Source organism: Stegodyphus dumicola, chromosome 1, assembly GCF_044657685.1.
Source record: "Stegodyphus dumicola isolate Sdum_Otavi_A_Nest chromosome 1, ASM4465768v1".
Taxonomy (NCBI): domain Eukaryota; kingdom Metazoa; phylum Arthropoda; class Arachnida; order Araneae; family Eresidae; genus Stegodyphus; species Stegodyphus dumicola.
Genome location: NC_140768.1, coordinates 291,933,199 through 292,052,026, shown reverse-complemented (window position 1 = coordinate 292,052,026; position 118,828 = coordinate 291,933,199). Strand labels below are relative to the sequence as shown.

Genomic DNA, 118,828 nt, shown 5'->3' with positions numbered 1-118,828 from the left:
TTCATTGAAAGATTCCAGAACATTTTGAAATTGATATACCAGACTGGGTGTTAGATCCTTTTTCAAAAGTTAACATAGCAATATCACCCCAGCTAGAAGAAGAACTTATAGAACTGACAATGAACGAGGAAATAAAAAGCAAATTTAAAAATGGCTACCAACAATTTTGGCTACAAAAGTCAATTCCGTAGTTGTACCCTGGATTGTGGTCGATTGTTCAACAATTTTTGATATCATTCCCATCGTCATATTTGTGTGAACGTGGATTTAGCGCTGTGACAACGCTGCTTACTAAAAAGAGAAATCAATTGCAAGTTACCAAATGCGGCGACTTACGACAGTCTTTGAGTAAAATCGATCCTGATATCAACAAACTTGTTAAAATCATCAAATTCATCCATCCCATTAGATTAGTTTAAAAACTAAAATTGATTACTTATCTATATTGTTTCTTTTAATTTGATTAAAATATATTATTAATATTATAAAGTTGCGTTTAATTGCTCTCACTGGTAAAAATTTCTAGTTTAGAATGTAAGTTTAAACACCAAAACCGACTAATATAGCACACTATAACTATTAAATTAATTAAAGTAATGAAATTGTGGTTTTTAAGTTTCAGGAGTGTATAAAAAATGAGGGGCGATGAAAAATAATTGATATTCAAAGGGGGCGGTAGAAGAAATAAGTTTGAGAAATACTGCATTAGAGATATGTTTTTCATTCAATTAATTCTGTTCTTACTTCGTTGCAAGGCAAAAATACATAAAAACTCAAAACATCTCTAAAAATAGTAAAATACAGAAAAACATAAAACACCAAATACAGTTAAAAGAGTTAAAAAAACAATTTTTACAATTAAAAGTAGATACGCAGAAACAAGCAATTCGGCCAGAGGGTAAGAAGGCAGATTTTTCGGCGCACAAAACTGAGTTTACTTTTGGTCCCACTCGGCAAAAATGCACTGAAGGTGGAGAAATTGACTTAATTTATGATTCCACACATAATTTTATTTTTTCGATAGTGAACATTATCACTGTGGGTGCGCTATGCACCTCCTTATTTTGTTCAGCTTACACCTTAAGCAATGGACAAATTTAAGAAAGTAAACTTTGCCTAGCTATCAACAGAGACAGAAGAAGCAAGCGAAGAGAAGAAAGGAAGTTGCAATGTAATTACCCTTTTTATACCAAATTCCATTTGAGATCACATGACACTTTAATGTACATGATTTTGTGTTCAGATTTCATCGGTAAGCGCGCATCAGAGCTGCTCGGAGAAAAATTTATTACTGTTATTTTTAGAGTAATCTCTAAAACGGAAGTTAAAAGGCTATTAATTTATTATTTGAAAGCTAGATTATATATATATTTGTATACTTTTGGTGCGACCGATTGCAACCAAAAAGGGAGGTGCACAACTACATGTTATAAGCAGTCCCACGTGCAAAATTTCAACATTTTAAGGCTACTCGTTTTTTAGTTACGCGAGATACATGTACATGTACGTCACGAAAAAGTCTTTTCTGAATCCATTTAACAATCCGTTTTAGAAAAAAAAAAAAAAAAAAAGAGTCCTTTATTCTGTCCGTACTTAAACAAAGGAAATATCATTCAGATATGGATTCGAGAGTGATCAAAATGGATATTTTTGTTGAAATATAATACCCGAAATTTTTCGCGATTACAATATGTCCTTTACTTCGTACAAGGAAGTAAAAAGGATTTTCTTCATTTTCAAATAGACATGAAAAAGTCTACATTTTCACTTATCCAGGAACAGAGATAAATTGCAAAAATGAGATAACTTATGAAATACTTAAAAGAATCTCTGCTGCAAATAGATGTTTTCATGTTTTGAAGAGCTATTTAAAATCCAGCATTCTAAGGTTAAGAACTAAATTACTTCTTCACAAAAGTCTTAAAAAGATCTGTTTTGACTTATGCATCGGAAGCTTGGGCACTGACTTTATATGATAAGGAAGCTTTGTGGATTTTTGAGAGAAGGATATTCCATTGCATACTTGGGTCCATATGAATGGATCGTGGAGAAGAAGATCAAATTTTGAGCTATACAATATCTATAGACAACCTAATGTAGTAAAATTTTTCAAAATACAGAGACTTGAATGGGCTGATCATATGGCCAGAATGCATGAAGATCGGTATTATAAGAAAATCTTTCTGGCAAAGTCCATGGGAGCCAGATCTCAGGGTAGACCCCTGAGGAGAAAGATGGATTATGTTAAAAATGACCTAAACATTCTAAAAGTCAAAAACTGGAAAACGATCGCCAAAAGCAAAAATGCCTGGAGAAGGCTACAGCCCACCCTGGACTGTCCAATAAAGAAGAATACAGACATAAACAAATTTCTTTATTGTAAAATCTGTTGACTTTGAATCAAATCTTATGATTTAGAAATAAATAAATTTTCATATCATAAAGTGTATTTTAATTAATGCATGGGCATTTCTAGGCAGTTTAATTCAAATACACGCAAAAAATATTGAATTCTAATTATTTTATGATACAGACATGTACATAAATATAAGCAGAACACTTTCCTTTATTCCACTGAAGTATTCATTTATATTACCAACACACATATTGTAATTATTTACATTAATTTTCATTAGATTTCCATTAAGCATAGAATCCAGATGTAAGTGATGGTTCCGCTTTTTTGTTAACAGGCATAAATTTATTTACATATAATACAAGGATTACAAGCATAATTATTAGGCAAGTGCATAATTGTTAGGCTTACAGGCAGAATTCAGTTACTGAATAACTCCAGAGACAGGAAGCTCGTAGCGCCACATGAAACACTTTACAAAAATATTTTGGATTTTCTTGTATACCTTTAATCACTACACATATACTACAACTTGATTTTATCTTGTGAAAATTCAGTTGGATTCTTAATATAGCTCCACCATCTAACCGCACAGCCTCATAACAATTACTATATTCGAATGAAGCCTTAATTTTCTTAACAAGGTTCATGGAGATAGAATCACTTTTAACTATAAAGAAAAATATCCACACTATAACGTATTATTTAAATTCGAATTGTAGCCAGATCTATGATGAAAAACTTAAAACTAAGTCTAAAATACATGTAGAATTAATATTCGGTTACGAAGATGAAAACGTGTCTTTTTTACCCAACTTGGAATATAAAAATTTCTCATCTTAAAATACATTTTCCCCTCAGTGTCATCATTATTTTTATTACGGTGACAACCACTTTTTTCCAGCGCAAATTGATCAGCGCACAGAAAAACCATAAATGACATTGGAATGATATAAGTGTGATGACAATTGCTGGCATAAAACATTTGCAACATTGCAAATGTTTTATGCCAGCAAACATTGCAAAAAAAAAAAAAAAAAAAAAAAAAAGGTTTGTAAAGGACCAATGACATCACAAAAGAGGACGTACACATCAAATCCACGTGATTTGTTAGAATTGAAAGATGGAATAAAACGTTAAGTTATACAAATTCCTATTGCGGTGTTACGGTCGACATTTTCAGCAATCTCCCACATGGAATGTATTATTGGCTGTGAAGGTGCGCGCGTGGAAAACTTGCAATTCCAATAAAAGTTTCACCCTATCTCCTCTTCTGTATTATCATTGGCCCTTTGGAATGCTCTTCTTTGCGAGTTGTTTTAAGCCAACAGTTTTCGTCGAACGTGTACCGTTTCCAAACCATTTATGTTTTTTTAATGCACTGATCAATTTGTGCAGGAAAAAAAGTGGGTGCTGCCATCCGAAAATTTGGAATTTTTTTTTCACTGTAATCATAAGAGCTCTCTATTATTTTAAATTAACCCAATCTAGAGCAAATTCCTTCAAAATAACAATATCTGGAATTTCATTTCAATTAGTTGCGTGAACAGGCCACTAGGGATTTATATATCGGAGAAGTATTTTTATGCCCACTTTGTACAAATTTTTACAAACAGCATATGCTACAAATAGTAACTATGTTATAAATTTTAAGTTTTTCCCTAACTGCATTTAAACACATATACATTAATTAAGGCAGATTTTGAACACCACTCTTCTAAAGCACTTTTAATTCAATGACTGAATACTTGCTTAAAAGCATAGTTATGCTTCGTTCAGACGACAGTTTTGTCATCGTTAAGGCATAAAAGTCATTACGGCCATTCAACCTGTTAATCAGAGTTTAAGCCACAGTCAATTAGAAAGGGAAAGTTGCACAAGCATAAACTGTAGCAGACTCAGTGAAACCACCGACTGATGTTTGCTTCATTGGGATTGGTTGGTTCTTATACCAAGTGGCATAAAGTTGAAAAGTTAGAACCAGGACTTAATTTCTAAAAGTAGAAGTACCAGAGCCCTATGGAAGACTGTCAGGAAAAAAGAACAAGTGTAAATAAAAAAATAAAATGACTATTAAAATCATTAATAATTTTAAAATTAAATAGTGAGTATCAAATTATTTGATAATTATTAAATTGATATTAATGATTAATATCTATTCATTATTATTTAATTAATTCATAATTATTTATTAAAACAATTAAAGTAATTAAATAATTTAAATGTAAAGAGATAAATTAAAATTTGATAAGCGATTTTTCATATAATAAAATTTTCTAGATCAAAGTTCTGCTGAAATAATTGCTCAGTTACATAAAAAAGTGCCGGAGCCTTCTTTTTAGGGCTCCGGTGCACTCTGGTTAGAATTAGAATATATCCCCAAAACTAAGAAGTACCAGTGCAATTTAAGCTATGGGTTAGAAAATTAAGATAAAATCCTTAAACCAGTTTTTCTGAAACAGCAATGTCTGGCTGCCCAAAACTCATATTAGACCACTTATGATTTTAAAACCACCATGTGAACAAAGCTTTAGGAAATGGCTGAAACCATTAATCATGTCTCATCACTGAAAGCATCACTTGGTGCAGACCGCAAGGAGGAAGCAACCCTCTAATACCACCACCTTAAAAAGAGGAGGCAAAGACATACATACAGAAAACATTACAAAAATCTAAGCCATCCGGTCTAACAGTCAGCTTAATTAATCATTATAAGAATTAAAAAGGCTTTCTTATTTGTGAATAATGATGCATCAGGTGAATGTTCATAAATTCAAATATAATTATTTTTGTTAACATTTTCATATTTTTTGTTATATTATTAACTAATTACAGAAAAAATATAACTATACACAATTTAGCTGAAAGTGAATAATTCAATATATTTTTTGGCCTATTGTCATTTTAGAACACCTGCATTTGTCTCTCATCTACTTTACTGCAATGCATTCATTTGTACTTTAGATTAATATGACAAACATCAAAGTCATTAAGGTCTAAGGACAAGCTTATAAACTTAGCAAGCTCATTAACAGTGCAAAAAAAAAATTCACAACTTTATCGATATCAATATGTCTGAATTTTTAACTTCTGAAGTTTTCATGTCTAGAAATTTCAAAGGAATCAGAAATGCTTAAAACACATCTACTTCCAAGAAGTAATAAAAATATATTACCTTTTTAATGGAAAAAAATTATTTTAAAAATCAGGTTCACTGAAAATATAATTTATATAAATAAATTGTTATATATATATATATATATTTTTCTGGATATGTTTCAGATAAAGAATACTGGCAAATAAAATGTTAATACAACTCTTTCAAATATTACTCTATACAGACTTCAGTGCTCATATCACATACATTATAAATGATTCCTGGATATATTTCATTGGCATATAACTTTAATACAATATGTTTCTTCATTTTTATCCTCAGAATCATTGAGATACAGAAAGAGAGTTTCAGTGAAAACAAAGTCCTGAGGTGGGAAATATAGTCCAATGTAGTAATTTTTCCCAGCAGGGATTGTAAATAAGTACTCTTTTAACCTCAGAAGATGTGGATGACTAGAATGCAGAACAAAACTTCGGCTCTGATGATAAGAATTTGTATATGTGATTCGCTGAAAGTTAAAAATAATAAATAAATAAGATTAATCAGATAAAATATGGCATATTAAATTTTCATTACATAAATATAAAATGCATACGAAAAACACACTAAGCAACAAAGTCTAGAAATGGCAAAACTTTTATAATTTAGAACAGGCATTGGAAGCAGAATTTAGAAAGGCACCAGACAGCAGAATTTAAGATCCACAGAGACTGCATCAGGTGAGAAAATGTTTAGTGCCAGCCCTGTGTATGATGCATTAAGACATATTAGATGAATCTTTTAAATGGTCAGTTTTCAATTTCTTTATTAATAAAAGAATTCCTTTCTACAATGCCTTTCCATATGATAAGATTAGAAGCATTTTTGATATTTTCCATGTTTGTGTCTAGTGAAAAGTAGAGAAAATAAAGGGAAGATAAAAATGTTAAGAAAACGATTCTAGTATCAGAAGTAAAACATTCAACTATAATGTATTCATTGTTCTTCCAGACGTTCTTCAAAAATTAAGAAATTACGTGTTAATACTAGGAGACATTTTTCAGTTTGTCACATTTTTCTGGAATCTCCTAGAATCGTGGGTCTATAAATCTTGCCATCATATCTTTCTAAACTTTTCAAGCTGCAATGTCTAAAATCCTAAAAAAAAGTACCCCTACCAATTCTGTAATAGCATAAAGCCAGAAATATTTTGGAAAAAAAAACGTAGGGAAAAAAGTGTAAAACTAGTTTTAAAGAGAAAAACAGGGTTTAATTTCTAAAATTAGATGTGCTGGAGCCCCTTGGAGCACCGTTAGGAAAGAGGTGTAAAAATAAATAAATAAAAATGACTAATATTAATATTAATTATTAAAATAATTCAGTAATTAATGCTTAAAGAAATTAAATAGCTTAGATAAAAAATTTAAAATAGGAAGAGATAAATTAAAATTTAATACGCGATTTTTAATATAATTTTATTATTAAAAATAAAATTTTCGAGATCAAATTTCTACTGAAATTTTGTTCAGGTACATAAAAGAAGTGTCATAGCTTTCTTATTTAGGGCTCTAGAGGACCGGAGCAGCGCTCCGGCGCAATTTAAGCTCTGGAGAAAACTGATGCCTATTTTGAGAAATCTGAATATTCTGAGACGATTACATGGAAAAAAAACTCTTACCATGAAAATATTAAAAAAATATTTTTAATTAATTGCATAGCTAGTTTGCTTTTGCTAAGAACTGTTTCGTAAATGGTGCTTTATAGCATTATATACCTTGCTTATTTTCCACATATAATAAATGGCCCGTAACGGAACTTTATAATATCACAGCAAAAAAATAAAAATGCTTTATTTTTATATTCATAAATATAATTCTAAATTATTACCACTATTCAAATGAAAGTTATCAATGTTACAATGTTCTACAAAAAATCAGATCTTAAAATCGCCAAAATCTTGATAAGTCGCCAAACTTAGAACGGTTTAATTAAAGAATTCACATAACAAAAAGCAAAAAGTTGTTTAAGAGTTCTTCATTAGAAAAAATTAAATAATTTCGAAATGCTTATATTTCACTTCTTGCTCAGAAACTCGAGTATCCCACCATTTATAATAGAAATAGGAACAAATTATAACCAATAAACCCATTCAAAAGATACCATGTTTGTCAGCAAATCGCCCCAAAAAAGTTCTTCCAAAATGTTAATTCATACTCAAAATGGCAGTGGTAAAAGCAGACAGAAATTTCAGATGATTAAAATTAAGGACCTTCTGTCGATTTTAACCGAAATTAAGGACTTTTAAGGACCAAAAATCGATTCCAAAAAACTTAAGGACCGTACGAACCCTGTTAATTATCGAATTTGCTAAGTGCATTTGGACTACAATAATATAAAAATTAATCAGAGCAAACAATTTCACTTCTCATGGATTTGAAAATATTTCATTGACTATGGATAGCAAAGCTACTGAATTGCAGCAAAGCTACTAAAGAATAGCAAAACTACTGAATCTTTGTTACTTTTTCTAACTTTTATTGATGATATTTATTTATTTTAATTTCTGTAATGAATATCATAGCAACAAAAAGGACTAAGACTGTTACATTAATCGAACACATTTTTATGAAATAAGTATTAGGGCTGGCAAAAACATTCTTTAATTTTTCCAAAATACTAGTACCATGGATACAAAAAAGAGCCGGAAAATGTGTAGAAAGCATAAAACTACCACAATCATATCGCCTGGATCAAAAAGTCAAAAGAAAGCTTTAACGGTATTTTATGAACTCACAGATACATACGTGAAGAAATTAAAAACATTTCAACAATTGACTCTTAAAAAAATATGGCATTTAACATGAATACATATATAAGAAAAAGCACTGATATTTAAAAAAAAAAAAAAAAAAAAACTCTTCATATTTTAAGTATTCTATCCTAAAATTTTGTACACATGCTGTGAATACACTTTTTCTTTTAATGGCCAGGCACTTTATTTAACCCCTTAACTGCCGCGGGCGTATATATATGCCTTGCTCAGCTGATGCATTAACTGCCCCGAGCGTATATATAAGCCCTTCCAAAATACTATCATTTCTTTGCGCTGCTATCCGTAAAATTATTCGCAAAGCTTTGGAATACAACATCACAATAACCTTGACAAAGGAGGATACTATTTCAGAGAAGTGTGGGGAGAAAATGGAGAGAGGAATGTGTTTAAAGCGGTGAAAGCTAGGCAACACTGTGAATACAAAGTTTAGGCCTATAAAGCAGAAAGTTCCTGGAGTCATTGCCTTCAACATGAAATAGTGAAAAGCAACATGAATAAGCAAAACATTACAATATTAAAATTTAGACCTGTTCAAGTGACATTCCTCTTCCAGCAACAGTAATGTTTTCTGTTATATGCATATTGTGTCACCAGAATTTGAAATGAAACTCATGCGGTATTGTATTCAATTCATACTCCTCCATAAAAATTGGTTCCACTAAAATATAATGCGAAAACAACTAAACTTGACTTACGTTCACCTGACTTATCTCCATCTGAGTTTTATAACTTAACCCTCAAACAGTTATAGACATAAAATTCCACACAAAAGGAGAGCTTTCCAATTTGTTACACATGAAAATTTCCACCAGCTCTTAGATGCATCCAATTTAACCCTTTCGCCGTCCTCTCCTGTCCGCGAAAATCCCCCACCCCAGCGGCTGTCTGTTTTTCATAGCGTGTAATATTGTTTTCCCTGTACATCATAACTTTCCATACATGACGTTCATAGTGGATGAATGTCAATGAATATTAAGTAACATTATAAGGAAATAAAGCATAATGGGAAAATAATAATATCTCTGTTTATTTTCTAACAGCAGGATAATTTGATAACATCTGATCCAGGCAGTCCGCTCCTCCCATTTTGTTGTTGTAATCTTTTACAATTATTGGTTTTTTTACAGTTCTTTTCCGTGTTCCAACATTAATCATTAAGTTATTATGGACTGTACTCATCAAACATATATCCTTCTTGTCTTTCCAATTCACAACCTCATTTTTTCTCTTTTTCTGCTGAGTAGACGTTGAAGCTATCTCTCACTATCTTGTATCTTATGTAAAATGGCGCGAATATTCATAAAACACGGGGCAAATTCAATTAGAAATAGAATGTCTGATTAGTGCTATCCTCTAGGAGGTATTAGAACAAACAAAAATAAAAACTCAAACAAGTAAACATTTAGGACACGTTTTAAACGTTCAAAAGTTTTAAAATGTAGAAGAACGCTTGAGGCACGTTACGGCCGCCCTGCGGAAGTTTCACTTGAATGCGCTAGACGCGTTACGGACGACAAAGAGGCAAGGCTGGATGTATAGTGGAAAAAAGGAATCAATGTACAAAGTGATAAGGCCGTTTTGGAATTATGACCAAGGAAATACCATTCATTCATGACATTCTAGGCGATTTTAAAATTCCTACGCCAAACTTGTAATACTTTGAGGGTTAAAATCCAAGTTGAATGGGCTATGATTAAAAGATCCAATGCCCTAATTTGTAATAAATAAATTTAAAAAAATTATGAAACAGCAAATTTTGTCCAGCGACTTTATGAATACTTGCACAATTACATAATTATCAAAAGTAAATATTTTGAAGGGAACATAAAGGAAACATTTATCTCTTGACTACTCTTTCTCAATAAAATAAATATTGGGATATTTTAAGCTGATTTATTTATATTAACAATAAAACAAATATACTAGCTTGTCATAAGGAGAAAAAAAATGGCTACATTATTCAACACCTAGTTTTCTGCCTAACTTTATCCATGAGAATTCAACATAGAATTTGTACTAATATCCATTTTTAATTGCTAAGATTTATGAAAGTGCAATAGTAATTTAAGACCAATCAGTCACAAGAAACACAATTTTTGAATTATTAGCAATAACCAAAGAGGTTTTCGACATCCCATTTTATCAAACACTTTCAGAAAGAAAATGAAGTGACTCACATGCCAGAAAAGCAGTGAAGAGTTAGCGTAACCACTTACCTCCACCAATACAAGCATGTTGCACACATGCAGCAATCACAGGTCATCTATGTCAGACAGAAATGGTCATTCAAAGCAACTTATTCATGGTTGTTTGCTATATGACTTAAGATTGATCTGTTAAAGCATCAAATACTTCACACATTTTGGGATGATGCCATGAATAAAAACACTTTCAGATCAGGAGATCTGAGCTTTTATGATGGAACCTACAATGGGTAACCATAGCTGTTGGATGATGACGTCCCGCAGGCAATTACAGAGAAGGACGGCAGTCAAATGGTAAACTTGCCAAGTTTACATGGAAACAGTCAGATTTCACCTGGTGAAGGTGTACAAGTGTAATAAGTGGTATCCCTTGCATTGATAGCAACCAACAAGGCACCAACAAGTAGCAGCCTCTTTGTCCTTGTTGTCTTGACATTGCAACATACTCATAATTGGTTTAGTGATCATGAATAACTAAAAGTGGGTCCAGTATGATATTACATACCAGACATTGGTTGTCACCACATAATCCTGTGCCTCACACCTCAAGATTACTTCTGCACCGATGCAAGATCAACTCTGTGCCTGGCGGGCTAATCGCCAAGTGGAGCATTATGAGCTACTACCATCACTGCAGACTTGTACTCACAACAGTTGCAATGGTAACAACAAGCATTGCAGCAGGAGGAGCCAGCCTTGATTAATGGCAAGGAGGTACTGTACCTCCATGACAATCTGAGACATGTGGCAATGACAACTAAGGATACCATTCAGTCACTTGGCTAGAAGACCCTGTGCCATCTACTGTACTCACCTGACTTAGCCCCCATAGATTACCACCTGTTCCATGCTTTGAACACTCAATAAGAAATTTTTTAAATAAGTGTTTTTCTCAGTTAGTTTTAAATAATTGATTTAATAAATTTATCAATTTGATATTACATTTTTATGCATTATTTTTTAATTTTACATAATTATGAACTTTTATGTATTATGCATTTGAGCAATGCTACTCAGAATACATTTTTACCCAATCTTACTGTCAAACTAAAGGAAACACAATACTGTTGCAGCTGTCACTGGTGCTTGGATAAAAAAATTGCTCTTCCCCCCACAGTTTAAGTAATTCTCAAGAACATTTATTAAATATGAATTTTTTCCAGACAACCAATGTATGTTTCGAACTGTTTTATATAAATGTTTTCTAATAAATTTTAATATCGCACTCAGTAAAAGTCACATGTATGTCTACAAAATAATTACACAGAAAGAGAAATATCAAGAGAGAAAGTTGTCCTTGGATATGGGGATTGCACTTGCCTGCGTTGTGCAGTCGTTAAAGATGATGCAATGTTATATATATCTGAAAATATTTAAATCCTTTTCATTGTATTTTTTGTAATATTGTGTATTAATTTAATTATTTATTTATGTGTTTTATATTTGTGGCTATATATTTTTTATATCACTGTTTGTTTCTTATATGGAATTTTTGATTTTGTTGTTCTAAGCATGGCAATGTTCAAACTGATATACTCTTCACATGGCACAGATCCATCCATGCCTTTGACACACTATAAATATAGCTCAGGTAACTCAGACTTGTTTTTGACAGTTAGATTTTCAGGCAAGTTGTTTTTACATTAACCACTCTGTGAGTTTACTCTGTAAGTAATTTTGACAACAGCCGATTTTTCATGTACACAAAGGAATTGTTTAACATCTGCATTTTGCTTAAATTGAAGTTACTTATTGCGTAGTTTGTTATCAACTTTTATAATAAATTGTTAATTTCTTCCTGTTATGGAGTATTCATACAAAGAGATATCAATGAACCAGTAACCCACAACAATATATACATTTAATTTTACTGATATAATAATCTAATAGGAGAATCAAATAATATTAAAAATAATATAAATAATGATAAATGTTTTATATACTGCACATGTGAATTCTGAAGATTCTGATAATGATACTCACATATTTTTAATTAAAAACAACATATTAATTAAAAAGAACAAAACATTTTATTGTACCAACCTTAGTAGCTTCTTTTCCAACAGAAATATGAACTTGAAAAGCTTTAGATACGAATGGCTTTTGACATGAGAGTACAAGAAGCCACGACTGAAGTACTTGTTCTAGAGCTTGATTTACCATAGTGATTTGGAAATGCCTAAAAATGAAATAAACAGAAAAATACTAAAAACTGCCTAATTAACTTACTTCTCTTATACATTATTTTAAATTTATATTTCTATAGTACAAAATATTTCCCAAATCTATCACCTTTTTACAGTAGCACATTATGCAAGTGCTTAGAGTTATTTTCTGACTAATAGGAACAGTTAAAAATATTCTTAAATATACGATTAGTACAAATTACAAATAAATTCTGAATTAATGCTAAATAAATAGCTATCACATAAATAATTCATAGGAATAAATATAAGAAATTATAATTTCCTTAAATAAAATTAATTTGAATAAGTTTGCTATATGGATCAAAACATTTATAAACTTATCGCAGGCATTTTTGAAGAAAGAGCTACAATGATTAATAACAAGACCAAATTAAATGACTGAGAGCATGTAAATGGGATATTTACAAACTCTCAAGCATTTTGAACAAAGTGTTACTAAACATCACGATTAAATACCAATAATGGATAAGCATAATAAGTATACTCAAGTGAATTCTAATTAATCTTCGCTAAGCCAATTTGAGTTTTTGTAAAAAAAAGGATGTGCAACTGCTATTTCTTTGTTTTCTTTCGCATTTGGGGGGGAAAAAATGAAATCTGGGATCTGTCTTCTATGGAAGAGCAACCACTAGAGTATTTACTATAAGTTATAGGACCCTGCCATAAAAAGCAAGGCATTAATGAGGTGCGATATTACTTGAAAGTTGATAAACAATGGAGATATCACATGAAAAATTACTGACAAAGCATACATCATTCAATAAAAAGATTTATGCCAAACAACATAATTTGTATCTTTTAAGTATCTAAATAAATAAAAACTGATATGCTGTTTTAAACTTTTATTAATATGACTGTCACAAGTTTGTTGGGATCTTCAGTTATTTTCATCATTAGAGGTAGAGTATGTAAGTATATTAAACAGAAGGCAGACAAACTTTCTAAAAACTAGTTATTACAAAAGCTAAATTTCTGATTAAAAAAGCTCAAAACTTGTTAGACATAGATATAACTTAAAATAAATTATTATATTTTAATTACTTTATTCCAGGCAAAAGTGACCTAACATTCATTGACAGCTCTTGTACTGCAAATGGTGATAACACAAAATGGTCAGATGGATGTAGCTGCAATTCATCTGAACTTGAAAAGCACTTAACCAAGTTGGTAGCATGAGTTCCTCTGCAAATTATAGAGAAGAAAACTGAACAAATATTTATGTAAGTTTTGTTATTCTAGTTTCAAATTTAGTTGCTAAAAATAAATTTCATCTACATAACAAGAAAATTGAAATATTTCCAGACTTTTAGCTGTAGGAAAAAAGTTAGCAATATATATCATGTAAAATAATATTAAGATGATTATGCAAAAAAAGTACTTCAATGAAAAGGATATTTATTTTCACAGTAATTAAGAAAGCTAAACAAAATAGTATTTAAAAATATGCTCCATCAATTTAGTAATGATTCTTTCAAATATCCTATTTTACTATTTATGTGTAAAGCAGTACTAGTAGATTTAGACAAAAATCATCTACAGTTACTTCTCACAGAGCAGGCTTATTTTTGTTTGCATGTTTCCTTTATGTATACCTCTTGTCTTTTATGTGTTAGCTTCTCATGCTCAATTCTTTCTTATAGTGATTTCTACCTACTTTTTAAAATTTCACTTCATCTGTAAATATTACAGCAACCCTAAATTTTCCACATGTTTTCTATGCATATGTGTTTGGGCTTTTATGTGTTAATATCACATATTCAATTTTTCATTATAGTGATACTTCATCTGCTTTTTAAAATTTATATGAACATGTTGCTTATTTTTAATATACCACCAACTGAAAAAGATACTATTCTTTTTTTCTCAAGGAAAGGAAATTCTACCATACACTAGGCTTTGTAAGAATGATCTTGAAAAGAAACTCTGCAACAAACCTACATGGTATTGTACAGTTAAATACTGTCTAAAAATTAAGAAAATCCATAATAGCAACTACTTTTATAGATTAAAAAGTCCTGTGTTATTGCATTACATTTTACCTGTTATTAATCAGAAGAAATGTCACCAATGAAGATGTGTGAGAAACAAAAATTTGTAATAACAAAATCTTTGATTAGAATACATTTATGGAAGAGATTTGTTCCAAACATCCAATCAAATATCCAAATTGGAGGACTAATAAGATTATTGATATCAATCAGAGACTCTTTAAACTTATGAAAAAATGCATAAATGAGCTTCCTAATAGAAATTTGGTGACATGCAGAATGAAACAAGGGAATATTTTTGGTTGCTATTCTAGAGACACCGAAACAATTTTTCAAAACATGCTGTTTGGAGTCCTAGCTTGCTTAATTTATGAAATGGAATTGTAAGGGACCCAAATATTGTTTTGAAACTATTCTTGCAGCAATAGAAGAATCATGGCTGCCAAAAATTTCTCATATTTAGATTGGCATTCTTTTGATAAATTGGTCATCATTCATTTCTCCTTCAAACAACAAGATGCTATAAAACTACATTTAACTCAGCACTCTGTGTACTGGTAGGAACACCCCCTTGCACATCACAGCACAGACTAAACTTGCAAACGAAGGTATCTTAAAACTCATAAAAAATTATAATATAAAAGAAGAAATATGATTCCTCATATAACCCTTATCAAACACATACAAAAATCTACTATTCAATCTGAAACACAAAGAATCACATACGTGTATTTATAAAGATGCTTGCAAAATGGAAACAGGTGTAACAGGTACTTGTGTTATTCTAAAAGCTCATCAAAATAAAGTAATTCTTGAAAAATCGCTTACAAAATGAAAATATTATATTTCAAGCAAAAATCTCCGAAAGCAAAATGGCCCGCATATACTGCATTGAAAATAATCACAAAAATGTTAAAATATACACAGACTGCTAAATCCTGAATACCAGCATTGAAAAATATAAAAAATAAGTTACTAATAATATAATAAACTTCTGCTATTACAGCATCTCATCCCATTATTTGCTTCACAATATCTTGAGTAAAAGCACAGGAAATGCCTGGAAGAATATTAGGAAATGGCAATGTGAATAAAGCAGCAAAATTTGCAATAACTTGTGAGCAAGAAAAATTTTTGATCTGCCTTGGTCGAAACCATATCTTAATCGGAAACCTAAATACCTATAAAAATAACTATGAGAAGAGGAATGTCAAAATGGAGAAAATAAACAATGTGTTTTTTATTTTGTCCCAATAGTTAATATAGAAAGAATTTATGTTTACTGTCATATAAATTGTATCTAAAAGTACATGGCCCCTTTTGGTCATCTTGACTGCAAATGAAATTAAATTGCTCATATTTTTTAAATTTTCCTTTTAAATATTTTGACTGTGTATATGCCAAGATGACAAAGTAATTTATTTGGTCTGTTTTAAATAATTATTTTTTATGCATAACTGTACATACCTAGAATTATGGCTAGTATTTATTTTGGCTATTCTTCTTCCCTGTACATGTAAAGGCTAACACAGTTTGCAAAGCAATACCTTGATGCCATTTGTTTGGATTTTATTTTTATTTTCATTCCAGATGTTATTTAACATCTGGTTGGAATAGAAGGCTTTCCCTTCCCAACATGGATCAAGAACACAAGGGAACATAGGCAAAATGTAATTCTATTCTTAATGACATGTAGTGAATTATGCAACTTATACATGTAAATGACTGAGACTTTATTGTTTACTGTTAATCCTACAATGTTTATGTCATTCTGATTGTTATTTTTCCTTCTATTCACATCAATGTAATGTTCAATTATTTAGTCACTATAGTGTTTACTTACATTTGTAACAAATTGTGCATCTGTTTATATATTTATCTGGATTTTACACTGCTTTAATTAATTTTTCATTTATGTATATATTTTGTTGTATACAATTTTGTCTATATATTTCGTATGTATCTAATTATTCATTTATGTATATATTTTCATTTATATATGTATGCTGATTTATGGAAAAAAAAGGCTGTCCCTTCATTTTCTGTTTTAGCCGTCACGATTCTCCCCCTTTTTTGCTTTTAAGTTTGCAAAGCTTTCTCTTTAAAAAATGTTTAATTAATTTTGCTGTTTGGTCTTCCTTCTCATATCCCTTTTGTTGACAGTCTTTGCATCATTTTACCTATAGATTTGGGGGGGGGAGGCTGTTTTTAGCTGTGCAGGCTCTCCCTTTCTATTGCTCCTTCCCCCTTTTTTTGTTCCCCCCCTTTTTTTTAACTGTAAAGGTTCTCCGCTTCTTAGACCAGTTTTTAGCTCTTTGCTTCTTCTCTTTTTCAGCTCAAAGGCAACTCCTCCTCTTTCAGCCATTTGGTTTTCTTTGAGGCCCCCTTTCTCAGCTGAGGTGCTCTGCCTTATTTTTTTAGCCTATTGGCTTTTGTCTATCTTAGTAGTTAGCACCTGTCTCCTCTAGCCTAATACGGAGGGAGATAATAGAGTGTCTAGAAGCTTGGATTCAAACTCACTTACTGGCAGTAATCATTACAAAACACCGCAGTTGCTTTTAGTAGCAGAAGTGGTTATAAGAGTTTGATATTGTTTCCCTTCTCAAAGTAGTAATGTCCCAAATGGATTTCATGTTTGTTATCTGAATGTTTAATTAAGTTCTTCACATTTGGTTTGCCATTGTTTAAGGCTTCTGACAATATTTTTTATCATTAAATTGTTTCCTATTAATGATGTCATGTAGAAATGTTGAGTGAAGATATTAGAAGAAGAAATAATAAAAGTTTTACAAGAATTATCTCATGATAATTCTACTTTGGAAATTAGTTCTTATGAAGAATCAAATACAGGAATATATTCAATTTCATCTGATGAATATTGGATTATTCCAATTACAACAAGTAAATCCAATTCATTAAATGACAAATCTATTATTCCTTCTAAAGAAAAGTTCCAAAACATTTCATGATCTGGTTCTAAGGTATTACGAGACATTCGTCATCATTTTTATATTGAATAGATTCCAAAAATAAAATTCTATCAAAAGAAAATTAAACACGTCAAAGATTTAACCTTGAATGAAAATTTAGTCAAAGAAGACAAAGACTTCAGAGGGGTGGAACAAGCCATTGCCCATTAAGAAAACAAAGACAAATTAGGTGCTTTTAAAATGAAGAAAATAAATCAAAAGATGAAAAAATAACAAATGATGACACAGTGTGGAAAAAACAAATTATTTCAGTAAATTCTCTTGGAAGTCTACCTCTTCAAAATATTTTGCAAAAAACAGCTGGGCCAAATACTTTTGCTAAAAGAAAAATAACTGATGAGAACACAAGTAAGACTTTTATAAATGAAATGACTTTATCAATGGAGACTTTTATTCAATGAAAAAATTCTGAATCATATACAGCAATACAAAAGTAAGACTTTTATCAACAGAGACTTTTATTCAATGAAAAAATTCTGAATCATATACAGCAATCCATTGAAACCAAGGCATGTCAAAAGTCGGAAAATCAAAAGTCGAACTTGTCACTTGATGAGCTAGAGTCTTTATTTTTCTATTCCATGCTTGTGGGACTTCGAATGCCAAACAATTTCCTGTTTTGATTTTAATCCAATTTTGGGGACCAAAATTCTCTAATGAAATAATGCCTAGAGACAGATTCTTCAAAATAACAAAATATTTGTGCTTTGACTTGAAGTCAATTTGACTGCAAATATTTCAAACTGATCCATTTGCTCCTACTTCAGAGGTACTGAATACCTTTATTGAGAACTGTTTATTGTATTGCAAAACAGATGAAAATGTTACAACTGATGAACAAATGTTCCTACAATGGCAAGATGATGCTTCATTCAGTATATGCTAAAACACCTTGTAGAGACATTAGGTAATTTTTGGAAGTAGGCAAGATGAAAAATTAGCAATCACCTTCGCCAGGAATCGAACCACGGACCTCTGGAATACCAGCTCAGCGTGCAGAACCATTACACCACAAAGGCACACCAGGAAAGTGGAAGAAATATCATATATACTTTGATTTTTAATGGGTGACTGGGTTTTTAGGGGGTCCAATCCATCATCCAACACCCTTTTAGTTCAGGTGCCACTGTAGAGATATTAGGTTGATTTGGAAGCAGGCAAGATGAAAAATGAGCAAATGCCTTCATCGGGAATCAAACCAAAGACCTTTGGAATACCAGCCCAGAGTACAGAACCACTACAGCATGAAGGCAGGCTAAGAAAGCACGAGAAATACCTTACAACCTGATAAATTCAGCATAAAATTTCAGCTTTTAGATTTCAGTTTTCAGTAGATGTTAAAAAAAAATACTTTGCAAATGAATAGCCTTATTTGAGCATTCGCAAGTATTTAAAAAAAAAAATACTTGCAAATGAATAGCCTTATAAAAATGAAAGCAGACCAGTTGAAGAAATCGTTGGGGAGCATGTCCTTTATCAATTTATTGAGCCCTTTTATATTACCAAACAAAATATAACTAGGAATTTTTTTTTTCTTCTTTGAAATACTTAGAGGTAATTTGAATGTGCAACAATATTAGTAGTAAACAAAAGAATTCTTACACAAAATAAACTTAAGACACAGGAATTGCAAAAAAGAACTGTACATAGCATAAAAAAACTCTCATTAAGAAATTTTACATAAAAGAATTTTTGCCTTATATCCTTGCATAAATAATTAGTAAATAACATATATTCTTCAGAAATATTTTATTCGAATTACATATAAAATATTGGATATTTATAAATGTAAATTTTTATAAGTGCAAAAAATACCAACTGTTCTAAATTATCTTAAATGTGAAAAGCACCACCTATTATAAATTTTTGTAAAAGGCATCAGCTATTCTAAATTTCAGTAAGTGCAAAAGGCACCAACTATTCTAAATTTCTGTATATGTAAAAAGGACCAATTCTAAATTTTTCTATAAATTTTTATGTGAAAGTCACCACCTGTTCTAAATTTTGTAATTGTGTAAGGAGGGCTCTGCAGTGTACTGCAGTCTATAATTAGGGCAGTTGCACTGTAGCTACATTACCTTATGGTTAAACACGGGGTGTCCACTGCACTTTAGCCTGACCTAATACATTGGTCACCTCGAAAGACAATTATACTATTATAATTGCCAAGATATTAAATCCATTACAGCTTTATATGATATTTAATTTATTAGTTCTAATAAATTAAAGGAAAAGGGAGAAAGATCTATGCAATGTTTAATGATGAAAATCAGAACCATACATAGGTGTAGCTAGAGATTTTGGGTCCTTAGGGAAAACTTAAAATAAATTCATTTAGTGCGAAAACAAGTTACTACTACTTGCGCAATTGCTGCAAAGTAAGTTAATAATAATTTATTTACTAAATATGGCCACAGTATGTTTACTGAAAATTAAATGAAGATTTAATGTACCTTGGCTGTCAGTCTCCTATCACTACATATAATAAAAGAAAGAGTCTGTCTGTGTGTGTATGCCTTTCGTTCGCGCCGAGCGTAAGCTAATAGACCCACAGCTACGAAATTTGGTACATAGGTGCATCTAGACAAGAGCCAGTGCATCTCGAAGCGATTTTTTCGAAATTAGAATTAGCATTTTTTAAATTTTATGTTTTGTGACGAAATCGCGTCATTTTGAGACATAATAAGCTATAGGAAATCGAGATTTTACTCTACACACCCCATTTTCACATTGTCATGAAACGTAGGCATTTAGCTATTTTACGAACTTAAAATAATTTTGTGTTTCAATAAATCGAATAAAAACGAATTTATTTAACAAAGGGAGCTTAACACTTTTTCAACGGGATTTTTTCTAAAAACGTTTATTTTTAAAAATGTACAGTTTATTTTTCTTTGATTTTTGAACACGTTAAACTTTCATCCTTGCGACTTACAAAAAGAATTTTGGAAAAATTATAATATTTAGTATTTTTAAAAATTTTTTTAAATGAAGCTTCCGAATACACTTCTCACATCTTTAAAAATGTGATTTTGGCAACAATTTTCCTGTCTTACTGTTGTTGATAGATTTTTGATGAAATCGTATCATTTTGAATAGTTTCATTCTTTTAGAAATATGGGTTTGGCAACAATTTTTCATCGTATTTCTTATGTCGCTGTTTTTAAGAGATTGGCATATTTCATTGTCATTTTTACATATATAATACATTTTTTAATATATATATATATATAAAGTTGTTCTGCAGAGTAAAATTCTGAGCGGAATTTTATGTTTTTTGAGTTGCTTTCATGTTATTTTTTTTGCTTATATCACTGTTTGTAAGATACTGAAAAGTTTTGCATGATTTTTTTTTCTTCAATGGAAAGTTGGTAATTTTTTTATTAGGATAATTAATATTTCTATTAAGGGATATAGCTTACTTCATTGTATTTTTTTTCCTCTTGAAAATATAAGATAAAATATCATTAATTATACTTTGCTTTTCAGAATTTTTTGTTTTTTATATTCTTTTATGTTATTTATTGCTCATTTCACTGTTTTTAAGATATTGAAAAGTTTTGAGTTTTTTTTTTTTTTTTTTTTTTTTAGGAAACAAAGTTCTTAACCTCCTTTATACCATTTGAGTTCTTAAGATTTTGCAAAGGGAAGTTGGTTAACTTATTTATTAGGATAATTAATATTTGTATTAATGGATATTGCTTATTTCATTGTAATTTTGTTATACGTAATAACTTTTTTTTATGAAGTTGTTCTGCAGAGTAAAATTCTATGCAGTTTTTAAATTTAATGTTTGGTGTTCCCTTCAGCCATTTTTCCGGTACATTTAAAAGCCAGACGAAGGCTGGCAGCAAAGATGCTAGTTCATTATAGATCAACATTTCTAAGCTATCAAAATTCCTGCTGTTTATTACTTCTAAGTGTGTTTGTATTACATGTCTGTCTTTGAGTGTCATCTTTCTAACTATGCAGTAAAGCCTCTTAAAGTTATAATGCAAAGAACCATCACCAATCTGTTGCAATTTTCTTTCACCAAGTCATCTTATTACATATATATATAGTAACTAGCTTCATTAACGGAGTTGATATGAGACTGTGTGATAGCTGGAATAAAAGGATAAACTTTAAAATATAAAAGGTAAATTTTTTTTTTATTGGAAACATATTCTAACTATATACAATACAACATTTTGCATTTTGTTATCCAGGCTATATATGTGCAAATTTTTCAAATTTTCTCTTCAAGAGCAAGCTATGTATTGCTGTCCATGAGAAAAGCAGGAGTCTTTGAGGTTGATACCGCAATGCTTTCCAGTTTGTCTTGCACTTTGTTAATTGTAAAACTATAGCATAATTTGATTGGAAATTGCATTATTTTAAACTGGAATGGCAGTATAGTAGATATCAGTGGTATTCTGGGAATAAATACTGTATGTCCTTTGTCCTTTCTAGTCATAAGTTCAGCTTCGATGATGTTATTCGATAACTGTTTGACGACCACCCTTGTTCCATTACATAATTTTGGTGAGTTGAGATTTCTGAGTAGTATCATCAGGGATCCAATTTTCAGTTAAAGGCAGTGTAATGACATTCCTGGTACTTGCATTGAGTTAAAAAATTCTGTAGGGAAGTTAACATTTTCTTCAACATTTACCATCGCGACAACTGATTTGTATATTCTCTCTTACACACTTTATTTTTGATTTATATTCAGTTACTGTATCCCTTCTATTACTCACACTTCACTGTTTGTTTTTATTTACTCACTGTACATCACTGATAAGAAACAGACATTCGAACCTACAACAGATTTTGCTTTATATACCCCTACCAATGGGTAGCCCTACCCATATAAAAAAGGCTTCGAATGGTCCACAATGTTCCAAAACATTCCACAATATTAGAGAGTGTTCTGGAATGTTCCACAATGATCTGGGATGTTTTTCAAACCATTCATGAACATTCCAGAATGTTCCAAGATGTTCTGGAAATTTCTAGAGAGCAAAACTTCCAGCCCTTAATGTCTCCAAAAGCACGTCCTTCAGGCCAAAATGAGAACCTTCTTCATGGATGGGGCACAGAGGGCACACCCTATAACCACCTTGATCGTTTTGGGACTTGTTTCCGAATTTTAGCAGCATGCACATTGTACACTTACTTTTATAATATATAGTGATTATGAGTAAATTAAAAAGCCTAAAACTTGTGCTAAAGCTGCTAAGGAATAAATTAATAATTTATTATTAGAAAAAGTATTTTATATATTATCGCCAAGGAAGAGAAATTCAATTAAAGCCATGAATTATTAAAAGAAAAACAATTTACTTAGTATTCTAATTAGTATTTTAAAGCAATAAAATCTAACCCTCTATTGCACTAAAAGCCATTTAAAATCTGTAAAGAAAAATCCTGAATAGCAAAAATACCAAATTCAAAAGAAAAAAGTTTAAATACAAAAAAAGTAATTAATGTAACTGATCAACTAAGTGAGAGTGTTTTGTTTTTTTCCAAGTAAGGTTTAAATTATATTTGTTAGAGCTAGATTATTAGTTAACAAACTCAATAGAAAAAAAATTAGTCCATTTAAGCCCCCCCCCAAAACCTGTCATAAACTAAACAAAAGTGAGTTAAATATTGGTTTCAATTTAAGTTATTCATTAAGAACAGCATTAAACTAGATCCTTACTTAAGAAAAAATATCCCCCTCCCACTCTCATATTTAAACTTCAAATCAAAAGTAATACATTTGCAGCACTTTTTTTTACCTGTTCTTCTTTTTTTACTGCTTTTAAGATGGATTTCAGTTAAAGCTTTCAGAGCATCACCATACTGTAATTTTTCTGCATTTAATGAAGTAACCCTGCCTGACCAATAAGTCAGTTTTTTTTAATAGATATTTCTCAGCTGGATGCAAAATTTTAACAAATACGAACCATTTATACTTATTTACACAGAATAAATATATATCTTGTAATATATTAAAAAAAATGATGTAATTTCTTTACAGCCACGTACAGTATCATTATTGATGCAGTTAAATTGTGAGATGAGCAATGAAAAAAAGTAAAAGGCTGAATTAAAGGAAGATGCATTTACCTAGTTTACCAAAATTTGTTCTAAATTATAACCAGTACATTGAATTAATTCATTTTATACAGTAGATCTCAAATATTGCACATTTCATACTGGTATTTCAAAAAAATTTGTTTTGAAACATTCTCATATTTACTTAATAATATAGCATGTGATAAAAAATTGCCATTATAACTGTTACTTATATCTTCTCTATGCCCACAAAAGGTTACTTCAGTGGATAAAATAGTTTTTTGTTCAGACTTTTCAATTTTACTGGCAGGGGAAATATGTACTGAAGAAGCTTTTTATGAGTATGACATTTTAGTAACAAAGTTATTCTAATTTTGACAACTTTTTCCTTTCTGATGCCCATTCTTCCTTTTTGGCAGGGGCGTAGCTATAGGGGGGCAAGGGGGGCATCTTTCCCCGGGCACAGAATCCAAGGGGCACCAAACTGATATTGTGACATTTTAGAATTAAATGTTTTTCATCCTTGGCAAGCAGTAGGGGGCGTGAAATCTTCAGTTGTCCCTGGGCACTGAAAACCCTAGCTACGACTCTGATTTTTGGGTCTGATTCTTTTGTTTTATGTTATCCATTTCAATTAATAATATATATAGTATTTTGTCAATTATTATAATTACTTTAATATTTCTTCAGATTTTTATTTTCCAATCAATAACTAATAAAGCAGTTCTTAAGAGTTTGCATAACTAAATAACTGACAGAACATGGACACTTAGCTATCCCGGTTGCCCCTTTCATCAAATGAGTATACACAATCTAACCCAAAGTAGCATATTGCTATACATAGGCTAGTTTGGGTTAGTGACAGAAATTTTTTGCGGTGCTTCAACACCTTCTTAAACTAAAATATAAAAACAAAGAAATACGAAATAGTTATCATAAACAAAACTGGCTAGTTTTAGTTAGACTGTGTATTTATATTTGTTTACTATGCTACTATACTATACTGCAGATAGGCTAATATGTGCAGACAAAAGAATTCGTTGCACAGCACTGGAATTAATGACAAACAAGAAAGGTTACTGTGGAATTCAATTTTATTTCTAATTTTAATACTACTTGAAAAGAGATTATAAAACACTTATAACATAATTCACTCATAAAAATTTTTAATTAAATCTGTGCATATAAAATATCAAATATGGATTTGGCAACAAATTGCTTTTCAAATATTCAAAAATAAAAAAAAAATAATGGGCCCTTACTTATTGCCTAATCTTACCTACCTATAGCTAAACAACTGATATCATATTATTAGTAGTAAAAAAATATACCTGATTAACAAAGACGATCGCATCAGCTGCCCAGCTATGCATGTCAAATCAATCCTTTGAAGAGGACAAATTGAAACAATCCATGTTTGCACTGAAACAATCTGATATTTATCTTTATAAATGAAGATATAAAACTCTCGACATTTACCAGAAGCTTTAGTAGGTGCCTGAAATAATAAGATAACAATAAATAAATAAAAATAAATTAACAATTACTGCTGAAGTGATTTCCTTTTTAGATTTGGATTTTGCATCAAGAGTTAAAGAACCTGTAAAGAAACTTTAAAATCATAACCTCTACAAATAGTTAATGATAATTTTGCTTTTGGAAAGTCTGAAATGACAAGTAGTCTGACTGAAGTAAGTATTAACTATTTTCACATTTAATTATTCTTCATCACTGAACAAAAAAATATAACACACTTTATATTACAGAAATTTGAAATACTGATATACACTGCTGGCCATTAAAATTCCAGCACTAGAAAAGAATGGTCTGATGAACGTCAAAATTTAGATGCATTTAGATGATGCAGGAGGGAGAAACAACATCTGAAGCACTGTATAAAAGAAAAATTGTTAGTGGATTTCTCACTAAAAAAGTGCTTTGTAAGGTTGGAGTTTCCTCAGAATATCATCTTATGTGTCAAATAAGAAGAGGAAATGATTACCAGCAAGTTTCGAAATTCGATACAGGCAGGATCTTTGCCTATCAAAATGTAGATTATTGTTACATGATATCGCTAGTCGCACTAGTCGACATTCAACTACTATCATGCGGATATGGAATTAATGGATTGCTGAGAATCATACTGAACAGCATGCAGGATCTCAATGCTCTCCCATGACTAACGCCAGAGAGGATAGACATATTATGAGGTCAGCTCTGCAAAATGTATGACCACATCACGGACCATTAGTCAGGAAATGGGCATGTTTGCAGCATGCCCAGTATCAGCTTATAAGGCGCATCGACATTTGCAGCAGCGTGGAATATCAGCAGGGTGACCCTTACTTTGGCTTCCCTTCACAATGCAGCATAGAGCAAGATGGTGAATCTGGTGCACCAAATGACAAAGCTGGGTACAGGCGTGACAGGGTCACCTTTTCAAACAAGTCCTGATTCTACGTGCAGTATTCCGATGGCCGTATACGTGTCTGGAGTATCCGAGGAGACCGCATGTCACCTGCTTGAATTCGATATTGGCACAGGGGCCCTGCACCTGGTGTGATGGTTTAGACAGCCATTGGGTACACGATATGCACATCTCTAGTTTAAATCGATGATATTTTGAACGTAGATGGGTACATTTCTGACATCTTACGTCCAGTGGTTGTGCCCTATCTTGAAGGCTCCTAAACACCATGTTCCAACAAGAAAATGCAAGACCACATTTTGCACATTGTGTTCTGATCTCCCTCGATGTATTCGATTGCTGCTCTGGCCTGCACGTTCTCCAGATCTGCCACCCATTGAAAACATCTGGTCATAGGTTGCTGAGAGACTGGCCCGCCACCCCTCTCTAGTTAATACAGTTGATGAAAAGTGGCATAGATTTGAAGCAGCATGGAATGACTTGCCTATTTCTGTCATCCAAGTCCAGTTTGACTCCATGCCTAGTGGAGTAAGGGTCGTTTTAGCTGCCAGGGGTGGCAGTTATTTCTACTAATTTTGCACCCCTGTAAACCTTGTAAATGCTTACAAATTTAATCATTTTGGCTTCATGCTATACAGTTTACATGAAATAAATATATTTTTTATATTTGCTTTCCTTCATGGTGTAGCAATTTTAATGGCTAGCAGTGCAGATACTACATTTCTGCATCAATCACCAAATATTCCTATCAAGGATTATTTTCAAATAACATAAGCTGCCTGAATTCGATTGGGCATGCCATTTAATGAATGACAGCAACATACTAAAAGAAATAGTATCAGCTAGCCCAAGTAACACAAGAAGAGGAAGACCTAGACTTCAATGGATAGATGCTGTAGAAGAGGATTGTTTAGTCCTTAAAACTAAGAATTGGAGGAGTATGGCTGCTAGTAGAGGTGGCTGGAAATGTCCAGTTCAGGAAAACATGGCCCACCCTGGGCTGTCATGCCATGGTTGATGGATGATGATGATATTCTTCCTTATATTCATGTATAAAAATGGCATTTAACTTCTATGGTTTTACTAATTCATATAATTAAGCTTCTGAGAGTTATAAAATTAACAGTCATACTAATACTCATTTATATGCACACAGCTAATACTAATAATTAAAGTAACTAAACCTTCCCAATTTATAAAAAGTAATATCTGTGTAAGTAACTTTAGGTATACAGATTTATAAAACAAACCTTAAGGTGTACATTAACATCTCCTTCCCAATCTTGAGACTCCTGTATGGTACAAGAAACTTCTGAATCTGATGACAGCACAATAGTTTTAGTACCAACAATACCATCTGCACAGAGAAAATATATATTTAACTACTCTAAATGTGCATTAAATTTAAAGAAACTGATATAATGAAACATTAATTAATTTATTTAATATCATTGAACAAAACAAATGCACATGTTTTTCAGTAATCTATATTAGTGGTGGGCAACTTCTGCATTTTAAATGAGACGATAATCATTTAAAATGCATACTGCATCCATAGACTAAAAAATATGCTTCATTCAAAAATATGCTAGATTGTGTCAACTTATATTAACTAACTTGTTGATATTCACTCTTGGCATTGAAACTTCAAACAAAAACTTTTCTAATGGTAAACAAATTCGGAATAACTTAATATTTTACTTTATGGTAGAGATGCATAAATTCCGATAATTTATCAATTTAACAAAATTTTTCATTGTCTGATGTTTTACATATTTGTCAAAGCAATGCCATTTTGTTTTTGATACACGAAGACATCTAGTAGAACAGAGATAAATTATCTTATCAGAATTTAAATAAATTAATTCACAAAAATAAATAAATAAATAAAAATAAAGAAGCACCCAAATAGCATTTTTTCTTCTAATAATGAAATATGAAATTAGCATGAAATTATAAAAGAAAAAATAATATCTCTATTTCCATTTTAATCATTGTACAACTCAGCTGCCTTAAAATGACTGGTACAATTTTAATTTTTTATGCAATATTAAGCATAGTTATGCAATTATAATTAAAACAGTCTTAAATTTAAAGTTTTATATATTTTAAGTCTATAATTCATTTAATCCTGCTCAGATGATTCACATCTGATAAAGCACAAGTCATTTAATTTTTGACTGAAAACAAACCATAAGGCTGAGGATTTTACAGAATTTACAGAATAATTTATAAAAGAGAAAAAAAATAGTAATAGTACCTGTATTTATTCTAATGCTTTTCTTAAACACAGAGTGTTCCATGGAAAGGAATTTAAAAACATGGGTAAATGATGGAGGAAGAGGCTGGATTTTTAAATTTAACAATGCAAGAAGTGTTTGATCTTCAGTAACAAAGCGTATCTATAAAACAAACATTCATGAAATAAGTTACATTCATAGTCAATACTTTTTTTAAAGACCAAGAGCTCAGTTATTTATTTCTTTCTAAGTTTATATCATTCCACTGCAGAGTAAATCAAAATATAAAAAACATAATAATGCATTTGAAGATAACAGAAATAATTTTTAACAGTAAAAATTCTCATATACAATAAATTATATATATACATATATATGGGTGTGTGTAAAAATTCTCATATAAAATAAATTATATATATATGTGTGTGTTTATTAAAAATGATATAATGATACTAGATGATACCCGCCTGCTTTGCTGGGCACACTATCTATTTGAATGTGAACCTAGACTTCTTATATGGATCAAATGTCTAATTTTGAATTGATAATCAATGTAATTTTTTTTTTAATTTAAAGTAGGAAAATCTGTCATACGCAGATTTTTCCATCATCCATGTGGCCCTGTGTATTGGGATGCGTTCCCATTATTTAGGGTGGCGGGACCCACAGTAGGCCTACACCACAAAAAATTGCCAACATAAAACTAAGGTTTATATATATTGTCGCGTAGATGAGGGGATTCTACAAATAAACAGGCAAGTACTCAAGTCTAAACTCAAGACTTTTATTAACTCGAACTGAATGAAGAGCTACTCATATAAAACTGGTTTTTCGCTACAATATTTAACTGTTATCAAAAGTTTCATGAAAATAAATGTTATTATCTTTGTTATCAAATTTTTTAATCAATTATAATTATTTGTCCTTGATTTTTTATGTATGGCAATCTTTATAAATAACAACAACATTTTTATTTTTCATCACAATAATTTATTTCTCTTAATTATAACATTTATTTTCATGAAACTTATGATAACAGTTAAATATAAATGTTATTATTAAGCTTATCATTTAAATGTTGTTTCATAGGATAGATGGAAGTTATTTACCAATTTAATAATTTTAAAGGAAAATGCATTCATTGGCAACATTGTATTTCATATCTAGTTTTGGCAACAATAAAAGAAAATTCTGAACTTGTATTTGAAAACCAAATGTATGAGAAACTTCTACTGTATAACAAAAATCCATTTTGGGCATGATTTACATAAAATCTGTTCTTAGTGCTTGTCTACATCATGGAATAAGTAACTATGCAAAATTTCAAGTCAATCGGGTGTACAGTTTTGGAGATCTCATGATGAGTCATTAGTATTTCGCTTATATATATATATTTGCATCTTTTGCTGCATCATCATTTGGGGGCGAGCCTAACGAAAGACGTAAATAAATAAAGTAGCCTGTTAAAGCCTAAAAATTATCTTAGAAAAGCAATAACCTATAAACACAATCAAAGTAATCTCTGTCTTTATCAGTCCAATCCTTACAGATTGAAGTAAGCAGTGCAAAAATTGAAGCATTAAAAAAAAGAGAGAGAGAAGAAAGAGAGACATATTAAAATAATTGCAAAACAATAAACAAATTTTAAAAAATTGAGTGGATTGAATCCAAAAACAAAACTTGCAAAAATAATAATCTAACACTTGAAAAAACAAAACCATATGCAAAATTTTAATCAGAAATTGGAAAAACCAAATTAAATACAAATTTTGAAAATATACAGGTCAGTTTAAAAAATAAAAATAAAAGCATAATTCATAAAAGTGCACAAAAGCTTAAAAATCTAATACAATTTCTTTTATTTAAGCTGACCAAGTCCAAAAACACGTAAAACAGAAGTAATCCAACATAAACAAAAGTTTTAAAAAAAATGCTAATTTGATCTAAAAATATTAAATATAATATAAAAATAAGAATTAGATGAGTAACTTCTTAAAATCTGTAACACAAGACCAACACAATTTTTTAATGACAAAATATATTTATTTACTCCTGTATAGTAGCAAAGCTTAAAAACGTGTGTTGAGATAAACTACAAATGTAAAATGGTAAAACTCAGTAAAAATAATTAAAAAACCTTATATTGCAGAAGCAAAAGAAAAATTTTGGGGGGGGGAGGGGGGAATCAACAAGTTAGATAGTTTACAAATCCCAAAACTGCCAGTTTGTGTTTAAGTGAAGTATAATTTGCTGGAAAATGAATCTCAAAATCATCTCAGTTTCATTTAAAGAGAAGTATTCACTTACTTCGATTCACTGAAAGAAAAACGTTGTAGAGGTTATTACATTTAATGCAATAAGCTGTAGTGTTTAAATAATATTTTTTTTTACTTATAATACATGACAATAAAAATTTTTTTTGAAAAAGTAAAAATTTTTTTAAAATTGTGAATAATATATATACCATAAAATTAAAATGCAGTAAGGGCTGTGTCAAGTAAACTGAGAGCAAAGTTGTGAGCAACCTTAAGGACCTTAAGGAATGTAAATGTAAACCTTAAGGAATGTAAAACAGGACTTTAGAATAAATGTTATAAATTAAAGCTAACCTAAAAAGAAAACAAAGGCAGAAAACAAAAGAAGTTGTCAAATGTTACAGAATATGAAACTCACCCAAGAGGGCTTCCTTGATACTTGAAAGCTGAAGTAGGTATATTTTGTTAATACAAGAGATAAAAAACTATTAGACAGTCTAATCTCAAATTATAATTAAAGTTAGAATTTGACAAGAATGCATAATTCAACTGTGTTAAGTGCATCCAAACTATACTGCCGTAATGGTTTAGGTATAGCTTATCATGAAAACAGCAGTTCAGTAGTGAAAATAATTCTTAGATTAACAGTTGTATTTTAGCTAGCTGTGTTGTTTTTTCCCTGATGAAATTATGTGGAATTTTACTATCTTTTAGAATTTTTAATTAATAAACTAAGCTCTTTTGCAAAATCATTGTTGCTATTGCAAATATTTTTTATTATTTTTGTTTGATTAATAATAGTATTAGCAATAATTTTTCTGGAGATATTGGAATTCCAATTAATTATTTAACTGTTTCAAAATTGTAGGTCTTCTTTTATCAAATTGTGTAATATGATATTAAAGAACTTTTTGTGCGCCCAGGTAAATTAAAAGGCATACCAAATCAGACACAGTAATGCATAGACTGTCAGAAGTTGAAAATTCATTGACAAATTCATACCTCTTTACAATCGCTTCCTGATGTTTCTCAAAGATTTGAGCACATTTGCCTTGACATTGTGAGACCTTTCAGAGGGATTAACTCATTCTGTCACCTTTATAAGTCATTTTTCTCAATAGCATGAAGTGATACATGTGCAGGATATTACAGCCGACATAGGCACTCAGACAATTGTTACAGATTGAATCCAAAAAATTATAGCTATGGACCAGGGATGACATTGAATCTCATTCAATTCCTTCTCTCAAAAAGATTTTAGGAATTCACAACATTCAAACTTCCAACATTCAAAACAAAACAAAAAAACTAAAATCCTTACATCACCCATCTAGCAATGGACTAGTTGAACAATTTCACTGAGCTTTAAAGTGTCATCCTAACACATGCTAAACAAAAACTTACTGACAGTCCTTTTTATCCTCCACTCAGCTTTCAAAGAGGAATTGCTGGTACTTCTGAGATGCTCTACGAAATAACTTTGTTAATATCAGGAGAATTGTTACAGGCCTCTAACTACTTGTTGCAAATGGATCCTGCAGTTTTCCTCCAGCAGGTGTGCAACATTATGCAGAAATTATCTCCTACTCCTACTTCTGCACAAATTAAACCTTTCTGTTTTATGCACCCCAGAGACTTGCGCTCACATTTTTGTGCACAATAATATAGTAAGAGCACCACTGACACAGCCATTTAATGTTTGCTATCACATTATCAAATGGACTGATCAGCACTTCACCATTCTGATAAATGAAAAAGAATATGCTATTGAAATTGACTATTTGAAGCCAACTTTCACTACTCAATATAAATTATCCCCGACTCCTCCAGTTATTCCTAGTGACAGCTTACCACTCTGGTTACTCCGAGTGACAGTTCGCCAACAGCACCAGTTATTCACAGCGATAGTTCAACAACCTAGACCATTAATTTAGAGGGGTCATCACGCAAACTACTATTTTTACCACTGAAGAAAAATACTCATTCTGGTAAACTAGTGAGATTTAATCCTCATTACGCAAGATGTGGCAGTACCTATAGTACTTGAGGGGGAATACTGTGATGGTTTAAAAATAACTAACTTCTGAACTCTTACTTGATTATTTAACTGCATTATTTCATATACCTAAAACTGTAACTTTAATTAAAAAGAAACTGTATGTAACTAACTACAACCATATCTGTATATCAGTACGACAGTTACACTTATGTTAGCATGTCTCCTTTTTGTAACTTGTTTTTGTTAACTATAAAAGTTGTCATGTTGTGAAGACAGCTACTGATTTATTTTATGAAGTTAATTACATCTCTTCCACTATAATTAACATGTGTTATAACCTAATACACTAGAATGGTGAACCTGATATGAAGATTATAAAAAAAAATTAAGAGATTCTCTTAGAGAAATGGGTCATGTTCCCATGACAAACAAATTAAAATACTTCATAAAAAAGATTCGCAAACACACACAAAGAAACTGGATTTAAAAATCTTAATGTTACAATCTATATTTTTATTAAAATTAAATAAATATAGAGAAAAATTAATACTTTTTACTACAGGCACAATCTTTTTAATAAGACACAACCTTTTTTTTTCCCCCCTTCTTTTTTTTTTTCCCACGTTTATATGCATGATAATCCTTCTGTGGTGACCACTGTATTATTTAGTCCTGTCTAAGTTTTATTTGAAAAAATCTTTGCAATAAACACATTAATCAAACGTCCAGTAAATTATTTAGAAATAATTAAAATATGGATCAGAAAATTTGAAGCTATATGATCTTACACTGAATTACTGCACAAGGAATATTTAAAATGCATGCTAAATTAAGGCTTACCTTAACATACCGGATTTCTAAACTATTAGATACAGGAACCGAAGCTAACATATCTGAAGAGAAATGGTGACCAGAAGTGGCCTGAAAGAAACAGTTGAAATCTAATTAACACATTAAAAATCTTTACACACACACACACAAAAAAAAAAAAAAAAAAAAAAGAGAGAGAGAGAGAGAGAGAGAGAAATGAATAAGAGAATGAAAATTTATTGTTGAAACTTAAGAATAAATGCAAAATAAAATGACAAAAATGCACAAATAATAAAGTCAATATTGCTTGGAATTACAAATAATGTGATTAATTTTACATGCGAATTTTTAACATGCAATTTATGTGAATTTTTAATATGCGATTTTATGTGCATATTTTAATATGCAATTAAACTCGTTAAATCTATGTCAAGAAAAGTTTTAATTTCATTTAAGTAAACAGAAAATTCATCAATGTTCTTGACTAATAATTGTTAATTTTAATTTTTTATCCAATTAAAAACATACATTGCGCTTATTTACCAAAAATGTAAAATAGATTATATTAAGAAGATAATGAGTTATATATACATATACTATATATAGAGAGAGAGAGAGAGAAAGCAGACGTGCAACACACAGCCCACAATTGCTCTTCAAAATATCATTAAATTAGGTCAATTAATTGCTTACATCTGCACAACAAATGCTCGTAATAGTAATGAATAATTTTGTAAAAATTCTTATTTTCACAATTTTTTAAACTTTGCATTTTAACTGTCATTGTTTGCTAGCAGTCAGTGGTCAGTGGCTTTATTGTTCTTCTGACTCTTCTGCTGCTGTTAGTTTGTTCATGTTCACTGTTCTGTAATTGTTGTTGTTCTAAAACTGTTGTTGTAGGTAGTTACTACTTTCTATGCTATATCAACCTGTGGTTTCACTTTCATACATTTGTGAATCTGTGACCAAGCACTAACTAATTAAGATGGCTTCATCATAGAAGAGAAAAATAGTTGCTGAGAGTCATATATTTCTAGAGAAGAGGACTTAGGATTATTTGTTTGTAATGCAAAAGGAAAACCCTCTTTGTTTCATATGTTGGGACACTATTTCAGTCTTGATGGAATACAACTTAAAATATATATATATATATATATATATAACTATCTGAAACATGTTAATTACAACAGTTATAAAAAAGGTCAACTGAGAATATATAAGATACAAAATTTGAGATACAGTATATCTGTACAATTGATGCTGTACTGCAAATATAATGATGCAGCTAACATCATTGTTTGTGCAAGCTTAATAATTAATAAAAAAATGTAAATCACTCAAAACCATATTCCAAAGGTAAGTTTGTCAAAGAATGCCTTATGGCTATCATGAAAGTGTGCCGTGTCACAACAAAGGCAATAAAAGTGAAAAGATAGTCTTTCTCATATAGTAATCAGACAAACTGATGAAATGGCCAGTGACATAAAATTAAAGATAAAACATATCTCATCAAAATTTGAAGCATTTTCCCTTACTCCTGATGAGAGCACAGACTATTGCTCAGATGGCTATATTTATTCACAGAATTGATGCCAACTTCAACTGCACAGAAGAACTGCTTGCTCTCCAATCAATGAAGGATCTTGTATCCTTCATTGGTTGGAGAAAGAGAAAAGATATCATTCAGGAAGTAAAAAATGCTTTTATAGATTAGATCTAAAGTGGGAAAAGCTAAGCATAATATCTACTGATGGAGCTCCATGAATAGTCGGACAAAACATAGAAGCTGTTGCCTAAATAAAATCAGAGTTACTTGATAACAAAACCAATACAAAAGTTTCCTCTGTGTTTCACTAATACAGAAAGAAAACTTGTGTGCAAAATCAATCAAACTTGTGGCATAAATTTCATTAAATTGAGGATACTAAACCACCATCAATTTCAAGAATTTCTTGCTGACATTCATTTTGAGCCTGAAGATCTCATGTTTTACTGCTAAATGTGTTGCCTACATAAAAGAAAGATGTTGAAAATTTTTTTATGATTTGAAAGATAAGGTATCTTTTCTGCTGTATGTGAAAAGAAAACCTATTCATGAGACAGAAAGCAAACACTGGCTGTGTGATCTTACTTTCTTAACGACATTACTAAAATATCTCAATGAACTCAATACTAAGTTACAAACTCAGGAACAGTGATTCATTATCATTTTACGAGGACATAACAAATCATTTCAGAATGAGCTTTAAGAAAGTCAATTAAGAGAAGGTAATATTTACCATTTTCCCATACCTGAGAACCACAAAATGATTCTGACTGTGAATTGTTTGCAGATGACTTGAAGTCTTTGAATCAAGAATTCAACATCAGGTTCAGTGATTTTAAAAATCAAGGAGTAAACATGCGAATTTTCTCTTCTCCGTTTGAAACTAGGACCACTTTCTTTAAAATCAGAATTAATTGAACTAGAAACAGCCTTGTTCTGAAGACAAAATCAAGAATACTACATTAACTGACTTTAATAAAAATTATTTCCCATGTGGCAAACGGGAAATCATTGCACAAACCCCTGATGACGATGCAGCAAAAGGTATAAATTTCATATTTCATTTTTGGTTTTGGCATGTTTTTCCCACTATTTCTTGCAGTTTGCTTATGTGCTTCTGTTTTTTTTTTGGGGGGAGGGGCACATGATTTATTCTGAATTGAATATGTGATGAATTTTAAATGTATGTCTTTTTGTTTTATTTTGCATTATTATCACCACATGTTGTTGCGAACATGCAACTGGATTAGGATTGAACTCCTTATTACTTTGTATATATATATATATATATATATACACATCTAAAGTTAAAATTAAATTGAAATTAAAGCAACACAATTCCTCAACAATATTAATAATTGCAACCATGGATAAGACACTGTATGTAAACATAACAAAATTAAAATAAAAATTCATCAGTGGAACAAACTTGAAAAATAAAAATGCAAAAAAGGAGAAAATATACAAAATTATAAAATTATAAAAATATAAAAATTAATCTCTTTTTACCAAAACTCTGATTCAGAACTCATCAGGGGGAAATAAATTAAAGTTTCAGGACTAGTTTAAAATTTTTTGGACTACTACTATTACTATGTTTCTTTATATATATATATATAATAGGAAGAAATATTGTAGCGAGCTTGCTAAAAAGTTACCAGGAGCTGTAGCTCCATGAAATAGTTCAATGCAGTATTTCTAAAATATTAACATAGAAGTAATTATATATGTACGGAGTAACTCATAAATATCATTGATGCATGCTTATATGCATACATAGTGATTACTGATTCATGTTTTATAGATACATATAATAATCTTGCATCAATGATTAAAACACTTTTTATAATAAACAGAAACTTTAGTAATAATGAGACAATGGTAGGCAGAATAAAGTAAAAAAAACTTCATAGCATAAATACTTTGAATAAATCCAATTGACTAGGCTGTGCTGTCAAACACTGGTAAGTGAAAGGCACATATACTTTTTCTCTTGGCTGAAGTAAAATCGATGATACTTGTTGATTATTATCACCATATGACAGAAAATCAACTTTTTGAGAAATGTTATGCATGTTTCTCAACATCTGCCACAGAGCAGAGTCAACCACCAAACTACAGTCAAAAGTTTAAAAAAAAAAAAAAATCAATAATATTTCCAGTGAATTGCAAATAAGCATTGAAGGCAGAGACTACATTTTTATGTACATCAATAAAAATAAAATGAAATTTATATTTTAAAAATAAAGGGAGAAGGATAAAAATAATACATAAATTTAAAATAAACTTAAAATACTTAAAATTTATATACTTAAAATTTTTAAGGTACACTGATGAACAAACATACATTAAAATTTTAAGTCTGTCAAAACATTCAATAATTTTTCAAAGAATTAAAACACATATTTTATGCATAAACTGAATTCATATATTCTGTAAGTTTCTTTCCTAAAGGCTACTGAAATGAAAATCTAGCTAAACAAAGATTAAATTTTAAAATTACTAAAATGAAAGTTAACTGGTATATGAATGCCTGTTACATTAATAATTTCTAATAAACAAATATGCACATTTTCTCCCTTTTTTCATGCATTAATTATTAAAATTCAAATTCACTGGTATATTACATTTACTGTATTAAAAGTTATGAATTACAAATGTGCAATTATTTTTCTCTTTCTGCTTATGTTAACCATTTTACATAATACTAAAGAGAACTCTTAAGTTCAGTTACCTCTGTATTAATTAATAATATTTGTATTTGTATTGTGTTTATCTCATTTGTCTTACAATAACATCAGATCAAATCTATGAGTTCATGAGATTCGGGAAATCCAGATCTAATTTCTAAATAGAATAAATTTAATCTCTAAGGTAGCCTATGCACAGAAGCATGACCTGTGGTGAGTTGCACCTGTGGCAAAGAAAATAAACCTAATGACCAAACATGTATTTCTCTTGACATAGGTAGCTGCTACAGAATCTAAACAGTGCAGTTTGGATAAATCTCTGCTTCTTGCTTCAAGTACCTTGGCACCAGGTTATTTGCAAGAATACCAATCATGATCAGAAGCAGTTCTTTAAGATAAACTGATGACGAGTATTTTTAATTACATAACACCTGACTTCAGAGTTTACAAAGACTCTGCCTAAAAAGGAGAAACTAGGATCGAGACAGCTGAACAGAGAGACATGCTTCACTTTACTTCACAGCAAATCCTCACTCTCACTCTTCCACTTGAGGCAGTTACTATTCATAGCGTTATGCATCAATTTAGAAGTTCTGAACTAATCTCTGAAGATTTCCATTTTTGCAAAATATTTAGCCAAGAGGTACTTAAGCCTAAAAACCTAAGCCTCGAAAGGTACCTAAGCCTGAAATGTTGAAGATCACCCTTGTATAATATGATGTCTCTTGGAGAGCTCTTATGGAGGCCAGTAATAATTCTAGCACTAATGAGCTAAACCCTTTTCAGTTTATCAACTAAGGAAGACAGCCCGCTGCCAGAAACATGTTCTAGAATCTCAAGTCTCTGCTTATGTCTAGAAACCAAGTTTTCAGTATGAGCATGGTTGAGAATTTTCTAGTCCAAGGTAAATCCTCATAACAATAGTATAACTTTGTAAAGAAATAAAAGCTATGTAAAAAGTACATTTACAGTATTACATACAAAATTATATTTTAAATATTCATCATAATTTGAAGCTTACAAATAACAAATTCTGAAGAAAAGAAAAAACAGAAAAAACAGGATATGGATGTGATTGCCTAAATCCAAAGTAATCATTTTTGACAAAATATTTAAAAATGTAAAAGTGCATTATATTTCTCATGATTCTTAAGTGTTAGAATGTGTTAAAACAAAAATTCAGCTTTTCCATTGCAAAATCAAAAAATCTAATGTGAACACCACAACTTTTTTGCAGGGCCTATTAAATATTCTTTTCAGAACAACAATAAACTGATATTAAATACTGTTAAACTAACTACATATACAAACTATTATTATATATGTAGTTAGATTTTGTTATTTGTCGAAAATTAACTTTTTTAAAATTTGACATTGCTAAAACATGATTTTCATCATTTTTAAAACACATCTGTAACTGGAAGCATATGATTACAATTAAAGATCGCAAAAATGGAGATCAGGTAAGGAATTTCAAGCCAGGTAAGGGGATGGGTATATGTATATATATATATACATAATATACTATATGGTTTTGCTGCCTGCAATTTTTTTTTTTTTTTTTTTTAAGAGATGCACAACTAAATGTTTAAGCAGTCCCATATACAAAATTTCAATGTTCTACAATTAATCGTTTTTGAGTTATGTGAAATGCAGGGTGTCTATAATAAAAGAACCCTATTTCCAAGCTGCCTACAAGTGAAACCAGTGATCAGAAAATTGTGAAATTTTGTGGCAGACTTGGTGAAGGAATGAGGTTTTAGAGGGAAAAAAAAATAGTTATAAATAGCGTCACCAGAAAGCATTATATTAATAAATTATACATTTAGACACTTACAATAGTTTTGCAATAGTTTTGCAATTTTACAAATTTTGTTACAAAAAAAAATATTCCACATGATGGCTATCATTTTCAGCTAGCATCTGAAATCCAAGATGGCAGTTGACAAAAGTGTGCACTGGGAAATATTCAGCACATGATGTGAAATACTAACTTTAAGATCAGATACAATTCTTGGATTGTCATGACTTACCAGATGTTTCAAATATCCCCAAATCCAAAAATTACATCGATTGATGTCTGGGGATCAAGGTGGGGGCATCACATATTATGAATGTTCTGGATAATGAAATGTTCTTCTGTAAAATGACGTTTAAGAACCTCCTTAACACACCATGCAATATGTGGAGGAGCTCTAACTTGCATAAAGATTGTGCATGCAAAGCACTTTGTTTGTAAGGATAATATCACAGGATATTCTACAAGATCTTATAGATAGTTGAAAGTGATCTATTCAGTGCCTCTGATATATGCCAGACACTGGTGTTAGACTGAAAGTTTGAAGCTGTGTCTTCTATGACCTGAAGCACAACCTCCTATACTGCTTCTGCAGAAATAGGTTTTTCTTCCTCTTCCAGGATGAATGGAAAATTTCATTATAATTTTTTTGAAAGTTTTCTACTGGACCTGTTAGAATCTCTTTCAGAGTCTGAAATTATAGAGCATCTACTCCGGAATTACTGTTTTGGTAGAACAGTTTTACTAACATAGGATGATCTTGTATACTTATCATCATTATGAACAACATGCACGTTGAAAACAAAATCTCCATGAATGTTTCTCGGTTTTATAACAGCTTCTGTATGACAACAAAGATTTGCTTTTTTACTACAGTTTAAAATGCCCTTTAGCGATGCTATTTGTAACTATTTTTTTTTTTTTTTTCGCTGAAAGAAATTTTCATCCCTGCTTTGGACTAGAGTTCTTTAATTATAGACACCCTGTATATATACACTATATACACTCATACATATGTACGGATACTACAGAAGAGTCCCTTTTGAATCAATTTTAAATCTATTTTACAATCTGTTTTCTAAAAAAGAGTTCTTTATTCTATCCATCTGACGTCATGCAAAAAAATCAACAAATGTGTTCAGAAATAGTCAAAATGGATATTTCCTTTGAAATATGATAGTGAAACTTTTCCCAATTACAAAACTTCCTTTACTTCATACAAGGAAGTAAATTTTAACACAATTTAGTGAAAATAAACATTTTAGTATCACTAAATTGTGTGGGAATTTCTGTTTGTATGATTAACAAGAAATTTCATTTTGAATATATCACATCTTTTTCCTCTAGACATACATCATAAATCAAATTAATATTATAGAACAAACCTTAACTCTGAGCATCTCCAAGAAATGGTAACTTTTCTGGTCTCCTTAAAAGGATTTTCAAGCTCGAATTCAAAAAAGGACTTATTTCCAATCACAGGGTAAATGACCTTTTCATAAGTTACAGAAGTATGAAGTAAGGACTGTATTAATTCAGATTTGTTTTTCTGAATGTAAGATTCAATGCTGAGTAAGTCTCGTTGCCTTTCTCTGAAGAAATGTTGCATGCCCTGAAAAATAATTCATATATAACTAATTTAAGAATACTTTAAACATTTGCATTTCATCTTAAAGATTTCTGCAACAATAATATTACAATAGCACTTAAAGTCAGTGGATTATTGTTGATATATTGCAAATCTAAATTAAAAATTGCATGAAGTTATATCATTTAGTGAATGATTTTGATAATAATTATTCATTGAATTGAATATGTAAATATTAAAAAGAAATTGTATTGAAATTATAAAAAAATCACATATTAGTATCTACATTTAAATATATATTTGCTGTATCTACCACTATACACTACAAAGTCTGTAATCCGGACTCGTCGGGACTTCGGCGATTCCGGATTAGGGTGTTTTCCGGATTATAGATCATCAATTTAAATCTGGTAAGATAGCATGCAGAAATTATGAAATTAAAAATATGAAACCGTAATTTATGAAATAGAGCAATTATGATCTAAAGGGTATAAAATTTTACAAAAAAAAAAAAAAAAACTTCATATTTATTTGTTTACTTTATTAAACATTTCTTTCAACGCACACATGCGTACAGCATACATTACGCACATGCGTAGCGTGTGTAATGTATGTGCACACATTCTTTATGCGCATGCATAAAGCACACACAAAAAAAAAGGTTTGTGGCTTTTAGGCCCGGATTATAGATCATTCCGGATAATGGACATCCGGATTACGGACTTTGTACTGTATATCTACCACTAGATAGTTATTTCTTAGAAAGGAAATTAAAACACAGATTTTAAATATGAGAATAAATACAGTTAATTGAAAGTACATAAATGAAAATGATTTCATTACTTTATTTAATAGCCTATTAAATTCCAATTTCGCAAAACAAAATCAGAAGTGGCCCTCAAAAAAGACTATTTTATGAGTTCTTCAGTCAAACGCATAACAAATATCACACTGCATGGTTGAAAAATAGTCATCACTTTCTTGTGATGTGGCACACTGCATGTTGTTAGCTTCAGAATTCCCCAGCACAATTCAGTTGCTTGAATATTACTACTGCTTTTCTGCTAATGATAAAAATACCGAGAAAAATCTCCTGAACTTTAAAGATGTGCTCTGAATAATATCATGCCAATCAATATGTATCAGAAGCAAACAAGACCATTCATAAAGAAAACAGTAAATTCTACATATTAAATTCACACTGCATTATACCATAACTCAGATATGTAGATATTCATTACCTAAGTTATGCAATTAAGGCAATGAATTTAATTAAGAAGTATTAATAATACCCAATGGATCATTAATTAGTAATATGTTGCAATGGATGCTGCATTTGCTCTGGACATAAATAGAGCTATTTATAATAAATTACTGTCAGGACTCAAGCCCTAAACTGCAAAATAAAAAGTAGCCCTATGATAGCAACATGAAAACAACATAAAAGAAATCTGATCCAGCATCTCTAAACTTCTAAAAAGGTAAATATAATCCCCTAAAATGAATGAAACCCTTTACATACAAGGTACGCTAAAAGTGTATTGGATCCGGATTTAAGAGTTTATAAATTTTCCAGGCATTCATTATACTCATTTCATTCTAATAAATATAATTTGAACTTACTTCATTCATACTATCTGATGATTTGCTTTCATTTTCCAGATTTTTTACGGCTTGCATTCTAGCAAGTTTACGTCTTTTCTCCTCTGAAAGATGGGAATCGTCAGATGCATTTGAATTATTCAATACACATCTTGATGCAAGAAAATTTGAAAGCTCCTTTGATGTTTCAATAATTGGTCGAGCTTTAGATACTATAAATAAACCAACATCCTATTAACATAAATACACAAATGTAGCATTTTACATCAAGATTTTTTACAATTATTTTACTATAAATTGCTCTTTTCAGTTTACAACTTATTTTGAAGGCCCAACTCATGGGAGGGAGAGAATACTTTCAATTAAAAAACTTAACATTATGATCTAACACTTTATACTGTTAGTTCGTGAAACTAAACTTTTATTACTGAACAAAATTAAATAATACCTAGGATGTTTTAGAAATAATTTATTCAACAAATTCCAAAAATCATGCCAAATGATAATTGACAGCATTCATTACAATTACATCTGAACTTGTTTTTTCTAAAATATTGTTTCTTTACAGACAGACTTTAATCATTTGCTTTGATCCATTGAACATCTGCTGTTGTGAATTTAAAACCCCAGTAAAAACTAGAAGTTAAGCTTTGTTGTAAAGCAGGAAAAACAGCACTGCAGGCATTTGAAATATTGTGTAAAGCATATGGGGATAAAGCATTATCATGATTTAATATTTTTCATTAGTATCAGCAGTTTTTTTATTGACATGAAAGCATTGATGATGAACCTATGAGCAAACCTAGAACCCTTTTCAATCTTGAATGGCGAAGACATGAAAAATGCTTGATTACATCTGTTTCTTCAACTGATAGTGGATAAACTTAGCATTGATAAAGATACTGCTTATAAGATTGTTATGGAAGATCTAGTTTCAAGTTGCTGGCAGGAGACTGTGATCACATTCCAGAAAAAGAAACAATTTGAAAGAGGAAGCTAATATTTTAATATTTTGAGAAAATGTATGTTATGTAATAATTGTTACTAAATTTAAGTATGAAACACACCCACAAAAAATTTTTACATGTTTTTTTAATTTATTTTACTAAAGTTTCCTTTTGTAAAGCACAAGTGTCCCATCACTTTTGTGAGACACTGTATATATAAAAGATTCACTGATGATTATCATATGAAAGGTATCATTGACAACTTGTGGTCCTATAGTGAAGTATCATATTCTGAGCAGTTATTCAACATAATCCCCCCATGCCTGTGAGAACCCATGAATACAAATCCACAAGTTGACTTAGAATTGCATTTCACAGATTTTGTCATGAAGGAAGACAGCTTTCAATTAATGACTTTAATTAGAGGACTAAATTTATATCCAAATCCATTTGAAATAATTTTAAAGTTTTGGCAGAATACAATTCCTTTACAGCCGAAATAAAACAAGCATATTAATAATAGCAAATTTTGATAATAATATTAGCAAATTTTGACCGAAGCAAAAACATAAGCAAATTTTGATCTTCCATATTAATAGAAATTTTACCAGATTCTTCTGGGCTGATCATATTGGTTCTAATTCATATCAAGAAATGACCTTTAGGGACCTTGATTCATCATCTAAGGTGTTGGGTCAGAATAGAATCCAGGTGCAGACAGTATTTCTTTCAACAAAAATGAACCATCAAACTTTCTTAAGAAGGGAATTGCTTCTAAATGATTTATTGAGTAGTGGATCATATTTATGGTCCTATCAGATTTCTCGGACCTTTCACTATAAAACTGAAATGCATTCTCCAAAAACTATGGAATCATGATCTGTACAGGGATGACAAGCTTCCATCTTCATTGGACCACAAGTTATGATGCACAGAAGTTTAGCACTTACAAGATCTCCCAATTCCTAATGTTATTTTTTAAATCTAGATTGTAAATTTATTTCATCTGAAATTCGTTCTTTTCCAAATTCATCTCTTCTAGCTCATGAAACAGTGCTATATTTGAGAGCTATATTAGCAGATTGGGAGGATGAATATTACTTTCCTTTATTCTTAAAAGTAGTGTAGCTCCTCTAAAGGTTTTTATCTTACAAAGACTTGTATTAATGGGTGCTTTATTATCTGCAAGATTAGCCCATCATTTAAGTAGATGTCAGGCAAAAATGCACTAGTTAAATGATTTGTTAATAATAAAAATAACATAAATCAAGAATAACACACTTTTGCAGGTCTTCTCATATTAGAAGAACTTCAAAGTGCAAAAACAGACTGAATAAAACATGAGCAAATCACTGGATTTAATTTAGAATCAAAAATAAATCATCAAAAATAGTAAGTTGATTCCTAAGGAACTTCCACATTTGAATTTAGCCCAATTTCTCGGCAGCAGAGGGGTGTTTTACATAAAAGGAATCTTAAGAAGAAGAGGCATTTACAAAGGATGAGGTTCACCCTGTGCTTTGTCCTGTGTAGTCTAAACTTTCAGAGTTAATTATTATTTGGGAGCACAATAAAATTTTTCATGGTGTAATGACATTTATGCTTGCCAAAATTAAACCTATATTTTGGATTCCATGAGGTAGACAAATTGTAAAAAAGGTATTAAGAAAATGCTTAATTTGTTAAAAGTATAGTTTAAATCCAGCTAAACACATAACTAGCCAATTGTCCCAAAACAGAATTACTGAAAATCTTCCTTTCACTGTAACTGGTACTGATCTTACAAGCCCAGTTTTAATAAAATCAGGAAAGGATATGCCTTAAAAGCCTTATATAGCATTGTTCACGTGCAGTGTGATTAAAGCTCTGTACATTGAAATAATCACAGATATGTCCACAAAAAGTTTTATTTTGTCGTTGAGGAGATTTTTGGCTGGGAGAGAAAATTTTAAAGTTACCATTTCCAACAACATTCAGATCTTCAGAGCCACTACTGAAATTCTGAAAGAATTTCAAAAAATTATAATAGATTCAAAATTAAAAGATTTCATATCAATAAATGGCATAACTTAGCAATATAATGCATCTCATGTGTCTTGGTGTGGTGGGTTTTATGAAAACCTCATGAAAAGCATTAGAGAACCTTTAAAAAAAATTCTTGGAAGGGCTCTTCTTGATCTTGGGGTAAATTATGACTATTCTATCAGAAACTGAGTTTGTTTTGAATCACAGACCTCTGACATGTATCCACAATTAAGCAAAAGAGCCACAAGCTCTCCCAGCCACCTATTTCTTGTTTCCAGTGCAGGACAATGTTTCTTATCCTGTACCTTTAGCCGACCCTTTTAGGAATTAACTCTCTAACAGGAAGACTTTAACTAGGAGAAAACTGTCCCAGACTAACATTTTAAAACAAATTTGAAGACAATGGAAAGAAAACTGTCTCCTAGAATTGCAGTGTGCACAGTTTTCTGAATCCATCTCTTAAAAGGCATCTTAAAAAGGGTGAGGTTGTATTGCTGAAGGAGTCGACAAAATCAAATTATTATAACTGCTTGAAATTATAGAACTTATAAAGATATTAAATTATAGAAGATATTATAGATTATAAATTATAGAAGTTTATAAAGGCAGAGATGGGCCTTCAATCAAACAATGCAAATCAAACTGCATTCATGTTTGATTTGTATTGCTCAAGGACTTTACTTTACCAACTGATCTATCCTTTTGAAATTTGAGGGTTGTGTATAATATTTCTTTATGCCATACAGTACTAATTTGCACTGTAATTTTCAGTAATGATTTGTATTTGAATTGGGTGACCAAACAAAAGCCCACTGGACGAAAGCGCACGCGACAAAAGACCACAGAAAACACCTCACTGGGATAATTGCCCACGCGACAAATACCCACACCGCTGAAAGCGCACATAGATAAAAGCCCACGTTGCTAAAAGCCCACACTAACAAAAACCCACACCAATATATATATATATGCTATGTTAAAATTAATATTTTTTCCCTTTTTTCTTCAGCTGCACAAAGTAGATTCATGAATAAAAATAAAATAAAAAATAAATTAAATTAATAACAAATAATTGAACAATAAATTTAAGTAGAGGAACACATTTCATTTTGGGCTCCGGCTGAATTAAGAGAGTCAATCAAAATAATTGTAATTATAAACATATGTGTAACTTTGTTATTATATTTACGCGACAAATGGAAGTGCCCTAATATATGTCTGACAAAGGGAGGTTAAAGGGAATATTGGCCACACTGCTGCTTTGACAGAAAATCAAAATGCAGCATGTGTATAACTAAGATGTACATGTTTTATTAAAAATATAGTGAGTCCTCTTTAAACGCAACCTTTCACGGTTTTAAGGGATTTTAATTGTAGATATGATGGTCTTAGAAATGTGATATTCACTGCAATATTTGTTGATGTTCACAAAAAATATAGGTTTCTTTCAAAAGGCGACTTCTTAGAAACGTCGTCAATAGATATAATTCAGTATAATTATTTTCTAATGGATAATGGAATTAATTTAATCTAATGTCAATTAGAAAACTGTTATTTACAATAGGAAGATTTAAAAGCACTATAACTGTAATTAAGAGCACTGTAATTTTTCGCTCACAATCAGCTGTTATATAAGATTAGCTGCTTTCTGTGTATTTTTCATGTTTTATAACTGATATCCAACCATCTTGAACAAATATACAGTAAATGCAAGACAAGTTATTAAAAAAATTGCAATTCAAAACATTAATACTAATTTTCTACTACTATACATAATACTATTAATGAATGAGAAATTTATATAATATCTATACTTAGCATCTAAAAATGATGAACTTTGAATCATATGACTGTATATATTCATATAATTAAAAATTTTATTACATGTTATTATATGCATAGTTCTTTGTAATCTTTGCAAACTCTAATAAAATGCTACATATTTATTACTATAGATTGAGATAACTGTACTACTTAAATTTGTAGATATGGTTGACTTCTAGGAGTTTTTCCATCTCCCCCAAATAAATAAATAAATAAAATTAAAATTAAAAACACTATTCTAATTGTTGTAGTTGAAAGATTAAGAGGTTACACTTGGAATTCATTTCCTGACAGGGTGTCAGCTGACAATTTTAATTTATTCAGAAATTTGAAAGAAAATATTTCTAGAAAATCGCCAAATTATAATTGTTACATTCAAAAAAGCTTTCAATGAGAAATACGTTTAAACTTTGATAATAAGCTGAGTCTAAAGTAAAGAATAAAATATCTCTTAGCGAAGTTTTCACTGTGCTTAACTGCTTTAATATTACCAAATTAAAACGAACTAAAAGCAACTAAAGGAAAAACTAAAAAGGAAGAAAATAAAATTCAAGTGTTTTTTAATTAAAAAGTTAATAGTTTTAATAATGAAACATAATTATATTTAATGTCAGCCATATTACCTTAAAAATAGCATGTGAGAAACTTCACAATGATATTTTTCATTTTCACATACACATAGTAAAGTTAAATAAGTAAATAAATAATAAAATGCAATTTCAGATTTATCATCGAAATGTTATAGCTAATCAATCAGAGAGCAGAAAGTTTGCTTTCAACCTAATAAATGAAACAAATAATATTTGAGACATTAAAATTCAGATCTGAATACTCCATTTATTATAATTAAAATTATAAATACATTTTATAGTAATAAAAACCATAAGTCCCTTTTGATTATGTGCGCATTTATCAGTGTGTGCTTTTATCAGTGTGGGCTTATATCTATGTGGGCTTTTATTGGTGTGGGCTTTTATCAATGTGTGCTTTCATCGCCGTGGGCTCTTTTTTGTGGGCTTTTGTCGCGTGCGCTATCGTCCAGTGGGCTTTTGTCTGGGAACCTTTGAATTGATATGCATTACATTGATTTATATTTATTTGAACATTTATAATTGATATGAAAATTTAGTGCACTCTTAACAAAATACACATGGGGCATGTAGCAACTTTTCATCGTAAGACTGTACTGTTGAACCAAATGAGAATATTCTATGTGTTTACTCTTAACATTTGTTGTGTCATTGTGCAGTTGCTATATTGCTGTAATGTACCTTGTTGATGTTTTTCATTAAAATATAAACGATAATATGGTCAATAATATTGTTCTCACCAAAGCAAGATCAAAATTAATAACCAACAATTTTATGTCACCTTACGTATTCAAACTATCAAGTGTTACAGTCACCCTTCAAATTCAAAACACTATTCATTTAATTAAACATTAATTAATTATCATTACATAAAACAGGACTTTTAAACAAAAATAACAAATAACATTACAAATGCAACTATTACTTTAAAACTATTCACACAAGTTTAGAATGAATGATTTGTAACCAGAGAAGACATTTCATATTTCTAAAAGAAGAAAATTTAAACTAGGGCTCTTATATATTAAAAACTGTATAAAGTAACTAAATATAAAAAAGTAAGAATTTTTTTAAAGTTTTATACTTTAAGTGCTAATCAAACAATTAAATCACACTTACCTGTAAAATTCATAGGAGATGTATCCGTGTTAGAATTTACAATAACACACTCCTTATTTATATTTTCTACAAACAAAAACAAAGTAGTTTTTAATTATTACTCCTTTGCAAATAAATATTATTAACAATACTGATAAATATTTGAAACACAGAAAATTCTGATACATACAAATTGAAATAAAATACCATTTCTTTCAAAACCATAAAAATTAAAAAATTAAAATTTATAATGCTCATAATAGCACAATTTGTCACTATTCAGTGGAGTTTAGTATTCATAAGAAAACATATGACAGCTTTGGAAATCCAGTTCATATTTAAAATCCAAATGAGAAAAAGCGAAAAAGTACAATGCAAGCAGTTGTTTCTAACAAAAATATAACCTGACATAAAACTGCTCATTTTTACCAACTTCAATCATTTAGTCCTGCAAGACATTATTTTTTTCATTTGTTCAAAACAATATAATTAATTTTCCCAAAGAACATGTACAGCTTAGTGAATATTTCTGAAATACTTCATGAAAGCCTGTATTTTTTGCACCTAGCCACATACAAAAAGATAATTTAAATGCTAACACTAATAAATAATATATCAATTTAAAGATAATTTTATGGAAAACTCAGATTTTAAACATTTAAATTGAAATATTATGTTAAGTGTTGTTATTTTATTATGGTGTAATGCAACGGTTATATTGTATGTTATGTAATTAATGTGTTGTTATGTTGCATGTAAATACTGTAGTGTTAATTAATATGTTGTAAATATTATATACACTGTTGTAAATACCATGTATGAAAAAAAAAAGTGGAAAGGAATGGAAGATAATATAAACATTTTTATAATTCTTTTAAGCTACTTTTAACAGGATAATTTATAAGAATAATTTTAGAAGAAAAGGCAAAATTACAAAATATTAAACATTTTGCACAATCAATGGATTTTAAATATGTTTCATGTTGTATAGATTTTTAATATTTAACTGAAAATCCTTTATTTTTAATTATTAATGCACATTACTTGAGCATACTATTTAAAATTTTTTCAAGGTTATACATGGGTACAGATACATATGTCGGAATATTTACAATTTATATTAACTTTTTCTTTTCCTCTTTGCTTAAAGCATTGCTTTCACTGTTCTTTAAACTTACTTACTTTCAGTATCAGTAATATCTAAGGCAGATTGAGATTTGATAACTGGGCAAGGACACAGCAATTTTTTATTTGATTAAAAAAAAATATTTGTCTACTGTTGTTGCTGGATGGCATAGTGTACTATCAACCCGAAAGATGTAAATGTTGTTTTGAAATGCATTAGTCTTTGACTAATTTTGTATGTTTAAAGTTAATAATAAACACACACACTTTTCTTTCCAGCATTTTATATTGGGCCACAATTTCTCTTCTGTGATGTAAAGTTAACCTATTCTATGTGTTGAGTATTTATGCGAATCTAATGCGCCATCGAATCTAATGCGCATCCCCATTTTAAAACTTTAAATAATAAAAAAATTGTTTGTCGGCGAATGTAATGCGCATCAATGATATGAGGAATTTATTGAATCTTATTTTATGCAACAATGGATTTGTATATAAACTATCAATTAATGGTATGATAATTTTATTTAAATTTAGATACATATTTTATACAACAATGGATTTATACATAAAGTAGCAGAACATAGAATTAACCTATTAGTGGGCTAGTGTCATGTGAAACAATCATTGTTAATTAGCACTACCGTATATACGGTACCTATCGTAAAATATGAACATGAAATAAATCGTAACATTTCTATCTAGCTAACAGTTTCTACAATCAGTGATTAATAGTAAACGTCTTTATTCACTAATGTTTTCATCACTGGAATCCTCGCAGCTCTCTTCGTCAGAAGCAGATTCATTTCTTCTTTCCTCATCGTCGTCATCGTCATCCTCGGCGTTCCAGAGCATGTCATCATCACTGCCATTCAATGAATTTGAAATGCAGCATTTCTTGAAAGATTTCACAATCATTGGTGCTTCGATGCTTTTCCAGGCAGCAGAAACCCAGTGTGCAACAATGTGCGGTGCAGCACGCTTAATTTTTCCTGTCGGGGTCAATACATGGTTTGGCTCACAAAACCATTTTTCGTACTCCGCCTGAACATACCCCTTAAAAGGTTTATTTATACTAACGTCCAGGGGTTGTAACACAGACGTCATCCCTCCAAGAATGATAACAAGATCACTGCCTAGGCTGTGCATCATCTTTTTTACGTCGTCGGTGAGATGACCACGAAATGCGTCCAGACAAAGCATTGATGGTGGATTAGAGAGCCCACCGGGACGGCGTTTCCATACATTTCAGAGCCAATCAAGCATTAATGATTCCGTCATCCACCCCTTCTCTTGGTTTCGAATCAGGACATCATCTGGGAATAGCTTTTCATTCTTAGGGGTTTTAGGGCATGTTTTCCGTTTGAAGATTAAGAAAGGGGGAAGTTTGCACCCGTCTGCTGTTATTGACAGCATCACTGTTACGCGTTGTTTTTCACATCCCGAAGTTTTGATGATAACTTCCTTAGTCCCCTTCTCCGTAATGGTGTAGTTACGAGGCATATCAAACCAAATTGCCGTCTCGTCAGCGTTGCCAATTTGCCCCATTGAAAAATTCTTTTCCTTCCGAAGTGTGATGACATACCGCTGAAATGTTAGTAGTTTTCCCTCAAAATCTGAAGGAAGCTTTTGGCATATTGTTGTACGGCATCTTAAAGATAAACCCATCCGCTTCATAAACCGATCCACCCATCCACGGCTGGCCTTAAACTCTTGTTTCGGTATTCCAAGAACTTCAGCCTCCTCTTTTGCTTTATTTCTTATGGTGTCACTAGTCACAGGTTGTCCATTCTTCCTCCTTTCACGTACAAATTCCAAAACTTTTTCTTCAATTTTAGGGTGTCTTCCTTTGCGAGGGCCAGTGAATTTCTTTCTACTAGCTTTAGTTGCAAACAGTGCCAATTTCTGTTGCCGCCACAAGCGAACATTGCTCTCAGCTACGTTGAACTCTCTCCCTGCCTTTCTATTGCCAGTTTTTCAGCATAAAAGATTACTTTACGTTTGAAAGTAGCGTCATATGACATTCTTCTCTGTTTGCCCTCCATTTCGTGACTACGTACTCTGCAGTTTGTATCCTCTATGCAATAATGTGTCAACGATAAATGTAACGGTAAATGCAGTCGAGAAATTTGATTGACGTAATCGGCGAACTTTGCACTCGAATCTAATGCGCCATCGAATCTAATGCGCACCCCAATTTTGAATACTACATTTGGCCAAAAACGATGCGCATTAGATTCGCGTAAATATGGTAACTTCATATCATAACTGCATTAAGATGATTTACTGTTCCTGTGGCACAATTTGGTTTAAATCTTTCATTGTGATGCCATTGTAAAATCTAGCAACTTCCCTGTGTGACCAAGAAAGTATTATTTTACCAATACAAATAACTTTATACAAATGATCCATAGTCCATCCTATACGATCGCATGCCATTTGCAAATGCCTAAATATCTGTTTTGTTATTTAGTTGCAAAAGGTTTCTTAACAAGCTTATGGGTTCTATCTTAAGCCATTTCCATTCAATTTTCAATTTACAATCCAGCTGAAAACATTAAATATACAGTTTATTTACCACTTATGACTCAAGTTTTTGCAATTATCAAACTGATTTTCCAAAAATAAACAAATGCAACTTTGGTCACTGAATATCTTTCCTTGGCCTTCCACTTTTTTAGTAGATGCCCTAAATGTCTAGACAAACTGAAGTTATTAATGCATTTATTAACTGCCAAATGATGACAGCCAGATTCCATAGTAATTTGATAGCATGATAATCCTTCATTACACAGTGTACTAATTTAAAAAATACTCTAGTTACTTAATTTGCAAACAACAATCTTTAAACTAACCAAAAAAAAAAAAAAAAAAAGTAAAGATTACTCAGATATAACAAGAGAGCTACAATGGATTGAAAAAGCAGTTTAAATTTTTTACTGATTAACTGTGCTTTTTATAAGCAGTTCTGGTTTTCCTGTTTTTCTAATATTGTTATTATTTTAAAACAATAAATGATTTTGAATTTTACATAAAATTATCTTTAAAATGATACAGAATTTGTTAAATTTAGAATTAAAGTTAATTTTGAAAATAATATATGTATATGTTTCCAAGAAATGCTGCATAACTTTTGCACCATACATACAAGGAAAATATTTGATTTTTTCATTTTAATAATTATAAGACAACCACTGTAAAACTAACTTTACTTTTCCTAACACTTGTATCAGGTGAAGATTACTGAACACTGATAATTTTACCTTGATACAAATCTCAGAAATTAGTTAGCTGCATGGGAGTTTTCATGGTTTTAGACATCTGTAATGCAAATATGAGCATTTCCCTTAAAAACCTTCTATACGGGCATACCATCCCCTAGGCAAATAGTCTGCACTATAATTTAAATAATGTAATACAATCCTATTGCCTGAAAATGAAGAAAGATCCTCAAATAGTTCAAAAACAAAAGTAAATAAAAATAGATCACAATAATAAAAAAAATCCTTAAAATATGTGAAAATAAAAATTGTTCATCATTTAAAATTTTAAATTGAAGGTTGATAATATGGTAAAAAGTCAGAGATCCGGACGTCTAATATCCGGAATGATCTAAAATCAGGACCTCAAGACTTCCAACAAACAATACAAAAAACGAAGCAACTTAAACAACTTACATTGCAGAAATGCTTAATAAAGTACACAAAAAAATATAAAGCTTTTTTTTTATTATTTTATTTTGATACCCTCTTTTTTTTTTGTGTGTGTGTGTGTGTGTAATTTTGAAGCATTTATGATTTGATCATAAATGCTTCATTATTTCAGAAATCACTATTTCATATTTTTAATCTTATAATTTCTACATGCCATCTTACTAGATTTAAACTGGTGATCTAATATCCAAAAAAATCCAAAATCCAAAATCGCGAAAGTGTTCAACGACTCCGGATCTCGAACTTTGCACTGTATGCTAAACCTAAAAAAAGGGCAAATGTGATTTGGATAAGCAAAAATATTTTAATGCCCACCATTTTTAATAACATAAATTAAATACAAAGGCATAAAAATTTGTGATATAAAGCTCCCTTTACACAATTTTTTAATTTCAAAGAATGTATTATGAATTTGATAGCTGAACAGCAATGCAATCATTATCAATATTATAATTAATTAAAGGTAATTACAATTAATAAATAAAACGTGAAAATCAGCAGCTGAATGAAATAAACCGCTGAATGCCAGTAGTCTGACTGGGCTTAAGATCTTCGCAAATGGGCTAGCTGCATTAGGTTTTTACAGTTTTTGTCATATGTAATATGAAGGAAATCCAGTTTCTTTCAGAAAGTGTTTCATAATGGCATTCTTCTTTAACAAACCAATCTTATTTACAAATATTATATTAATAATCACATAATTATCTTGGAGCAAATTTTAAGTTTTTGTTACCATAAACAAATTTGGGTACTTTTCCTTTTCGCCACTGCAAATCTTGCCAAGCAGACTGTGTTGGTGACACCATACACATAAAAAATTTTAACAAATGTTAGTTCTAAGAATTTTTTATTTTGAAGGCATAAACATTTTAACATGGTTTAAAATTTTGTAAAAAGCCAATAAATAAAGACAATAAATTTGTAAAAAGACATTAATTTAAGAATTTACTATGCTTTTATGTTTCAACATCCTGATTTGCTGGTTCATATCACGTGACCCCCAAGCGATCTTATCTCATGTAAACTACGCTACAAAAATCTAATTCTCTCAGTAATTATCTACATTAATTTCAAGTTAAATCTTAAATTAAATCTTATGGAATACAAGTTTAAATGCAAGAATTATTTCAATTCGTACGAATAGCTTACTCAGAAATTATGTAAAACCGCAGTTGCTAGTGCATTTTCATTAGATTCGATGAATTTAACCCTTGATATTGCCTTTTCTATATATATGCCTTGAGGTGAGTGGTGTGATTGCATCTTAATTAATTACTGCGAATGGTCTTAGGGCATAAAATTTAACTAGTAAAAATTCTATGCAATTGTATGCCAGTATTGAAAGAAACAATCAATCTGATAAGAAATGGCTGCAACTTGTTTTGAAAATGAAGGTTAAAAAGTTACCAGCGAAGATATTCCTTTTGGCATCGGTTGTACCATAATTGGTGATTTTATTGTTTGCGCTGGCAAAACGGAAAAGTACCAAAATTTGATTTCATTTTTCTGAAGCATCAGAGTTATACCGTAGAGCTGCAAGTTATTTCTAAAAAATCAAATGCTATATTAAAGTTGTTGATAAATGCATAAAATTTCAAACAATAACCAAAATTATATATTTCATTCACACTCTCGAATACACAAAAATAATTTCCATTTTAATTTTACCTGCATATTTTTCTAAGGCACTTGCAGACAGTGGATGCCTTATGCTTGCTACACGGAGGTGCAGTTTCCCTTTAGCTGATTGTATAGGAACAGCTGCCTGATTAAGAGAATCATCAGAAAATTCACAATTTATGATATCTAATTCCAAAATAGTGAAAGCTGCTTCTTTTCCTTGCCTACAAAGATACTTTAAAAAATCGGTTTATGTGCCTGTGATATTCATATTATTAACAGATACACACTTAAACAAATAAAAGTGATTGTCACTATATTACTAAACTGAGAATCATAATTTCAAAAGTAGTTCTACATAGCATGTAAATGTTGGATTATTAACAAGAGACATACAGTTAGATTAACAATTACAGAAGTACAAATTTAATATAAGCATAGTTCAAAAGCATTTTGATATGTCTAAAATTACATCTTAAAAATTATATTATAATCTTTTATTCGAAGACAAACTTTTTATTCCAAAGTAACTTACCAATGCTTACCACCAGCTGAGTTGCTCTACCGCCTGCTAGAACATCTTAAAATCTCAAAATCTTCTGAATTAAATGTTACAATACTTGCTGCTTATTAAATTCCCTGGTTAAGAAATTCAGCCACGGAAATCTGAACGTAACAGTTCAGCTTTCAGGGAAACAAAACAAATACATATTAAGCAATAGAAAAACTGCTGTTTATTAAGCGCATCTCTGCCACTTCTTAAACTCAAACAGGCAAAAAACATCTTCAGTAACAGAATAGCCTACTTGAACCTGCCAAAGCTTTTCATAGTTCATTCCTTTAATGTACTGTGGACTGTTTTATCGTTCAGATATGGAATACTTCAATAAAATGATTTGGGCCAAAAATTTCCTCCCCCCAGTCCTTCTATCAGTAAGACATTGTTTTCAGAGTACTTTGTCTTGTGGACTTCAGAGGGCAGAATTCCCTATCTTAAATTTAACAAAAACGTCTTCTAGAGGCACAGCAAATGAGTGAGGGTTCTTTTTCTAATACAAGCTAACAGGAGGTGGAAGTTTAAATTCCTTCCCATCTTTTAAAGTTTCTACAATCCAAATTGTCCCTTTTGGATAGATACATTACGCTCACAAAAGAAGTTAAGTGCTTCTGCGCATTACCATACATTAAGAGTCTTTAAATGGAAAAGAAGTGGTAACTATAGACTGAAGAAAAAGCAAGAAAAGAATTGTTCATGCTTGTAATCATGAAGTGGCAGGTCAATTAAACAGACAAAGGGCAATCATTCTGCTGGCTAGAAATGTAAATTTTGAAACGAATAAATAACTAGAAGAAGCCATTTTTAAATTTGTTTTGTACTTATAACACATTAAAATGCCAAGTGGAAAGACTAAACCATAACTTCCAATATCCAACCTTAATTTCAGAGGATTATGAACCTTAATTTCAGAGTATTATGATATGTATGAGTAATTTCAGAGTATTTCAGAGTAACCTTCAAATGTTATTACAGAAAAGATGTTCAGTAGATAATGAACAGAACTGAATTTTGTGAAAAAGCAAACATTTTGGAAAAGATAAGTAAGACAATATCTTTGACAGTGACCTTGGTTATTATAGTCAATGCAGGAGTTAATCCCTTAAAATCAATTTAAAACTGTTCCTGAAAACGTAGCTTTCTTGCAGAAGCCTCAAAGGAATTTGAAATGTTTTGAATTGAATTATAGCTAATGTTTCAGATATCACCGAGGGAAGTTATGAGGCTTCGTTTTTAGAATATGCATCAGCTTACAACAATAGTAGGACAACATGTATAAAAATTTACTATGAAATAACTATAAGACTGCAGAAACTGACAACAAAGATGATAGAGAAAAAAGTGCTGCCATACTATCATCAATCAAATATAGCAAAGAACTGCAAATCCTAAAAAAATTCTTGAAATGGGCTGATAAAAAAAGCTATCAGCAGCTTTATGAAATTGAGAATACAATTGAAACCTGTTGTTGAACAAAACTGTAGTTAAAAATATGAAACAAATACAGATAGAAAAATTGTTTGTAAGAGATAAAATTTAATCAAAATTGTAAATATAAAAATATTTTTATAAAAAATTTTTAAATTGCATAAATAATTTAGGTATTGATTTTTAATTATTATTTTAGGAATAATTAATGAATTAGTTGTTAGGTATTATTTTACTTGAAAAAGCTAAAATTCATATCATGGTGTGCAATACATAAATGACCAACTAAATGCAGTCATTTAATAAATTCAAATATGTTTAGAACGAAAGTGATTTGAATAAGTGGCATGTACTGTATTTCAAAATAATTTACTTTTCTGTTTACTAATTTAAATAAATATACTTGTTGTTGAGAAACTCAAATAAATCATTAAAAAATATGGTAATTACCATTAATATAAACAAAAAATAAATACGGAAATACTAAGCTTTCCCTTTATTTTTTTCAATGAAGGATGAAAAATTAGAAATAAAAAATAAAATATATAATATTTACCTTTAATGGTAATGTGACTGTTCCAAAGTATAATAAAGATTGCCCATTCCATAAATCAATGTGAAGAGTTTGTTTCATTATATAATGAAGGAAAGCTGTATATTCTCCACTGTCAAGCTCAGAGGGATCAATATGATATGTTACCTTAATAAATGAAACAAAAATAAAATAATTATAAAAATAAGCTAGAATTAATAAACCTTACATAATTCTATACAATGAAAATGAAATAATTTTTCAGAATTTTGTAATGATTTTATGTGCGATTCATATAATTTTGAAGATGATAAAAACACAATTCCTAATTTTCTAATATCTAACCAACATTTAAAACTATTCAAGAACATGATCAGTTGATCAAGAGAAATCCAGCTATGGCTTGAATAATTAGAGCTTTTCTTAATTAAATAAGTACCTTTCTCTGCATGGCATAAATTTATGATGGAACAATATAATTCCATTTTCCCCCAATTTTGTCATATTTAAAAGCTCATTATAAATACATCATTTATGTTCTGTATCATTCATTTCTGGAGGGGAAGCATTAATTCTGAAACTGGTAAATCGAACATAATTGCAGAGCTTAAAATTGTTTAATAACATAATTGCAGAACTTAAAATTTTGCAAAAATTAAACTGAAATCTGCAAACAAAGATCAGACTGCAATTTCCTTTCAATCTTAAAAAATTTACGCTTTTAACATTTTCTAAAAATGTTTGAAACACTTTTTGGACTTCTAATGGTAAATATTTTGAGATATTAGACTAAAATTCCAAGTTATAGCAAAGCAATTAAGATTTATCAGGAAGTTCTACACAAAAAACTTTTAATTATGACTTAGTTCAGTCACTAGTATTTAAATATAAACATAATAATTTGTAAATTTTGTAAGATATGGTTTACAAAATCTTCAATCATCTTAAACATTTAGTGACTTTTGTATAAAACTCTTCTAAGTAATTTTAACATATTACATGTAATAAGCAGAGAGGAAACAATCACTCAAAGATATTAACAATTTATGATATATTGGGTTTTAACAAAAGTTTCTCACCACCACAAATATTGTCTGCACAAACAGTTCATGGTGGCGTGTTTAATCATACTTTGTCAAACTTTTTTGGCATTTGAAAGAATGAGACTTCCTTTAGAACACTGTGTTGTGAAATTTGTAAATCAGTATCATTATCATTAAGTAAAAGATGTCTGAAATTTAACTATCATGCTACCAGATTAGAACCATCATTTACTTCCAATTCTGTTGCAAAACATCAGCTACAGATTGTCACCAAATCATGTGTTAATACACATGATTTGGTGACAATCTGTAGTATTAATGTTGTATCACATGTTTAAGTATTAATGTTGTATCACATGACACTGTGAAGATCACTGAAAGTTCAAAAACAAGAACTATGAAATTCAAAAAGTACAGCTCTCTGGCGGGCCTACCGATGTTGATGAAGCCAGCCTGTGAGAATGTGCGGAAGAAGATCAGTATGCAACCACTCGAGGGCTTGCTAAGGAGTTAGACGTTAGTGCCATACCGATTAGTCATATTATGCATCACCTAAACTTGAGGTACAAGTTCAGTCACTGGTGCAACATAAGCTGACTCAAGCAGATAAGGGCAGACTTGTTCGGGCCTGCACTATGCTCGAATATCAACGCAAGAACAAAATTCTGGACTGTATCATTACTTGTGAGGAAAAGTAGATTTCAATAACACTGTCCGTAAAGAGGGTTGGTCTGCACCTGGTGAGCCTGTTGGCAGCGTCGCAAAGCACAATTTAACTAAAAAAGGGATCATGCTTTGTATCTGATGGAATTGCTGTAGTATTATCCACAAAGAAAATCTGAAAAGAGGTAAAACCCTTGACGGTAAGGTGTACAGTGAGATGCTAGTCCGTGTTGACGCAGCTATCAATGGAAAACATTAAACTGAGTTCCAATGGAAAAACAATGCAAGACAACATGTGTCTGCATTCACTGGCTGGATTCTGTAGGGACTCAAATGGGATCTTTTGCCACACCCACCACAGAGCCCCGACACCACTCTCTCAGACTTCTACCTTTTTTCACACCTGACACTACATCTTGCTGGTGCTAACTTCCATTTTGCACAGGATGTCAGAAGTAAGATTGATCTGTGTGTGGACTCATGGCCACCAAGTTTCCAGGCCAAAGGCTTTGAAAAACTACCAAAATGTTGACAAAAAATCATAGATTTGGGTGGTGATTACTACCGGCACTAAAGGTTCTGCTTTTATATGGGTTTTTCTTTCTGCTTTTATTCTTTTCATGTTTTTAACTTTATTAAGAATGTGTTTTGGTGGAAAACTTTCATTACAACCAGATATTTTAGAGCACGAAATGATAATAAAGAAATGATATATATCATTGCAGTTCAATCAGGTAAAATCACCTATCAAAAATTATTCTTTTGAGTTCCTGGCTGATCTTTGAATACATTATACCTAAAATTCATGCTCACTAACAGATGAGGCTTCAAGCACAGGCAGCAGAAGCAGCTCAGTTGCTGCAAACTCAGTTGCTGTGCTCAGAAACAAGAATGTCTCCGTAGACAATGGCAATATAGCAAAATACAGTAATTATTGGTGTCAAGTGTGCTATGGATTTGGTTTTTGAACATCTAGTTGCATAAAAAAAGGATAGAAAGAAACAGATATCACAGGTGTATTCAAAGAGCATCCATGGTTCTCCCTGACATATGGCACAAAAAGGGGTGGAAAATAAACAGTTATTAAAAAAAAAAAAAAAAAAAAAAAAAAAAAAAATGAGATTAATCTATTTCTTCTATTTCTTTAAAGAAGTCAATTGTTTTTTAATTGTTTTTTATATTTAATCCCTATATAATTTTACTAGTCTTAAGTTAGCACTTTACAAAAATATATTCTGATTACTAGTCTTAAGTTAGCATTTTACGAAAAATTATTATTCTGATATTGTTATTTCTTCATGAAAGGCATTGTGTGAGTTCTTTGTAGGGGTTTATTTTAATTTCTTAATAGTTATTTTTAATTTTGAAATCCTTTTCTTTATTCTCTTGTTTCTCAACCTAAAATTCCCTGCCAGAATGAGTTTTCAATATCGCGTTTTATGTAAATAAGGTAGAACCAGCATTTAATGGGAAGTTTCAGTCACTTCTGTAGAAGAGCTTAGAAGTTCTCAGTAAAGCATGTTCTGCCTGCTGGCCACGCCATTGCTTCAAGCCAATCTTACTACGTTCAGATGTATTATTACGAGCCTGCCAGTATTCATCAGTGAGGTTTAAATAAGGGCCAACTCGGTTAGTTACTTCTGTATAGCAACAAGTGGGGGCTTCCTGTAAGCCTGAGAGAGGCCAACTGCGATATTCTCAGAGTTAAATAAAAGGGTATTTTAACCCTTCTTCAGACATTGTTCATATAGTTTTCAGAAGACCAGTAAATAGTCGCTACACTCTTCTCAAGTTTCTAGTCACTAAGGACACTCAATTTAACTACAGTCCTATAACTTTCAAACTGATTTTATATTTCTTTATTTTTAAATTTTACACTGCATCTTTTTGTTCCTAAAGTTATTTTGCTTTCCGCAGGATATTTGTATATATTGTATGATATTAATTACAAAATGCCCACTGCCAGTCAGTTACTTCATAATTTACCTTAAAATAGTAAAATATATATAATTCAAGTGAAGATCACATTTATTTCAGTATTATTATTTACTTCAGCCTTCCCTTTTTGTTCAATAATTGGTTAGATTAATAAAAAACTGAAGAAAATAAAGCCATCTAGGTATGAATATGGAAAAAGAAACGCTAAGGCCGAAGATGGAACTAAAAAATAATCCAGTACTCTTAATGTATTTTTAAAATGAGAAACACTCACAAAAATTGAAAAATCTAATATTGGAAAACTCATCTAAAAAGCAGAAGTATAAATGTCGATTATTGTTAGAAAAAATATGATAGTAGTTATGCTAAATTATGCTAAGAAAGTCAATAACCCAGGAAATGTAAACTGTAGAGCTATTTCAATTACTGCATTATTAATGGGCAGTAATCCTATAATACAGATAAGATCCAGAAATATTGTATTTATACTGTTTCACTAATACATTGTTGAAAGCAATAGCCCCATAATATCAATATCATGGGTGGAAATTTGAATTTCCTATAAATATTAAGTAATAACAAGGAAATGGAAGATTTTACACACAACACCAAATTACCTTTTGTAAGAAGCTGTAGCTTTATTCAATGGAATTTTTGAATTTTTTACATCACAGTTGGAACAAACAAACAAAAAAAATTGTTGTATGATTTAATGAAGCTTCAATATTTGCTGATGAAACCATTTAAGTGTGCCATATGCAGACAGCTAAAGTAGGTCACAAATCTGATTGCACTGCTTTCAGCATAAAACATAAAGGCCTTGAGAATGATTTATGAGATCTACTGATGTGGCCATTACAAACACACTCAAGATTATCTAGCAATATCAAGACAGAAACAGTTACAAACTGATGCCTACACAAGAGACAAAAGTAACTATTGTTTCTCAGCAAATTTAATTACAAGAGTTCTGGAAAACTTTAAACAAATAAAATGCTGATGGTTAGCATATTCAAGGAATTCTGACATTGTTTTGTTTCTCTTGTAAATTATTTAGAAGAGATAATTGCAGTTGTGTCCTGAACGTTAGAAATCATAACTTGATAAAAGAAGAAACTCTCCAGCAACATGAATAAATAGTTCATAGTATAATGTATAACCAATATATTGAAGCAGAGAGAAGATTAAAAAGAAACAAGGCCAGTGATATTGATGTACAGAAAAAACATTATGGTGAAAAAAGACAAGAGAGAATCTAAAGAGAGCAGCTCTTCAACATCTTGCCCACACTATCTTAGTAGGAAATTTTTTTCAATTTGTGGACAGTTAGAGCCGATGCTATGGCAGCACATCCGGAGAATCCTGACAGGGCATATACTCTTACTATTTGGGAAAACTAATCAAAATAAAATTCTTATTTTAAGGATATGAAAACTAAAAATGAAATCAAATGGAAAGTTATGGCAAAACATTACTTGATCATTCTTAACTGCACATTAGACAAGAGCCATAAGGTACAAATATCTATGCCAGTAAGACCTGCTGAAACAAGCAGAAGCATTTGAAACTTGGAGAACCATGGGGTTTCTGGAAGCCAAAGATACTTCCGGATAAGGACTGACAGCATTATTGATGGATTTAAAAAAAAAAAAAAAGTCTAGCTTGGTAATTGTAAAGGTCAGAGATGTGATAATTACGTCAATATAAAAGGTAAGCATGCAGGTATTCAGCAAAGATTTTAATAGCACATCACTATATATGTTTCATGGAGGTGTCATTCCTTATTAGAACTCAGAGATGTTGCTAATTCATTTGTCGATACAGCATATATATTCCTAATCCTTAAACATATTTATAGTTTTTCTCTGGATCAATAAATAAATGGGAAGTTTTCTGTACTCAGGTTGAAGATTTAACAGAACTAAACTAACTGCCTTCCCAAGATGGGAAGCTAGATTTGAATCTGTGAAAGTACTTAAATTTCAAATAGACAATGTTCACAAGGCTCTGACTGATCTTTCAGAACATAAGCTTCAAGGTGACAATGCAAAAAGTAGAGCTCTTACCCCAGCAGATCAGATATCAGATTGTAAGTTCCTTATTTCACTACTCATTTGGTACTACAGTACAAAGTCTTTAATCCGGACTCGTCGGGACTTTGGCGATTCTGGATTAGGGGTTTTTCCAGATTATAGATCATCAATTTAAATCTGGTAAAATGGCATGCAGAAATTATAAAATTAAAAATATGAAACCATAATTTATGAAATAAAGAGCAATTATGATGTAAAGAGTATCAAAATTTACAAAAAAAAGGCTTAATATTTATTTGTTTACTTTATTAAACATTTCTTTCAATGCACACATGCGTAAAGCATACATTATGCATAGTCGAAATTAGAAAATTGCAAGCAGAAAACTATTTGAGGTGTATTCGTGATATTTATAATGACGAGGAATTTGATTTAAATCATATCAAAGATGGAGTACATCAAGATGAAATACTACATTTAGTAAGGAATTATAAGCCGAATAAAATAAAAACATCTGCCCTGAAGATAAGGATAGTGCTGACAGATCAACTTCAAGTTCATTGTGCACCGCAACGCTTGATAACTTTAATGTCAAAAAATGAGTTTCAACTTAAAAAGAAAGCAAACAGAACAGAAAGGATTACAAGGGTTAGTCAAACATTACTTTCCCAAACCAAGTGAGGAGAAAAACAGGATTTCACATATTTTCAATGAAGATTTCTTTAAAGTAGTCTCAAAATTATAATTCTTTGAAAAAGTACAACAAATTGATTCCATTTTTTTTACTATATTCATCACTGATTATTAAATTTATTAAATTAAAATAACAAAATAATACCATGATAACACATGAGAGGTTGGATTCACAGGTTCTGAAGGGGAAGGTTAGGGATACTCTATTAGTATAAAGTCTTATTAAGGAGTACACGAATGAAAAAGGCTGGGAACTGATGGTCTAGGGTGCTGAAAATGCTGGAGTTGGCCCTGCTCACTAACTCACCAATAAATTCTGAATACAATATTATTTTTTAAAAATAAACTCAAAATTGAACAAAATATTCTACATCTAGCACTTTCTCCTCCCCCCAAAAAAACTAAATGGCTTTAAACTAATACTCAGCCTTCTCATCGCTGTTGTTTCATTTATAGTTTTTCTCTGGATCAATAAATAAATAGGACGTTTTCTGTACTCAGCTTCAAAGTCACTCAAGCTTCAAAGACTTCAGTGATCTTAAATCTGATATTAAACACAGTTAAAGAAATTATACCGTATTTACGCGAATGTAATGCGCATCGTTTTTGGCCAAATGTAATATTCAAAATTGGGGTGCGCATTAGATTCGATGGCGCATTAGTTTCGAGTGCAAAGTTCGCCGATGACGTCAACCAAATTTAAATCGTAACAATGGATTACTGTATTTGTCGACTAGATTTAACGTTACATTTATCGTTGACACATTATTGCATAGAAGATACAAACTGCAGAGTATGTAGTCACGAAAGGGAGGGCAAACAGAGGAGAATGTCATATGACGCTACTTTCAAATGTAAAGTAATTCTTTATGCTGAAAAAAATGGCAATAGAAAGGCAGGGGAGAGTTCAACGTAGCTGAGAGCAGTGTTCGCTCGTGGCAGACACAGAAATTGGCACTGTTTGCAACTAAAGCTAGTAGAAAGAAATTCACTGGCTCTCGCAAAGGAAGACACCCTAAAATTGAAGAAAAAGTTTTGGAATTTGTACGTGAAAGGAAGAAAAATGAACAACCTGTGACTAGTGACACCATAAGAAATAAAACAAAAGAGGAGGCTGAAGTTCTTGGAATACCGAAACAAGAGTTTAAGGCTAGCCGTGGATGGGTGGATCGGTTTATGAAGTGGATGGGCTTATATCTCAGACGCCGTACAACAATATGCCAAAAGCTTCCTGCAGATTTTAAGGGAAAACTACTAACATTTCAGCAGTATGTCATCACACTTTGGAAGGAAAAGAATTTTTCAATGGGGCAAATTGGCAACGCTGACGAGATGCCAATTTGGTTTGATATGCCTCATAACTACACCATTACGGAGAAGAGGACTAAGGAAGTTATCATTAAAACTTGGGGATGTGTAAAACAACGTGTAACAGTGATGCTGGCAATAACAGCAGACGGGTGCAAACTTCCCCCTTTCTTAATCTTCAAAAGGAAAACAAGCCTTAAAACCCCTAATAATGAAAAGCTGTTCCCAGATGATGTCCTGATTCGAAACCAAGAGAAGGGGTGAATGACGGAATCATTAATGCTTGATTGGCTCCGAAATGTATGGGAACGCCGTCCCGGTGGGCTCTTCAATCCGCCATCAATGCTTTGTCTGGACACATTTTGTGGTTATCTCACCGACGACGTGAAAAAGAACACGCGCAGCCTAGGCAGTGATCTTGTAATCATTCCTGGAGGGATGACGTTTGTGTTACAACCACTGGACGTTAGTATAAAAAAAACCTTTTAAGAGGTACGATCAGACGGAGTACGAAAAATGGTTTTGTGAGCCAAACCGTGAATTGACCCCGATAGGAAAAATTAAGCGTACTGCACCGCACATTGTTGCACACTGGGTTTCTGCTGCCTGGAAAAGCATCGAAGATCCAATGATTGCAAAATCTTTCAAGAAATGCTGCATTTAAAATTCATTGAATGGCAGTGAAGATGACGTGCTCTGCAACGCTGAGGAAAGAAGAAATGAATCTGCTTCTGACGAAGAGAGCTGCGAGGATTCCAGTGATAAAAACATTAGTGAATAAAGATGATTACTATTAATCACGGTTTGTAGAAACTGCTAGCTATAGAAATGTTACGATTTATTTCATGTTCATATTTTACGATAGGTACCGTATATACGGTAGTGGTAATTAACAATGATTGTTTCACATAACAATAGCCCACTAATAGGTTAATTCTATGTTGTGCTACTTTATGTATAAATCCATTGTTTTATAAAATATGGTATCTAAATTTAAATAAAATTATCATACCATTGATTGATAGTTTATATACAAATCCATATTTGTATAAAATAAGATTCAATGAATTCCTCATACCATTGATGCGCATTACATTCGCCGACAAACAATTTTTTTATTATTTAACGTTTTAAAATGGGGATGCGCATTAGATTTGCATAAATACGGTACTTTATCAGTGCTTCTACCTGTCAATTGGCAAAGTACCTAAATTTAGTATTCATCACAGGTCATCTTTCTCGTCATCTGAAAACTTACTTACACTACATATCCATCTTGCACTGATATTCATTTCAGAGATAAAAATGATATTATTAATATAACATGATATGATACCATAAATATAATAAATAACCCAAAACAACATTCAGTGATTATAACAAGAAAGCCATAGTTCAGATAAACCAATCTGAAATACTGGCATGCCTTTCGTGACATTAACTTTTGCAAAGTCAACATTAATTTATTAAATAATACATAATTTAAAAAAAGCTTTGAATTATAAAATAATTTATAGTCTCTCAGGTGTTTGCATGTAAAAAAACAATGAATATAAAACAATGAAAAACAAAAATCAAATTTATACTACATCAGTTTTAATCATAATGCACCATCAGTTTTAGTATCAAAATTCTGAACTAGGTTTTTGAAATTTGCATACAATAATCTACAGAAAATAGAGGGAATTCAATCCCCATTTCTATAAATCTTAATAAAGTTTGTAATTAGACTTCTTATCCCCCCCCCAAAAAAAAACCTTCATAAAACATTTAGCATACCTGAAATCCCAGAGACTGTTTTGAGCTTCTGGATGTATGAAAAGCATACACTACAGATGACTTAGGAAAGTCATTATTGACATCTTCAGAGAGAGGTTTCAACAGAAGACTACATGAAATGAAATAAGTTTCATATATTTCCTAATTTTGCTTCAAAGAACATAATATTTTATACATATTCTGATTTTATGCATACATGATCATTTTTGTCATCCTATTTGGAAGACATGTATACAAGGGTTGCTATTTATATTTAAAAAACAACAACAAATGTTAATGATTGAAGTAACATTAATGTTAAAAAAACAAATGTTAATGATTGAAATTGGTTTCATAGTTTTTCAAAATATTCTTCATGAAGATCAATACACTTTTGAATGTGTTTGAACCAATTTTTGAAGCACTTTTTCCACTTCTATTGAGGTAACTTCAAAATATGCATTTTGAATGCACTATCCGTTTCTTCGGGTATCACAAACTGATGACCATGTAACTTATTTTTTATGTGCGGGAATTAAAAAAGTCATTGGGTGCCAAATCAGGGCTGTACAACAGATGAGGCATCAATTCGATGTTTTTGGTTCATCAAAAATTCCTTTGTTTGAGCCGATGCATGAGAGATCGCACTGGCATGATGAAGAGTGATTCGCATCTTCTTCAGCTTTTTTCGAATTTCTCTGATGACTTCTAGCAAACAAATGGTCAGAATTGACAACCTGCATTGCTCTAACACTACTGACTGCAAACTGGTTGGAAATTGATAAAGTTCCAAAAAACCATCTACAATTATTTCAAAAAAGGGTAAATAATCATCAAGTGGTTGGTTAATTATAATGAATGTGTAAGACAAAAATCAAATCATATTAGCAGGAATAAAAATCATGGCAATGATGAAGTGGATTACAAGGATTGCAGTTCACTTTCATTTCTGAGGTTAACGACTGATGGTAAATACTGATCTACACTGTAATAAAATTGAAGAAACATACAGAAGCTAATACTAATGGACTGGGCATCAAACAATTATCATGGACCATTTCACCTTAACAATAATACATAACCACAAACAATTCAGACAACCCTACAAAATTTAAAGAAAATGTTAAACAAAATTCTGGCCAACCCCCCCCCCCCCATTTAAATTAGACCTTCTTCTGACAAACTGCCATTCAGTTCATAATCTGGAAATCTATATACAGTACAAAGTGCGTAATCCGGACGTCCATTATCCAGAATGATCTAAAATCCGGACCTCAAAGCCACAAACTTTTTTTTGTATGTTTTACGCACGCGCATTTAATGTATAATGGACGGTATAAGCTAGGCTAAAATTATCTTATTAGTTAGTCGGTATTCTAAACACAGCAATTACAGGACTTGAGCAGTGGAACTTTGTAACTGAACAAGAAATTATGTCTGTGATTCCAAGGCATTTCAGTTAATGTTGCAGATTGCACTGTTCCTTAATCTTCTAATTGGATCTGGCTTATTATTTTTTGCAGACTGTTAAGACTGACTGACAATTAAATTTGCAGTCAATTTTATAAAAATTAAACTTGAACTTTGGATTATGTCAAAAAGAGTTTCCAATTCTGGAGCTGTCAAAGGATCTACAAAGTGAAAGCATGTTTCAATGTATATCAAACAAAAAGTTGAATTGCTGCAAAAAATGGATAAAGGCAAGTTAGATGGTATTCTCAATACAGCAATTACAGGACCTTGAACAGTGGAACTTTGTAACTGAACAAGAAATTATGTCTGTTTATAGAATTAAAGAGAAAGTATGAGCACAAAAAACGAAACAAACAACTTAGATTGAAAGAAATGTTTAATAAAGTAAACAAATAAATATTAAGCTTTTTTTTTTTTTTTTTTTTTTCCCAAAGGCCAAGATTCAGAAATGTTTTAGAGAGAAATAATTTTATTGGAATGAAATTGGCAAATTAGATGATACCTGCTTTTGTGACAAATAACATTTTTTTTTTTTTTTTAATATAAAAAGTAGATTATATTCCTCTCAGAAATCTAGCATTTCATATTACACAATTTTCTACATTAAGGCTGACTATGTAAAGAGATATTCTAACTTCCACACAAAATTGTCTTTGAGATATTTTGAAAATACAAAAATATTACAGTGTTTATTTCTTACATTCTAAATCTTTAAATAACTCGGATACTAAAATTTTTGTACTGAAGCATTTTCTCAAATTCTCGAAATATTTCAATTGTTACACTGAATATATAAAGTGTAAATTGAATACATAAATTTCAAGAACAGAAAATCTTTTCCAAGACAACCAACATTTCAAGTGATTTTTGTCTTTTGTGCAAGTAGTCATATTAAAGAAGTGATACTCAGTGCTGATGTCCATTTATGCTCTCAAAAATACCAGTCATTGCCAGAGGTGATCATATCAAGGAAAAAGTCAGGACAAAAGACTTCACAGTATATGTATTTTTTGTTACTATTCCTTAACACAGAATACTAGGTACGACCTGAATCTGACCTGAATATATGACCTGAATGATTTGTTCTACCTGCTGAAAAATCTAGATGGTCATTTAAAACTAAATTGAAGTGAAACTGAAATATTACATTCAGTATAAAGATGAGCTATTAAACTTTTCCATTCATGTATAACATAATACAATTTTAAAAAGTTAAGAGCAGTAGAAAGCAAGTTATTTTAATTATATACATTCATGCAGACATTCAAAAATGCAAGAACACTAAAGAAGACATATTTTGCAAAAACAGGTATTTTTCAGATACAAAATTAAGAAAAATATTCAACCACATAAGAAAACATAGAGGATTATTTCAGACATGGTAAATCATTTGAATGATGGATATGTATAACATATTAAGAAATCATATATTACCTCTCACTCCTAACTGATAAAAACCGATAAAACTGGAATGTGAAAAATATCTCTGAAGGAAGTTGTGAATATTCTTCCAAGCTAAAATAAAAATATAAAGATGGTCAGAATCAATATAAATTAGACTCAGGTATTAAAAAAATTCACTCATCCATTACTGAAACTTACATATATGCTCATGCACAAAATTAAGAAAATTTCCAAATTATGTTGAATTTCTGGAAAACAAATAGAAAGGTTTCTAATAAAACTTGGTATGAATATACACTTATAACAGGGAAAGAGATGTACCACTCAAAAGTCATTTTATGTATGCAAGATTATCAGTAAAGTTTATAGTGCAAGGATGTTGAAAACCTTGTGATATTGAAATGAAAATGAGTCTAATATGGGGTATGGTCCACTCTCATAGCCAAACTAGTTGTGCAGCATACAGCACACTGGACAGGAGGTAGTTGATCAATCCCTGTGCCCGTTGATCCCACTCCCGCAGCAAGGCAGTTTTCAACCCCAAGATGGTTCTCAGAGGGGGATGGCAAGATGAAATCGCCCTCTCAAGAGCAGTCCAGATATGCTCTATAGGGTTAAGGTCAGGAGATCTGGCTGATTAAGCCATGCGACGAATATCTGCACTATCAGGTAATCATCAACAAGCTGAGACCTATGCAGATGAACATTTTTGTTCATTAACAGGAAGCTGTAACCAACCCCAAACAGCTAAAGTTGAGTTTAAATGTTTGATTGTTAATTTGAACCCTGAAATGTTCGATTGTTAATTTGAACCCTCAAATGTTTGATTTTTAATTTGAAATCATACATTTGAATCATACATATGAGTTAAAGAGGACTCTAGGATTCCCTCTCTATAACTCATAGCTGTATGCTGCACAACTAGTCTTTTCTAATCCTTGCAGGAGCATGCAGCTGTTTAACATAATATCCATAATTAACATATGTCCAACCCAAACCATTACACCTCCACCATCATAATGGTTCTTTTCCCTGATAAGGAAGGGATGGTATTGTGTTTTACACTCTGGTCCATGGCACATGTTGTATGCACCATGCCACATGTACCCTCTTCTGTGCTGCAGAGAGTGGGACTCAAACATCGAAACTTCTGACATACAGTCCTATCTCATGAAGTCTTTGGGCAACTGTAAACCATGAAACTCAGGTTCCAGTGGCAGCAGCATACAACTCAGCTGCAGCAGTCCTCTGTTGCCATGCTGAAGGTGACAAATAATGATCCTCATTGTGGATCTTGATTGACCTTGTCCAGATATTCTCAATATGGATCTAGTGTCCACAAATTGCAAATAATACTGGGTGTTACACTAAGCCCTGTAGCTATATGTGCTTGTGATTGGCCTGTCTCCAATCTACCAACAATTCACCATCTCATTCCATTATCTAGATGTTCATGGCTACTCATTTTAACTGAAACCTTATAAAATTTGCCCAACTCTTGTGAGACATACTGTGAGAAAGTATAAGCATACAAATCACCAAAAACCCCTCATGCACTCATATCCCTTCCACAATCACAGCTTCGCAGACACATACATGTATGCTTATGTATTTGACTTTGAATATCTGCATAATTCTTTGCAGGCAAAATTAGTATCTTTGGCTCAATACTTTTTGTAAAAATAGACATTATTTGCAAATTCTCTTAAGTCTGCATACGAATCTATGTATATAATTAATTCAACAATATTATATTCTTTGCAAAATTCCTGAGCTGTTGAAACCCAGCTCTTATTACTGAACTTAAAATTGTTCAAATTAACAATCAAACATTTCAGCTTATAAAAGACTTAAATAATAATATTTTGAAATTTGATGTGAAAATAATTACTTACCCAGAAATATTACTTATTACAGTACAAAGTCCGTAATCCGGACTCGTCGGGCGATTCCGGATTAGGGGTTTTTCCGTATTATAGATCATCAGTTTAAATCTGGTAAGGTGGCATGCAGAAATTATACTATTAAAAATATTAAACTGTAATTTATGAAATAAAAAGCAATTATGTTATAAAAGGTATAAAATTTTACAAAAAAAAAAAAAAAAAAAAAGCTTAATATTTATTTGTTTACTTCATTAAACATCTCTTTCAACGCGTGCATGCGTAAAGCATATGCGTAATGTATGCGCATTCTCTATGCGCATGTGTAAAGTTTGTGGCTTTGAGTTCCGGATTATAGATCATTAAGGATTACGGACTTTGTACTGTAATAATATTACTTACCCAGAAATAGCAAGTAACTGAAACATGTATTCATTTTTTTGTGGTGGAGAATGAAGTTCCAAATCTCGGTCTATACTGTATGGCATAGAATTATCAATTTGCACTGCAGGTTTGCCATGATGATCCAGTACTGGCTGAAGTTTATCCCAGTATAGCTTCGTAAATGAATAATTGGGCAATCCAGAATCACTGAAAAATATGTACACTTTACTAAAATGACATTAAGCACTTAAACAATAACTTTCTAGCAAAGATACACTATAAATTTGATAAAAAATACAAGGGTGATCCAAAAGTAAGAGAAAAATTTCAAAACTCAACAATTAAAAAAATATATACATTGTAACACTATGAAATTTTTACAGAAATGCACATAAAACATAGGATTTATTTAATAATAAAAAAATTACTGCCAGAATATTTAAATTTTAACTTGAAGTCACAGAAGCACGGAGACCACACTGAAACAAGCTATTCACCATTATGTGACAAGCATTATAGCTGAACTCTTTTCATTGCTCTGCAGAGTATCATTTTATGTTCGATTCCCATGCATTATGGTTCTCTCATGAATTTTCATGAATTATGGCTGTCAAACTGAGCATTTGGTATCCTAACTGCCCTGCAAACTGTGCTGCACCACTCTCAGAAGAAAACACAACTGAAGAAACACCTGTTGGTAAAAAATACTACTACCCAGACAAATAAAGTTCTTCATTATTTGGGGAGAAAAAATTCCATGTCTTTTATGGCATTTCTATGAAAAACAGATCATTCTGCTGTCAACACTAGCATATTAGTGCAATCAGCTTATTAAAAGTCCCCAAATTTTCAAAATGTGCCAAACTATGGTAATCATGCTTATAATAAATTTTCAAGTAACAATATGCTCTTTGGTTTCATTGAACACTGTCATTACTTTCTTACATGTTCTTTTTGTTGCATTCCAAGTTCTGCAACAATTAAACCTGGAGGATTATACCTGTTGACTAGATTTTGCATCAACATGCAGGAAGCATTGGAGGACAAAGATTTTGCCTCCAATTTGACATTCAGCGATGAAGCAATGTTCCATTTATCCAGGAATTCGAATCGTCACGCTGTGCAATTCTGATGCAAGGAAAGTCTCTGTACAGTCATGACAATTAAAAGAGATTCACCAAAGGGGAATGTTTTCTGTGCAGTGTCATACGCAAAGATGTATGGGATTTTTTTCTTCTCTGAGCAAACTGTGACCATTACATGTTACCTGGATATGTTGCTGTTGTGGTTGTTGCCACAATTCAGCACTGACTTCAGGAATTTTGTCTTCCAATGAGACGGGGCGCCCTCTCATTGTTACATCCCAGTTCGTGACTACTTAAACAATGTACTTTTGCATCGCTGGATTGGGCATACTGGTGAGAATTATTTAGCTTTGTTTCCCTGGCCTCCAGATTCCCTGACTTCATGCCCTACAACTTCTTCCTGTGGGGATATGTTAAAGACCTTGTTTACATACCCCCACTATTACAATCCTTTGTCAAGCTCAAAGAACACATCAGTGTTGCAGCGTAGACAATTGACAGGACTATGCTACACAATGTATGGAATGAGCTTCATTATCATCTGGACGTGTATCATATCAACAAAAGGGCACATATTGAACATTTGTACAGGGTCTATAAACTTGGTGAGTTTGTGGTTCTTTTTATATATCTTTCATGTGCATAGCTGTAATACTTTTGAAAATATAGCCTTTTCAAAATGAATGAATCATTTATGCAAACCCTGTATTAATTACATGAGCATTATTTATGCATAAATACCAAAACACATTTTTATGACTGTAACATTAAAAGTATTAAAATACACAAAAAATACAAAATTCTTTTCTCCATTCATCTTATGCATTATGAATCAATTTTGATTTCCTACCATCTGCTGCATTTTCTTATAGCAAGTATAATGCTTGTAAAGCAAATTTAAAATGAAACTTCAGGAAAGATTAGGTGCAGACATTTAACCCTCAGAGTGGCACAGGTTTTTGGATCTCTCATGAAGACCTGTATTTATGCAGCACTTATTAGCTAAATTTATATAATTACTTATTTTAGTCTCTATTTTCATAAACTTACATTCATTATGATTGCATTTATATTATTAAAGAAAGTAAGAAAGCAAAATATCTTAAGTTATAAACTGATGTGCATCAAGTAACAAAAAATCTCATGACCGGATAAAGCCAGTCATGCTGCTCAGAAGGTTTAAATGCGCAAGGTGAATGATTTGATATAAGATCTATCTGATATAAAAAGTTGTCATGCATAATTATTGTTAAATATGTATGAACTTGTACCAATTTGAAGAAAAGTATTTAATAACATTATTATTATTTAGAGGGAAAAAAACAACTGTCATTACTAATTTAATTATTGTTTTCACCTCTTTCAAAAGGAAAATACCAGAAAGAGAAAACGGCAAATTATCTGAATTCAAAACAGCAATCATTTCTATATTTTCTCATGATAAATTCACATAATAAATTAATTCAAGGGCATCTAATAAGTTACATAAGTATAAGATACATGCTTACTCTTGGATCAAAACAGAATTTTCTTAATTTATCATAATAAATACAGTGGCTTTTAAATGATGACTTTTTATTATTGAAACAAAGAAATGTATAATTTAAATTTTCAAGAAAATAGTTTTAGTAAAATCTTCTTTCTTTTTGTAGTTGTTTGTGGAAAAGATTCTCTCTTTAACTTTTATTGCGACCAGTGTTTGAATTAAAAGTGCTTCATTTACAAAACAAAGAAGATAAGATAGTTTATTTTTATTGATTATTTTTTTGCTACTTTTGTTGCTTAATAAGTTGGAATATACTTGTTTACAAACAGAATACGTTTAAAGAGCAAAACTTGGTGTTCATACGATACATCATTCAAAAATTAGTTGCAGAAGAACATTTTTAAATACAAATACTTAGTTTAAAATAAGCCAAAAAAAGGCAACCTTAATTTGGTGAAGAATAAAACTCTATCATTTTCAAAGAACAGGTCTCTCTTCTTCAGCAGTAAAAATTATTTTGCAAAATGGGAGGACTGACATTTGTTTTTATACCAAAAGCAATGAATGGAGCAAAGCAAAAATGAATGCGGAGCCATTTGTCAAAGAAACAGTAATGAAATGAGAAAAACTAAGCTATTAGAATTTTGAAAGCATTAGAACACACTGGAAGGAATTAGGACATGAACTAGAGAAGATAAACTTTCATAAATGTGAAAAGCTTCAAGAAAATCCAGTTCACCAACTGAAGAAATTTTATGGTTAATTTTTGCAGAGCCAAAGTTATCACTGTGATTAAGTGTACAACTACTATTAGCAATTGCAGATTCATTCGTTGAACATAAATCTTAAATATAATATTTTCCCCCTTCCTGAAGTCTGATTACTCTCAATATCAGTAGAATTTTACTTAAAATAAATATCAAACTAAAGTTGCTTTTCCAACGAATTTTAAATTTTACACTGGCATATTTCTCTACCACATTTAGCTTTAATTCATATTGTAAGTAAATTTTAAAACTACAAAGCTCATGAAAGAGAATCACCTATTCACATAACTGAGATTGGAACAAATTTCATTGGGATGATACTGCAATTTGTTTAAAAAACTCAGAAGAATTTCAAGCTTTAAACGAATATAGCTGCATCTCATATAATTTTTTTTTCATATGAGATATATTAGAGGTAGGTTGAAATCTTACAATTATTACATGATTCAATATAGCAATGAATACAGGAAAAGCTTAACATCTTCTAAAATCATAACATAATATACTTGCAAACAATGTAATGTAATCATTACAAAATTTTGAATTAGAATACAAAACAATAAATGTACTTACACAGGAAATAAATGTAACAAAGGCGGAATCAAAGGTAAAGATGATGGCACTATTGTAACTTCTTGCAAAGCCATGTTCTGTAACATCATTAAATGCTTCATGAACATCTGTACTAATTAACATTATATATGTGTTACTAAAGGTAATCAGAAATAATATTCACTCACATTTGCATTTTCTTGGAATTCTAAACTTGTCCTTCCCTTCTCTACATATTCAAGAGTTGAGTGAAATGCACGGTTAACATTTATTTTTCCTTTCTCAGTATAATCAGAACTTGAATGAAATGGTTGGCTAAATAGATATATTTTTTTTTAAAATAACACTTGAAAGGCATATATTTTAAATAGAAATCAATAAATAAAAGGCTTTCTGATTTTAAAAATCAGTTTAACACTAAAAAGGTATTAAGATCACAAATTTCAGTTATATTTTAAATTCAATTGCTTTTGTGGACGAGTATTTTAGTACCTGCAATAAATTGTTTATATGTACATTTTACCAGCTTTTTTTAAGAATGCAAATAGTAGTAGTTACAGAATAGTTATAAAGACTAAGAAACACAGTTTTATGTCATAAAACTCAGCATATGCCACCTTTGCTCATCATGTGCTTTAAAGCAACAAGGTTTCAACAAATAAGTCTTAAAATGTCAATAGCATGTTTACCTAGTGTAGAAATATTTGCCTAGAGACTTTACTTAAATGAGCTTTGTTATTTTTAAACTTTTTATTTTTACCCCTCTAGTCCTTCTCCTTTAAAAACATTAACTGATGTTTTTTTCAGACCTGAAAATCAGTACCCAGTTTGGAGTTAAACATTTGTTACGATTTTTATGTAAATAAATACATGTATGGCAAACCTGCCTTTGCACACGTATTACTGCTTAAGTTATGCGGAAAATATGACAAATATGCATACTTATTCTTGTTAAAGTTGTATTTTTTTCCGATTCACTCTTTTAAAACATCAAATTAATTTAAGATTTTTTTTCAATTTTAATTCATTACAATTTTTCCTTACAAAAGATTAGACTTCAAGTTTTCAAGACAGACTTCTTATTGTTTATATATGGGCATATAAAGTAGTAAATTATATGTAATTTCTAATTTTTTTTTTTTTTTTTTTTTTTTTTTAAACTTTGTTGTAATTTGTACATTCTTTATTATTTCAATTTTAGTGTATTATATGTCCTTTAACCCTTTCTGGCACACTACCTTTTAAAGTCATTTTGATTTTTTAAAAAAAGTAGGCAGTCTAGGCCTAGAGGAGTACACAAGTAAAATTTTGTGAAGATAGCACTTATCGTTTATTTCTGTGGGTGTGCCCGAAAAGAGTGCTGAAACGAGCATTGTTGTCAATGACCTGACCGATGAGATGCGGAGAAACAAAGAATACAGACTCTCAGTCTTTTTCATTCAATTTTTCTGTGCGTACAAAAGGAAATTTTTAGGTGTATCCAGACCAGACACACTGTGCCGCAAAGGGTTAAGTATTTGATTTTTTTGTGTGTTTTTCTCTTAGAGTGTGGATGCCATGTAGGAGTGGTTTAGGACCAGTTTGAGACTCTCTATGTTCTTATTTTTCAAAAATTGTAATTTATTTAATACAGTACAAAGTCCGTAATCCGGACTCGTTGGGACTTGAGCGATTCTGGATGAGAGGTTTTTCCAGATTATAGATCATCAATTTAAATCTGGTAAGATGGCATGCAGAAATTATACAATTAAAAAAATGAAACCATAATATATGAAATAAAGAGCAATTATGATCTAAAGGGTATCAAATTTTACAGAAAAAAAAAAAAAAAAAAAAAAGCTTAACATTCCTTTCAATGCGTGCGCGTGTAATGTGTGCGCATTCTTTATGCGCATGTGTAATGTATGCGCATTCTTTACGTGCATGCATAAAGTTTGTGGCTTTGAGGTCCGGATTATAGATCATTCAGGATAATGGACGTCCGGATTACGGACTTTGTACTGTACAATTTAAGTCTCAAATTGTCCAGAAGGACAAAACATGTTATTCAGAACTCATTCATCAGACAGGTTCAGTTTTTCAAATACTTCCCCTTAACAAGTTCTGTTTGAAAAAGTTAACAGGAGAGATTTATATCCTGTATTTACTTTTTTCATTGATTTTTACATTGCTTCTTTGTGTTTTTCACTTCCACTTTTATGGTATACATTAATTTTAATTTTAAGGATTAAACATTTTCTGGTTGTAAATATGTGATGATTAAACATGTTTTGATTAAATGTTCTGATTTGTTTCATATTTCTACACAAACAGTTTAAATTGGCATTTTGTCTATTTCACAATTTTACACGTGTGTTTTCTCTTACACATTTTTCTCAGCTAGTATAATCAGGATTTCTTTCACCAATATATTGATACTTTATGCATATAAAAGTAACTTTTTAGCACTTAAAAAGGCCTAATACTTGTGCTGAAGCTGCATAGTAAGAAATATAAAAAAAATTATAAGAACAATAATTTATATGTATACATAAGATTTTCTTCAATCACATAGATGAATTCATTTTAATCTACAGTTTAATTCCTACTTAAAAACTGGAATTTTATTTTTGTTTTGATTCTGAAATTTTCATTCCTTAATTACTATAAAAGAAAATTTAACACTGACAAAATATTGTTTCTGATAAAAATATATGACTTTTCTTCTTTAAATTTTAATTGGTAGTTTTAATGCAAAGTTTTAAATAAATGCACATATTTTAACTTGATAATTCTTGTTATAGTAACCTTCAATTTTTCATTAACATTAAATGAATTGTAAAAATTTTCACAGTTAATACTTTCTTCGGCAGTTATGCATATTTCATATCCCTTAAATTTAAACAAAGCTATTAAATTTTTTTTTAATTTAAATTGCTTTCTTTGATATATATGTGTACCAAATTGTACAAAAAATATTAAAATATAATATTTTAAAATGTTGTCATTTTAAATATGTTACAAAAATATTACTTTTAAATATAATTAAAGAAACAGAACATAATCCCATCAATAGATGATGTAGAAGTAAGAATACTTAATGAAATGCATTTACTCCTAAAAACTATGATACATAAATTAAAAAACAAAAAGAAGCAGTTTTGTCAATTACAGAAAAAACATTTCTTTTATTAATACTATCATCTACTGTTAATCACCAAGTAGAGTAAATTATGCCAGATATCACAGCTATCAGCATAATTTTTTCTCTCCCTCTTTTGTTAAAATTATCAACATGACTAGAAGGTCAATAACATTTTTAGTATGATTCAAAGAATGATTTTACTCAGGGGTATAAGGAGTATATTCTGTATTTTAATAAAAAACATGCCGCTGAACCCCAAATTTCAAAAAAAAAAAAAAAAAAAAAATGTATGTATGAATGTAAATTAGAATTACATATATTCAAAAATTGGCTGCAGTATTTGCATATTAATATATAGTTAAATATTGCACATGTAAAATAATAAAACACAGACAAAAATTTTAAATTCATCAGATTTAAGTCTGAAATGCTGAAGAGGGAATTTTTTCAGATAAAGCTTGCAAGCAGTTTATATCCCAGAGTCATAATTCAATTTTGCTTAATTGATGCATATCATACTATAATGCATTTCCAAATATAATCAGTAAATAAATTATGATAATTACTAATTCATCCCAGCACCAGATAAAAGTTGAATATTTGTTCAGTTAAAAGTGATATTCGCAAAATCAGCAAACCAATCTTTTAAATTTTACTTATCTTGTCATAAATACTAACGGTATTTAAACATGAAAATAGTGCAAATTTATTTTCAATCTCAACCGAAAAACATAAAACATTTAATTCAAATAATTTATAAGACTAGCATTAGATATATTTTAATACAATTTCAGACAAAATGGAATTAGAAGAAGGAAATTTCTCTGTGTTCAAAATATTTTACAGATTTACTTATTATTAGAGTCTAGCTTTTTGCTCACTTTCTTGGACATATTACAGTTTCACAATATAGGTAACTGATTTCACATTTTTTGATAAATATTCTATTTGGAGGAAAAGAAAAATGTTTCTTTTATGTATTGGATTTTTATGACCTGTGACTTTCTTTTTAACTGAAATAAACCAAGAAATTGCTTTTTCCTTTATATGGTATTCAAATGATATTTTAATTGCAATTTATAAAATCCTTCAATTCAAGCAAAAAGAAATGTTTATGCTAAATTGTGAATACATTTTCAGCTTTTACTTAAATTTATCAATTTTATATAATTTTTAATTGTCTGTGTAATCAGCAGACTACTTAATGCAGCTCTTATAGCATTAAATAATAATTCCTTTTACAATATTTCAAATTTATAAGCCCGTACCACATGCATCGCAGACCCTAAAATGATGTCCCTGGTTTTGTTCTTGCAGCAGTATTTTAAATGTGTAGGATTTAACTGCATTCTATACAATTATTGATGTATGAAAATTTGACATTTACCAAGGGAATGAAAAGGAGCTGTAACTTGTTTTCAAGTAAATATTATTTAGTTAAATCATAGAATTAGTGTACATAATCATGATTTAAAGCTATAATCTGGAAAAAGAAGTTGTTGGAAATGCAGTATTAAATCACGCATACAACAAATGATTAAGAAAAGAAACTGGTTTGAAGGTAATCATATTTGAAATTTTGCTTGTAATAAAAAAAATTGAGTGCCTAAATTTTAAATTATTCAGTAACATCACATACTGAATATTTACACATGAAAATTTTTGTACACTTTTTGTGTGCAATAAATCCTTATGCATTCTTTCTCATATATCTTAAAACTCCTTTAACAACAAACTTAAATAGAATTATTTGTTTATAATCACTACCAAAATTCTAATTATTCTTGCCAAGCTTTTTAATACATTGGATTTTCTTCTAGGATCACTGTAGTCAAATAATTTTGGCATTAATTAAATAAAATCTGAAAATGTGCCTGTTTCAAAAGAATAAACTAAGCTAGTGACATTAACAGAAAAATACCTAATAACAGAAAATATATAATAATAACAGAAAAATTTATTTAATATCTATTCATTGATAAACTTTTGGTTGAAGTTAGGACCAGAAAAAGTGCACAATTAAAAACAAAATGATATAAGAAAATAATCTCACCAAGGGCTATTAATAGTTGGCTTATAATTCTGAGCAGGATGATTTATAGTAGGTGAATACATAATTGATGCTTCAACAGACTGTGGTTCTTGAACTGAAACACTTCCAACAGATTGTCTTTCTACAGCAGAAGGGACAGGAAACATTGACTTTTTATTCTGAAAGCATAACAAAAATAAGCTGGTGAAAAGACAACTTGGAGTCTGAAACAAAAGTAATAAAGTATCTTTCATTCACAGCAGATAAAAGAGATTTAGTTTCTTAGGCCGAGCAACACAAAATAGTCCCTTCATTAAGACTAATGGTATGACATTTCTAGTTCACAGATACTACATTTAGTTAAGAAATGTATTTATGTACTCTCTTCATACTTATATATTAACTCATATCCACTAATACACAGTTAAGAATCTGTTAGTACCATTTGGTGTTGAAAGATACTTTTAAGCTTCCCAACCGGTATAGTGGTTAGCGTCGCTGACTGCCATGCCAAAGGACCCGGGTTCAAATCCCGGAGAAGACATGGATGTTTGTATATGTATAGTGTCCGTGCAGCACAGGGGTACTCTAAATATGCGGCAAGCCAAATGTCCTCTCGAGAGGTTGGTGGTAGCCATGGCAGACCCTTGGACTCATCCCCCCCCCGGAGTGCTCTCCATCAAAATTGGGGGTGGAACTGAGCTAAATCGCACTGTCACCTATAAGGTGACTCAAGGCTGTTACCAATGGCAGGCATAAACTTGTGCTGTTTCCCACGAAGAATTTTGTAGGTTTGGTGTGACTATAGGTCAGACAAGTGAGCATTAGCAACAACAAACAGCAACAGATATGTTTAACACATAATAGATTTGTGAAACAGGTTTTGGATTTCCAGAAAGTTCTATTTTGTAACTGTGTTCAAAATTACGCCAGTTTGTTAATTGTTGTAGCTTGTCTCTGCCTAAGCTAAACAAAAAGCCAAATGATTTCTTTGGAACTAGTTCAGAGTTCTTATTTGAGCATTTTATTAGCTATTGCTGATATTACATTTCTATCGTGTATTTCCCTCACTGCAGATGAATTTGAATACTTTTGATTTTTTAGTAAAATACCATATGCCTAGAAATCATGGTTTACTACTGTGTCATTTTTTGAAAATTTACTAAATCCATGATGAATTTAACACAACAAGATAAACAGACATTGTTGCAAGAAACTTCCACAAGAAAAGGATTACCAAACATATGAAGCAATGTAGATATGCACTTTCTTTAGTTCCTCTGAAGTCGAAATTAAAATAATATTATTACTAATAACAAATTGACTCTCCTTAAGTTATAAAAAGAAAAAAATCTCATCTTTTTAGAAAATTCCAGAATGGCCTCTAGGGTTACCAAATACAGTTAAAAGTCTTTAATCCGGATGTCCATAATCTCAAATGATCTATAATCTGGACCTCAAAGCTACAAACTTTCTGTGCATGCGTCAACACATGCACATAATACCTTTACGCATGCACATAATATGTTTTACGCATGCGCATTTAATGTATAATTCTTATTTCAACATTTTATTAGCTATTGCTGATATTACATTTCCATCGTGTATCTTCCTCACTGCAGATGAGTTTGAATACTAAGCTAAAATTATCTAATTATCTATTTCAGTTAACGTTGCAGATTGTGTTGTTCCTTAATCTTCTAATTAGATACGGCTTATTATTTTTTGCAGACTGTTAGAGCAATTTTATAAAAGTAAGCTTGAACCTTTGATTAAAAAGAATTTCCGATTCTGGAGCTCTGCGGGGAGGGGGGGATGACGTGGCACGCAATTAACTGGAAGTTGATCTGTCAGCACTATCCTTATCTTCAGGGCAGATGTTTTTATTTTATTCGCCTTATAATTCCTTACTAAATGTAGTATTTCATCTCGATGTACTCCGTCTTTGATATGATTTAAATCAAATTCCTTGTCATTATAAATATCACGAAGACACATCAAATAGTTTTCTAATTGCAATTTTCTAATTTCAACTATGCGTAATGTACGCTTTATGCATGCGCACGTTGAAAGAAATGTTTAATAAAGTAAACAAATAAATGTAAAGCTTTTTTTTTTTTTTTTTTTTTTTTAATTTTGATACCCTTTAGATCATAATTGCTCTTTATTTCATAAATTACGGTTTCATATTTTTATTTTTATAATTTATGCATGCCATCTTACCAGATTTAAACTGATGACCTATAATACGGAAAAACCGATAATCCGAAATCGCCGAAGTCCCGACGAGTCTGGATTAAAGACTTTTGACTGTACATGTAGAAATCAGTCTGTGTGTTTTTAGTGATTTGTAAGTACTGGCTAATAACAAGCAGCTTTCTCTTTTTAGTGTGACTAAACATATTTAAAATTTAGATTTTTAATTTTAATGCTTCTTAATTACAAGGACATTATGAGTCAGATTAAATAGAATAAACTAATTACACAAAAATGTTCAAAATTAAATAACGGTGACATTTTAGTAGCACAACAATTGCAACTTACCAAATAGTCAGCATTTTTAGATTTTTAAAGTATTTCAAAAGCACAGTAGTTTTTCATATCAATTACCTGTTTCAAAAGTGAAAATGTTACAAATGACATTTCAAATTTATTTGCTAATTTCACAAAAAGTGTTTTATGAGGATATGAGGCAGGATTACAAGTCAAAATAATATTCTCTGAAGAGTTTGCTCTCAGACTTCTAAGTGTAGAAAATCCCCAACAAATGCCAAAATTTGACATTGGAGCTTTGCTTGCAGATGAGATGACTGACATTTCCTTGAAAATAAAAGTAAAGAACAAACATTTTAAATATAACTGATGCATAAAAATAAAATAATCTGGATCATGTACAATGAAAATTTATTTGATGTAGATTACAGTTATTTTTGATTTAAATATAATATTAACATCATTAACTTTTCCAAACAATTACTATCAAAAATACTAAATCATTCATAATATATGACAAATATAAACAATAAATATACCATTAATCAGCCATGAAATACTTTGCTCAATCTAATATTAAAAAGCTGATCAAATAATTTTTTCATCTGATATACACATAAAGTAAAAATACTTACCTTCACGTTTGAGCCAGGATATGAAACTATGTATTCAATCAGAAACACAACAGCTATATCAGGATCATCTGGCACATTAGGTAACTTGATATCACTCCGTAAAATAAGAACTTCATCCCTAAAATAATTCTATATATTTCATTTGAAAAATAACACTGACAGAAAAAATATCAAGAATAAAATAAGTCATACATGGAATGTACAAATGGAAGATACAATCTAGAAGTATTTTTAATAATAAAAAAAATAGTTTTAAAAATTATATTCCCAATAAACCATTTTATGCAATAAATGTAATTTTGTTCAGCAAGTATCAACAAACTGCTGTTAATCTGCCTTTGTAAATCCCTGCTAAGAGAATCTTGAGTAAAAGAGTGACTAAGCAAAAGATGTAGCAAAAAGATAACAGTATATTTCCTTGTTAAAGAGACCACTATATAAGCTATTGGCACCATTTTGAAATTTGCGCATTACAAATTATTGAACAATTAAGTTTGCCAATTTTTGCTACTACATATGATGTTCACTTTAGTAATAACTGTTTGAGAATGGGAGTAATAAATTACATAAAACTTTTTTGTATATATGTTTCAGTAAAAGCCTGGAGTCTTGTAAACCTTAGGTTTATTAGTAAAACCTAGCTTTTACCAAAGTGGCTTGGTAAAAGTCTGAAGTATGCTTTAATATGATTCCATTTTGGCCTTTTACTATGCCTTTGTGGTAAAACCCAGGAGCTACCAATGCCTTCTGATAAAAGCCTGAAATGAGGGATTACTCATGATAGGAATTTCCATTTGCAGATATACTGTATACAGTGTATTCCAAAAAGGTTTAAATACACTTAATTTTTTAATTGATAATATAAATTGTAAAAGTGATCCAAAAAAGGTATGATTTAAGATAATGTTGATGGAATTGTCTTAAAATTATTTTTTAAAGAGTCATAAGAAATAAAAATAAAAAAATGCAATATTTATGCCATTTCATAAATAAGATCCCATGTGAAAAAGCTGAACTAATGCACAATTCTCTCGATAACTACTGAAGAGATTTCGATAATTTTAGCAATAGTTAAAAAAATTAAACTGATAGCTCGAAAAAAAAATGTCGTACTTCTGGCTGTCTTGACCCCGGCTGACATGTGCACCATGTTTTTTTTTTTTTTTTGTTTGTTTTTTACTGCCATCTCAATATTGTGTGTAGAGTAATGTATTTCGCCGAGTAAAGAAATTGGTACTGAAGATTCAACTAAAATTATCTGATGCTGACTCCTGCAGTAAATTAACGAGGTTCTATGACTCTTCAAAAATATATTGGAATTTAAATATCCTTGAAAGAACTTCATGTGCACGTGTTCCACTTTCAGGATGATATGAATATCCGCCTTCTGCTTCTTCAAAAATATATTGGAATAACCAGTCAACTCAATTTCCTCCGTTATAAAATTTGACTTTTGTTATCATGAAACTTTGTTTAAAGACGATGTATTGAGATTCACTTTAATTGGAATATTACGCATTACGTGTTTCTTGTGCAAAAGGTTAGGATTCAGAATGGTAGGACTATTTCTTTCAGCCGCTATTTGATCACGGTTATTAAGCTTCTGTCTGGCTTAATTTATGCTTAGTATTAATTCAAAATTTTATGATGTCAAGACATAATAAATATTACTTAATTCACATTATTTGAAGTGTCCTCCTTTGGGGGTAAGTTACTTTTAATTTTATATTTCTTTCAGATCACACATTTCCTCCTGCACATTTATCAAGTATATCTGGCTTATTGCGCACACCACCATATTTTTATTACACCAAGAACATAAAATTAGTCATTTTTAATGTCTGTAATAATGGCCATTACTAATTTTGGATCCATTTTCGATCTATCAATATTAGGTACTTTTATTTTAAAATTTTGTCTGAAAGTTTTTAGTAGACGCAATCTTCATCATCTCTGCATTTGAATATAAAAATTGCATAAATACTTTAACTTTTAATTATTATTTTAAAATTACTGAATAAACTAATTGTTAGCTTTTATTATTTAAAATGTTTAAAATTTATATCATGGTTTGCAATACATAAATCACCGTTTATTAAACTCAGTCCCTTGAGAAACTCAAATATGTTTGGAACTGTAATGGTTTTAATAAGCGGTGGGCACTATGTGCGCATGTATCTTTTAAACTACTTTAAACTACTAAAATAAGAACTAATTCAAAATAGAGAAACGTAGAGAAAGCTAATCCGATTTCACCACGAATTCACTACATTAACATCAACAGATTTCTAAAAAAAACTGAGTGTCCTTTCTCTGGCTTTTATAGCTTTTTAAATCGGCCGCATGAGATTGTTCTAGCAGTTTCTCAAAATCAAAATGATATATTTATTTGTTGAATGTTAAATGCATGTGTTCTTGTATTTTTAATTTTCTGGCTTAGCTTTTTCTTAATATTCGTGACGTGCTGCACTGCACGGGAAATAAAATAATTTTATTTATAATTCTACTAATATTAGCTATTTAAATACCAAATCCATAACAATATATATATACACACATACATATATAAATTGCCATTTGCATTACAATACATCTCGTAAACACAATACTTATATTGAAAGCAAAAGACATACTAACTGTTTCTCTCAATTTTTGGCATCACCAGTGTTGCTATATGAAGATAAACATTAGTTTACAAATTTTTTCCATAGATTATGTGCAGATATATACATATACATGTATTTATAAATATTTTACATACACCTAAATAACAATGCAAGTTAATGGCGGTAAACCTTTATGTTAGATGAATGGTTATTATTAGTAATATTTATTTATTTATGACAAAGGTAACATTGCCACATGATAAACTATTTTAGATTACCATAAAGGTATTTAAATCAAAGATTAATAAGAAAAAGATTTCCTTTTGAAATAATAAAGATAATACCTCAAAGGCTTTGCAGTATTATCCATTGTTGAAGAAACTAATGGTTCCACAATCAGATGATAATAGTCAGGTTCATGAATAAAGCGATAACCGTTATATACTGCTACCTACATAAATTCAAATATTGAACAATATCAAATTACTAACATAATCATGAAAGTTATAGTTGCCATTCCTTTAGCATTTAAATATTAAATTTTGTACAAAATTCTTAGTCTACAAATTCTTTAAAATACAAGGTTAAACATGTACTAAAAATCTAACAATTTAAATTCTAAATCAAAAATTAAATATATTTGATGCAGAAGAGATAATGCAATGTCTTAAGAAGATAATCATGCTGATTCTCAATGATTGCTTCATGTAAGCTAATAGTTTACATGAAGGAAACAATCAAATAAATATAAAACATTTGGATTGTTTATCCAAATGTTTAATACTCTTTGGGCAATACTAATGCATATGAAAAATTAATTCTCTGATTATTAAATTATCAGATTGGATGCTTGCTAAAATTAATGGAAAATCTAATATCCTGCTTATTAAAATTTTCTACTCAAACAATGATTGCAGTTCAGCACATTGATACAATTATTAAGTCTTATAGCTAAGGAAAAAGATATTTATATATAATTATGGATATATCATACAATGAATAATGCAGTAGAGTAGATGCAGTTGCAGTAGAGTAGAGATAATTTTTTAATGTTCTTTGAAGGATTATTTTGAGAATCCATTGTAGCAATTTTAAGTGAAGATAGAAGATAAAAATCCATATTTTGAATATGGATTCAAAAAAAATATGAAAATTTTATGTTTTATTTCTACTAAAGTAAAAGAACAGCTGATGCAAAAAGATATGCAGTGTGTATAATGATGACACATTAATGGAACACACAAGTAAAACTGGTTTTCAAAATTTCTCTCTGGTAATTTTTCTTTGCAAGCTCTGTTAAGATAAGTTTGAAAAATCATCAATTAAAGCCCTGTTTGAAGCTGATTATTCCACAACTGTATGTGAGCTGGCAGAGAATCTAATTTCATTCAAAACCAAACACTGATAATATTTGAAAAACCTTGGTTGGGGAAAAAAATTCATTTTTTTTTATCGCAGATGAACTTAAAAAAAATTTCTTTAATAAAGTGTATCAGCATATGATATTTATTTCTGAAATATAACCCAAGTAATCTCTTTTTAAAACTAATGATAACTTGCGATAAAAAATGGCTTGTTTACAGTAATATGAATGCAAAAATGATGGTCTAAGCCTCATGAGCCTGCTCAAACATCAAAACTGATATTCATAACCAAAAAGTCATATTATCAGTTTGGTGAGATTATAAGAAAAGTTTTTATTTTAAGCTTTTACCAAAGATAAACAATCAGTTGCTATTGCACCATTAGACTGCCATTTGTTTTGGGCTCTGCTAAGCTCTTTGTGAGATGACTGGTAACAGAGAACAGGGACACTTGGTGACTAATGTTGGTAAACAGATATTGTCTAGCACCCACCACTACCTTTAGAGCTGGTATCTCCTTTGAGGCTGAGATGCCTCATTGGGAATTCATTTTAATATTATTTAGTTACAATGGCAAATAAGAGCTCCCAATTCAATTACATTTGATATTTGGGTGAACAGCTTGACGATACCAAAGAGGTTAGAATAAATGGAGTAAGCCTTCTTCATATGTCGAAAATGAAACCAAGATACATCACGGTATGACATCATGACATCACCATGGCTGTTGCAAAGGTAAACTCCTGGTTGGTTTTGTTTATATTCTAATTGGTGTTATCTATATGTTAGCTATACATCACTGAATATTTATAAGTCTCTTGTTTTAATTTTAATACTTAACATAATTAATTTTCTACTTAGTATATAGAAAAATCACAAGAAGTGCAAATAACTGTTTCAAATTCAATAAAATCTAGTTACATTAAAATATGTAAATGGCAACTGTAAGACAAATGTATACATATTAAATTTGGAAGACCAATTTTTGAAGGCCTTCAATGGTATTTTATATAAATTATACTTAAAGATACTTTTCTGAGCCTGCAGGATATTTGCTCTCAAAGTTAGTGTAACTTTATTTAAGAACATGTTTGGAAGTCTTAACTGTATGTTGTCTGTATGTATATCTCTGTATGTATGTTAACTGTATGTATAAGTCGTGGCGTCACCCTGTTGACATTTTCTCGGCTTCACTTTTGTGATGTCATACTCTACCTATTTTAACCTTCTTGGATCATACTAATCTGACATTTGAACATTAATTACACACACATATGCACCAACACATATAAAAACATAAAGCATATATAAATACATAAATTTAGACATAAACATATATAAATGAATGGAATTATTCAACCATTTACACTAAATACATAAAATGCTTATAAGCACATAAATCACATACAGGCATATAAAACATGTATAAGTGATACTATTGTATAACATGGTGCTATTGTATGACTAGTGGTAGTTAATACAGGTATAGGTAAACTGAACTATCCCTTAGGAACAGATACACAAGTGCATAAACAGGGCAATCGAAATGAAGTTACAGTATTAAACACTAATACTAAATATTAAATCTGCTACTACTAAATTAAAATTATATTATGATGCAGAGAGATGTTAAAGGTGCTGCATGATGCAGATATTAGGAATTTGAGAAATGCATAATACAGAAGCAAAAAGGATGATAAAAGATGAAATCATTGCCAGCATTAGAATGTAAAATGCATAAAGTGTACAGTTACAGGAATATTGTAGCAAAAAGTCGTACGCCAATTATATAAAAATACACATCTCACTTAAAATCACGGAGTATTATCAGCAATAACACATAATGAGGACACAGTAATGGGTACATACGTACACATAATAGAGAAAAGAATGAAATTGATATATTGGCTGCAAAAAGTCAAATTAAAGTCCAGATGAATTATTGTACAGCAGGAAAGTAGTACTAAAGTTGCTACACAGAAGCAATAATCTTTTGTCCTAAGATCATCAGACCATTGATTATATTGCATAACCAATGCTGTAGCACCAGAGTTCTGAGGATATAGTGCTTATATACGTTGAAATCAGTTGTGGGCAGTTGAATATGCTGTGAAGCAGAGAGCAGAAAGCTCTTTGTTAGGTAAAATTCCATATTTTGAATAGTACTTTAGTTAGTTATTTGATGCAAAACTATTTAAAATTTTTAAAAGATTCAGTTTTCAGTAGGACTTTGAGCCCAAGCTCACACTATTTTCACCAACCAATTGTCAGCTAAAACTTACACTTCAAAATAAAAAATTCATTTCATTTCAGATAACAGATGAAAATGTCATTTGGAGAATTTTTTTTCACTGAAAAAGATCAGAAGCTTTTTGAAAGTGCAACACCAAAACAGCCTGCAAGATAGCAATGATTATTGAAAAAATGGCAATTCATGATTTATTAAAGCTACTTTATTTTTTCATAAAAATTGCTCTTTATTTTAATGGGAAAAATCTAAAAATAGTTTCTACACATTCTAATATGATTAATTTAAATAAAATAAAAAAATGTCAGTCCCTTTCATATTACCTGAAGTCGTCTTTGAGCTATAGTTGCTTTTGATGATTTATTTAATTCACTGTCAAGGTGTTCTCTAACCTTTTCAATAATTTTAAATTCAGCATCTTGTAAGGAGGGTTGTACTCTAATACATACTTTCTCTAATGTTAATGTTATACACTTTTGAAGATGAGGCTTGAATAAGTATTCAGGATCTAGAAAAAGTAAGTTTTAAATACACTTTAATATATGTTAAACATGGATATTACAAAGAAAATGTTAACTGCCAATTATAAAACTGTAACTAAACTTCTGAACTTTGCTGATAGATTATATTCTTAAACCGACAAAATTAATTTATAATATAAATTATAAACTAAATTGTTTCAGTTATGTTATGCATGAGGGATGACCATCTTGCTGGTGATTCATATTGACTTTTTATTTAAAAAATTATCCATGTGATATCTGTCAAATTTTTGAAATTTAACACACTGAAGATCCCTGAGCTAATCAATGACAAGTGGGTAGCACTTCAATAAGAACAATACTAAAGTTTTCAATAAGATAAGTGTTTATGATGTTATGACATGGTAAATGTGTCAATCTATAAAAAATTTCTGACAGTTCCAATTACTTCAATATTGCATAGTATTGACCATACCTCATGCAGTTTAAAGCTTATATTATTTTAGACCTTCTGGAATTTTTTTAAATTTAAGTATCATATAAAATTCACACCTATTTTCAAGCAAGAATCTCTTCCAATGAAAGGAAAAGTTACCTTTACATGTGCAAAAATTGAAAAAGAAAGATTCACTGTCAATAGCAAACTGCACTTGAAGGGAAAAAATATGCAACACTTATTACTAACAACTATTCGTTGAAGTTTCCCAAACGATTTCATATCAAATGCTTAAATGCATGTGCATCACCTCTAGATACTTTCTATGAATTTTTTCTGTTATATTCTTTTAAACTTTACTTCCTAGTTTCAAAGTTACTTTACAGACTTTTATCCTATCCCAGCTCTCTTGTACTTACTCTTTAACTAAGTTTTTTTTTTTTTTTTTTTTTTTTTTTTTTTTTTTTTTTTTTTGTTTTTGTTTTGTTTTGTTTTGTTTGCATTATCTTATCCTTCTGGTATTTAACTATCAGGTTTTCTCTGCCCCCTCAATAGCTTCTAGTTTTAATATTTTTATACTATCTTAATTATTCCAACTTCCTTTTGATTTCTGGTGACCCCATGCTTTGAAATATTTTAATTTCCCTTTTTCTGTTAAGCACAGGAAAATAAGAAAGGAAGACACAATTAAAATAAGATATAATAGACAGACCCACTATGAAAAGATATGTATAAATATCTGCCCTTTGATGTACATTCAGTATTCACTTACTTAGATGAATTACTTTATAATTAGGTACAATCCATGAAATTTAAGATACAACATAAAACTATTCAGCAAAAAAAATATTCTGATTCATAAATGTAGGAAAAGATAAGGCTACAAACTGAGGTATTTAAAGATCTCTGAGCTTCTAATCTGAACATATCAAAAACTATTCAGAAACAAATAAGTAAACTTATAAAAAATGAAAATTATTATTCACCCATATTGAAAATTTATCATCATTTTAACCCTCTGACCAGCATGGGTTTTTGGATCCATCATGAAGACCTGTTTTTAACAGACTTTATTAGCTGAACTTGTATAGTTATTTACTTTAGTCTCTATTTTCATGAATTTACATTTATTAAGATGGCATTTATATTATAAAAAAAGTAAGAAACCAAAATATCTTAAGTTATAAGCTAATATATACCAAGTGACAATCTCATAACTTCATAAAGCCAGTCATAGTAGAGTGTTAAAAGCTTTTTTTTTTTTTTTTAATTTTTATTTTTCTGAAACAAAATTTAAATTAACAATCATAATTTAAAATCTGAATTGTTAAAAATTATCTAAAATTTGAATCATTCAGAATCTAAAATAAAATGATTCCAAAAATTTTACAAATTGATGGCAAGCAGCAAGAGAAGTTTTAGATCAGATTTCTGTATTGAATACAGGAAAAATTATTCCATTAATTAATTAACAGAAATATATGTAAGAAGATTCATACACATTCAGATTCATAAATGGGTTATCCAGTTATTCATTTTAATATATAAAAAATCATCATAAGGTATACATAATGCAACACACAAGTATTGAAAATTTCAAATGTATGTAACACTTAATTATATCATAATGTATGCATAGTTCCAGTACTATAACTGGAAACTATAGATAAGAACATGTTATTTAATTATCCATAATAACTGAAAAACAGTCTACATACAATAAAGCATTTATCATAATTAAAATATTTGTTAATTTCCGATTACATCAGTATGAATTCAAACACAACTCAGGACAAAAGTTATTTTTATAGTTACCTCTTAGTTATTTGGTAAAACTTATGGTTCAAGTATAATCAATAAATAAGTCTGATAAACAAAATTTTAAATTGCTAGGAGAAAATGAGGTATGAAACAATCACTAATTTCTCTTAAATATAAAACACATGCTATAACTGAAAACTTTGAAACTTTTGATGAAAAACATTTTAAAATTATGAAATAATAATTAATATTTTAAGCAACATTACAGGTTCAGCTCATGTTATATACACATATATATCTGAAAATTCATAATACATTCTTTTTTTATTTTTTATTTAATATATATTTTAATTATAATTGTTGACTATCCCTACAAAATGAACAATTACCTTTTTACTCAATGTGTTAATAAAAGAGAGATTATCTGAGATATATTAAAGCTAATATTCAAACCACTTAAAATTATTAATGCAATTTAAAACTGTTGCATATGAAACAAATATTATTTGTATTATGTTTAAGTGAGGAACACTCCTTTCACTGCATTATTGGCACAATTAGAAATATTTACAATTAAGATAACTCAAAAGCAAATTTAAATTAATCTTTATTTAACAAAATTTAATTATTTACATAATTTAATACAGTTTTCATTAAATAATGTTAATATATTTTATGTATTATATTTGTTATGTTAAGATGCAAACATGCCTTTCATATAAAAACCACACTAAAATAATTGACTTCCAGTTTCTGCATTTATTTAATAATGAAGTTTAAGTTAAATAGTTTATTTCATCTTACTTAAAATAATGATTGCTTTAATTACAAGAGTATAAATACATAATTAAAATAAATAAATTAAGGATGCAGATAAATTTTATGCAAAATTAGAAGAAAATTAACCTTTAATTACGTCTGGTGATTCAAGAATTAGACCAGGAATTACATAAGTTGCATCAAACACCACATTTTCAGGCACAAGGTGAATAAGCTGCAATAGCTCAGGATGGCGTGATAAAGACAAAGAAATCTCCAGGCCTGCTGTATGCTGTGTCGAACTGATACCTAAAAATACAAATTAAATTTGAAATATAAAAGAATAAAACCTATTATTATTTAAAAAAAAAAAAAAGAAAAGAAAAAAGAAAACTCAAAATGATTTGGACTACTAGTCACCTTTAATTCCATCTTCAACAATAAGCAAAGCTAAAGGAGTTCCGCATAATAAAGGCACTCTAAAAGGAAAAAATATTTCAAATACCAATAGTAAAATATCAGTAAAATCAAATATTTGAAAGCAAAAACTAGTATTTTTCTGTTAATAGAGTAACACTTTGTGCCAAATATAAACATTGGTGTGAGATTAAACTAGATGGCAGTAACTCTACTGATACATAAAGCTTCATGAAGAGAATAACTATTTTACATAATAATGAATATAATATACATAATACTTAATGTAATGCAGAGGCTGAGTACATGATGCTGAATTTGTGAAATTTTCTGTTGTTTTCTTAAGCAAAAATAGATTACTGTGTACACGGAAAGAGCAAATTAAACACAGCAATTTCGTTTTTGCTTAAAAAAATCAAAAAATTAGAAAAATTTGGCATTTTGCATATACATTACAATTGTTTGTGATGTATATGCAAAATCACAAACAATTGTTCACTGCACAATTTTTGTGATGCAATATAAATAGGATACCATATTTAGTGACTTGTGTCCTGTTAACAGAAAAGTACACAAAAATTCAGCGTAGTTTCAAATATTTTTGATTTTAATTCAGTGGTCACATTGTAAAAATTGTAATCCTAACCATTAACAACAGGAATTTGCAACCCTTTCATAAGCTGCTAAAACCTGTGAGTCAATTCAATGAAGGAAAATCTGAAAGAATGATTTCATTAAAAAAAAAAAAGTTCAAAGAATCTTCTCATTTGATGATTTTCAAACAATAAGATACATTTTCAAAGACTTTCCTCCACAAAACTGGACAGAAAGTTTTAAGAACAATACAATCATTTGGAGTCTAATAAATATAAAATTATAAAAACTCCTTTTTATTCTCTTTACTAAAGTAACACAATAAGATACATTAACACAAACAACATTCGCACACACACACAGAAGGAAAAAAAAAGGGGGAAAGAATATAAGAGTATTATTCAGAAATATACAATTGAAGTGCATACTTTTTGGAATTTTTACACATTCTGAAGTCTCTTCATTGCATAATCATTAAATGCATATTAAAACATACATCATATCATCCATCGCATTTCACAAATGCAAATATTTTGCTATTTTACCAATAGATATATGACAGTTCTGTACTGAAAATATTGATCAACACCATTTAGGAAAAAAAAAAAAAAAAAACTTAATGGTTCTCAAAATTCTTAAAATGTAGTTCTTAAAATGCTTTAAACTTTTCCATTGCTATTAGATTGAAATTAGGCCTAATGTTTGCCATAAAATGGCCTCTAACTGGCTAATGAAACACTGCATTTAGTCTTTAAGTTTTTGGAAGAATGTTTATTAACAATTTCTGTGAATAAAATTGTCCATCTCACACATTTCTCTTCCTTCCTCCAACTTTCATATATTAAATATATAAAATGCTGTAACATACATTGTTAACTTTTAAATATTTAAACTTTTTCCCTGAAATTAAGTCTATTATCAATTGAACAACTGCCATAAAGGCCCATCTCTCATTTTAAATCAAAAGGCAGGAATAACAGATTATAGGAAGAAAGATACACAGAATGACAACACAAGCCAAATATATAAATCTTACTTTGTAAAAGAAAAGTTCTTGAAAAAATTAGAACTGCAACTTCAGAAAGTACACAAATGATAAGAAAGTAAAACAGTCATTTTGCTTTATAAATTACAAAAGTGGTTTATCATATGGTGCTTCATGGCATCCTTGTGTATAGTTATTATCTTGTTAGGAAGATGCAAAAGTGCTGTGATATTATCTTTACTTTTATAGACTTAATATTAAGCTATGGATTGCACTACTAATTACTGTGTTATTATGCATTATCTTGCTGTACTATTTGTTATGTTCTTTTCTTTTGGGAGAGGTGACCACAAAATAATATAATGAAACAAGGTACTTCCTTTCCGTAAGTGGCCCCTGACCTTACACAGTTATGATTTTGCCAAACTCATTAAGCACATAATAAATGCAAAAATAAATGTCAGAATAAAACAATGTAATATATAATAATAACAATCAGATGGTGATTGCTAAAAATATTTTTAATAATCATTAAAGTGACTGTAACCAGCTTCTTCAAGTTACTCCATTTTGTATCACTTCCAGATAGATTGTAAATCCATCTTGCATATGTTGAATAATTTTCTTCATTAGTGCACTAGCATCTTTATTAGAGATTTGAATAACAAAGTACTCCCCTCTTCCTATCGAAATTTGTTGTTGTTAGAGTACTCTGACACTGATGTTCTTACATCGGATGAACAAACTTTCATCGATTTCAACTATTTTATTAGGACTGCCTACTCTCCCACTGAACCTTTGCATCAGATTTAGGGAACATTTCCCACATGTAACCGTTCCAATCAGTTGCAAAATTGTGACATATATTTGTCACACTATTTGATGGACACCATTTGATGGACATCAGCTCCTCTGCTCAAGAATGCATAAATCTTATGTCAGTGACTAACAATATTCTGGAACCACTAAATCAATTTCTAACATGCAGGCCCTTCTATTTATTATTTTTAACATTGCAACTCCAAATGGTTTCATTGTTAACATATCATTTCCTGCTAAAACTATTCTTGCATACCCATTTGTCATGTAAAAGACGTCTTTCTTGAAAAAGTGATACAGCACCCACCTCTTATTTGGTAAATTAAAGATTGCTGACTGCATATTCACAAAAATGCAAAGAATATTTTTTTAAAAAAACAATGCAAATTCGAAAATCTTAACAAAAATAAAACACAAAGCTTACATAAGAACGCATGGAGAGTTATCTCAGTTTATTAGCGATTCAGTCTCAAGGGCTGCTAAAAAAAGGAAGTTGCTAAAACAACACTCAGTTACTTTATTATACAGGCAAATTTGCACAGGGTATTATAATTTCTTTTAATAAAAAGATTATATTGTCAGAATGTCTCAGAAAATTTGAACTGCATTACAAATGGAATAAGCATCAATTTTAATATATTTCAAAATTTTATAAAAATATATGCAGCTCATTTTGTTGAAACAGACTAGAATTTAAACTGCTAAAAACTCAAAACATGTGTGTACATATAAAATTTAAAGTGTCCATAATTTTATGCATGCAGCACAAATGAAACTTAATTATTATCCTTTTATATGCTTCACTTTCTGATTCTGTTTTGACCACCTTGATTCATAAAACTCTGTCTACAAATATCAGCATTACATGTGTACAATAACATCTGTAGAACACTGACAAAACTGTAGCTATGTATTTAAATGGATTGCCTTAAAGAAAAAGAAAATTCGATGTAAGTGATCAAATGGCTAAATGCTAACATCTATTAATTTAGAAGTCAAACAACAAAAATCAGCGCTATATTTGCAAATTTTCACAGGAATAGTTTCGATGGTTTTACTGAACCATCATCCTCAGCTGCTACTGTGCTAACATCTATTAATTTATCTAGCACTTGTAATTTGTACACATATGACCACAGCCAGGACTTGCCTCAGGTGAACAACTACAAAAGGCACCACATAAGCAACAAAAATTTCAGAATTCATTTCTAAGCAGAAATTAATTGCTGTTAATTTCCAGAAACACATGAATAAGAACCGTTTTAAAGCCTTATACTTAAAGTAGCAAAATTGTATTAACATTAATTATGATAATTTTAAAATATTACATTTTTGGTGCATCTTTCAAGGGGATACAATATTTTCTAAGAAACACCATGTTGCTGACCTTAGTAATTCTCTTCTGTCTCCTTGCAATTGGGCATAGCTCTTAACACTTTTACTTTAACATAACAAGAATTCAGCTGTCTTTTCAAATTTATTTTAGCAAATCTAACATACTTAAGTCATTTGAAATGGCATCAGGAAATTAATCAAGGATGTGTCTAAAAATAAAATAAACTTGATCAATTTCTTCCTCCATTTTTCAAACTTTATCTTGCTCCATTTTTCCATTGAAAAGTTAAATATTGGACACACAAATAGTTTGAGTTTTTGTTCCATCGTACCAGTACTTATTTTCCATTTAAAACTGTACAATCAGTTTCATTTACGGTTATTCCTGGAAAAGGTGCAGTCATTGTTAGAAGAATTAAAAGTATCAGCACTTTAGTTTCATTTTTTGGTAAGACTTACTATAACAGAGAGAGATTAAGAAAAGCTGAGACCTTTTTTTAACTGTTCTGTTGTTCATAACATAATAATAAAATGAACCATTTATTACCAAAGAAAGAAAATTGAATGTTCAAAATCCTGAATTTTGTTGCAGATGGATTGTAACAAATCTTCCCATATTCATTGTATCATAAGTATGGAGGACTTTTAAGAGAAACTGGCTTGTATCCATGTTTCACATGGGGAAAAACCATAAAATGCCCATGCAGGCAGCCCAATTACTAGGAATTGAACCCCAGACCAAATTATCCATGCTCAATAACTTCACTACTCAGCAGCTGGTAATCATACATACATATGTAATTAATATAACTTTACGTAGGGGTGCAAATTTACTTGTTTGCCTCAGGTGAAAAATATCTAAACAAAGCTCTGCATATAACTGTTAAAAAGGTATTACATAATAAATTAAATTAAATGGATATTGTCATCAAATTCATACTTATATTGTAAAGAGTTGCTAGCATTTGGTCCAGCTTTATCTGCTCCAATCAAGGTCATATATAACCATCCAGCACTCTTATAAGCATTATGTATTTTAGATGGAGTAATAACTTCAATAATTAACAGCAGTTCATCTCCAGGAATAGATGTATAAAAATAAAAACTCTGAAAAGACATTTATTTATTTTATTAATAAAATAAAATATGAAAATTGGAACATATATGAACATGAATATTAAATAAATTATAAAATATTTGTTAATTTTCATTTTATGTAAATAATAAATTAGCAATAAGTATCTAATATTTAAGCTCACCCAACTATAATGCTTTTGTGAAATGAGAAGAAAATTTATACATAAAAAAGTAAATATGAAAAAAAATTGCTTAGAAAATTTATAACATATTTCTTTTTCCATTTCTACTTACACAATGTTAGAAAATATAAATTGATACTCTATAACAATCTAATTTCCAAGAGAAATGTAACAGAAAACAAAACATATAAAAATAAATGTTTGCAGGTTTTAAACTGCTGAAAATATGATACTACATAAAAATAAATATTTGCAGGTTTTAAGCTGCTGGAAATATACATAGATATTATACAGACTTTCTGCATTTAATAAACTAATGATTTGCAATAAAATAATTTTATTGTGTAATGAGTTACAAATTAAAAATACGAAAAGGAGACAGAAATAGTTTCAGTAATTACATTTTCATTTATATAATCAAAAAAATATTATTTTGTTGTCTGCAGATGCCAAATCTGATGAATAATCAGAATACTGAGAACTGACACACTTTTCTGTGCAAGAAGCTGCTGGATCAGAATAGAATTATGTGACGTGCATTATTGTGCAATGAAAATCAGTTATTCAGTTTAATTTTTTTTTCTTTCCCTTAATGTTCTGAATTCTCTTCAGAACACTGTATGTTACATCTTTATAAAATATGAAGTTCACTGAATATCCTTCAGAACAAATTCTTTGTTAAATACTCTCTTCCAATCAGGAATGGCCACCAACCTGGTCTTTATTTGAGATTTCTGAGCAGATGATTTGCCCTTTTGTATTAGCAAAAAAAAAATGTTTCATCTCCAGTGAGATTTGTGTGTGCCACTGGAATGAAATTATAACCTTCATTTTGTTCTACAGTCAATGCATGAGAGATAAAACAAGAACAAAACTTCTTTTTTTTCACGATCTTCAGGGACAATTTTGCGAACAGTGTCTTTACTGATGTTAAGCTTATCAATTATCATTCAGAGAGACAGATGATGATTATTCAGCAACAAATGCCAAACTTTTCAATATTCTTATTCTTCCTAGATAACAAAGGGTAACTACTCATAGGTTCATCATCAGCATCTTTGTTTCCATTGTGAAATTGTCTGTACCAACAAAAAAACTTTAGATTGTTTTAATATTTGATCTCCATATAATTTAAATGCCATTTCAAATGTCTCTACTGCTGTTTTCCCTCCTTTACAGCAAAATTGTATCGCTGTTCTTTGTTTAACTTTCCAAGTTCATGATAGCAGATGTTCACTAGATCAAAGCAAATGATTAAGAGTATAGAAAATTTTGTCTGTTGGCATGAGGTAGTTCTCAAAAATGTAAATTGAGATATCCCGTTGATAAATGCTGCCAATTAACATCCGACAAGTTTGCTCGAATTTGCTGAAAAATTAGTCCCAAAACTTTGCAGATGCATTGAACTTAATAATCGATATGAAAGTCTGGGAGCATCTCGTTTTTTACTCTTCAAGTCTCTCACTTTCTATTGGTTAAAAATTCCTTTTACATTTCTAAAATGCTTCAAATTCTATAAATATTTATTACTTATTTTAGTACAGTTACTTTACTTCCTAAGAAGCTGAATTTTGCATTTGTATAAACAAATGCAAAATATAGCTATTTAAATTTTTTAATATTTTAACAGTATATTGTATAATAAAAGGAGTTGATGCCAGTAGGCAAAGGTCCAAACAGCAGTAGTTTGGTGAGTATTGTATCTACAGGAAATATGACCACATAAAGATTGACTGGTAAGAAAGAACGGTCCTTTACTGTGGCTGGCAACAGGACAAGAAGAATAGTACAAGGATCTAAGGACATCTTCCTGAAGAGCCTTGATACAATCTAAATGACACTGGATGAAAGTTTGATGACATCATCACAAGTGTATAGTACCTGAAACCAACGAGAAGCATCCATTTCCCCATGGTCTAGTTCAGTGGTATTCAAATTAAAGGTCACAAAAATTCATAATATAGTCACAAGGTGGATAAAAGTCCTAACAAATTTTAATTGATAGTACTACATAACTAAGGGTCGATGCTCTGGCTGTAGTCACAAAATTGCCTTTTGGAGTCATCTGCATTTTTATGGAGCCGCACAGCCAAAAATTTGAATACCACTAGTCTAGCTGATACAGGCATGAGATATAACAGCAAGTAAGGCCACCAGTAGAGCCAATGCAGCTAGTGTGGCACATTTTGAAGGCACTGGGTGACAGAATTTGGGAATAGTAAAAATTGCACTATTTTTTCATAGTGCTATAACTAGGATGATAAGAATGGCTGTTATTAATTTAATAAAAGTGTATTTCCTCATATGATTTAATTTTCATAACTATTGTTTTAATATGTTATTCTAAAAATAATGATAGCTAACATTTATATACATGTATAAATTATTAAAATAAAGTTCAACTTTAAATCACTAAAAAGAAAAAGAGACAAAGCAATGTAAGCATAAAGTTAGGATAACAACAAGACTTAATTTCTAAAATTAGAAGCACCAGAGCCCTACGTCAGGCCATCAGGAAAGAAGAATAAATAAATAAATGCATAAAATAACTATAAAAATAATTAATTGAAATATTAATTATTAAAATTTAAATTCAATAAAATGTAAAGACATAAAAATTTAATAAATTAATGATGAATGGTTAAACAATAAAATAAAATATCAAACCTCATCTCATTTAGTACTGTGGCTGGAATTAAAATTTCATACAAACTAAGAAAAATTTCAACTGAATTTAAGCCATGAAAAAATAGTATGATGTTTTTTCAAATGAAAGAAACAAAGATTATTCTTTTCCCATCACACAAATGAAAAAAGGTTAAACAGTTAAAGCGATACTAATGAGAATGAAGAGAATGCTAAAAACAGTACGAGTCCACTGGAAAAGTACTATACTTTGATAGAGTATATAGGAAATTTAGTCGCATAGTTCTTTCATCGAAAATGATGTATCACCCAATTTTCCTTTCCTCTTGCAAAGAACTTTTGGTACTTTTCTGTTTTGCCGGCACAGGCGATAAAGTCGCCAATAATGGTTGAACTGATGCCAAACGGAATATTCTCGCTGGTAATCTTTTACGCCTCATCTTCAAAACAAGCCGTAGCCATTTCTTATCAGATTGATTGTTTCTTTCAATACTGGCATACAATTACATAGAATGTTTACCAGATAGTTCAATTTTATGACCTAAGGCCATTCGCGATAATTAAGTCAACTAGGATGCAATCACATCGCTTACCTGAAGGCAAAGTCAAGAGTTAAAATTCATCAATTCTAATGAGAATGCACTAGCAAAGTACAGCACTGCGGTTTTACATAATTTCTGACTAAGCTTTTCATACGAATTGAAATAATTCTTGCATTTAAACTTGTATTCCAAATGAAGATTTAACTTGAAATTAATGTAGATAATTACTGAGAGAATTAAATTTTTGTAGTGTAGTTTACGTGAGATCAGATCACTTGGGGGTCACGTGATATGAACCAGTGAATCAAGATGTTGAAACATAAAAGCAAAGTAAATTCTTAAATTAATGTCTTTTTACAAATTTATTGTCTTTATTTATTGGCTTTTACAAAATTTTAAATGATATTAAAATGTGTATGCCTTCAAAATAAAAAATTCTTAGAACTAACATTTGTTAACATTTTTAAGGTTATACTTGTAAAGGGTATATTGTTGCCAATAAAGTCTGCTTAGCGAGATTTGTGCTGGTGAAACGGAAAAACTCCTTAGCTCTTTAATGTCCCTCAACTTCCTTAGCTCTTTAATGTTTTAACTCCGAAATCCATTTTCACATCACTAGCTTATACTGACATTTATAATTATTAGTAGATTATTTTTTCAGTGAATTATTTTTATTCATGAGTGTTAAAGTATCCTCCTTAGCTTATTTTTTTAATCTGTTTTAATTTAGATATTAATTTATTCACATATTATACACAATTTTAAATCATAAGCAGTAATAAAAAAGCATCTATTCCTTATAACAGTTAACTAAATATTTAATAACATCATTCTTTTCATATAATTAAACTTCCACATACATAAAACAATGCTTAATTTTATGCAATAACAAGACATTATTTCTTTTTCATGAGCATCCCTCATTTTAATGTTAAATGTGATTACTGTAAAGTAACAACTTGAGAATGGTTACTTTAGTTACTTAGTGAGGGAACGGGGGGAGAAATAGAATATTTGAACAGTGCAATATAATTTTTTTTTTTAAACAGCAATTTAGTAACTCACTGTAATAAAATTCTTTTCACTAATAGAATATTATGATTTATTTAAAACTCTTAGTAATGAATTAGTATGCTAAACATTTCTATTCATCTGCCTGACTTTATAGTAATATCTTCAAAAATATTTGCTTTGGAAATATTTGCATCTTTTCATGCAAAGTAAGTTCTTAATGAAAAGACTCGCTAATCAGGATTTTCCATATGCATAATATGAAGACAAGTCATTTCAGAAAAAAATATTCCATGAAGACAACCCTCCTGCTACGCTGATAGTTTTTGTGCACTCTGCAGTTAACCAAAACCTGATCCTCCTCAAAGGCAGCCAGTTTAATCCAAAATATGATATTTATTTAATTTATGAATCATATTCTCTGATGTTTTTTTAAGTTAAAACAGATTGCTGTGTACATGGATTCTTGTGAAATATTTTTGGTTAGAAACTTTATGTTTTTGCTATAAATTTTTTGTTTTTGTTTAGGATTTTCAGCATAAATTGTATTAAAAACGTGGTTTTTGCACGTGTAAAAACCACGTTTTTGCAGGCGTTTTAGGCTCCAAAGTTAAAAATGTAGACAAAAAATATACATAGTAATATGGTGTCATGGAGTTTCTCACCAAAAATGTTTGGCAAGAAATTTATCACCAACCGAGGGCATGTAGTATAAGAGTAGTTCCTAAATCAGATCTGCATTCATCTTCTCAGTAATTATCATATTATTACTTTTATTCCTGAAATATGTTCAATAAAACATTGTCTATTCAGATTATGTTAATATCTCAAACAAGGTTTGCCAAAATTCTGAAAGTCTAGGTTAAACAGTTAAAGCGATAGGCAGGTCATTGCAGTGCTTTTAATATCTCACATAAAAATATTTTCCATTTGAGCTAATACTAAAGTAATAAATACATTGGTTATATAATAAATTTAAATCATAATTCCTGAGTCACATGATGAGAAATGCTACACCAATATATATCCTTAAAATTGAAACTATTCATTTGTATCACAGAAGATTCATCAGAAACAGAAGTTTAAAGATGCTTTGTGTCTAAGAATACTGCTTAAATTTCAGAATCTGAATGTTTTCTCAATAAACAATTACATCTTTGACATTTTGAAAGCACTCACTATTATAATATAATGTTAAATTAATTACCGTATTTGACGGCATATAAGACACACTGGCATATAAGACGCACCCTTATTTAGACGGCCACACACAAGGGAAAAAAGTTTCAATAGTGTGGTTTCTTTTAGTTCTCACGTTTCGTAAAAGCCAAATAAACAATTATTGAATGCAATTACCTTCACATATAAGACTGTGTCCTTCACGTATAAGACGCAGGTAACTTTTTTGAGACCAAATTTAGGAAAAAAAGTGCGTCTTATATGCCGTCAAATACGGTAATAAGTAATTTAAACAAGCATCATATAATTCTAATTTATTTCATAAAGTCGCAAAAATGCTTTAAATACGTATGGAGCTATCAAATAATTTAAATTCTTAGAATACTGCATATGTTTGTTTAGCAGTAATCATATAAATATGTAATAATATAATATAAAATACTGTCACTCACTCTATACTGTAGAATATTTTAAGCAAAGAAATAAAAAAGATTGGTACACTTCTTTATCAGGACTAGATTCAAAAATATATGTATGCATGTATGGATTATGTGTGTGTAGATGCATTTCTAAATCCAGTCCTGATAACAGAACAGTACTGAAAGATTTTTAGTCTATGCAAAGAACACAGCATTTTAATCCACAGAAAAATGCAGAATAGTCTTCATAACTAAGGGAAAAGCAGGTGCTATCCAAGAGATGACCACTTTGTTACAGAGATAGGAAGTGATTTGAGAGAAGGTGTATCAGGGAGGAGAGAGAATAATGAGAAGGAGGTTGGTCAGAGATCCAGCAAATGGGGAAAAGAATTTTGGGATGAAAGAGCACGGCCATGGGATGTTTTTAACGGTAATTGTTACGGTTTGAAAACAAAGAGAGAACAGTCTAGTACATTCTGATAAGAATCCTTTTGATATAGCTCTAGTTAATTAAAAGTCAAAAAAGAAAAAATCAACATTATATTTGCAACTTTTAACATGACTAGTTTTGATCATCCACAGCTGCCATAGTGCAAATGAATAAGATAAGATCTAGTGATAAGATGAAAGACTACTGGCACCATCTATTGATGAAACAAGACAACTAAAACATAATTTCCTTAAAGGTTGAAGGTAAAGATGGATTGGAATTAGGGTCATTAATGAGAACATTCACCAATGGAAGATATTCTTTAAAAAATTTTGGCTGCAGCTATCAAATAATTTAAAATCTTAGAATACTGCATATGTTTGTTATGTTTGTTTCCTTTATTGATTTCTAAATTAATTTTTGTTCAATGCATTATTTAACCTTAATTAGTTGTCGAGCAGAATGCGACAGAGATAAAAAATTTCTCCAGAATCACAGTTGTAAATTGAGAGCAAAAGTAAGGTTTTGTATAAGTGAAAATTTCCATCCCTGTATTTAGTTACATCCTTCCAAAAAGTTGGAATGAAAAATTTATCCATGCTCATAAAATCATTGCACATCTTGGAGAATAAACCTGTGAGTGGGAGCTTTTCTACCCTCTCAACTTTGATGAAAGTGCTGCTTGTTTTCCAGAGAAAAACAAGCAAAAGTTAAAACAAGTTTTTAAGACAGATTTATTATTAAAATTCAAAGTTCTTGAAATCCAAAGAATTTTCTACTGAAATTGTGATTTAATTACAGAAGTGGTGAAGCCCTCTCATTTAAGGGCTCCAGTGTGATCAGCTAGAATTGAAATTTACCTTAACTACTGGAGCTGGGCTCCAACACAATTTAAGCTCTGGATAATAAACAAATTTTTGCTTTACCTAAACAAAATAATTAACGTCACTTTTATTTCAATTAGAAGCAGAACTAAAATTTAGGTAATTAAAAGAGAATTAACTTACTTGATTAATGACAATTTTCCTGTTTTTGACTTCAACAGGCTTCCCATTCCAAAAACTACCAATGAAGGTTCTATGTTTTTCATCAAATAAAACTGCTTGCAACTGATAACTATCAGAAGCAGTTGTCTGTATAAAATAAATTAAGGTAATAAATGTTAGCTCAATGACAGATAAATAAAAATATCCTTACATATGATATGAAAAGGAATAATGATATTTGACTTTTAGGTGGTTAGTAAAATCATCACATTAAACTCATTTTTAATTCTTAAATCAAAAATTTTTTAAAGTTTAATGGTAATTATTAAGAAAAATAAAACCAGGAAAGTTTGAGGAAAATAACATTGTGCAGTTTAAAATTGGGGGGGGGGAAAGAAGTTTAGTGATAGTTTAACAGACTTTATTAAACAAAAACGTTTCTGCTTCACATCATTATCCATTTAGGTTAAAATAACATGTCAAATGATGATTAAGTCAAACAATAAACATAATTTACAAGAACTAGACTAATTTATAAATATCATGCATATCTTGTTGTTTGACTTCTCCAATAATCATTATCTATTTATCATCATCTTGCCTACCAGTTGCCTAGTGTTTAAAATCACTGAATGCAGACTTGAGTTTGACCTCAAGTGAATAGACTGTCTGTATTCTTGGTTTTCATGATTTCCTCCATATGTAACGTGCATAAAAGCCAGTTTCCCTTAGAAAGTCCTCCACAAAGACATCTATCATCTTAGGCAGATAGCCTAAGTATGCTTTGTTCTATTCAAAGCCAGAATGCCAATACATTTATGAAACTTCAAAGACCTCCATTTCTTTTAACTTTAAATCTTCAAATTAAGGATACTTCAGTTCCATGCATTTATCTGCCATTCACCTTAAACTTAGCACTTTCTGCTTTTCAAACATATTTCAAACAGTACAGCTCTACAATTTCTTTTAAACTTAAATCGAGTTCTTATTTGTAAAAGATAAAATACTGAAAATTCATTCACAAGGTTATGAAGCACTGGCACTTGCTATGGAGAATGAGGAGGCCAATGCAACAAGATGTGGAGAAAAACAGGGTTAATCTTTGGATTATGGTAACTTGGTGATTTTTTGGAGACCAACCCTGCTACAGCAACCTGCTAGTTTTTGTTTGGACGCCGATTTGTTTTCACAAATAAAGGCTTTTTTTTTTTTTTTTTTTTTTTTTTTTTACTCAACATTTTTTTCCAACAATCTGCTAGCCGAATTACGCTTATGCTAGAACTTTTATGGAATGAAAGTGCTTAATCATGAGGAAGATTAAGTGCGAAATTGGGAGAAAGTGCAGAATCGCCCACTGCTTGCCGCATTTTTAAGAATTGCACATACACGGTATCATCCATGTACATGTCGACCTATTTTCACTTAACCCGGCGGAAGGCGCACTAAGAAAAGTTAGAACGGGCGCGTGGGGTATCACATACCCCAATATTTAAAATACAATAAAAATAGTATTATTTAGTTTTAAAACTACTTTTTTTTTTTTTTTTTTTTTTTTTTTGTTCTCGTGTATTATAAATAAGTGAATAATAATTGGGTTTCAAAAAATTAATTTCCGAAATAATCTTAGAGTTAAAATTAAGATAAATAAAAATAATAAACATCATGCCTCTAAGTTTCATTGCATCTCTAATACACCATGCTTTTTTTATTTCTTCACACTTTGAACGAAATTCATTCATGTGTTCTTGGCACAGAATGTTTTCACATTTTAAACATTGCATTCACGTTCTTCTGTCCTTGGCGCGAGGGCAAAAAATGTAACACATCTTTCATACTTAGTTGTTTCTAATTTCATGTATTCGTTTTAATTCTTTATCGAAACTTCTGCTTTTGTTTTGCCTGCAGTACATCAATTTCTTGAAAAAGTATTAATCTCTGATCTTTGTTCAATACTTTTTTTCATTAATTGTAATGCTAAGTCCTTCAAAAACAGACTTCTGTTTCTTGTCGGTGGATTAGCAGTTGAATGTAATATAATTCAAGCATTTATTACAGCAACATTCAGTGCAGGAAAGAAAATTACCATTGGCCACTTTCTCGTTATTCTGGCAATTATATTTGGCAATATACAATATTGGCTGACATTTCATCCCCTATATTCACTGCTCCTTTAGTCATATTATTAAAACATATAATTCCTAACATTTTATTTTCTCCAATAGTATCATCTATAGTATGATCATTATATAATGTTATAATGATTGTTATATAAAGCATAAGAACAGTTTTTCCTTTTTTAGGAACATCAGGAATTAATGTTTTATCTTTTTCGAAACCAAAACATTGTAGAAAATATTTTTAGTTTCATCTTCAGTTTCCGAAATGCAATCTTCATCGCTTTCAAATATTTCTAATAAATCTCGCGTGCGTTGCATCTCCAGTTCGTAGGGACTCATTCTTTTTACCATAATACAGTTAGAAATTTTTAAGAATTTAATGTCAAGTACTTTAAAATCACTTGCGAGTAGAAATATTTACTGTTACACTCTAGAAATAAATTTCTGAACTAAATATTCAGTCAGAAAAACACTTACATGGACAGGCGCGTGGGATGTGACATACCCCAGTTCCAACAAAATACCGATAAATCTTTTTCTGAAACACACAGGCAAAGAAAAAGCGGTTCTGAAAGTCAACCACAACTAGAAACTCAGCTAATGAAAGCAGCACAGAATTTCATTTTCACAAGTTAGGAATATAACACTTTTATGTAGGGTTGGGGTATGATACACCCCACGCGTCTTCCCGCGGGTTAAAAAAACATCCCAGAATTGCAAAAAAATGGCATTGCGCACACTCTTGACTTTATTCATGTACACTGCTAAAGTCCTAGCTAGTAACCTTTATCGCCTTACCAAAATGTTGCCAAACTACCTGTTACCATATTCCAAAGATTAGCCAAAAACAACAAAAATGAATCGCACGGTACGAGTTGAATGGTTTTAAAAAGGAAAACTTAGGCAAGATTTGTGAGAAATACGTGTAAAACATAGTTACTGTGTCGTATGACTGTGAATAAAAATGTTTAAAAAATTAAAAAATACAAGTTTTTTTTTCGGGGGGGGGGGGTGATGCCAAATAATGAATGAAAAGAACTCACAATCATCTGTCACGATAGAAGTATTTATGAAATTTCTATCATGCCTATGGAGAACAAATCTGTAGACATTTAAAATTCAGGGTGAAGGAGCATATTAGGGGCTAATCTTTGGAATATGGTAACAGGTAGTTTGGTGACATTTTGGTAAGGCGATAAAGGTTACTAGCTAGGACTTTAGCAGTGTACATGGATAAAGTCAAGAGCGTGAGCAATTCCTTTTTTGTGCAATTCTGGGATTTTTTTTAAGTCAAAATAAGTCGACATGTACATGGATGATACCATTAATGTGCAACTCTTAAAAACGTGGCAAGCAGAGGGCGATTCTACACTTTGTCCCAATTTCGCACCTAATCTTCGTAAGCACTTTTGTTCCATAAAAGTTCTAGCATAAGCGTAATTCGGCTAGCAGATTGTTTTGGAAAAAAATGTTGAGTAAAAAAAAAAAAAAAAAACATGCCTTTTTTTCGTGAAAACTAAATTGTGTCCAGACAAAAACTAGCAGGTTGCTGTAGCAGGGTTGGTTGCCAAATTTTCGCCAAGTTACCAAAATCCAAAGATTTACCATATTAGGTATGTGAAACAAAAGAAATAGAAAGGTCTTCAACTGTAAGGATAAAAAATCCCATTTTCCATTTTGTGGAAGATAAAATTATTGCTCGAACTAATTCATCTTGACACTAGGATTTCTTAGAATCTCCTGAAATCTTTTTAAATAATAATCTGTTTAATGATGTTGTTTAACAATGCTGGACTAATACCAATGAAACTTCAGTTCAGAATATCTTCCTTTTTATTTGAGCTAATATTTACAGCGAAATATTTTTGTTAATTTTAATTCAGAAATGGTTTTGTCTGTGGTGGGATTAAGTTTATTACAGTGCATAAATATTAAGTGTCTCATATTTTGACTTAGAATCAGTGCTGTAGGAAAAGAACTTAAGAACACTTGACTTAAGAGTTCATAAAAAATTCATTCTGTTCAAAACTTGCAAAACATAGTTTCAAAATTTAATCAAATTTTCAGAAATTAGATCATGGCAACATCATCCTTCGTGCAAGTGCAAGATTTAATTTTTATCTAACACAGTATAATACTTTTGGGAAGGAGGAGGTAAATATTTACCTCTGACAATCCGTCAATATTCTTAAGTTTAACACAATATGTTTGCAAATTATTTCTCCGCTCGGATTTTCTTTCTTTTGGCAATGGAAGACATTGCAAACGAATTAATTCCTGTCCTTCACTGACGCTTTCCATCAGTTCTCTAATATACATATATTTAAATGAATCGAACACGAGGAATCATCCATTTTCGGTTTTAAAAATACATTTGTCCGTTGCCTAGCTACCGGATCAAAAACACAACAAGTTGAGAGAACTACAGCTGTAGCATAATAAAAATTACATAATAATAAAATTACATAATAAAAAAGTAGATATGAATGTTTTAAATCATTCTGCGATCATCTTAAATTATATAAAATACGTCTGAAATGTTAAGAATGTTAAATGTTACGGAAGAAATTATTTTCCCTTTTATCTAAGCGATGTAATTTTTAGAACCATATAAAAAACTTCAACTACTAATATAATAATGTAAACAAACAAAACTAAGAAGCGTGAAATTTGAATAATGTGTTAAAGTATTTCAAAGTTTTGAAAATTTGTAATATAAAATCAGAGTTAATGTCATGTTCTCGAATGTAAGGAATTGTGGTGCCGAAAAATTGCATATAAAACGACTGAAATATCGTTAATCTAGTCAAATTAATAGTTAATGGCAAACTAAATCATTATGAAAGTAAATCCTTGAAATTTCTAGATGTGTTCATACGTCTATGATGGCTAATCACAATAGAAGTAAATTAAGCGCGAATGATGTCAAACTTTCAAAACTGCTTTCTTGGTTATTAAGACATGGAGCTGAAAAAGTGGGATTATCTCTAGATGATGGAGGATTTGTTGACCTGGATAAAATATTAAAATTAGATCAATTTCAGAAATATAGTGTTGATGATATAGTCAGAGTTGTGGAACAAAACGATAAAAAACGATTTACTTTACGTTGCAAAGGTGATAAAAATATATTGCAGATCAGAGCAAATCAAGGACATTCGCTTAAAGTTGACGAAGAAGGCTTATTGGGCGTGCTAACTTTAGATAATATACCTTCTGTTATCTATCATGGCACTTATTTTTCGAAAATTAAGAATATTAAAGCTTCTGGACTTAGCCGAATGAAGAGAAATCATATTCATTTTACTGACAAATTTCCAGGAGAGGAAGGAGTTATTAGTGGAATACGAAACAGTTGCGAAATTGTAATTGTAGTTGATGCAATTAAAGCAATTAAAGATGGATTTAAGTTTTATATATCAGATAATGGTGTTATATTATGCTCTGGGAATGCAGAGGGTTTATTACCTTCAATGTATTTTAAAGAAATCTGGCAGCTGAAACCTTCAAAAAAGTTACTTAGTTATTAAAACTGAGCAAAATTTACTGAATATAATTTCAAGAGTTTAATATTGTTATGAGATGCTGCTAGTGGGTTTCTTGAAGTAAAATATATAATCATGTAGATTTTTAAGAATTGATTGTTTCTGAGTGTTGAATTTGTCTTAAATGGAATTCTTAATTAATGGTTCTTTAATATTTGATTAACAGTTTTTTGCATTCAAAACTTGCCTGCATTCATTTTATTCTTATAAGTTAAGTTTTTTGTAATTATATTATAGAAAAATGTCATTTGTTAGAGAATCCCTTTTTATTCAAATATTAGTGTTCACTTCATAAACTTATTTTCTTTTAAAATGCATAAAATTTGTAATATAAAATCAGAGTTAATGTCATGTTCTCGAATGTAAGGAATTGTGGTGCCGAAAAATTGCATATAAAACGACTGAAATATCGTTAGTATTATAATATTTTCTTCTGTATAGACTAAATCTATATATCCATAATTTTTTATAATTTTCTTAGTCTTACCATAAAGAGAAGTTTGATAAAATCCTAGTATACGTTACGGCCTTGGCAAGATTTTGAAAATTGTCATCAACATCAAAGTGACTCATTTACTGCTCATCATAAATTCCACATTTACTACTCATCATAATGTTGCCAAAAGTCATCAAATCCCATGTGTACCGTATACTAGAATTAAACCAGAAATTTAATAGAGGAGAGTGTTTCTTTATTTTGTGTTTTGACTACAGAGGCATAGCTAGAGAGGGACATCTGTTCTTGTTTGCAACATCCAGGGGGTGCCAAATTGATGTTGGGAATTTTTAAAATGAAATGTTTTCCATTCTTGGTAAACAGGATGAAGCACAAAATTTTCAGTTGTCCCCCAGGTGCTACACCCTAGCTACAGTTCTGTATGACCAAAACTGTTATGTTTTTAAACATGTATATCTAAAGTTCATTTTTTTTTTTTTTTTCCTTTCATCTGTACACTCATGGATTAAATAATTTTATTATTATACCCCATTATGAAGTTTGTAGCACTGCAGGCATGTCAGTGTTCACCAAAGTAGATAAAGGTGCTGGCACCATATAAAGAGTTTGTACTGTTTTGTTATCAGGACCATATTCAGGAATGTATGTATGTATGCATGAGTATTTGTATGTACATGCACACTCATACATACGTACTTGCATATATACATGCATATCTACATACATTTCTGAATCCAGTCCAGATAACAGAATATTTCATAGTTATAGGAATTAACTAATATGGTAATTGGTCTGAACTTTGTTGTTTTTGTGAATGAGAAAAAAAAATTTCTTGCCATATTATGAAGTGAAATTGGTCAGCCCTGATTTGTAGTTATTTTTAGGAATCTGAATTTCGAATCTCATCACATATTACGTATAAAGTGTGAATTCTGTACTCCTTCTGCAAGTTATTGAAGATTATATCATTTGAATCTCATTATTAAATATAAATTATGCAGAGATAGTCATTAGTTTTGGATACCTCATTTTACGAAATTACCTTTGATAGTGAAGAGCTCTTGAGCCTAAGTCAGAAAAACTTGCTATCAAATTTTGAATTAAGACTTTATGTATGTAAGTGTTTTTCCAGTATTATTTACCAGTTAAAAAAATTAACTAGAAATAAATAAAATTAAGTATAAAGTCAGTGCTATTTTATTACTAGATTTATTTAATGTACTTTGTGATATATTTATTTCTAAACTTAATAAAGGTGTATATATATATATATATACACCTTTATTTTTATAAACCAAAAGCATTTATAAAAGTATTCAGTCCTCTGCTATAGTAAAAACTATGAACTGCATCATAAACAAATTGATAAATAATTCTAGTATTGTTCTATAGTGGTATTATTTTAGTAAAGTGTTAAGTTTGTTGTTGTTTCAAATAGATATCTTTTTATATATTCACTATCAGTAGAATTCCCTGCCAGTGGCCTTTCAGCTTATCTTTAGGGATGTTATAATTTTTTTATGTCTTTACAGCTCATTTTGTTTTTAGGTATGAGACATTATTTTCACTTAAAATTGTATGTTTCAATAGATTAAGCAAGTCTAATTATGCAACTTTTGAATTTCTCTTCTAAATTAAATACATAAAGATATTTAGAAATAATAATAATTATTTCTAATATTTATAACTGAAAAGCTGAAAGAAGCTGTTATATAATTCGAAATATATAATGAAATTTGTAATATGAATGTTTAGATTAATAAAAAATAATAGGTATGTTATTATAAAGAAAGAATGGTACTTTTGCAATGGCCTTGGCAAGAAAGTGGATTCTATGCATTTTTGCATTGGGGAGAAATAAACTGTTTTTCATACTTGCATTGTTCAATATCATGTTTTTTCCTTGTTAAAATATCCATTATGCATACTATTATTACCCCTTCGTCATTGGAAAATAAGCTGCAGTTGATGTTTGAGGCATTTATTAGCTGTAATTACTAAACTGTGACTACTAGAAAAAATTTTTTAAATAAATTTTCCGGTGTGTTTTGTTTATGTATGATGGTTTTTAATAAATAGCTAACAAAATTACAGTAAATAAAATAATAAATATAATATTCCAGTATGTTTATGTGTGTATGTTATTTTAAATAAATTGCTCACATAATTGTATTAAATATGATATATATATATAATATATAAGTTCTGTTGAAGTATTATGTTATTATTTTAAATAAATTATTGACAGAATTGTCTTAAATAGTATGATACATACAAATTTATGTGAGTTCCTAATATATATATATGTAAAAGATTAAATTAGCAGGGTAAATTAATTTTCCTTCTCTAGTCTAAAAATAGTAACCTCTTTCTGCACTGTGTCATTTCTAGATTAATCTGTGTCATATGACTTTTACATAATTCCGGTAATGTAAATGGAACTAAAATTCAAGAAGCCAATAGTAATTTTACAGCAATATTAACTATCCAATCAAAATGCATTAAGAACCAAAACTAACTCAGTGTGGATTAAGATTTCACCCTGAACATAATGCACTTGCTTTCTGCACTTTGGCTTAGCTGAACTGCAGTCCATCTGTTCTTTCTTTCTTACTGCAAATTTACCTAAAATGTAATCTTAAAGATTTAATCTGCCTTCGCCTCCAATTTCCTATTCATTATGGATCAACACTTCTATGCCATCAAAATTCCTGCTGATAATTTACTTCTGACTTTGTTTCTATCACATATATATATATGTAATAAAAAAGAGAAAAAAAGCATAGCATTCTTGATGACATAGCACCACAGAATTCATAGAACGTAGTGCCATATTGAAGAGGAAGAATTCTGATTGCATAGAATGCTAAAGTGTTGAATTCATAAAAACTAAGAAACTTGACAGTCAAGGTGGATTAAATTCCGCTTTTGTTTAAATTGAGATTTGTGGCCACAATTTACCTGGCACTGTAATCATGCCTGTTTCCAGAAAATTTACATTGATTCGTTCTATCTCAATATTATCAAAGCAGCAACATAGGTAAAAGCGAAGTACACATTTATCAGATGTGGAAGCTGACCAAAAGAGGTTTAGGTTAGAAAGTTTCAGTTCTAAAAATTTTAAGTTGAGGTTCCGAATCAGCATTATGTAAGCTATGTACATTGATTGATCTAGAAACTACACAGTCCAGAAACGTTATTAATTTTTTAAGAATAAATAGGAAATAACCAAATTAAAACAATGGAATTAAGAGGCTACTACTAAATTAAATTATGAAGCTGATTTACATATTTTTTAATCTTATATATATATATGTGTGTGTGTTAGGAATTATATAAAAGCTTATGTTGTATACAAATTTAATGATTGCCGATTTATCATTCCACATAGTAAATTCATTTACATGGGATGGTTACATTTGGTAAAAAATAACATATTCTTAAACCTGAATTGTGTCATCACTGTTTTCTATTGCCAAGGTCAGTGCATAAGATAAGTACTAAAAGAATTGTGTTTCTAAATAAGGTATAAAATTTATAACCAGAAATATATTATTTGTTTTTAAAGTTGTTATTTGTAATAAAATTTTTGTTTTACTATCTAAATCTCATTATTTTGCAATTTTAATTATATTTATGCCTGTGTTATAAATTAGTAGCTTCTCATTTGTCTGCATTGTGTAATTAATTAATTTTTGTTTTATGTTAAATAAGTATTTTTTATAATCAATATTTAAACTCCTGCAGTTTTCTTCTTTCATATTCACATATTAAAAAATCTGATGTGACCAGCACAACCTCTTGCCAATGCCATGATATAAATAGCAACAAACTGTAAGTAGAGTATCATTTCTGGTTGATCATTTGGAGAATAAAAATTTAATTTGTTGTTCCAATTAAGAGAAAGGTCTGTAATGTAAAATTTTCGGTTGTATTTTATTAGGCATAATTATCCATGTGCAAAACCTTTTTCATTTTTTTTCCTATATATACCAATATTTTTGCCCCTTTATTTTTTATTATTAAAATTGTATTTTATTCGGCAATTAAATAGCATTTAAATTAGAAAGTATTTGTAATATATTTAAAATAAATACGTTGAAATGGATGGTATAATTTAATTTTCTTCTGTGTTAATTCTATTATATCAACAAATCTAAATTAATTTTGATCTTCATGTACATCCTTGTGATATTTAAGTATCGCTAAACAGTGCTCATTAGTTTTTAGAATTACAAATGAATAACTGATTACCATGTATTCCATGATCAGAGAAGTGAAGCATCTGGTGTTTTCGAATTTGCTATTTGTTCTTGTGCCTCAGATCACCATCAACAGTGCAAGAGAATAACAAGTGCACTTTTGGTAACATGAATGCATTACAAGAGTTTTGAAATTCTGAAAGTGAAATATTGTTATCAAAATCATTCTCTTCTGTAGCTTGAAATAATAAATATCAAGCCTAGATATAATATAGCTTTAATATGTGCTGCATTATTTTAGATTAAACACCATATTTTTCTATGAAAATATGATAAAGATTCCAAGCTAAGAATAATTTCCAGTTTATCATATACAGTCCAAATTTAATATGTTGTGCATGTATGAGTTTTAAATACCAGATATGAAAGGTTTTGGATTATTTCATAATCTATTTTTTCACAAAAATCTATTCGAAGTTTCAAGTAAAATATCACTTCCAGTCAAGGCTTAATTTTGAAAATCAGAAGTGCCGGAGCCCTGTGGATGACCGTCAGCAAAGAGGAACAAAAGTAAATAAATAAAATGATTATTAAAATGAATAATAGTTTAAAAATTAAATAGTTTTTATCAAAGTTATTAATAATTATTTAATTAATATTTAATATTTACCAATCAATTAAATAAAAATTAATTAATTACTATTTATTTAAATAATTAAAGTAATTAAATTATTAAAAGTAAATAAAATCTAAAGAGAGATCCTAAACTAAAATTTAATAAGCGACTTTTAATATAATTTTATTGCAAAAAATAAAATTTTCGAGATCAAATTTCTACTGAAATTGTTGTTCAGTCACACAAAAGAAGTGCTTCTCATTTAGGGCTTCGGTGCGCTCCGCTTGGAACTATGATTTATCCCAAAAACAAAGAAGTACTGGAGCCGGGCCCCTGTGGGCTCCGTCGCAATTTAAGCTCTGCTTTCGGTTTATCAATTTTATCCAGAATCTAATATGGCATTCCCACTGATGCTGAGTATTGAAAACTAAAAATTTTTGGATAGATTTTAATGCAGTTTTTTTATTAAAAACTGTTATGAACTTCAAATAAAGTACCATTTCCAGCTGTCTGAACAACTGTTATGAGCTTCAATCAAAGTACCATTTCCTGATTGCCGAAGTTTTCCCCAGAGCTAATCAACTCTTTAGTTAGCAGCAGAAAGCTTAAATCAGGAAAACAGAAATTTTTTAAATTTTATGTAAGAGTTATCGACAAAGAAAAAATTTTCATACGCTTACAGAAACATAGACAAGAATGTAAAAATAATGAAAACATCTTATGCG

At 30.3% G+C, this 118,828-nt stretch overlaps 2 protein-coding genes across 2 annotated transcripts; one reads left to right on the top strand and one right to left on the bottom strand.

The window, feature by feature from the left end:
* Positions 1-2,548: 2,548 nt before the first annotated feature.
* LOC118181349 (nephrocystin-4-like) lies at positions 2,549-111,665 on the bottom strand. The gene is made up of 28 exons (XM_035350476.2): positions 111,450-111,665; positions 107,188-107,313; positions 99,635-99,801; positions 94,965-95,023; positions 94,692-94,853; positions 91,430-91,614; positions 87,839-87,945; positions 84,889-85,006; positions 84,371-84,580; positions 81,782-81,939; positions 76,793-76,919; positions 76,626-76,702; positions 72,733-72,921; positions 70,478-70,558; positions 67,592-67,700; positions 58,159-58,302; positions 55,667-55,853; positions 49,182-49,247; positions 42,698-42,888; positions 40,872-41,098; positions 36,921-37,113; positions 33,483-33,563; positions 28,409-28,550; positions 27,399-27,505; positions 25,052-25,218; positions 13,739-13,879; positions 12,534-12,669; positions 2,549-5,982 (listed from the first exon to the last, which is right to left on the bottom strand). Exons 1-28 carry the CDS (start codon positions 111,600-111,602, stop codon positions 5,746-5,748), a joined length of 4,047 nt encoding a protein of 1,348 aa, XP_035206367.1. The 5' UTR covers positions 111,603-111,665; the 3' UTR covers positions 2,549-5,745.
* A 267-nt stretch (positions 111,666-111,932) lies between these two features.
* Tpt (tRNA 2'-phosphotransferase) lies at positions 111,933-117,406 on the top strand. Its single transcript, XM_035350475.2, has one exon. It carries the CDS (start codon positions 112,166-112,168, stop codon positions 112,811-112,813), a length of 648 nt encoding a protein of 215 aa, XP_035206366.1. The 5' UTR covers positions 111,933-112,165; the 3' UTR covers positions 112,814-117,406.
* The last annotated feature ends 1,422 nt before the right edge of the window (positions 117,407-118,828 follow it).

What these genes read in the sequence shown, in the direction of transcription:
- LOC118181349 (XM_035350476.2), bottom strand. Translation starts at nt 111,602, where the DNA reads ATGTATATTAGAGAACTGATGGAAAGCGTCAGTGAAGGACAGGAATTA. An exon ending in TAGCTCAAAGACGACTTCAG is followed by an intron (nt 87,946 to 91,429) that starts GTAATATGAAAG and finishes GAATTTATGTAG; the next exon opens with GTAGCAGTATATAACGGTTA. An exon ending in AATTCCAAGAAAATGCAAAT is followed by an intron (nt 76,703 to 76,792) that starts GTGAGTGAATAT and finishes ATGATGTTACAG; the next exon opens with AACATGGCTTTGCAAGAAGT.
- Tpt (XM_035350475.2), top strand. Translation starts at nt 112,166, where the DNA reads ATGATGGCTAATCACAATAGAAGTAAATTAAGCGCGAATGATGTCAAA.